This window comes from Apus apus, chromosome 16, assembly GCF_020740795.1.
Source record: "Apus apus isolate bApuApu2 chromosome 16, bApuApu2.pri.cur, whole genome shotgun sequence".
NCBI classification, from domain to species: Eukaryota; Metazoa; Chordata; class Aves; order Apodiformes; family Apodidae; genus Apus; species Apus apus.
Genome location: NC_067297.1, coordinates 36,140 through 174,915, shown reverse-complemented (window position 1 = coordinate 174,915; position 138,776 = coordinate 36,140). Strand labels below are relative to the sequence as shown.

Genomic DNA, 138,776 nt, shown 5'->3' with positions numbered 1-138,776 from the left:
CAGCCCCTGCTCCACTGGCACCAGCACCCACCCTGGCTCAGAACCCTGCCACTCCTGCATCCCCCAGCCCTGCTGCCCCCTCCCAGGCCCAGCAAATCCTTCAGCCCTACTCTCCTACCTGCTGTCATACTTGTTGGTGCCCACGTCAAACTTGAAGGTGGGTGGGAAGTTCAGGGGTCCCTCCTGAAAGCCACTGAGGACAGGCCAGGTGCTCTTGGCAATGTTCAGCTGTGAGAAAGAGAGCAGGTGGGGTAGCACACCAGCCACATGGCCAGACCTCTCTGCAAGCCCCCAAGACCTCTCTGTCCCACACACAGTCACATCCCTGCCCCACTGCTGCAGCCCCATACAGCTCTCAGGGTTTGTCCATGCCATGCAAGCAGCAAGTCTGCAGACCCAATGCCCCCAGCTTTTCTGAGCACAAATGAAGCCTGTGCCCAGCTCCTGCAAAGACCACCTGGGTTGGTGCTACCCCCTCCCCAGAGAGTCAGGGCCCTCTGTGCCCCACAGGCAGCAAGGAGACATGTCCTGCCCCACAGCTGCAGAGGCAGTTTTGGCAAGAGCCAAGTGGCAGGGAGGGGTCCAGGCCGAGGTTGCGTGTTCATCCCTCTCACCTGATCCTTCTCCCAGAGCTGGCTCAGGATGTTGCTGTCAATGGCGTACTTCACAAAGCGGATGTCAAGGCTCTCGATACGGAAGTTGAGGTCCCCAAACCAGAACACGAGGCTGTGGGTGGGAAAGCAATGGGCTGGAAGGGCCAAGACTATTGGAGCCAGGCAGCACTGCAAGGGGAAAGCATCCTCAGCCTGTGGGCAGCCTCCACCTGCAGCACGGGCACTCTCAAGAGCATCAGTGCAGGTCAGTGCTCAGCAGACAGCTTGGCCAGCTACAAGCCCTGCCAGGATCCCTCAGGTAGGAATCAGCAACCATTAACAAAGCAGACCTGACTTCCCTGGGCAGAAATTGAGGGTGGAAATTGCCACTGTGAAGCACCTACCAGACTTGGATCACACAGCCAAGACACTGGGGCAGAGCCAGGCCCTCCACCTCACCAGTCCCAAACCCCAAGAACACCAGCATATCAGGAACCACACTAAGCCTGGATGTGCCCAGGGGAGACCAAGGACCTCTCTTAACACCTACCCCACCGTGCTGGGTGCCCACTGGGCCACAGGACAATTTTGCAGCTCTGCAGGCAGGACCCCATCTCCAAGCTGTGCTGGGATTCCAGGGACAGACCCAGAGCCTATCTGGAGGCGGTCAAGGACAGGGGCTAGCACTAGTGTCATGGTCCAGACTGGGGAGCAAAGTAGTGGGGTACGCACTCATGGTCCAAGATGCCACTGGCTGCACGGCCCTCGAACTGCTGCATGTGCAGTATGGTAGCAAAGTCCTCCTTGCGCTGCTCTGCCTTCTCCAGGTGTGCTGGCAAGTGGCAGTTCAGGAAGCAGACCATGTGGCCGAAGATGGAGAGACGAATGCTCACCCCACCCTTGTTGCCCTGCACCAAAAGGATCCCATGACTCCTCAGGAAGCCAGCCCTCTCCCCTGCTCCACAGGACCACACTCACCCAGTAGCCTCCCAGCCCCGTCCTTGTGCAGTCTGTCTGGATGTCCTGCAGGAAGGGCAGGTGGTAGTACTTGGCAAATACCAGTAGGATCACACCTTGCATCCGCACCGTGCTGACCTGGAATGGGAGCAGGGGCTGAAGCAGGATGGTAACCACAGCAGAGTCCATGGGGCAGCGACAGCTTCCTCCACTTCCAGGCCATAGGGGCAGCACCTCCATCCCCTGCATGCCTCCCATCCTGCAGATGACTAACTGTAAGTCTAGCTTAGGGATATATGCACACCCTCTGGAACTGACAGCTGGGATAGCCCAGCAATGCTAAGGCTTATGTACACTCTGGGGCAAGTGTCCTGTAGGGCTGAACCTGTACTGGGACCCGCAGGCTGCTGCCAGAAGAACAGACTTGTTCCCATTCATCTCCTCGCCCTGATACAATGCAGCAGGCAACATGTGTCCCCAGAGGACCACATGGGAAGCCTAAGGTGCAGAAAAGGGAGCACAAGCTAGACAGCACACTGGTGAGATGCACTGCTAGCTCTCAGGTGGCTCTCTCGCATGCTGCTTGGATGGCAGTGGGCTGTCCCCCCAAGCAGGCTGCCCCACCACACCCCCTCCCTCAACCCAGCAGTCCAGCTCTCCCTCCCCATAGGTGACCTGCCTGGTAAGCAGAAAGGGAACACCAGCTGCCCAACCCGTTTGGGACCTCCTTACCAGGATAAAGTGGAAGGGGCTCAGCACATCCATGAAGAGCTCACTCCATTGATCCGTGAAGAGGGCATCCTTCAGGCGCTTGTTTATCTTAGAGTTCACCTCTTGTAGCCTGGGAGGAAAAGGACAGGTCCTTCAGCAACACCAGGAAGGTGTTTGCATCCCAGCTAGCAAGAGCTCCTTGGGAAAGGTGCCAAATTACAGTGCTGGGGAGCAGGGCCAGATCAGGACAGGGAGACCATGGGTTTAGAGCACAAACCAGCCATATCCCCACTTCAGCAATGATGGGCCACGTGCTAGCAGATGGCATAAGTGACCCTGAACCCACAAAGCTCTGGCCCTTTTTAAAAAAGGAACAGTTCAGCTGCACAGGGATAGGCAACAGTCTGACAAAATCCTATCTCTAGGTTCAAGAGGGGCTTAAGAGACATTTCAGCTGCACCGGTCTCCACAGAGAAGCCAGGTCTCACCAGTACCACAGCACAAGGTGTCGAGACGCATCCTAGCTCTGAGCAGCAGCAAAAAGGTTAATAGTGCTCCTCCCAGCTCAGCAATTAGTGAAGAGAGGGAAGGAGAACATCCGCAGAGATTGGCAGAATCAGGAAATGTCTTGCCCAAAAATATCCAGTGCTTAGGGCACAAAGACATAGGTCAGAAGAAGGACACAGCCAGAGACACCCTGGAGGTGAGGAGCAGCAGGACACCCTGGCCCAGGCAGGACAAAGTCCCAGCAAGTCCCTTGCTGTCAGCTACACCCCCTGCCCCATCCATCCAGGCTCGGGTCTACCTCTGCAGCCCCACCACGCTGGTCTGCAAGGCCAAGGGGACCAGGAGACTGGCTGCAACATAGCATCACAGCTCCCACAGCTTCAGCCTTACATCACTCCCTGCCTGGGGCAAGGAGCACTTGGTGGAGGCCCTGGGAGCCTTCTGGAGGCAGATCCAGCTCTTCCACCTCAGGCCCACAGGCAGAGGCTACTTCTTGCTTCCTGTGCAAAGGCCGTACATCCTTGGTCTTAGCAGGAATCCGCAGACACCACAGCAAACCTCAAGGGACCAGTTTTACCTTAGGCTCTGGCAGAGCTTGCCTCACTAGCCATACCACCAAAGTCATACCACATTGGCACAGCACTGCCCTTGCCAGCAGTTAAGTGTTGCCAGGGGGCACAGAGCCAATCTGGCTGTGAGAGAACAGCAGATTTGTGCCCTTGAGGCCTGAATACCATGGGCAAAGGCTGAGATGAGGAAAATGCTTCCAGATGACCAACAGGGGAGTTAAATGCCTCTAAAGACCTGACCCCACAGCTGCCAGGGCTCATGCCAAGAGCAGCACTCGCCAAGGCCTGGCTCTGCAGAGCACAGGCAGACACGGCCTTTTTGAGGGCTCAAGGCTACTCAGGATTCAATGGTTTTGGTTTCTTTTAGCTATTCCATTTTCCTAGGAGCTGATTCTCCACCTTTTCTGCTATTTTACCACTTGCAATGCAAATCCCTCCCTGCTCACCATACCCCTGGGAGGCTGGGGCTGCAGCTCTTCTATTCCCCACCCCTCAGGGCTATGGAGATTCCCCAAAGAGATGTGGCAGGTCATGGGAGGGAGCCCTGCACTTTACCCTCTTACCCGATGGCGATCATATCTGCATCGTTTCTCTCTCCTGTGTTGAGGTGCAGCAGGGATGTCACATCGTTCGGGGGCATGGCTGTACCCACATTCCACGTGACCACTGTAATGCTTGGGAGGACAAAGGAAGAGCAGGCTAACACTGGAGCTCAGGGGTGTTCCCTGTTGCTCCTGTTCAGCCCTCAGCTCCACCAAGGAAGGTCTCAGCCTTGAACAGTGGTGTCCACAGCTGAAGCTTAGTCAGGCACGTACACCAGGTCCTTAGCTCCCATTTGAGGGAGATGGATCCTTGCCTCTAAATTCCCCCAAAGTCTGCACCTCAGTGTATGGCAAGCCCTGCTGAAGGCCAAGCCCCAGTGAAGTTCTAGAAACCAGCATAAAGAGCCCTCATTTCCATCATCGCAGGCTGGCGCAGCAGGCAGCCTGCAAGACAGGGTGTCCCAGGAAAACAGCTTCCCCTCCCTCCCTTCCCCAGGAATCACACTTTCTGTCAGCTCCTGGGGAAAAGGATCTGGATCTCGGCCTCCACAGCCTGCCCCAGAGCAGGGCCAGCCCCAAGGGCCAGGGCATCGCGTGACAGCAGCGCTGCAAGGCACGCAGCAGTGTCCTTCACCGGCGCAAAGCCACCATCAGTCACAACACATTAATGTCGCTACGCAGCATACGCCAGCGGCCCGCAGGCTCTTTCGGCATCACTAGGACGAGTCACAGGGGACACGTTTCAGCAGTAAGGGAGGGCAGTGCCACCTCATCGCCAGGACTCAGAGACAGCAGGGGCAGATGGCATCCGCTCTACAGCCTGTGCCTCCCACATGCCCCAGCAGCCCATAGCGCGCCCGCGCAGGCAGCAGGCACGGGGCATCCCTCCCTCTCCCTAGCCCCTCACCCCGAACCTCCTCCAGCTGAACGCCACCCACAACACGAAACACGGGGCACCCCCAGCCCACAAGAGGCTCCGCTCACCGCTTCCCAGCAAGGGCAGCTTCGGCCCGGCATCGCTCCTCCCCACCCCGCTCTCCCCCTGCAGCAGCACTCGCTTACCGGAACGCGCCGTTCTCCAGGCCCCGGCCCGAGCAGCCGGGCAGCGAGTCGCCAGAGCCGCTGGAGGATGGCACGCCGAGGGACCTCCCGAACAGGGGCTGCTCGTCTGGCTCCGGCTTGGAGAGGGCTGCGGGCTTGGACAGGCCCACCCGCCCGCCGGCGATGAACTCGCTGGAGACGGCTTTGGGCAGCCCGGCAGCCCGGGGCGAGGAGCCCGCCCAGGCCGAAATGTGGTCGCTGGACTCCGCCTTAGGGAGCATCTCCCTCCGCTCGGCGGGCAGCGGCCTCCCGGGAGCTGCGTGCTCCAAGGGACCGAGCTCGGGGAAGGCGGGCCAGCCCGGCGCCGGGCTGGGGGCTGCCGGGGGCGGCACGGCGGGGCGGGCCGGGGGAGCGCCCGGGCTGGGGGGCAAGAGGCCAGGTAGCGAGAAGCCGTGCGACCCGCCGACCCCCTCCGGCTGGGCCCGGCCAACCTCCAGCGGCAAGGGTCTGGCAGCCCGGCCCGGGGCCCGCTCCTCGGACTCGCCGTGCTGCGTGCAGCCGTAGGAGAAGGGGTCTCCGGCGGAGTCCGGCCGGGAGCTCCGGCGGCCGCTGGGGACAACGCCGCCGGCCCCGAGGAACAGCGCCGCCGGCGCCCCGCTGTCAGGCCGGGGCCGGGCCAAGCCCCCGGGGGCGAAGGGCACGGGCCGCGAGGGGGAGGTTGCGGGCCCAGGGCCCCGCGCGGGGCCGGAGCGAGGCCCCGACGCGGCGGCCGAGCCCTGGTCTGTGCTGCCGCGCCGGGCTGACTCCATCGGGTCCCGAGGGCTCCGGCCCCGCGCGCACCTGCCACCGCCCCGCCCCGGCACGTGACGGCCCGAGCACCGCCTCCTTCCCCCGCCGCCGCGAGGGGCCTGGCGCGCGCCCGCCGGGGTGAGGCGGGACGGCCCCGGGGGCTGGGGCCCCTCAGCTCCCCGAGCCCCTCTCCGAGCGTCCGGGTGCGGCGGGACGCAGCCCCAGGCTCGGCCCGGCCGGGGGCTCGTGTCCGAGCGGTGCTGGGTGCGCAGCCACCAGCAGAGCCAGCGAGCGCCCGTCCCGGGGCCCCGCTAAGCGTCTGCGCTGAGACAGTTGCCTGATGTTGCAAAGTGCGGTAATTTATTAAGGCGGCAGATGTAGCGAGTTCAGGAATTGCCGTCGATCAAACACACTGCACAGAACAGAGCTCCAGTTGGTACTTCCCAGGTAACACCCGACAAAGTGGAAGGTGCAAATCTTACCAAGGTTGCGTCCCTGCCTGGGGAGGAGGGACCTCCGGGCCCTTCAACCCCTTTGGAATCAGCTGGGATTTTCTTCGGCAAAATCAGAGGATTCTAAAGACTAACAGCTTGGCCAGAGAGGTTGTGGAAGCTCCATCCCCTTCTGTATTCAAGGCCAGGTTGGGTGGCGCTCTAAGCAACCTGATCTAGTGTCCCTGTCTGTGCAGGGGGGTTGGATCTAGGTGATTTTTCAGGTCACTCCCAACCCAAACCATTCTGATTCCATGATTCTATGAACTCACACTCCCTGAGGAGGCAAGAGTGGGCTGTTTCTTGTGTGCTGATTGGCACCTGGCAGGCTCACAGTGCTGTTAATTAAGAGAAGGGAAGAGGAGGTAGAACTAACAGCTGTTGCAGATTTGGGGTGTTCCTCAGCTATATTGGCACAACTAGCTTCAGCCTTTGCTTCTGGCTGCTGTTAGCACAACCATCTGGCTACAGCACCTCTGCCCTGTCCTGGTGGCTGCATCAGTTACCAGGGTGGTAAAAACTTCCAAATTGCCAGATTGCAAAGAACCACCAACTCCTTGACTGGGTCTTGGCTTAGATAAGAAAGTAGTCCATCCTTTGCCCCTGCTCATTCCCACGAGATAAGTCCATCAAGTGAGCCTGTGCTCCTTCCCCAGGGCAGACACAAGTTAAGCACACCAATGTGAAACAGTCTGGCCAGATTACCCACTCATGTACATCTGCCCATGTGTGTGCACACCTGCCCTGGCAGACGAGAGGAGAACAGTGGATGTTGTCTACCTGGACTCCAGGTAGACTTGGACTTGCTTTTGACAACTGCTCCCATCAGATTCCCCTGGTGAAGACGCTAATGTCTGGGCTGGATAAGCAGATGTTGAGGTGGCTGAAAACTGGCTGCATGTCTGGATCCAGAAGGTGGTGGTCAGTGGTACAAGGTCTCATTGGAGGCCAGTAACTAGCAGTGTGCCTCAGGGTTCAGTACTGGGTCTAGTCCTGTTTAATATCTTAATTACTGACCCAGATGATGGGACACTGTGTACCCTGAGCAAGTTTACAGATGACACCAAACTGTGAGGAGTAGCTGATTAACAAGAGGCTCATGCATCCATCCAGAGGGACCTGGACAGGCTGGAGAAATGTGCTGGCAGGAACTACCTGAAGTTCAGATAGTTCACCAGGGGAAGTGCAAATTCCTGTCCCTGGGAAGGAACAAGCCCAGGCACCAGGTCATGCTGAGGGCCACCTGTGTGGAAAGCAGCTCTGCATAAAGTACCCTGGTGGTCCTGGTGGACACCACATTGACCATGAGTTCAATGTGTCCTTAAGGCAAAGAAGACGAATGGTGTCCTGGGCTGTATCAGAGGTGTTGTCAGCAGGTCAAGGGATGTTGAGGAGTCAGCAGTCAGACTACCTCTGGAGAGCTGTGTCCAGTGATGGGCTCCCAAAAGCAAGTCCAATAGACATGGACATACTGGAGAGAGGCCAATGAAGGGCCACAGAAACGGTGCATCCTTCACATGACAAGAGGCTGTAAGAGCTGTGATCTTTCAGCCTGAAGAAAAGAAGGCTCAGGAATATTTTATCCATGTGTGCAAATACCTGGAGGGGGGGTGCAGAGAGGAAGGAGCCTGGTTCATGACACTGGTGCTTGGTGGCACCAGTGGACCAGAGGTGGGAGATTCAAGCTGGAGCACAGGAGGTTCTCTCTGCACATCAGGAAACACTTTTTCCTCTGAGGGTACCCAAGCCATGGTACAGGTTTGCGAAGAGAGGTTTGAGACTTCCCCACCTTGGGGTTACTCCAGGGCATCTGGACAGGGCCGTGGGCAGCTGGCAGCAGGTGACCTGCTGGAGCAGGGGCTGGGACTGAAGGACCCCGGAGCTGCCTCGACCTCGACCCCTCTGAGACCTTGTGACTCGGTGATGGGGGATGAGCGCGTGTGTCAGCGTGTGTGCCTGTGTGAGTCTGTCTGTGTCTGCATGCCTGTCTGTCTCTGTGGCTGTTTGTGCGCGCCGGTGCCTCTGCGCACGCGCTCTGTGTTGCTCTCGTGCACCCTGTGCTCGTGCCCGACTCGTGACGTGGCGGCGGGATGCGGCGGGCGCTGCCGCTGCCGGTGTCGCTGCTGTTGGCGGTGCTGGCGGCAGCGGGTGGTCCCGGACGCCCCAGGCTCCACGGGGCCGAGCTGCGGGACCTGGCCCGGGGCAAGGTGGAGGTGAGCGGGGGTGGTGCGGGGTGACTCGACTCCCGGGGTGAGGCAGGGCGTGACGCGGTGTCTCGTCCCGCAGACCTGCGGCGGGTGACGGTTGAACCGGCTGAGGGAGGTAAGTGCCGCCACGGGGGTCGGGCGGGGGCCGAGGCCGCCCCGCCGCTGAGCCGGGCCCGGCCCCCTCTGCCCGCAGGTGAAGGCCTTCGTCACCCAGGACATCCCCTTGTAGTACCCGGCGGCCGCGGCTGCCCGGCGGACCCTCCCGAGCGCGAGACCCCGCGGGGTGGGCGGCGGGGACGGGATATGGAGCGGGACGGGGTGTGAGAGGATGTGAGCAGGATGGAACGGGGGCGGGCCGGGATGGGACAGGGAGAGCCGGCGGGATGGGAAGGTCATGTCAGGATGCAATGGAGGACAGGGTGAGTGAGACAGGATGAGGGATGGGAGGGGATGGAGGACAGGATGGGATAGGCTGAGGGATGGGATGAGATGGAGGATAGGATTAGGTGATGAATGGAGAATGGGATGTTTGCAGGATGGAATGGGATGTGAAGGGGTGGGAGGAAATGGGATGGGATAGGGAGGGGAGCTGCATTGGCCTTCCCAGTACTGCCTGCTCCTTAATGCGCTACCCAGCCATAACCTGGAGATGAAGCACCTCCCTGGTGCTGACCCTGAGCTTGTGCTCCTCAGCCACCGATATGAGGAGCTGGAGGTGAGCCTGCAGCATGGCACCCACCACCGCAGTGGGGGCTGGGGTGGTTGGTGCCCCACCAGTGCCATGCTGCAATCCCTGTCTGTGTGCAGAGAATCCCCCTCAGTGACATGACCCGGGAGGAGATCAACCAGCTGGTGCAGGAGTTGGGCTTCTACCGCAAAGAGACACCTGATGCCCCTGTGCCTGAGGAGTTCCAGTTTGCACCTGCTAGGCCTCTGCCCACCCTGACACCCCACCAAGCTCCTGCTGCTGGTGGCAAGACCCCACCTGAACATGCCAAGAGAGAACATCGAGACCTCTAGCAAGGAGGGGTGCTGTGCTCAGGAGAGGGCCCTGCAGCAAGTCCCCAGCAGCTGGGGACAGTGCTGTGGGGTGGTAAAGGTGCCCCTGCTGTTACTTGGTGCTGCATAGCCTCTGCCCTGAGCAGCTCCAGGCTTGAGCAGGGGCTTCCTGGGCACTGCACACATCCTGGTGGTCCTGCATGCCTGTTGTTGCCCCCCCCTCCTGCAACCTGGCATCTCGGGCTGGTTGGGAGAAGCAGTATTCTTCATGCTCCCTCACCATGACCTGAGGTTTAGGTGACTCCAGGCACTTGGCAGCCAGTATCCTACCTGTGTGGGACAGGATGAAACTCTCAGCAGAAAGCCCCAGGTGCTGAGCGTAGATGTGCTGAGTCCCAGAGGTGAGAGAGCTGCCCTGAGTGGGGTCTGGCTTTACACCCCAGTGGGGCTGTCTCATATCAAGCCCCCAGTAAAGCCCTTGTTTACAACTGGTGCACTGTGTCATCTATCAAGGAGGGTGTGGGAAACTGTTCTTTTCTTCCCAACATCAGTCTAGACAAAATGCCTTTTAAGCCAGCGAAGGCCTCTCCTGATTATGCCCAGCTAACGGACTAAAACAGACTTGCTTCTCAAGGACAACTGAACCCAAAAAAACAGATGTGATCCAGGACAGAAAGGATGGGCGACAAGCCATCCTGTGCCCCTGGCAGTCACCGCCTTGAAGTGGGGCTCATGGACGCTCGTTGGCTCTGGACAGTGACACTGACTGGACAGGTGGGTCAGGGGGTATCAAAGGGGTGAGGGCAGCAGGTGGGCCCTTCCCTCCTCCCTGAGGCCCGTTCGGACGCTTGCGACAGAGGGACTCAGTGGGGAGCATCCTGCACTCTTTCCTGGGGTGCTGGGTGGTTGGGTGCCCCAGAGCCACTCGCAAAAGTGGGACGAGACAGAGTCACAGCTACTGATGGCAAGTGGACGAACTGTCTCATGAACCAACTGTGCTGTTCCTGTGTCATCCCCCGTGTGGGGTGATGGATGAGACACCAGTTTGGCAAGAGCTGCTCTCATGGGGTGCAGGGGCATGGATACAAGCCCATGAGTGGGCCTTGCAGAGCTGAGCCAAAGTCCAGTGGCCACGCTACCCTGGCAGGGTCCTCAGCTGGGGAAGGGCACAAGGTGCAGCTGAGCCATCTGCAGACCTGGCTCAACTCAGCCTCGTGGCAGCCTGGGCTCTTCTGCCCGTACCACACCTAGGGGCAGCAACATGTGGGCAGGGCAGAAGAGTGATGGTGCTCCAGGCACCATCCCTGAGCAGGAGGAGCAGCACATGCCCCTCTGGTGGGAGGGCAGGAGGCCTCCTAGGTGCTGCTACCTGCGCTGCATTGGTGGCACAAAGCAGCAGCACAGCAGGGGAGAAGGACCCAAGGCAGAGGCATCACCCTGTAGAATAAGCCTTTATTGTCTGGCTGGTGTTGGTACACGTGTCAACATGCGTGTACGGACGGTGACAGAGGGGTGAGCAGCGCTGAGCACACGGTGCCCCAAGCTGGGCTGGGGAGGAGCGGGGGCTGCTGTCCCAGCTCCCTCCTTGGGGCCCCTTGCTCCCCTGGGACCCCTTGCCTTCCTGCCCATCCCCCAACACAGGGCTGCAGCCCCCCTCCTGTGGAAGCACCCCACAGTGCATGTGTGCGGTGGGAAGCAGGATGTCAGCACGGGGCATGGGGCCATCCCCAGGGATGTGGCACCAAGCAGGACCTGCAGTAGGCAGAGGAGCTTCCTCACAGGGGGCCAAGGGGTGCCACTCAGGGGTGCACTGCCAGGGCATGACCATGACCCAGGCTGGGCTGCATGACCCTGCTCAGCTGCCAACCCATGCCAGCCCCAAGAGCACAGCCATGCCCGGGCCTCCCCAAGGACATGGGAGTGCTGTCCATGGGACAAATTGCTCCTGGAGAACAAATAACTGCAGAACAGGAGGCAAGCCAAGCTGGGGAGCATCTGCAGCAGAACCTGGCCTTGCCCACAGGGTCAGCCTGCAGCTGGCTGGGGCAGAGGGAGCTCCAGCAAGGCAGAGGCATGGGGTGCCATGGTGGCAGAGCCCCCCTGTCCCCAGTGCTGGCCCTGCAGCACCCCCTGCACCCTCCTGGGGCAGACAGCTCTCCTGCCTGCTGGCAGCCCTGAGAGCAGAGGGCAGCAGGGGAGCAGGCAGGGCAGGCACTAGCACTCTTTCTGTCGCATGCGCAACTCGTGACGACGCAGGTGGTTGTAGAGGGACTGCACGTAGGTGAAGACGCACTTGGCGTCCGGCTTCTTCCCCATGATCATCATGTCTTCCACCTCCACCAGCGGCACACAGTCCACCAGCGTCCTGCAGAGATGCAGCCCTCAGCATGGCCCTGGGCAGGCAGCCCCTCCATGGGGGCTGGCCCAGGGAATCCCCACCACCTGAGGACCACTGGTGCTAGGCACTGCTGCCCTCAGCCCTGGGTAGCTCCTGCCTGCCCCTCAGTACCCACTGCCCTGCCACTCCTGGTGCTGGGATGAGCACATGCTGCCTGCCACAGGGGATTCCTGCCTGCACCACTTGCCACTCTGGTGCTCTCTGCCCCAGCTCTCAGTGCCAGCAGGCAACCCCTGCTCAGGCAGTGCCCACTCTCCTTCTCCTAAAGCTGACGCAAGTGCATTGCCTACATATGTCTGTACTGTGTCTCCACCACAAACATCACCAGCTGGTCCAAAGAAGGGCAGGGGGTTCTGGTCACATGCTGCCCATCACTCTTGCTGCAAGCGCTGGCCCTGCACTCCTGCCTCCCATCAGCCCTGTCAGCCTAGTTCTCACCCTTGTCCTGGACCACAGCCCAGGGGGGTGCCTGCCCCAGGCATAGAACAGCATCACGAGAGTTCTGGGCACTGCCCCGCTTCAACCAGCTCTGCATGGCTTGTGCCTACCATAGCCCAGCCAGGGCCCCAGTGCCATGCTGGGGTCTGCTCCAGCAGTCACCAACCTTGGGGAGCCCTGGCAGAGCAGCCCTGGCTGACCCCCCCATATCTCCACAGCCTCTGGGCTCTCCTGTTACCAGGTGGTGGGGTGGCAGCCCTGTTCCACTCTGCTCACACCACTCACCAAGCTCCCTGAGTTGTGGGTGCCATTTCTCTCCCCAGGCTGGGGCTCTGTGGGCAGCCAGTAGAGTTCAGCTTAAGGGGCTGCCAGCATGGTTGGGGCAGTCACTGAGACAACGAGGCAGGGCACACAGAGGAACTGGCATCCTCTGTCCTCCTGCCTTTTTGCTAGCAGTCGCTGGTTGGGGGAAGCAGAAACAACCCTACCACTGCTGCCACTCCCCCACCTTAGGTCACTGCAACCCCATCAAGAACTGCGGCAGGTGTCAGCACCCACCAGGACAGATGGTGCCAGAGCACCCCAGGCTGCTAGTGCCGACAACGGATGACTAACCAGCAGCCCTGGTTGATGGCACGGCCAGCCTGGCTGCTCCAGCTCCAGGGCCACGCTCCAGCAGGGGCTCTGCCGCAGTGATACAGTGCACTGCAGCTCTGAGCACAACGAGGGTCCAACACTCGATCTGCCACCCCCCACCACCACAAGCACTTTCCCCAGCCCCCTGGCTGCAGTAACCCTATTGCACACCTCAGCCCCCCAGCACAGCCCACCCCAGCCCCTGGGCTGACATTGCCACAGCCGAGGGACACCCATGTAATGTCAGTACCCTGGGGAGCAGCGGGGCCCAGAAGAGTCATCTGGCCCAGGGCTCCGCTCCTGTGCCCTCCAGCCCCACATCTCCCCTGGGGGCCTCTGCTGCCTGTGCTGGAGCCAATGTAGCTGTGGAGGCAATCAGGCCAAGCCCATGGCTGATCTGGCAGTGGCCCCTCATTGTGATTTGGGAGTCCTGGGGAGAGAGTGGTGGGCCTTAGGAAAGCCCCTGCCGAGCTCTGGAGGCCCCCAGCCACCACCAGCCCAGCTCAGGGCCTGATGGCAAAGCAACAGCAGCACAGAGCATGCAGCTCTGCCCTTATAAAGCCATTGTTTGGGCCCGGTGTACTGATGCCGTGGGGAGGCCAGGGGAGCAGCAGCTCCAGCGCCAGCTGGGATGCCCCTGAAGACAGGCACAAACACTGCAAGACTCAGCAGGACCCAAGCCTTGACTCACACTTTCCAGGCTCCCCAGTCTTGCCCATATATGAGCAGGCAGCACCTCGCAGGCACGGCAGCACCGCCCGTGCCTGGCCACGCAGCAGCGCCTGCTGCTCCCCCCTCCCACGCACTCCAGGGCAGGGAGTGCAAGCAGCGATGCTCGGGCAGCCCGTGGGGGTCACTCACACCCAGGCAGCACTGCTTGGGCTTGTGCTGCTGCAGAGCACCCTGACCCACATCCCCAGCACTTAATCCCCTGGGTCAGGCTCAGCCAGCATGGAGGGAAGAGCTGCAGCAGCTCCATTCCTGCTGGAAAGCCAACAACCCCCCACAGTGACATCTTACCCCTCTCCAACTCCCCGGGGGTGCTATCCTAGAGGGGCCAGAGGCCAGCCAGCCACCTCCACCCTTCTGGTCACAGCTTGGCCCTGGCAGCTGACACCACCAGGACTGAACCCTCGCCCACAGGCGTCCCCCAGCCTCTTCCCCAGCCATGGTGGCCACTTGCCAGCCCCTTGGCCAGGCCGTGAGGGTGTGGCATGGGCAGGTATTTGGAGGGGAAGGTTCTCACCATCGCTCCCAGGGGGGTGAAAATGGGCTACGACTTTTTGGTTTTTACCAGCCCCTTCTGGACCAGGCAGCGATAGAATTCCTGAATGTATGTGTACACACACTTCCAATCTGGCTCGCGCATCCGGACCATGTCCTCCACGTCCAGCAACTGCGGACAGTCTGTGTGCTTCCTGGGGGCAGGGAGAGAGGGGCAAGCCAGTGACCGCAGCCCAGTCGGGGAGGGGAGGAAGAGAGAAAACAAGAGACATGGATCAGTGCAGTTCCCATCCCTCCCCCCGGGCAGATGCTGCTCTGCTCTTGCATGCTCTGGGGTGCACGATGCAGGGGCAGGAGGGCTCTGGGCACCACCGTGCCAAGGCCATTCAGTGAGATTTAGAGGAGCACAAGCACGGGATGGGAAGGGTGGGTGAGCAGCGTGGAGAGGTGTGAGGTCCAGAGAGAAGGACAGATGGAGGTGGAAGAGGAGGAGTGAGGTGTTCTGGCGCAGGGTGCTCAGGGAGCAGGTTCCAGAGCGGAGCGGCGCTCTATATAGCCCCGATATAGACCCGCCGGGAGAACAGGCAGGGTGAGCCCAGTCCTCCTGCCCAGCTCCACTTGGAACCACGCAACACAGCCCTGGTGCAGGAAGCTTGGGAGAAGACGCTCACAAGAGCTGGAGGAGGAGGAAGGACGAGAGGCCACCTGGCTTCCAGGCTGGAGAGATTGATGGCTCTCTCAAGTCCACGCACTGGTTTCCCAATTAAGGCAAAAAGTCCATCACCAGGAGCACCAAGAGCCAGGCACATGGCCCCCTTCTCACTCCACCGAACAGCACAACGGCACCGAGAGAGCTCATGGGAGCTCCCAGCTCACACCACCGCCCCAGGCACTGGCCGGGATGGGACCCCCAGCCACCCGGCCCTGCCCCTGGGCAGGGTGCTGGAAAAGAGGGGGAGTGGATGGGAGAGAGACAGAAGGAAGGAGAGAGGGGCTGGCTGCCAGCCCTCCAGCTGGATGTGCTCCCGTCTCTTGGCACCCAGGAAAACCAGAAGCAAAAGGAGAAGGGAAAAGACTTGACAAGCTGCGACGGTGTTTTAGCCCCTACAACTGTGAACTGTGCACCTGGCACGGACAAACCCCACTCCCCAGGGGCTGCAGTCCCACACCCGGCACCCTGGGATGGGAAGTACTGCCTGCAGCTTGGTGAGCTTGGCGGGGGCTGCTGCCCTGCCTTTGGGTGCTCTGCCCCACACCCAGAAAGCTCAGACACCCCAGCCCATCCTTGCCACACTAGACTGGGCTGCTCTGGCCTCTTCTGGCTCTGTTCACACAGCCACTGCTTTCCCCCTCAGCATCCAAATCTTGTTCTATGACATGAGGGGAGCAATGCTGATGGGTGCCCACCTCCAGTGCCATTGCCTTTGCCTGTGTCCCCAGTCACCTAGGCGTTGCACAGAAGAGTGACCCTGAGCCACCCCAACCCTATGTGATGGCATGAGAGCTACGTACTCTGCGGAGGAGAAGGCCACCTCAAAGTTATGGCGGCGGTTCTGAGGTGTCAGCTGGCTGTAGTCAAATGCATCGGGGAAGAAGTTGTGGACCAAGGCACAGAAGGCCATGCCATCACTCCAGCTGGATGAGAAGTTCTGGATGTCCACATGCTGTGAGGGCAAGAGAGTTATCAAGGGGTAGAGCAACTGGCCCTGGAGACAGGAAAGGAGGTGGCACTCACCTCGTAGCCCCGGGTCTTGGCTCTGCACCAGTCCAGCAACATCTGCTTGACGCTGTTGGCATTGGGCACGCCAAAGCTGGAGGAGCGCTGCACGGCGGTGCGCGCCACCGCGGGGCTTGGTGAGCTGTGGCAGAAGGAACAGGGTGTTATGGACACAGCCATCGCTGCCCCAGCCTGCCTGCCGCTGGCCCAACCTCACCTCCCACCCTCCTTCTGCAGCTTCTCCATCATGGCCTTGCGAGCCTGCGAGGCTGATGTCTTGGGCAGGCTCTGAGCTTTCATCAACTCCTTCTTCTTCTCTGCCTGGCGCCGCTCCAGCGCAGCAAGGCTGCTCTGCCTGGTGGCACTCTCGTCTTCACGGTCAAAGATGCTGCGGGAGAGACAGACCAAGCTAAGAAGGCCACAAGCAGCCTGGGGAGGGCATGTGGTGGCCTCAGCCTGTTGCCAGCCCTGGAGCTTTGCAGACCTCTATGTTTTCTTGGGACAGGAGTGACTTAAGGTCCCCAGCCAGCAGACACATCTCCATGCCTATGGAGGGACCCATGGCAACTGCTGGAGACAGTGAGCATACCCCAAGGACCAGAGGGCTTTTGGGGACATCTCTGCACAGGGACACTGCAGCTGGGCAGAGCGGTCTGTGGAAGCAGACAGCTGACAGGGACTGCCTGGGGCTGGCCCTGGCGAGGCGTTGCTGCTCACCTGCCTGTCTTCTTGGATGAGGAGCTGTAAGATGATTTTGTTTGAACAAACGTGCTGTTGCCATCTGCAGAGAGAGAGAAAGAGAGAGGCCTTGGGCAGGAGCCGAGGAAAGCAGCACTGGGCAGGTGGGAAGCTCTGCCCGTGCAACAGGCAGGGATAGCTCAGAGGCAGCAATGCTGCTGGGGTGATGCCCAGAGGATGCCATGGAGAAAGGGCAGCCAAAGCTCCTACTGTCTGATCTCTTCATGTAACTTGACTCCATGGTTGTGGTACAGGAGGTCTTGGTGCCATCACCTGCAGGGGGTAAGGACACGGGGATCAGCTAGGGCCAGGGCGTTCAGCACCCACAGCCACCCTCTGCTGTTAAGCTCTTCTGCATCCATCTAGCACAAAAGAGACAAGTCCCAGGTGGAGCAGGCAGAGGGGGGACAAAAGGCACATGCTTCCCAGGCAGAGCCAAGGGGACAGTGCAAAACTGCAGGCAGCTGCAGCATCCCTCAGCCCACTGCAGCGACTCTTGGCTTGAGCTACCCAGGGACTGGGAGAGCAGAGGCATAGGGGACAGGAGACAGGACTTAGGTGTAGACAAGGCCCCTTCCACCCTGAAGGTGCAGAGAACTGCATGGGTGAGCCCAAGGAGAGACAACAGAAACAACCCTAAACCACAGTCATGCTCCCAGTGCCGTCTAGTGGTGAGTGCAACAAAGAAGCAGTGGTGGCCGAGTGCTGGTCAAGGCTCCACATGGACCCCCAAGGCCTGCACCCCATGGCCCAGCCCATACTAGACTGGACAAGGCGCTCAGTCTTTGTGACGGTGCTGCGTGCTGAGCCGTCTGCTGACTGGGTGCTCTGCGTGGTGGTGGTCTCCGTGTCGTGGCTGGTCCTTCCTGCTGAAGCCTGACTCCTCATCTCCTGCAGCCGCTGGTCCTGCTCCTTCTCCCGCCGGTCTGCAAACGTGGTGGGAGATGGTGTCAACAGTGAGAGGCAGGGGTGGCAGGCATGCTCCTCACCACACCAGCTGTCCTCCTGGCTGGTGCCAGTCCAGAACCACCTCATAGAGAGGACTACGTCCACAATCAGAGATGCAGAAGACCAAACATGCCCACCTGCTTCACCACAGCTGGATGGTCCCTGCTCCAGCACCCTGCCTTAGGTCCAGTACCCTGCTGGCTCCACCTGCAAAGCTACCACCAGAGCACCAACCCCTGCAGTGGTCACTGTCCCCAAGTACCTCGCTTGCGCTGGCGCAGCTCCCGCATGGCATTTCGGATCAGTCGCCGCTCCTCAAAGTCTGTTGTCCGATCCAGCTGCAGGAGGTGGAGGTCAGCATCACCTGTCTGCCATCAGCTTGGGGTCCCCTCACCTTCCCCCAGGAGCCCAGAGGCAGTGAAGGTACCATCTTATCCAGAACATCCTCATCCTCGATCCTGTTCAGCTCTTCGACATTCAGCTTGCTCCTTCTCTCCAGCTCCCTGACTTGAACCTTCTCCATGCCATTGGGCAGCTCAGGCTCCAGCCTTGGTGCCTGCTGCTCCACCACCTCTGGCTCCATCTACAAGGACAGCACCATGCAACTGAGTGCCCCGCCAGCTTGTTGTTCCCCCCACCCCCGCCAGGCTGCTCAGGGTCCAAGCTCTCCACTGCCTTGACACCTCAGTGCTACAGGCAGAGGAACCCTGGAGATATGCCACATGCGGTGCAAGAGCTCACGGCTGGTGGGATGCTGCCAGCACCCGCAGCGACCAAGGCAGGCAGGGGAACACAACACCCCCCTCATGGCAGCCCCTGCTCTGGGAGGGCCCGGCAGTCTCTAACTGCTCCCAGTCTGGTTGCCAAAATGACCCCAAATGTTCCTCATCAACGCAGGCTGCTGGAGCCCTCCAGCAGGTAGGGGCTGCCTAGACACTCTGGGTGGGCAGGGTCTGGTGCCCAGCAGTGGGCAAGATGTTGGCAAGGCGAATGTGCACCATTAGCAACACAAGGGATTTCCAGGGAATTAAAAGGACTTAGTGCAGAGAAGAGCTTGTACAGGAGATCAAGAGCCTCCCCCACACCCCTGCTCAGGATCTAGGCCAGCTCGGGCCCTGCCAGAGCAAAGCCATGATGCCAAGTCCCTTTCAGCACAACCCCCCAGCAATGTGTGGCAGGCAGCTGGCCAGGCCCGGAATAGGACAGGGGAGGCAGCAGGCAGGAGGGGCCAGCATAGGGCCAGAGCAGCCCTGATGCACACCTGGCCCCATCCTGCATCCCACTGCCCCAGCCCGGCACCCAGCTCCCGGCAAAGCTGCCGGCAAGAGGGGACACCAGCCACGTGCGCCCTTGCCACCACCTGTGCCCTGCCACTGCTGTGCGTGGGCAGGACAGCTGCCTGCAGCCTGCCCGCCAGGCCGGCATGCCGGCAATGCGGAGCAGGCAGGCAGCATTTGCCCCCATCAGCAGCAAGCCCAAAGGGTGGCAGATCCTGCTGACACCGTATGGCCTGTGCACCACAGCCACGGTCCCGCCTCATGCCGGGGTCTTTGCCTTGGCTCCAGACGCACCTGGAGCTGTTGGAACCCTGCAGGCTGGTGCCATCTGCCCGCCCCCCCCCACGGGGCGCTGACATGGGGCTGGGCTGCCCACACTCACGCCACTGTTGCTCCGGGAGAGGTGTAAGGTCGATTGCTGGCGCGTGCTGGAGAAAGCAGGCGGATGGGCCACAGGGCTGCTGGGCTCCTCGGTGCCCTCAAAGTGGGCGCAAGGATCCTGTGCTTCCAGAAAGAGGGTACTGAGGTCGTCCCCAGGGGGCTCCAGCCGCAGTGCCAGCAGGTCGAGGCGGCGGCCCACGCGTGCCAGCTCTGACCGCAGCTCCAGGTGCTCCTCCTGCAGCTCCCACAGCACCCGTGCCAGGGGCTGCACCCGCCGCAGTGCTTGCTCCAGCTGCCCTTCCACCGCCCCCCGGAAGGCCCCCAGCTCCTGCCGCAGCTCCGCCAGCTCGACCGCCCCAGCCTGTGCCAGGCCCTCCAGGCTGACCCCCAGCATGGCAGCAGTGTCGGTGCTGGCAGGCTCTGCGGCGAGACCCACTCAGCTGTCCCCTGCCCTTTATAGGGGCGCTGGGGGCGCCACCCCCAGCGGGAGGCTGGCCCGGCTGTGCGCCTGCTGGGCTATTCTTGTCGCCGGGGCTGGGGGACCCGCACAGGGGTGCCGAGACAGGCGCAATCACTTGGCAGCGTTTCCAGCCCCTGGGACCAGGTGGCTTGACAAGGTGGAGTCCTGCAGAGTGGCCTCCCTGCCCCAGGTGGTTGCCAGTGCCTTCGGCACAGCCCAAGGGGCTACGGGGCACAATGGGAGGGCAAAGACCCCCATGTGGGATCAACCCCAGACTGTCACTGTGCTGAGTGTGCTCCAGTACCAGGGACCACCCATGTACCCTTTCACCTGAGCGCCCTCCTGCTCTTGGCTGGCAGCACCCACAACACGCTAACACGTCCAGCCCCAGGCTGGCACTGGTGTGAGGGCCTCAGCCACCAGTTGGGATCTTTGGGGGGCCCCCATCCTGCCACAAAATGCCCCAGGGGGAGCAGGTCCCCGCACACTGGGTGAAGGCAACACTACATCAGCAAGAGCACACGCTAATCCCCACACCCCACTCATCCCTCCAACAGAGCCCTACCTGGCAGGGCTGTCAGCACCACTGCCACCTACTCCTCCCTGCCTGCTGGGAGCACACCTCCTGCTGTGTCTCACACCAGGCAGCCGATGGGTCCTGAGCCCCCCACCCTGCCTGGCAGCACCGCTAATACCTTAATGAGAGCTGACAGGCTGCTCTGGCCAAGTCTGCCCAAGCGCATTAGCGCAGCAAAGGAACACTTCTGCAGGCAGCAAGTTGCACACAAGTGGCTGCTGGCTAGTAGTGCAGGTAGCACTTCAGAACAGTCCTGCCAGGCTGTGGACATGTGCCAGCTTCATGCTGGCCAGGGCTAAGCCAGGGCCAGAGTGAGCCAGCAGTGCCACGATCACCAGGGGTGCTGTGTCTGTGGGGCAGGCACAGGGCCACGAGCGAGGCAGCAGCACATTTGACATCCTGGCTTCTGCCAATGCTGCGTGCGCAAACGCCTGGCATTACCCTAGATGGCCAGGAGTAGATATAAGTACTTGAAGGGCTGCACACACAGGGCTGCCTCAGCGCACACCCAGACCTGCCATCCCCAGCAGCCAGGGGTGCCATGTCCCATTCGACCCCAAAACAGCGCAGACAGATTTCCATTTTTTTTTCCATTCACACCTAAGAATCCCTCCCAGGCCAGGCAGGCCGGGGCTGCTGCTCTACTGCTGACTTAGGACTGCAAAGCAGGAGGAGGCAAGACCCCAACCTGCAGCTCAAAGGTGGGTCACAGACCTTGTTGGAACACACATCCCACCCTTCCCTGAGCAGGGTCCACACCACCATGGCCAAGGTTCATCCCCAGGAGTAAAAAAGGAGGGGTGGGGAGTGTTGTTTTATTTGAGCTGCTGCCAGCCTGTAAGGTGTTTAAAACAAAGGGAGACCCACCAAAGGCTCCCAGTCCACCTTCCAGCTTCCCCTCCTGACCCCCAAGTGTCTGCATACATAGCAGCACAGTCAAAGGTGCAGAGGCTTCACGTGGCTGGGACTGTGAACCCACCTGCAGATGTCAGGGTCTCCTTATAAGAGCAAGAGCTTCCAGACCACGCTGCCAGCAGCAACCCACCTGCCCTGCTTACTGCTCCCTGCCCCAAGCCCACGACACCACAGGCCGTGCCCAAGTGGGGCACCTCCCCATGGCACCCAGCACCTCTGGGCACTCACCTTGGTGACATTGCTGCTGATGCTGTTGATGCTGCAGATGCTGCTGCTGCTTCTGGGGACAGTGGTGATGCGGATGGGCGTGCTCCTCAGCCCTAGGGTTACCTCTGCAAGAGGAGTGAGAGGCACATGGGATTTGCCCCAGCCCTGCAGGCTCAGCCCCACACCCAGGGAGCGGCTCTGGACTTGCTGCCTGCCTGCTGCATACATCCTGCCCCAGCAGTGGTCACCGAGCTCTGGCACAGGGGAAGGGCTCTGCATACAGCCAAGGATGGGGAAACCCAGCCCCCCCTCACCACCCGGCTCACTCTCCTCCCCAAGGAAGGGCACTTGCTGCAGCTCTCCAGCTGAAGCCATGACCCCCCACTGTGAGTGGTGGCCCCAGGAGCAACCCAAGCCAGCCATGTCTGCAGGCAGACAGGGCTGGATCATGGGCAGCGCTGGATCAGGCACCATGCAGCACTGGGGATGGGACACAGCACGACAGCTTGGACTCCCCTGGACCAGCAGGTCAGTGGGGTCAGAGCATGAATGTGAGTCAAAGGATAGGGCAGGCCTGCAGGAACAAGACAGGGAGTTGGGGAGGATCCCAGGCATCAGGACAGTGGGGATGGGGATAGGCTGCACTGAGATAGCCTGAGCATCCCTGCCAAAGGATTACCAGGCACACTCCATGACCTTGGCTCTTCTGGCTGTGCCCACGCTCAGCCTCCGGGCCATGAACACCCAAATGCCACTGCTGACGTGCCTGCCAGGCCTATCACTACCCACCTGCCCACTGCTGCCCACCTGCCTGCTGGTTTCCACCTGCTCACTGGTGCCCACCACCCTGTCATTGCCCCACTGCTCACTGGCACCCATCTGCTCCTGATTGCACACATCATCCAGTCCCAGGGTGCTTATGGTCCTACCAGCTCCCATTTGTCTGCTGGCACCCACTGCCCCACCATGCCCACCGGACCCAGTTCTACCATAAGGATTGCAACCCACTCGTGCCCATCATCCTCATCGCATCTCCACAATGGGCGCCCTTTGCCCATGCTGCCCACCCGCTCTCCCGATGAATGCACTACCCATCTTCCTCATCCCACCCCCAGGTGGGTGCTCCTGCCCATGCTGCCCATCTTCTATTCCCGGTGCCCACCTGCCCGCTGGCTGCCAGGGGTGGCCACGACACGGGGCGTGAGGGGCTGCACGCGCCCATCCTTGATCTCAATGGTGAAGAAGGTCTTCATGCTGTCGGGGCCAGGACCGGGACCGGCCAAGACCGGGCGCTGCTCTGCGCCTCTGCTGCCGCTGCCCCGTGCGTTTTGAGCGGGCCCCGGCGGGGCCATGCGGGGCCCCCGCTGCCACTGGGCGGGCTCGGCCCGCCCCCCCGCACCGCCCGCCCCCGCGCCAGGGGCCGGCCCCGAGCCCGCCGGGGTGAAGCGCTGGACGCGCTCCCGCACGGAGGCAGCCCGCGGCAGCGGCACGGCGGGGCTTGGCTCTGCGGGGACAGGCAAGGGGGGTCAGCAGGGCTGATGCGACCCACGGGTGTCCCCGCCACGAGTGCTGCATCCACCTTCCCTGACCCGCACGATGCATGCAGCCCCCCAAGGGTGCCCAATCTTGCATGCTGCCCCCGTGCACCCACACGGTGCATGGTGGTGCCCTCCCCTCTAGTGCCCTGTCATGCATGCAGCACCCCACAATGCCTATGCAAATGCATGCTGCCCCCCAGAGACCCCACCACATATGTAACCCCTCCTGCTGCCGTGCCATGCATGCTGCCCCTCCCGAGGTGCCTGCAGCCCTTCTAAGCGCCTATGGGGGCCCGGCTGCTTGTGCACATGGGTGGGGAGGGACAGTTGCTGTGCAGGACGCAAGAAAGTAGGTGGACAGCCAGCACCCAGTCCCGCTCACCCAGCAGTACCCTGCCTCCAGAGCTCCATGACTCCCCAGGCTCCACCAGGGACCTCCTGCCACTGGGAAGTACGGAGAGTGGAAGCAGCCATTGTTGGAATCTTACCCATGCTGCCAGCTGGACACAGGGAGGAGGATGCTTGCTCCCAACGGTGAGTGTTCAGGCGAGCTAGGGTCCCTACTACATCCTGGGTGGGCCCTGTCACTTGGGAAAGGACAGGCCAGACAAGGGAGGAAGAGGGTAAATGGAACAGAGGGTGAGTGTGGCCATGGTGCTATTGTTATCCCCACCCCCCACAAACCACAGCACCTTGGGGTTCCCCTCTCTGTCACCCCACACTCCCCAAAGCATAGTGCCAAAATCAGCCCCTGCTGGCAGGCTGCCCTGTGCCTCAGCAGATAGCTCTGTGCTGCAGTGCCAAACCATGCCACAGAGGAGGGGAAGACAGAGATTAGGGTATCTGTGCCCTAGTGGGGCACTGAGTGGCACCCAGGGTCTGTGCCATGAGATCAAGATCACACCTGCACTCTCCAGGCCCTGGCATAGCAGGGCAGAGCCCACTACTGCCTCTCAAAAGGATGGCAAGGGGGCCTAGTGGCTCAGCTCTCACCCAGGGTGCACGCAGGCACCAAACAGGCAGTGCTCTGGCCTGAGGACAATTGCTGATGCCCAAGTGAGAGGGCTCAGCACCAAGGTTCAAGGCCCGCCCAGGTGAAGCAAGGGGAGTTGGGTCCTGCTGGTCTCCCTCTGCCCCAGGGCTGTGCCCCCCCTGCAGCATATCCCCAGGTGCCAGCCATCCCCTGGAGCTTCTCAGATGGAGGGGACTTCCAGCTGCAAGGGTGGCTCTGAGTGGGAACCTTGTCCCTGGTGGCTGAGTGCTAGTTTCTGTTTTTTCCCCCTCCCTGTTTCAGCACAGATGTGGGGACAGTTTTCCTAACAGCAGGAAGAGAGCAGCTGCTGGCTACCACAATCCCTCAAGGCACCAGCGGGTGCTGGGCCCTGGCTGGGCCAGCAAGAGCAGCCCTGGAGGTGGATGGGGCAGCCAGCGTACAGCTCCTGGCCTTATTGGGACAAGGAATGCAAAAGGCTGGGTTTTGCTGCCAGCACCAATTCCCTTTCATGGCTCTGCTGCCGCCCTGGCCTGGAGCTGAAGGCCTGGTAAACAGCCTGGTGGCACCCTGCTCCCTCAGCACCCAGCTGGGGCAGGCACCACCACTGCATGGCCAGGTGGCAAGTGGCAACTGCCAGGGGACAGCCTGGCCACCTCCTGCCCTTGCATCCCAGCCCTGGCCCAGAAGGGCTTGAGTCATGTCGCCAGGCCTGGGCCCTTCCCTGCACCACAGGGCAAGATTGGGGTCTGAGGCAACACCGCCCAGCATGGGGGAGTCCCAGCCCTGTGCCCCTTCCTCCAGGGCTGCACGTACCTGCTGCCGGCTCCCCACGCCTCTTGGCCAGCCCCAACACCTGCCTGTGTGCTCCAGCACTGAGCTGCAGGGAGGGAAAGAGATGAAGTGGTCAGCTGGGGGGGGCTACATGCACCCCCCACCATCAAGCTGCCTTCACCACAGGACCAGCAGTGAAGGGGCAGTGGCTGTCCCAGCCCGTGCCACCCACTCCCTACCTGGCTGCCAGTGGTGGGCTGGCCCAGGGCATGCTGCTCCGCCCGGTTGCTCTGCCCCACCCTGGGCTCCCGGGAGGCAGCAGGGCTGCCCAAGCTCCCAGCCTTCCAGGCTGCCCGAGGCTGCTCCTTGGGCTGGACAGTGCCTGAGGAGCATGGCTGGCCCTGCTCCAGCTCCTCGCCACCATCTTCAGGCTCTGGACCAGGCTCTGAGGCCAGCTGCAGCTCCAGGAGCACAAGGGTCCCTGGGACAGCAGCTGCAGGAGAGAGAAGAGGCTCAGCACAGGAGCATCGCAGCTGCTGCAGACCCAGCAGGCACCCAGCTCTCCTGCCCACCCCTTTGGGAGATGCTGTGCTGCCCTCTCCATCCTCCTGCCCCTGCCCATAGCTGGCCCTGGCACTGCTCTGGCCTCAGGCACACACCTGGACAGAGCTTTGCCACCAGCATTTATAGGAACTCACCCTGGGTGCTGGATTTCTTTGGGTCTCCTGCCTGCTGGCTGCGTAGCTCCTGCATCCCATCTGGGATGTGATCCTGCTCCACCACGTTGTCTTGCTCATGGGCCTGGGGAGAGCGGAGCATGAAAGGGCATCTAAGCAGATCACCCTGTCCCATCCCTGCCACTCAGCCAGGGATATGCCACAGGCTGTGGCCTCTTCCCATGCCACTCAAGTCCCTGCCTGCATGCTGCTAGGGATGGACAAGCCATCTTCTGCTTAGGGGTCACTACAGGAGGCTGGCAGGGGGATAAGTGTCCCCACACCCCACTGCTTCTACCAAGCGAGGAGGGGGATGTATTCTATTGAAGAGGTGGCCCAAACCCTGCATATCCCTGGGTCTCCTGGTTCTTCTCTGCTTGGAGCTGAGAAGCACCAGGCAACAGAGCAAGGAGTTGGCTCTTGGGTCTCTCTGTGGCCTCTGCCACGAGGACACCAGCCTTCTCCAGCATAGATGCCAGGAGGTGGGAGGAGAGGACAACCCCTGCCCAGAGTCCCCATTCCCTCTTGCCCACCAGCAGAGGCACCTCAGAACTCCACGAGGCAGGGAGCACCCAGTTTTGCATCACCCTGTTCCTGCCTGTGGAACCTGCAGCACTACTCAGCAAACAATGGGATCCTCCGGGTGCAAGACCACATGCTCACATCAGAGTGGCAGGGGCATGCAGATGACACATCTGAGCAGAGCCAGGGTGCTCTGGTGGCACTAGGCAGGGCACAGGGTGCCACTGCCTTTAGGAGAACCATGGGGTTCAGGTCCTCACTCCAGCGCAGGGGGGGCAGAGAGGGGTCCATACCCTGAGTGGGGACAGGGGAACCAGGACCCAAGCCCAGGCACCACTGCAGCCATCATTTAAGGGAAATGTCCTCAGGTTTGGAGTAGTCAGACTGGGACAGCCCAGGATTGAGGGCACTGTGCCAGCACAGATGGGGAAGTCAGCCAGTGCTGAAAGGTGGCACAGAGCCATGTCCCCACTGCAGTATCTTGCTGTGGCCCCAGAGCAGGCAGAGGGGGAAGCTGTTCTAAGAGGAGGCAGAAGATGCAGGGACCCACACCTTACTGCTTGGCTGTGGTTATAATCACCCCTTGTCTCTTTCTCACTCTCTCCTGCACAGTGTCCCTGCAAGGACCTCCTACCACCACAAAGCCACAGTTCCCTGCAGTGTCACCACCACTGCACAGGAAGCCCGTGCTTGTGCCCATTCCTTCTAGCCCTGCCCACCAGCCCACCCTTCCCCCAGCCAGAGAGCCACCACCATGGCTGGTGGGCACCAGCCCTGCTCCAGAGAAAGTCCTGGCCCCTCAATGGCTGTCGGGAACACCAAGCCTGGCGAGGGGGATGGGAGGGTCCAAGTTTTCTGCCTGTGCAAGATGTCTGATGCAGGCAGCTGTGGCATGCAGGACAAGCAGCCATCACCTCCAGAGCACCATCCCCACAGAGTTGCAGGGGGAGGGCTGCAGCCAGGAGCCCCACAGACCCCTTGCCTGTGGCACTTGCTTCTAGGCTGCATCCTCAGAGAGAAACCCAGGGAGCACCCATGTTTGAACCCCTAGCCCCAGCTCACCACTGCTGGGGCTACACTGGCATAGGCCAGCACATCCCCCATGTCCCCAGAGACCCCAGCTCCACCTCTAGGTGGGCAAGCCCAACATGTCCAGGGGTTTCTGCCTCAGGCAGGCTGGCACAGGAGCCTCAGGGAAGGTGAGGAGGTCTTCAGTGGTCCTGTCCCCCCAGCAACACCCTGAGCACTTACCACTGAGCCTTTGGGCTCCTCTCCAAGGGGCCACTCTGTACCCCCTCTGGGGCTACTCTCCTCTGGCCCAGCCAGCTTTGTTTGCTCTGCATCATCCTGCTGGCTGCTCTTCCCACTCCTGGCTGCAGCCAGGGGCTCGGATCTGCCCTCACCACATCTTCCTTCATTCCCAGCCAGGACTGGCAGCTCGATATTGCCCCTCTGGCTGTCCTTTGTTTCAGCATCGTCCCTCCAGCTGCTTTTTGCATCCCCAGGTACAGTGGGTGGCTCGCTGCTCTCCCTCCGGCTGCTCTGCAAGTTTCCAGCCAGGACTGCAGCTGGATGGGAGCAAAGTGGTGATTAGGAAGGAGCTGCCCACATCACAGGCTCTCTGGTGTAGCCACCCTGGGTCATGAGAATGGTGCCTCACCTTCTATCTCCTCAGCCCGCAGTTTGCGTATGGCAGCTCGGATAATCTTGCGCTCCTCATACTCGCCTGCTGCCCGCAGCTGCAAGAGGAAGAGACCAGGGAGAGAAGCAAAGTCACCCCAGCACACGATCAACCCCTGCACACAGTTACTCACCAGTTTTGTCAGCTCTTCCACATCAGTGATGGCTTCAAGCTGCTGGGACAAGGCGGCCAGGGCTGTCTGCTGCTCCTCCTCCAGGCGCTGAGATCTGCACGGGGGTGAGAGCAGCCGGTGGGGAGCTGCCGTGGGTGCTTGGGAGCAAAGGTCCCCCGTGGGCAGCCATAAAACTCAGGCAATGTACCCCTCCGCTTGGTGCTGGGCTTCTCCCACCCTTGTGCCCAGCTCCCCCCATGCCAATCTGCTTGGTGCTGGGCTGCTCCCACCCTTGCACCCACGTAAATCAATCCAAGGCACTGTGGGGCTGGGCATCAAAGCTACTGTCCCCAGGGGCAGAGGCAGGGGTGACCCAGGCCCCACGCCAGACCCACCGTGGCCAGTTCTCCTTGTCGTCCTGCCGGTGGCTGCCACGCTCTGTGCGGAAGCGCTTGGATGCCAGTGCCTCCTCGTCCAGCTCCTGCCGCTGCAGCTCCCGGATGGCCGAGCGGATACGGCGCCGCTCAGCCAGGTCCAGCGTTGCCTCCAGCTGGGTGTGATGGGACAGGGCTCAGCACCAGCTCCAGCACTGTCCCCCCGCAGGCTGCCTGGGCGCTGCACAACGGGGCCGTCTGTCTGGTGTGGCCCACGCTGCCTGGCCTCATGGGCAGCAGGCATGGCCACCTGTGGGCAGGGTGCTGGCACCAGCCATGGCCAGGAGAGGATGACGTGGTGGCACCAGGACCTCCAGGCACATGAAGGGCAATGAGATGGGCATGTGGTGTGAAGGCCCATCAGTGGTCCATGCAGTTCCCAAGGGCTGGTTTCCTGCAGCCCTGCCCCACCACACCACCAGCACAGGAATGACCCCTCCCAACCACGCCAGCCCCTCCAGCAGCTGTGGGGGCAGCAGACTCTGTTCCCTTCCCAGCCCCAAAGCCACCAGGATGCGCAGACTGTGGGAAGTAATGGGGTAATGGTTTTAAACTGGAAGAGGGGAGATTCAGGTTAGACATTAGGAAGAAATTCTTCACTGTTAGGGTGGTGAGGCATTGGAACAGGTTGCCCAGGGATGTTGTGGATGTCCCCTCCCTGGAGGTGTTCAAGGCCAGGTTGGACAGGGTTTTATGCAACCTGGTCTAGTGGGAGGTGTCCTTGCCCTTGCTGGGGGGTTGGAACTTGATGATCTTCTAGGTAGGTCCCTTCCAACCCAAATAATTCTATGAAGGGCCTCAGTACCCCAATGAGGCAGGGTCCCCCCTGCAGCCCTCCCCATCCTCACCCAACATTAGAGGATGGTGGGCAGTTCTTGGAGACAAATCAGCAAGTGGGAACCGTCCCAAATAAAAGTCCAACTCTCTGTATGTGGGAAGCACAGTCCCATCTTCCGCTGCCCACAACCCCCCCATGAACATTTGACAGTGCTCTGCAGGCCAGCCACCAGAACCTGGCATGGGCACCTAGTTGCTTCCCTTCTTCCAGATTAGGTCCATAGCCCCCAGCCCTGCCATCAGCCCAAGCACTTTGAGGGGGTCATGATAGGTCCCCCATACTGAAGGGGGGCAGAAGGCAGCCAGATACACAAGGAAAGGCCTGCCAGGGCAGGCACAGCCCCACTGTCCTGCTGTGGGACATTAGAAATGACCCAGTGTTGGAAATCCAAGGCGGCAATTTCCCGTGGAGGTTGTTAAAAATAAACCTCGTGACCCACAGCAGCTGCTGTCAGCATCAAGCCTCAGCATGCTGGGAGCAGCTACAGCTGCGTCACAGGACAAGAGCATCAATCTCCTCCCTTCCAGTTCCATGGGCCACTGCTGGGCCACCCAACCAGGCTCTTCAAGTTCCTCAGCAGCAGGAATCCAGAGCTGGTGCTTCAGCCAGGCTCTGGCTGAGCAGCACTGAGGACCCCAGACCATCACCTGCACACAGAAACTCCTCTGTACGGAGTCCCTAGCAAGGTCATTGCCTTTTGCCCTCCGTGTTCTGGGTTTGGGGACTGGGGGAGAATACTTCCACCTCAGCGAAATCAGCAGGCACAGAGCCATCACACACCACCTCAGTGGCAACCAAAACTGTGGTCCTCCATCCCTTGCCAGCTTTGAAGCCCAGCTGGGAGCATTATCATCCTTCCCCAGCTGGGAAGACCCTAGCAGGATGCTGCGCAGCAGGGAGTGCTGACTCCATGGCAGCTCCACCCAGCCAGCCCAGTGCTGGCAGTGCCTGCATCCTCAGGGGCAGCTGCATGGAGCCAGGGTGCTCCCTCCCACCCTTGCAGCCCCTGCCACGCTGGCTGGCAGCGCCACCCCTCCCAGCACACAGCAGCCGCTTATCACAGCCTGCAGCAGTGCCAGCACCTGCCTCCTGGCTGGAGCCACAGCATGCAGCCCCCCGGGCTCTCAACCAGAGCTGGCATCTCCATTGGCACAAGGGCAGGGAAGTGGCTGGGAAGAGCAGGAGCCACTGCACTGCCAGAGCAGGGGGATGCTGGCGAGGAAACCAGCCCCTCCACCCACATGGGCCCCCCATTTCCCACCTGCAGCTGCCTTTCCTGAATGCTCCAGCAGGGAGAGCAGCTGCCCTGGCTGGCCAGGCGATGGGCTGCCCTGTGGCCAGTGGGAGCAATGGAGCCTGGTCGAGTCCAAAACAAGGGGCTGGAAGGCAGAGGTCCCGCGGCAAGCATGGCTCTCCCCACAGCTGTGCAAAGGTCTTGAGGACAGAAAAACACTCCTTTGCCACACACTGGGAAGCTGAAGCCTCAGCCCCTCCCTAAGTGAGCTGCTGCTGGTGCATGGCTCAGCCCTGGCAGCCAGGTCACGGCAACTGGGGGACAGCAACTGCAGGAGCCAGGAGCGTTGGGAAAGCAGGGACACGATGGGACTCCAGCCCCATGCACCCTGGAGTGGGGTACACTCTGATACCCACATGCTGTGACACCCACCTGCCAGCTCCAGAGTCTGCCCTGCTGTCGCAAGCCGGTACTAGGGGGAAGAAAAGAACAGTTTCCCACACCTGCCCAGGAGGCTCCAACTGGGACCTGACCAGCACCCAGGTTCTTGAAGGCTTCTGCTGGCACAAGAACAGCAGCAAGGCAGGAGAAGGAGCCTTGTCCCAAGTCTACATAAGCAGGGAGCTGGGATGAGGCAAATGAGTGGCTATGGAGGCTCTGTGGTGAGCAACGACAGGGAGTATGCCCAAAACCACAGCTGGAGCCAGGGGGTGGGCAAGTGCTGAGGGGCCCAGCCCTGCTGGCATGGGCCAGCCCACAGATCTGCATATGCCAGGGCCCCACTGGCCCTGCCCAGCCAGCTGCAAATTAATGGTTACAAGCAACCACCCGCCTCAGCACACACACAAAGTAGCTTTGTGACAAGGTGCTGGCAAGGCACCCATGGGCTGCTTTCCCGATGATGCCCAAGCACAGCAGTGTTCAGAGCCCCAGCATGGCTGGCAGCGCCTCTGGAAGGGCAGTAATTAGCACTGCATCCATCCAGGCCTCCAGGAGCAGCTGAACACAGAGCACTTGGGAGACTGCAGCCTCAGCCATGGGGAAAATACCCTGGGTACAGAAGCCAGGCATATCAAAGCACCTCCAGCAGCCCTAAGTTCTGCTGTCACCTTTGAAAGGAGACACAGAACCCTGGGTGAGCAGGCCAGAGCACAACACCCACTTTTGGGCGACTCAGGGGCTCATCCCCCACCAGCCCATTTGGCCTCAGCAGCCATGAGGCCAAAGCTCAGCTCTGGCTCTTACTCCCAGGGGACCAAACCGAGCATGGCTGCCTCCCAGGCAGAGGAAAACAGGAAGGAGAGCTGGGTGACAGGGAAATGGTAGAGATGCAACACTTCTCAGGGCCATTGAAGCCTTTACCAAAGGTCAGTGGGTTTAAGAAGGGGACCTCACAGTCGTGGCTTTCCTAGCTTAAGTCTGCCCTGTCTCTGCCTGCAAGGGGATTTGCATCCTGCCTGTTTAATTAAGCAGGCTGAGACCTGGAGGTGCCAGGAGAGAGGAGCATTCCCCAGCCCGGGGCCAGAAGACCACAGCTGGAAGCTCAGCACAGCCCTAAGTGCTAAAATAATTTCCTGCTTCCAGACACCCAGCTAAAGGCCATCCTACAGCAGTACCCACCCCGTTCCCACAGCTCCCTCCCTGGGCTCATTGGTCACCTTCATGCTGCATCTCAGGTGAATTCCGCCTGGCCTCCCCAGGACTAAGGATCCCAGCAGGCAGGAACCTACAGGTGGGAGACTGGGGGCAGAGGTTCCCCAGTAGCTGCCAGCCCAGTCAGCACAGACATGGTCCTGGCAAGGGAGCTGCAGTGTCCTGCTCGCAGACCCCAGTCTCATTCTTCCAGAACCCCTGGGGGTGTCACACACTGCTGCCAAGGTCTCACTTGCTGGGAGAAAAGAGGAGAAGCAGTCGAGAGCTGAGGACTGAGGAGAGCAGTGGAGCTGAGAGGAAGCAGTGGGAGAGGCAGTTTTCCCTTATATGGGCTAATCCTCTTCCAGATGATCAGAGCCAAAACCTAACCAGAAAGAAAAAGAATTTCTTCCCTGCCTCACGTCAGCTCAGAGCAGGCTTTCCCCAGCCTGCACCGCATAGGCACAGGGAGACCCAAGCCACAAGCAGGGTGCTCAGGGGATGTAAAGCCCCACAGGGTCAAAGACAGGAGAAGCAGTGCTTGCTATGTGGCCAAGATCCACCTCCCCAGGCTGGCTGGAGACCGAGCCGCACCACAGACCTGACAACTATCCCATCACTGCTCCTGAGGTTCTGCCTCAGCCCAGAGACCTCAGCTGGGACGTGGCAGAGCTGGAGCACTTGCAGGACAGGGAGAAACCCAGAACACCCATCCCCACACCTCCAGGGACCCCCATTGGCTCCATGTCACCCCATGGAGAGCAGTGGGCTCCTCCACCCATGACCAACAGGCACACCTGCATATTGTCACTCAGAGCAGGCTGAGGACAGCACATCAAGAGGGAGGATCTGGCAAGGCAGAGCCCTTGTGCCAATCCCCTTCCCATGCCCGGTGCAGCTCCCACTCCCCACTGGTGCCTGGCACCCCGACTCTTTCTTGTTCCCACAGAAATGCCTTCCCGGCTGACTCAGCTTCCTGCCGCCACCATCCCCAGCGCCCGCCCTGGCCACCCCGCGCTCAGCCCCGCAGCACCCAGCACACCCCGAGCCCATCGTGCCCCGGGGCTCCCCAGAGGTGGGCAGCACTTTCCTGGCCTTCCTGGCACTACAGCCCTGGGTAAGCAGGTCAAAGCACAGCACCCAGAGCCCACCTCTGGGGGGATACAGAGGCTCATCCTCCACCAGCCCACTCAGCTCCGGCAGCCATGAGGCTGGGGCTCGCCTCCAGCTCTTACTCCCGCGGGACCAAACGGAGCACGGAAGCGACTTAGCCGCTGCTCCAGCAGCTACCGCACGGAAGAGGATGCCTAGCCATGGGCACCGAGCCTGGGAAGCAGCCCCGGTACCGAGCTAGCCACGGGCAGCGCAGGGGCAGAGATAGCAGCGGGCACCGGGAGTGCGGCGAGTCGGGAGCCGAGTCGGCAGCAGGAAACGCTTCAGGCGGGAGTCGCCATCCAGGGAGATAGAGCCAACAGACATCACAGCTCGAGAGCGGGTGCGAGCAAAGGGCCAATGCGACCGAAGCGGCAGGGCCGGGGTCTCTTGGCGTCACCGAGGTAGGACGGTGGTTTATGGTCACCCGTGCCCAGAGCTCTGGCTCAGGCCAGCTCGGGCCCCCCCAAGATGCTGCTGCCCGGTTCCCCGCCGCAACAATGCAGCAGCTCCCTGCCGGCGGCCCCGATCGCTCCCCAGGCTGAGGCAGCGGCAGCTCCAACACCCTGGGGAGCACAGACGGGCCCCCGTAACCGCTTAACCCCGAGCCAGACCGGCCGCCCGCTGTGCCAGCGCCTGGGACAGCCACCACTCCCTCAGCCTTTGAGGGCAGGGGGAGCCGGAGCACCGCCGGGCACACACCGCACCGTCCCCCAGGAGCCGTCACAAGCGAGCAGAGGCTGCGGGCAGCGCGCCGAGCGCCGGCCCACCCGCGCGGGGACTCACCAGCTTCCGCAGCGCTCCCTCATCCATGCTGAGGAGGTTCTCCTGGGACATTCCGCCGGCCCGCCGCTGCTGTCGCCGACCAGGAGGCTCGGCGGCGGCCGAAACAACAAAGAGAGGCCGGGGCGGCGCGGCCCCACGCTTGGCTCAGCCCCGCTTGGCTCAGCCCCGCTCCGCCCGGCCGCGCTCCCGCCCGCGCCGCAGTCGCTGCCGACCCCCATGGCCCCGCCCCCCCGCGGCCGCCGCCGCCGCCATTGGCTCCGAGTGCAGGGCGGGAAGCACCGGCCCCGCCCCATCCCGGCCCCGCCCCCGGCCCCGCCCCGCGGGCTCCAGGGGTCCCGGCGCTGCGGGGCCGGGCGGGCCCGGCTGGCGCCGCCCTGCACGGAGCCTCGGGGCAGCCTCGCCCGTCTGCGCCGGTATCGGCCTGGCCTGGCCAGGCTCCCGTCTGCTCCCGCGCGCTCTGCACTCTATTTCGCGACAGCTTTTAGCAAACCCCCGAATGCGGGTATAGCACTGCCCGTCCCCTGGGAAGAGGTTTCTGGGGGAGAGGGCGGTTCCTCTCTAGGGATCCTCGACTTGTTCCAGCCCGGGGCCGGGCCCGCTCCCACCCGCAGGAGAAGCTGCTGCACCTTCAGCATGCATGGTGAAGGGCGCAGGGTGCCTCAGCACCCCCTGCCCAGGCCCCTCTTCCCAAGAGAGGTCTCTTCTGCAAGATTAACCTCGGGGCACCGCCAGAGGCCCCCACCCTGCAAGGGCTTCCTTCATGGGTGTGTTGCCCCACGTGATCCCAGCACTCTCCCTGCTCGTGATGGCCTCAGCCCTTCCTGGCCTTACATAATTCTGCAGGATCCTGGTTTGGCCCAGACCTTCTGCTGCCACTCACAGCAGGTCCCCTCCCCCAGCCAGGGGTGGGACTAAGGGCAATAAGGGGCTTGGGGAGGCAGCCTGCAGGCTGCCATCTCATCCCAGATGGCAGTGCCAGGAGGATGGCCAAGCCTGGGTGTTGGGGTGGAGGGAAGATGGCATGGAGACCCCAAGCTCTGCACCTGCGAGGCTACAGCCTGCTCAGCAGAAGAAAGACTCGGTGGGGCTCAATCTTGTTTCTCAGCAAAGGCCAGAAGTGGTCCCTGGAGAGGTCCAAGCTCTTGTGGTCACACAGAGGTATGTGGGCTCTGCAGAGCACGCAGCTGGCATCCACTTTCAGCACCTCTCTGGGATTTCCCAGCTCCCTGGGAAGGTGCACGGGGATGCAGCAGGATTGCAGCCTTTTCTTCCACTGGGAGGCCAGAACCCACCACTGCAGGCCAGAAAAATGGGGAATCATGGAGGTGCCTCCCGTCTCCAGCAGTTTCACAGGATCACATAATCACAGAATGGTAGGGGTTGGAAGGGTCTGGAGATCATCTAGTCCAACTCCCCTGCTAGAGCAGGATCCCCTAAAGCAAATTACATAGGAACATGTCCAGGAGGGTTTTCAATGTCTCCAGGAATGGAGACTCCACAACCTCCCTGGGCAGCCTGTCCCAGTGCGCAGAGTAAAGAAGTATTTTTTTATATTTACATTAAACCTCCCGTGTACCAGTTTGTGCCCATTGCCCCTTGTTCTGTCACTGGACACCACTGAGAAGAGTCTGACCTCCTGACACCTGCCCTGTAGATATTTATAAGCTTTAATGAGATCCCCTCTTCAGCCTCCTTTAAGCTAGGCATCCTCAAATCTCTCAGCCTTTCCTCATATGGTAGATGTTCCAGTGCCTTATTCATCTTAGTGGTCTGTGCTGGACTCCAGTAGTTCCTCGCTCTTCTTGAACTGGGGAATCCAGAACTGCACACAGTGCTACAGGTGAGGCCTCACCAGGGCAGAGTAGAGGAGGAGGAGAACCTCCCTCGACCTGCTGGAAAACTCCTCTTAATGCAACCCCAGGATGGCATTGGCCTCATGGCTGCGAGAGTACATTGTTGGCTCATAGTCAGCCTGTTGTCCACCAGAACTGCCAGGTCTTTTTCCGCAGAGCTGCTTTCCAGCAGGTCACCTAAATTGTACCAGTACACTGTGTTGTTCTTCCCCAGATGCAGCACTCTACACTTGCCCTTGTTGAACTTCATTAGGTTTCTCCCCACCCAGCTCTCCAGTGTGTCCAGGTTCTCCTGGATGGCAGCACAGCCCGCTGGCATGTCTGCCAATCCACCTAGTTTTGTATCACAGCCAGATTTGCTGAAGGTACATTCTATCCCTTCATCCAGGTCATCAATGAATATACTGAACAGGACTGGACCCAGTACTGACCCCTGGGGGACACCACTAGTCACAGGCCTCCAGCTGGACTCAGCCCCACTGACCACAACTCTGAGCTCTGTCATTCAGCCAGTTCCCAACCCATCTTACTACCCAATTGTCCAATCCGCACTTCTCAAGTTTGAGTGTGAGGATGCCATGGGAGACAGTGTTGAAAGTCCTGCTGAAGTCAAGGTAGACCATATCAACTGCCCTCCTCTTGTCTATCCATCTAGTCATATATTGTGGTTTGGGCCTAATGAGCAACAAAGAACCCAGCATGTGGCCATTCACTCACCCCCTGCCACAGACACACATACTGGGATGGGGAGGACAAAGGCCAACTAGAAGCTCATGGGTTGAGGCAGAGGACAAGGAGGGTTCACTCACTGATGACAGTCACAGGCAAAACAGATTCACCTTGGGGAAAAATATCAATATGACTTATCACTAATTCAATGCCGACAGGACAGACACACAGAGCAGGGCTCACACACGTTACCCCACCCCTCCCTTCTTCCCGGGCCCAAATCACTTTGTTCCCCATTTCTCTCCCTCCTTCCCCCCAGGCACAGGGGGATGGGGTTTAGAGTCAGGTCATGGGCTGGTGGTTCCTGCTGCTCCTTCCTCCTCAGCAAGAAGGATTCCTCACAGCCTGCCCTGCTTCCCCACAGGGTCCCTCCCATGGCAGTGTCCTCCACCAACCTCTGCTCCATCAGCCCTTCCCAGCAGCCCTGGAGCTGCTCCAGCGCTGCCCGCAGAGTCACGGGGGCTTCGGGAACAGGCACCTCCCCTGGCCTGTGGTCCTCCACAGCTGAAGATCCAAGTCCATGGGCTATAGCTTCTCCAGGCATCTTCAGGGGATGCTCTGCCTTGTTCATCCAGGACTGCAGGGGGACAGTTGCCATCTCACCATGGGCTGCAGGGGAACTTCTCAAGCACATCCTTCCCCTTCTTCTTCACCAACTTGGGCATCTCCACTCTGGCACTGCTCTCACCTCTCCAGCTCAGCTCTTCTACCTGCCCTCTGGTCTTCTACTCTGCTCTCAGGTCTTATATCAGTTCTTTCATCTGTTAATTGCAGAGGTGCATCTATTGTCTCTCTAATGGCTCTCGCCTTGGCTGCTTGAGTCAGAGGAGCTTTTAGTAGCTTCTTACAGGAGCCACCGCTGGGGCCCTTCCCCTGCTACCAAAACTATGCCAGAACCAAACCAACACATTATGCCATCATGAAAGGCCATCAGATTGGTCAAACGTGACTTCCCCTTGGTGAATCCATACAGACTACTACTGGTAATCCTCCTCTCCCTAACGTGCTTTGAGATGGTGCCAAGAATAATCTGTTCCATCACTCTTCCAGGGATGGAGATAAGGCTGACCAGCCTATAGTTACCTGATGACACCAAGCTAACTGGTCCAGTTGACACCAGAGGGATGGGATGTTATTCAGAGGGACCTGGACAAGCTAGAGAAGTGGGTCCATGCCAACCTTATGAGATTCAACAAGGCCAAGTGCAAGTTCCTGCACCTGAGTAGTGGCAATCCTTGTTATCAATACCGGCTGGGGGATGATGTGATAGAGAGTGGCCCTGCAGAAAGGGACCTGGGGGAACTGGTGGTCAAAAAGTTGGACATGAGCAAACAATGTGTACTCACACAGAGGGCCAATCACATCCTGGGCTGCATCAAAAGAAGGGTGGCCAGCAGGTTGAGGGAGGTGATTCTCCCCTTCTACTCTGCTCTTGTGAGACCCCACATAGAGTAGTGTGTCCAGCTCTGGAGCCCGTAACACAAGAGGGACGTGGACCTGTTGGAACAAGTTCAGAGAAGGGCCACAAAAATAATCAGAGGGCTGGAGCACCTCTCCTACAAAGACAGGCTGAGAGAGCTGGGGTTGTTCAGCCTGCAGAGGAGAAGGCTCTGGGGAGACCTTAAAGCAGCCTTCCAGTATCTGAGGGGGCTACAGGAAAGCTGGGGAGGGACTGTTTACAAGGACATGTAGTGATGGGATGAGGGGCAGTGGCCTTAAACTAATGCAGGGCAGATTTAGATTTGGTATCTATTCTATGATTCCATCAAAAGAAAACGTCGCCAGCAGGTCGAGGGAGGTGATTCTCCCCCTTTATTCTACTCTCGTGAGACCGCACTTGGAGTTCTGTGTCCAGTTCTGGAGCCCCCAACATAAGAAGGACATGGAGCTCATAGAGTAAGTTCAGAGGAGGCCAGCAGTTCCAGCTCCAGGCCTGGCTCTGGGCTGCAGGCTCCAGCCCAGTGTGTTGGCACCAGCAGGCAGTGTTGCAATCTCACTAGCTTGTAGAGAGCCCAGGGTGGCTGCCGTATGCCAGCACAGGAGCACAGAATCTCAGCAGAGGGGAAAAACCCCTGCCCGGGAGCAGGGGCCTGGACTGGCATAGGGGAGCTCCCTCAGGGGCTCCCCCACCCAGGGGACAAGTGCAGCAAGGGGAGGAGGTCAGGAGCCCTTTGAGTCCCCTTTTTAGATGCTAAATGTAATGTTAAATATGAGTGATGGAATTTTATTGTGCCAGCACATACCTGGGACTGGTCTGCCCCAGGGGCTGGGGACACCTGCCAGACAAGGAGAATTAAGTCTCTTTCAAGCCTGTGGCCTTTCCTCTGGGCACGGCAGCAGAGAGGAACACAGGGGCAGGTGTCACCCTGCTGTCCTGCTAGTGCTGCTCTGGCGGCACAGACTTGCAGGCAGTGCCGGGCTGCACAGGCTGCTGGAGTCATGGCAGCAGGGAGAGGAGGTTTCAAGGGCCTCTGTCTCTGCCAACTTCAGCAGCACCTGGGAGCTTTCCTGGCCTCATCCCTCTGTCCTGGGAACATGTGACACCCACAGACTTGTACTGTTACTGTTCTGCCCACACCCAATACTTTGTGACCACTCCCAAGGTCACATATCCGCTCTACCTGGCTGGCCACATCTCTCACATGAAGCCAGGGGGAGGGGACGTGACACCCCAGGTGGATGCTTGGGCCAGGCACCTACTCCTGGCTGCCAAAAGCAGCTGGATGTTTTCAGGGAGGAGTAGTAGTAGGAAGATAGCTCTTGGCTTCACTGCACTGTTTGCCCACGGCAAGGACACATGCAGTCTGGTGCTGCCACTCCTCTGCATGCTGACACCAGGGTAGCTCCCACAGAGCACTGTGCTATTATGAACAGTGACATCATGGTGTCTTTGAAGTAGTGGAACAACCGCTGCAGCTGGAGGCGGGAGAAGGCCACAGCACGGTAGCTCCGCTGTGGCCAGACCAGCCACAGGTCTGCATCTGCCTGCACAGAACTGGTGCCATTTGCTTAGCACAGGGCACTTGGGCCTAAGGACGTGTCCCCATTACTCAGGGGTGACTCATGTCCTGCTGGGAGCCAGGGTGTGATGGATTCGTCACATCCTGCTGCTGGCATGGGTATTGGGGCAGCCTGCTGGCCTGCTGGCCTGAGCCTGCATGGGGCAAACACTCACACTCCTTGGTGGGAGCCTCTTGCACAGAGAAGAAGATCCTGTGCTGCACATGTGCATGCCAGGTCAGGCAGCAAGCCCTCTCTGCCTGCTCCATGCCCACCCTGGTCCTGCTCACATCCTCCTGGAGGGCTGCAGCCCCAGGAACTGAGCTCCTGCCCAACCACAGCCTTGACCTGCAGGAGTTAATGAGTGAATCCATTGCCTGGATTTTTCCCTCTGTTCACCTTTGGCCCTTGCCTGCCTGGAGTCCCCTGGGGATCCTGTGAAGCAAGCACAGCCTGTCCCACTCCCTGCAGCAAAGGGCACAGCAGGACTGCATGGACACCTCTGCCAAGGTCTGTCCTGTGGCACCAGAGCTGTGCCCTGGCTGCAGTGTCTCCTCCCTGGGGCCTACGCCCCCAGGAAAGAGAAGAGAAGCAACATCAGGGCCCAGTGCTGCAGGAGCCCAGCAACGCAGGGATGGGCTACAATGCTGCACTGTGTCCCGCCATGCAGGACTTGGCCGCAGGCAGGACACTCTGTCTACTGGGAGCAGAGGAAACTTGGAGGCAGAGGCTGGAGTGGAGCTGGTATCTGCTCAGGACACAGGTCCTGAGGTTGCAGCCCCCCTGGCAGTGGGGCTGGAGAACTAGGGTTTCAGGGGGTTGGAGCCAGCATCACCAGGGCTAATACGGCTGTCAGCCTATGAGGAAAAGTGGGCACCTCCTTCCCCTGCTGTATGTTGGCATTTCCAGATGGATTTGCCCACAGCACCATCCTTGCTTAGGCCAAGCACATGGTCTCTGTCCTGTGGCTGCACCACTGCCGAGTGCCCAGAGAGGCACGCTGCAGCCTTGCTCCCTGCACTGCTGCCATCTCAGCTTGCCACAGGGCTGCTACTGCCAGCTCTGGTGGGCTGCAGAGCTTCCCCCTCTAGCCTGCCCAGACCCCCAAATGGCACTTGTCACCCCTCCTTCCTCCAAGGCGTTATAACCCTCCCAAAGTATGGGAGCACTGACCCACAGGGTCTCTCACCCTGCTGTGCTTTCACCTAGTGGCTGTGGGAAAGGAGACCTGGGAAGACCACACCTCCAGCCAAGCCATCTCCAAAGCTCCACTTGGAGCTGGAGAACAAGACCGTGGTGCTTTCAGAACAGAGGGAGGCTCCAGCTCAGCCTCAGCTCTGAGAGCTTGTAGGAGGACCTGGCTGTGTATGACGGGGAGGGAGGCTGCTTCAATATTCCTAAGATGTGACTAGTCTCCCCCCCCGAACCGCCCCCCCCCCCCCCCCCCCCCCCCCCCCCCCCCCCCCCCCCCCCCCCCCCCCCCCCCCCCCGCTTTCTTGGTCACACTGTAAATAGTTAACACAGCTGTTTTTTCCCTTTTTGGGTTGGGATATTCTAGAACCCATAAATCACAATGTTGAGATCTGCTGTGGCTAAACTGCCCTAAAAACTGGCTTCATTCGTAAGCTGTGTCAAGAACACGAGAACAAGATGACTCTTCTTGCAGGTATGGGTTTGGGAAGGTCCTCAGGATCACCTGGAGTAGAGGAGAGACAAAAAAGTGGCACTGTTGTGCCATAAGCAAGGCCAAACAGTCCTGGGCAGCGATGGTCAAACCCCTTGGACTTCCCAAGTTCTCTCTGCAGCCTTGTGCCAAGGCGAACAGTCAGCTTGTTCCAGAGCAGCTAAACTGCCCACCAAGCCCAGGGCTACCTCAGAGGTCCTGCACAACCTACTTTTAACACAGGCTACAGGCAGCCCCAACAAGGGGCAAAATTTCTTCTTCAGGACTGGGTGGCTGGGGACAAAGCTGCTCCTGTGAAGAGCCCCAGAGGGGCTGTGGGCAGGTGCAGATCCCAAGCAGGCCCCCTTGTGTCTCGTCGCTCAGTGGCTGTGTTCTCATGGGCTCCTGGCAGAGCAGAAACATCACAGGCACCAGTGCCACATTGCTCCAAGAAATCTGGAAGCTGTAGCATTTTGGAAAACCTCTAAGACACCAGTCCTGGTATTTCCTAATGAGCCAAATCACATGCTGGCAAAGGGCTACTGGGTGTGATGCACCCACTGGGTCACATCCTGTCACTCAGTGCAGGGCTTGGCTGTGTATCACATCTCTGGGCATCCCTCAGCCTACCAGATGGCAATGGCTGACCCATGGTCCAGGACTATTGTGTCCGTATGGATCAAAAGTATGAGCCTTGCTCTGCTGCTCTCTGGTGATGGCTCAGGTTGCTCCAGCACCTGTCCCAGCCACAGGTCCTTCTCTCTCATTCAGTGAACTATCAAGGCCAGGCTCTTTTCTGATCATATTTGCTCCTTATATTCAGTTGATTCTCCACTGGGACAGCCACAAGGAATTAAGAAAACTTTCTGAGTGTGCATGTGCTCTTCAGGGCTGCTCCTTGCAGGACCATCCTTCCCCTCTCCCACAGCCTGGTGCTGTGTCCTTTTGCACTACCTGAGTCTTGTGAGGTTACTGTGAGGAGATACTTACTGGCAACACTGTACCTTCTGTGTGCAAAACATAACATGTTTTCCTAGTTGTAATAAATCCCACTAGTTACTGTTCTTTTCCATTACTTTTATAGTTGTTCATAGGCTTTCCTCTGATGCATAGCTGGCTTGACTACTTCTTCTCTTCCCCCCCTTGCTTTGAACAGCTCAAATATGAAAGCTGTAGGTTGGAGACCATCTGTGTAGGTAGCAGTAGTCTTATGCCAGGGTTGGCTTTGTTTCTTCTTGTCTGGTCTAGACAGTTTATATATAAAGAAAGAACTGAACAGCTGCCTGGTCAGGAGCCTTCCCTGCACAGCTGTGACTGCCAAGTGTTGCACTGGACTCTTAATCCATTTGGCATTTTGTATGTGGTCTCAAATTCACTTTGGAGATGGAAGATCCACTGGAAGTCAGTACAAACTACTCTGGCCCTGGCAAATGCTTCCACCAGTGCCTCATGCTGCTCTGCTGGTTTCTGGGCTCCCTATGATGTGCTTTCCTACCCCTCCTTTTCTGGAGGTCATTCTTTTTGGTCCCAACTTTGGCCACTAAATTGGGGACATCTGCAGCTCCAGTGCCTGTGGAGGTCACAAATGAGCACTGTACTCTCTGTGACTCAGTAACAGCTGACCACTGTACCCCAATCCAACAGGAAATCCTGCACTTTGGTGATTGCTGAGCTCATGCTCCAGTTACCTGGGCTGCAAACAACTCAGATGCAGAGGAGCACCCGAATTCTTCACTGCCACTACACTGAGCGTGGCTGCATCCACTTGCCAGTGTCCCCCATGGCACTGCAGCCAGCTGCATGTGCTCCAGCTGTGACGGTGACATGGACACTGCTTCCAGTGGCATTGAGTCTGGCTGTGCTGCAGGAACTTGGACCTTGCCCTGGCCAGACGCCCTGCCCTTCCTGCTCTTCAGATAGTATCTTCTGTTACAGGGGCTCTTCACTCTTTCAGAATAAAGGCTTTGCCCAGGACAGCTTCTCTGTGTTTTTTCACCACACCATAGGGTCAGAAAAGCAGCTGCCTCCTATTTGTGGTGTTGTGTAGTCTCTCTGGCTTCCCACCTTTGCCACCATCACCTTCTGAAAATCCAGTACTGAGAGCCTTAGTGAGGGGACACACTGTTACCTGCAACAAAGACTGCAATAGACCTCCTGTAAATAAGTTACTGAAGGTGACTTTTTTTGAAGTAATTTTACAATTCATCTTCCATCCACAGCAAAGGTGCAAGAAGGGTTTCTCTGGCAGTGAGCAGAGGATTGATGGACCTCACTGCAGGAATGCCTGCCTTCCCAGCACCAGATGGCTCACAGCACCCTCCAAGGCTGATGGACTTTTCCTAGGTGTATTTCCAGTTCTAGTTGCCACTGGGGATCCAGCGTTCATAGTTTTGAATCCTGCAGTTTGCTCTCTCTTGAGTTTTTGCAGTCTTGCCAGCCCCACAGACACCTCTTTAAAACCAGCGATCATAGAACCATAGAATGTCTTGGGTTGGAAGGGACCTCTAAAGGTCCCCCTACAATAAGCAGGGACATCTCCAACTAGAACAGATTGCTCAGAGCCCCATCAAGCCTGACCACAAATGTCTTCAGGGCCTCCACCACCTCTCTAGGCAACCTGGTCCAGTGATCCAGCACCCTCATATTAAAAAACTTTTTTCTAATGTCCAACCTAAACCTACCCTTCTCTAGCTTCAAAACATTACCCCTTGTCCTATTGTTACATGCTCTTGTGAACAGCCCTTCCCCAGCCTTCTTACAGGCCCCTTTCAGGTATTGGAAGGTCACCATAAGGTCTCCCCTCGAGTCTTCTCCATACTGAACAAACCCAACTCCCTTGGCCTGTCTCCACAAGAGAGGTGCTCCAGCCCTCTGATGATTTTCATTGCTCTCCTCTGGACACCCTCCAACAGGTCCAGGTCCTTCTTGTGCTGGGGACTCCAGAGCTGGATGCAGTACTCCAGGTCTCACCAGGGCAGAGTAGAGGGGCACAATCACCTCTCTCCATCTGCTGGCCACACTTCACTCAATCACAGAATCACGGAATTGTCAGAGAAGACACCTCTAGAGATCATCTAGTCCAACTCCTCTGCTAAAGCAGGATTGCCTAGAGCACATTACTCAGGACTGCATCCAGGCAGGTTTTGAGTATCTCCATAGAAGGGGACTCCACACCCTCCCTCGGCAGCCTGTCCCAGTAAAGAAGTTTTTCCTCAAATTTAAATGGCACTTCCAATGTTCCAGCTTGTGCCCATTGCCCCTTGTCCTGTCAACTGGGAACTACTGAACAGAGTCTGGCTCCATCCTCCTTGCACCCACGCTTTAGATACTTATATGCATTAATAAGGTCTCCCCTCAGCCTTCTCTTCTGCAGCCCAGGATGGAGTTGGCCTTCTGGGCTGCAATTGCACATTGGTGGCTCATGTCCAGCTTTTGATCCACTAGTAATCCCAGTCTTTTTCCACATTGCTGCACTCTAGCATGTTTTCCCTCAGCCTGTATTAGTATCTTTGGTTGTCCAGGTGCAGGGCCCTGCACATGACCTTGTTGAACCTCATGAGGTTCACCTGGGCCCACTTCTCCAGCTTGTCCAGGTCCCTCTGGATGGCATCCCATCCCTCTGGCATATCAGTCGCACCACCCAGCTTGGTGTCATCAGCAAACTTGCTGAGGGTGCTCTCAGTGCCACTGTCAGTATCATTAATGAAGATGTGAAGCAACATTGGTCCTGGTACAGACCCCTGAGGGACACCACTTGTCACTGTTTTTCATCTGGACATTGAGCCATTGACCACTACCCTCTGGGTGCGACCATACAGCCAATTCCTTATCCACTCAACAGTCCACCCAGGAAAGCTGTATCTTTTCAACTTAGAGAGAAGGATGTTGTAGGGGATCATGTCAAAGGCCTTGCAGAAGTCCAGATAGATGACATCCATAGGTCTTCCCTTGTCCACTGATGGCAGTCACTCCATTGCAGAAAGCCACTAGGTTGGTCAGGCAGGGCAGCAAAACACACCATATAACCCAGCTAAAAGTACATGACTGACAGCTACCACCTGCCCCTATGGAATTTCTTTTCTCTGCTCTTTGGTAGGATGGCACTCATAAAAGCAAGCTGTCAGTTGTCTGCACACCTGGGAGCGGGTGCCTCAGCCTGACCTTGGCTCTGCCATGGGCTTGGGAGAGGGGAGAGCAGGGACATCTCTTCATGTCTCCAATGGGAGTCCTACCAGGTGCAGCCCACAGAGTCCTCAGCCCAGGTTTGCTTTCCTCTGCCTGGACCATGAAACCAGCATACAGCAGAGCCCTGGGTACAGAGTAGGACATTTCTGCACAGCAGGAACCACATAGTGTGCCTGAAAACCTTTCAGCACTATGAAACTGGTGACACTTTTGCCAAACCAGAGGGAAGGCAAGCCCCTCCACAGGCTGTTCAGCTTTGGAGCACTTCAAGGAGGAGCTTGCAGGGACAAGCCCCAGACATGGCACACAGTCCACACTGCTTGCTTCCCACCATTCTGTGGGCTTCTTGTGTTGCACAAGATCTGAGATAATGCGGCCTGTCTTGCAAGGGCTCCTTGGTCCTGGCAAGTGCTGCCCTGCACAGCCAATGCAGGTGGGACAGAGAGGGTCAGCTTTTGCCCCCCAGTTGTTCCATCCTCTTCCTGTGTGCACTGTCCCCATCTTCCTCATTCTCAGTGGAAAAGATGTCAGATGAAAAGCTGTTTTCCAGGATTAACCAAGGATAAATTGTCTTTTCTCCCCCTTCCTATGACAGTGGTTGTATTAAGGCCTAAGTCATTTGTAAACAGACAGCAGTGGGGGGGAGCCCTCGTCATGCTCAGAGCTTGAACCATGTAATCAGCAAGGAATCAAAGCTCTGTGAGCAGGGGAATGAAGCACTGTCTTAGAACAAAATATTTAGATTCTGTGGAATATTGGCCAATTGCAATATTTTTCCACAAGTAAAACATTTATAAGACCACTGAGATAAATATTTGAGAACACAATATACCAAAGCACTGAGTCATTCCTGATGCAAAAGTTTTCCTGAATTTTTCAGGCCGCTTCCCCATGTAGGGTTTGGAGTCAGGATGGCTTCATAGTACACTAAGGTGCACTGACACGTCCGGTGGCATTGGTCCCTGCTGCCTAGAAATGGTGGAGATTCTCCTGGCAAGGGTCATCTCCCAGTCTGAGCCAAATGCTTGGGTGTGCTGCAGAGTCTGTGGTGGGGTCTCAAGGTGTACCTGAACTCAAAAAGACACTGGCAGCAGCAGCCTGGGGAGGGGCCTGTGGGTAGGTCTCCCATGGAGCTGGGAGGAGAGAGCACTTCATGACATTCCTCCTTCCTCCAGTCCTTTTGTATGGAGGACTCTGCAGACAGATGTGAACACACATGAGATTCCTTAGAAGGTCTTTTTCTGAGCTTCAGATGAACTGAAATGCTAAATTGAGCCACACTTGTTGGACATCATCAGGAAATTTGTTTAGTGTCACTGGGAGCCACATTCCATCCCCCTGGCTGCAGAAGCAAGGCAAACCCACCCACAGTAGATGCACAGTACAAGTGCTGATCTGATGCACACCCTTGTCCTGAACAGCCCAACGACATGCTTTGTTTTGTCCTCTACTTTGCCCCTGTTTTCCCCTGCCATATGAACCTGCTCCCCTGTAGGCTCAAGTTTTGCTGATTTTGCACTTGTTCAGTAATTACAGCCTTGGAGAGTGATGCCAGTCAGGCAGCGCTGCTCTCCACGTCAGGTCTCATACTATCTCCCACCCCTATGTCTGATTGTTTCTAGCTCTGCTTGCTTAGCCTTCGTAAGGGCTGCCCAGCCTTTAGCCTCTCCACTCTCTGCAGGGCCTGGCAGTCATCCCCCATTTAACCTCAGGCAGGGCCACCCATCTGCCTGCAACTTTGCACTAATGTCATTAATGCTGGCATTCTCCTACATTTCAACTGCAGCAACAGCTGCAGGATTTAAGCTTTCAACGTAGGGTGGAGACAGTTTCTTTTCACTGGCTTTCACATACCCACTGTCTGACATGTCTGTAGGAAACATGCCACTCCACATTCCTTGTGAGCTTCTAAGGATACTATGCTCTCCCTTGTCAGGTCAGGTTAGGTGGGGAGTGGAAAAAGAAAGAGTTTGGGAGAAAAAGGAAGAGTTTGGGAAAGGCACAAAAGCAAAGCCACCTTTACAGAGCAAAGGTCTTTGTCTTTTTGAAACATTTAGGCTCATATGAGAAAAGAACACGTATTATTCTTATAATTAGCACAGGACAAAGCCAGATCCTCCGAAGAAGGGGAACTCAGGATGTACCAAGTAAGCACAGTGATATCTCTGCACATCCTCCAAATTGGACCCTGATGGGATTACAGGATTGCTTAGGACTGGTCAAACCATCACATAAGATGATGTAACTGTGCTGATACAGCCCTTCCCGAGTTGCTTTCTCCTAGTGAAAATACTCATGTCTGGAGGAAAGATTACAGTGACAAGAACAAATAACTTTAGGGTGAAGTTGTTGAAAAAAATGTCACTGCTTCATTTTTATTTTTTTTCCCTCCTGAGAATCTCCAGGCTTCCTAACAGTCTCCAGTCCCTACTCAGTCTAGGGACAGTCTCTGGAGCTGGGTACTGGCACAGTGCTGTCAGCTTTTCACTACAGTACTTTTGCTCCTCACACCTCTTGCCTTCCCGCTTGCTTCTGACCAGCTTCCTGCAAACAATTGCATGCCAGAGAAGACACTACGCATCTCCTCATTCTCTCCCACCAAGGCAGCCAAGCTTGTCTTCTTTGATGTCAACTTCACATAACACAGAAGGGGTTCTGGTGTACCTTGTATTTGTCTACATCTAAATTTAGGGGAGATGAACCCCTTTGGAGATGTCAGAAGATGTTTTAAAAACGGTAGCATTCACAGCACACACTAGAGGAACAGTTATCTATTATCAGTCATCACAGAGAGATGTCTTAATAGGAAGAACATATAGAGCCTTGCTCCCTCCCTAGTAGTCCCCAAGTATGTTCTGTACCAGATGTGGTCATACAGGCTGTTGATCTCTTCATTTGCATCACAGTTCAGTCTACTCAGATGCTACTCCTAAAAGGGATCCACACATGAGATTTGCATAAGCTTTTCACTACAATATCATGGTTTTGGTTGCTTTCAAGTTTGCCAAACTTAAATGACTTGAACTGCTCGTGTTAGGTACATCCATCAGGCTGGTCTAAAAAAGACTCTGAACTGAACAAAACCCCACAAATAACATAATCCACACATTTCAAATAACGAGACAAGGAAAAGTATTTACTAATGTAAAAAAAAAAATAATTCTGCTAATTGATCAGTTCATGCCATTTCTTCCTCTTCCAAGTTTGTCAGCTAAGTTCTTGTAAGACTCCACCATTGCTCTTCTACTAGCTTCTCATGGGCTCTTCTGCAAGTCATTCTCACAAAGACACAGAATATTTTCTGTCTTAGGCTCAAGGTGGTGAAGTAATGCTATATGGACATTTTACATTTTTTTCACGTCTGTTAATTCCATTCTTTGCTTAGTTCATAAATCAAAGCTGTACTCATGACAGGGGGAGCATGACTCGTAGTGGAGGATCCTCACTATCCACCATTCCATTGACAACTTCCCAGTTTTCACTTCAAGATGTGTCCCTGCTCTCATCTGTTGTTACTCTTTCCATTCTCCTGCTAACTCCATTGCAAAGTCACTTCTGACAGCCAGTGTCTGATAGTGGTACCTAGTCCGAAATAACGAATTTAAATCCATAGTGTAACTTTCCCTAGAGACAAAGAAGTGAGAGTCTGACACTTGGCACTACAGAAAAGGTCTCTGAACTTTTATGCCAGTGCCTTCCATACATGTTAAGTACTTGCTTTTGAACATCTTGGTCTGCCTGTCTTGTAAGGATTGCCTCACTGACTGCTCATTCAATGACTATTCCAGAGACAAGAAAGGCAGGATTTAGGTCTCCCAACATAGGAAAAAAAGACTTCTATGAAGAGAGGTCTGACTACATGACTCCTTTGCATTTGGTCAGCAAATTGTTCTGCTACTTGACATGAATGATAGAAAGCCTAGACAGACATGACTATGAACACAAGAAACATCCCTACCCGAGGTCACATAAGGCAGAACTCCCTACTAGGAAAATCCAGGGGCAAAACACTTCCTTTTTCTAAATCCTTGACTTTGTGGCTTGTATTCTTGTACTGTTTTGGCTCAAAGCTGAGATTCAACTCATGCCCAAGAAAAGGCAAAATGTTTTGATGCATAACGCTGCTCTGTGAGTGAGACAAGCATGCTCCATTCTGTACAGGGAGATAATCAGGGCAAACAATGCAGCAGATCCAGCATGTGGCACAACATGAAGGAATGAACCAAAAAGCTGCAAGCCAACGTGATCATTTTGCAGCCTATTAAGGGAAGGTACTTTGAAATTCCTTCTATAAATTCAGGGCAATGGAAAAGAGATCTGTGCCACCTAGGTTACTGGGGCTTGTAACTGCACCCAAACTTAAGGGAAGTATCTCAAAAGCGAATGCTCAGTAGAAAAGCACCACAGACCTAGAACTTCAGCAGCCTCTGTCTCAACATAAACAGAGGACTTTATATCCTGAGACAGTGTTGGATGCTATTTTCTCCTTCCATTTTCTGGAAGGAAATCCCTGAGGATTACTGGTGATGTTTTCAGATTTTCCACTACCTACAGTTATTATTTCACTCTGACTGTGAAAACTTCATTTATACAATGCAAAAGTTTACATTTCTTTGTGCACATAAACACAGAATAAAGCCATGAACAGTTAACTCAAGAAATGTCATAGGAATGTGGAAGACACTTTGCCACACTCATGGCACTGGTCTGGTGGAGAATATAGTACCTACCATTATGGCAACTCATGCATTAAGTACTGGCTTGGAAGTCTGTTTCTTAATTATTAGGAGAGACAAAGAATAACTGTTGATTCAAGGCCCACACAGGTGTTAGAAGAAATTATATCCAATTTTCAGAACAAGGCCCACATAAATAAACTGTTCAATGATGCCAGGCTATGGCACAGACTCCAGTGGAAAGAGGCTTAACAAAATACTATGCCAGACTAAGGACCCAGCAAACACTATATAGGACTGCACAGGAACTCTCATTCCCCATCCTAGAAACACAAAATTTGACCAGTGTGGAATCAAAAGGCTAGTTTTACACAGGAATTTGGGGATTATTTCAGAGTAAGAAACTCAGCCACAGGTTCAAGAAGAGCAGTAGAGTTTGCCTTAACATCCACATTTCCATGGCTGGACAAACCACTGATCCACAGGTCATTTATCAGGAAGGTTATGTGCACCAGAGAAAATTGCTGCTTTCTACTGCAATGAGAGCCCCTCAAGTGTGAGAGGGTTTTGCCTGTGACATTTCAGGAGCCAGATTTTTTCTGCCTGTTCACATAAGATGGCTGCAGAGATCCTGGTGCTGAATGGGAACTCAGGGAAATAGTGCTGGTAGCAGACAGAAAAAAAAATGGAGTTGTCTGTTATAATCAGTAGAACAGAGATCTAGAACTATTTAAACAAAGTCTGGAGACAGAGTGTCCAAGATTAAAAAGTTGCTCCAAAAGAGAATAAAGACAAATTTGCAGTGGGAAGACTTCAGGCTACAAAACATGGAGGAATTCAGCAGTTTGCAGCAGAGGCATGCAGGCAGCGGGAGCGTATCATCCTCCATCCACTGACAGACAGGTCTCCATCAAAGAATAGCTTTGCTGTGGCCAAGGAAGATCTGTGGTGTGATCCAAATGCTGTTTTGCAAAAGGTAAATTAATTAAATTTTAATTACTCCTTGGAATAATGTCTGGCAGGTCAGAGGGCCAGTGAGCAATGGTATAATCCTTTCAAGACTTGGGCAGGAGATACCAAAGAGCAGGAGTTAGAAACATGTCTGAAACCTACAGCTATGGAAAGTTTAAGAAATAAATTTTCACTTCACTTTTGTAAAAGAAAATTAGAAAGATGTGGAATTCAACACCACCAAATGGTGGGATGGAAAAGAGTAATTTCCTGTCTGGGACCAGCCAAATAAAATGGTACTGCAATGTATTGGTTTCCTAAGGGCCAGATGGAAAGGACTGGCATCCAGCCAACCAGTCCTAATAGTAGGTCATATCCCACAGGAGCAGCAGGAAGGTGTCCAACTGCTACATTCCAGAGTCCTGCAATACTCTTGTTGATATTGTCAATCTCTCCAATGTCAGAAAAAGAATTCTGGTTCCTTCCCAAAGGCAAGACGATGAAACAAAGTTCCTCTTAGGAAAAGAGAAGATACCTAGAGTACCAAAGAGGGCAGGGCTGGCAGGATGCAGAAGTTTGGGTCCATGTTCCTTAGGATCCTGTATCTGTGTAGTTACTTTGTCCTTATGCTGATGGGATTTATATTGCTTTTGAATATCTGCTTCTGATATTGACCGCAATATGATGACATAAGAGCTGAGCAAAATAGATGATCTTTAACATGCTTTAAAAGGCTCAAGTAGATATATTCTGTCATAAACTTAATTACACCTAAACACAGTTGCTGCCAGTAATTTCCCTAATTCTTTCATGCAGCTTTGATGTTCTGCTGTGCATAGCTTTTCAGAGATAAGGTCTAAAAGAAGTCACTGCATGAACATGTGACCATCAGCAGTAACGACACACAACTTGTTCGCTTGAAGGAATCTTCAGACCTGAACAGGTTGAACTGAGGATGAAGAGAGCTAAATGCTGACCTCGGAAGTGAAGTTCTCAGGTCAAAGCATCAGCTCTGGCTTGCGTATCACTGGGGACCCATTTCAAACAAACAGACCAGGAGATCTTGAAAAAAAAATGGGAGGCAAGCAACTTAAATATGAAGCTCAGATTTTAGCCATTCTTCAGTCAGGATTAATAGATCATTAAATTTAACTTTTTACCACTTAGCTTGGATACATCATATCTGTTTGTGCACAGACTGAACTTCATCAGAATTGGATCTTTAGTTCTGATTCCTATTATCCAAGAGGCAGGAGTTACAGCCATTCTGATTTAAAGTCAATTTCAGAAGAATTGGGTATGTTTTTCCACTGGGCAACTCGAGTGTTCAGCAAAGTATTTCTGGTCTTCAGGATTCCTGTGGTTTAGTGGGCGGGACAAGGTGCGCACAGGATACAAGGAGTCAGTCCCACTTTGCTCTGTGCCACTGAATTTCAAGATTAATCAAAAAGCACAGGACCGAAGCAAGAATATTTAAGATTTTATATACCCTCGCTGTTCTCTTTAATGCCTTCCCAGAGTGTTCACCACCGCAGGACCTGAACAGCCGCGCGAGTCCCACATCCTCTCGCAGGCCAGAGGCGGCCACTCTGGGGCCGGGTCTCGCCATCCGGCCGCGTCCCTGTGGTGGAGCCGAGGCCCCCGCGACTGCGAGGGACCGGAAGGCTCCTACCGCTGCGCTCTGGAGCCCGGGATTTACCATCAGCTGGGCCAGCCGCCCCCTCGGTCCGAGGCGCCAGGCCGCGCCGGGCCGGGCTGGGCCGAGCCAGCCCCCGGTGCCCCCTCCCCGCAGCCTGCGGCCGGGCTCCAGCGGGGCTTCCTCAAAACGCGCGGGCCCGACACTGCCCCCGCTGCCGGTCGGCCCAGGCCGGGCCCGCCCTCCGTCCCCTCCTCCCGCACCGGTGGATCCTGCGGCGGCGGCTCCCGCTGGCGGGGCGGGGCGCGGCGCAGCCCGGGGAAGGCAGGCCCGGGAAGGGAGGCCCGGGGGCCCGGGGGCCGGGGCTGCACTCACCGCTCCCGCCCGCCTCTCGCCGGCCCCGCGCGCCCGTCACGCGGCCGCGGAGAAGCCGCAGCGACCGCGCCATGGCGCCCCTGTCACGTGCCGCCGCCCGGCCAATGGGCGCGGAGCCGCGCGGGCTCGGGCTCGCGCCGCCGGGCGGGGGCGGTTGCGGGGCGCGATCGCCATCGCGGCGCAGACAAAGCGGCCGCCGCCGCCATGGCCCTGGCCCATTATAGCAGCCTGAACCGGGCCCAGCTCACCTTCGAGTACCTGCACACCAACTCGTGAGTACCGCGCCGCCAGGGCGGCGGCCGCCGGGCAGGGCCGCGGCGGGGCGGCCCCTGGGTGCCCGCGGCGGTGCTCACGCCGCCCCGCCGGGGCCGCGGCGGGCAGGTGAGTATGGGCGCGCCCGGGCGAGGCCGCGCCGGCCTGGCGGCGCGGAGCTGCCCCTGCCGGTCCAGCGCCGCCGGCCCGCACGGCCCCGGCGCCTCGTGGGCTGCTGCCGGCCCCGGCGGCTGCACGCGTCCTCGCAGGGCACTGCGTGCTGGCCTGCGGGTCACGGAGAATAACGGTGCGGGGAGACGAGAGGCCTCGGGACTCCCAGGAGGAGGATGTAGTCTCTAGGCCAGCCGCACCCGTGCGGCCGCACCTCTGCAGGAACGTAGCGCTGGCTGTAGCAGCTGTCATCCATCCAATGGCATCTCTCCTCACTCGTGCTCAAGTATTTTATGCAGGTGTATTTCAAGCAGGAATATGACCTTCTTCTCAGCTTCTTGGAGCTGCTGTGGGCTTTTGCATGTCGCTGATGAATCCTCCAAATAAAATCATCTGAGAAGCGACAGAGTTCTTTAAAATGGGTTACTTCTGAGTGTGTGTCTAGAAAATGGAACACAACACCAGGAAAAGGTGCTTAGCAGGGGTGAGCACCCGTCTGAGACCTGCCTGTGGCACATAAGCCTTGTAGTGCCACATACATGAGTTGAAATAAAGACCTTGGGATCAGCTGGGATAGAGTTAATTTTTACAAGGAGCTAGGAGGGGACACAGGTAGGGTAGCTGACCTGAACTAGCTAAGGAGACCAAAGGGATATTCAGCACTGTGTGATGTCTTGCTCAATATGTAAACTGGAGGAGTTGGCTGGGGATAGGAGAGATAGTGGCTCAGGAATGGGCTGGGCATCAGGTGGTGAGCAATTGCAATGTGCATCGCTTGATTTGGATATTCTTTTATTAGTATTTTTGTTATTGTTTCTTCTCTCCTTGTGCTTTCTTATTAAACTGTTCTTATTGCAATCCACGAGTTTCACCTTTTTTCTTCCAATTCTCTTCATTCTACTGGGGCAGGGAGGAGTGAGCTGGGCGTAAACCATGACAGCTTGTTCTGCCTGCTGCCCTGGAAGAACAGTATGAACCACACTGAGCATTTTGATCAGCTAGTCACCAGCATAAGATTGTCTTACAATGTTTTGTGGAAGAGTTGACTCTTACTGTTACCATCGTATAAGAAGAAATGAAGTGTAGGTGTATCTTTTTGCTTTCCCTTTTCAATGCATGAAAGCAAGCTTAGAGTGAAGAATGGCACTGGTCTGCAGCAGCCTAAAGACTTCTGATGCACAGAAATCTGGCAACTGGATTTCAAAGCAGATAGGACTCTCTTTGCTGGTAACACAGGGTCTGTCTGCAAGAGCAACTAAGACAAATCTCACATATGAGCATTCTGATCCATTTCTTTTCAGGATAGGGAAAGTAATGAGTTTTGCAGAGGAGAAGAAACCTACGTTCAACCCTGTGTCAACCTTGAGTCTGTGTCTCTGGATTGGCTGGTAGCAGTTGCATGTGGAGTGAAATGAAGATGATGGAAGATGATGGACAGTAGTGAGTCATGTTCCTGGTGCTGCTGCTGATTTGTGAGATTCTGATGTCCAGCTGCAGAAAATAATTTTTTTGCATATTAGAAGATCGTATGGCAGAGCTCTGTCAGCAGCTTGTATTTGCCTGCAGAACACCAGAACTCTGGCTTCATGAGAAGACAATGTCTGCTGCAGAAAAGGCTGATGTGCCATTGCTGCCTCCACACTTCATTCTGCTTATGCTGCTGGTCTGCTTCTGGTGTGCAACATGTCTGCAATACCTAAGTGCCTTAAAAATGGTTAGGAGGAGCTGCAAGCTGATGTATTTGAATAAGCCAAAACCATCATGATTTGGAGAGCCTTTTAAGATTGTGGGGATCATAAGCCAAATGCTTCCCTAGGAACAGTAATTGAAACAATGGAAGTAATTTTTAAAAGAAAAAAACCAAAACAAACTAAATAAACAACCCCCCTCTTCCCCTAAGACAAAAAATTAGGGGGAAAAACACCAAACGAAAGTCAACTGAAGAACAGCATAGGGCTTTTTACAATGAAGATTCTTGTCTTTTTGGTCTATTCTCTTGCTCAGGACGACCATACCATCTCAGAGAAATTTCATTTCAGTATTAAAGATGTTCTCATAGGAGGGAGGAGTTCTTTGAATTGCAGTTAAAAACCAGCCATCTAGCTGTTGAGGTGCAGAAGAAAGCAGTTACTTTTTTTTTTTTCCTCCTTTTGTAAGACTTTCTTTAAGGAAAGTTTTTTATGTCTAATTCAGAGAACTCAGTCTGAAGTGCTTTGCAGAAGCCAGTTTATCAGTCCCCGTACCTGACATTTGCAGCAGATCTTTTCAGTAGCTTCTTAATGCTTCCATGTCGGATGGCAAATTTCACAGCATGTACCTGAATCACCTCAGTTGCCATATTTTTATAATAAAAATACCATGGTGCTTTTCCAACCTATCCAAGTCCTTTTCCTGATGTATAGTTTAGTGACAACAGACTTAGCAAGGCCTGTAGCGACAGAACAAGGGGTGATGGTTGTAAACTCAAAGAGGGCAGATACAGACTAGATAAAAGGAGGAAATTTCTTGTGATGAGGGTGATGAAACACTGGTCCAGGTTGGCTAGAGCTGTGGTAGATACCCCATGTCTGGAAACATTCAGTGTCAGGTTGGATGGGGCTCTGAGCAACATGATCTAATTGAAGATGTCTGTGCTGACTGCAGGGTGGGGTTGGACTTTAGAAGTCCCTTCCAGCCCAAACTATTCTATGATTCTATGTGAAAGATCTTTCAGATCCTAGAATTAAAATCACTGTGTGTTGGCAGGTGAAAATTATCCCTGCATTGTTTTTATTACTTCCCAGAGCCACTTGTTTGCCTTCACATTGGTTTTCCTTAAAAATCAAATGCTGCTACTTTAAGGTTTCCAAAACCATTCATTGAGATGGTCACAAAAATACACCAGGGTCCAACCATCTTGTGTTTTTGCAGATTTTGAATATTTGTAATGCAAAGTTGTAGGAGAGTGTTAAAAGTATAATAGCTGAAATTGACTTCTAACAATAGGTAGGATTTAGCTTGTGATTGAATGTGAGTTTTTTCTGTAACTACAGTTGTTCCGTTGAATACAATTGGAGTGGAAGAAGATCACTCAAATAGCAAGACTTCAAAATGCCTTGAGGAATACTAGTAATAACAGACCAACAACATCTCCCCACCCCCCAAGCTCTTCCACTTCTTGTGCATGTTTTCTGTTCTGGTGTGGAATGGATTGCAGTACTGGGAGGAGAGCTCTTGTTCCTGATGCAGATGCTAAACATTTTTCCAAACAAAAATAAAGTCTTATGTCTTTCATTAGTAATTAGTAATTCTCTGACTATGCAAGATCGGGAGTTCAACCGTGTTTAAATGTGGGTGATCCTCTAAGACAGCTCAGAAAATAAGCTTTTATTCCTTTGGAATGTTACTCCAAATGGTTGGTTGTAGAGGTGTTTGAAGTTGGTCATCTTCTACATGGCTGTCTGACTTGACCTTTTTCATAACCCAAATTTCTATAAATAGGTAGCATTGTACTTAGCTGGTCTGTTTATTCTCAAGCCTGCATTCCTGCATGGAGCTATCTTGCATGAAAGTTGGAAGTTGTAGGAAGGTCCAAGCCAGTCTGCCTCCACCAAGATAACTTGTTGCTAAGACTACTGATTTTGATAACACATCCCCTCATTCCTTGTGTCATTTTGTCAGTTGTATAACCAGTACTAGTTATACTTCAAGTTCTCTGGTGGAGGTTGCTGTTGCCTCTGATGACACCTGTCAGCTCATGCTTATATTCCAGGTCATGTGCAAGCTCTGACATACTCCATTTTGTCAACAGCTTGCCTTATGTTTTTTGAATTTATGTTGCAAGTAGAATAATCCCAAGATTTTTTTGGGATGTGGGGGAAGATTGTCAGCAGTTGATAATGGTGGATGTTAATTATTTCTGGCACTTTCGACTGTAAGGCAAGACTGTTGTTTTTGTTTTTTTTTTTAAAGCTGAGTTAATTGAATCATGCCAAAGCAGTTCATGTGGTTTTAATTAGATACTGACAAAATAAGTCCGTGTTGAGATTAATATACTGAGTAGAAGGTATTTACAATATATATTCATTTTTGTTAGTGATAAATAGCTGGAGCGGACTTCACTTGCTTGTAGCAAGGTTCCTCTTTGGCTCTGTCAGCACAAGAGATTCCAGTGTTGGTAGATGTTCATGTTGAGTATGGTGTCAAGCTGTGTGGAAATCATGCTTTCTCTTGCCTCCCTTCTTATCATCTACAGCTACATTTTAAGCTATTCCAATATCTTTCTTTGGAAATGCGTATTTTTTCTTAGTTTGAAGCATTCTTTAATTGTATATTAGAAGCTACTAAAGAAGTATAGTTACTACTGCTAAAGCATCCATTTGCTTAAGGCCTTTTCCTGATAGGGAAAGGCCTATCAGGATACAGGTTACTTCCTAGATACACTTCTGGGATGTTGATTTGTGGAGCTGAGTAGGTGCCCATAAACTTGAGGGAGCACTTAAAATCTGTGCACAGGAAATCCTGCTCGAAGGAAAGAACACCAAGTTTGAGCTTCTGTGGAGCCTTTCTGATTGGGAAGGTAGTCTTCAAAACATTGTTCCTTTCTGTCTCTTGCCTCTGTGTTGACAAGTGGGAGGGAGCTTGCAGAGATGGAAATCTGCATTCTCATGGTTCTAGTGATGACTTTGAAAGCTGTTGTGTTTTACCTCTGATTTGAGCTGCATTGATTGATTAGGCATCATGACATTGAAGATGGATATGGAAGTTCATTTTGGATTATTAGCATAATGGACGGGTATATAGTTTCTAGGGAAAATACCTGTGTATCTGTTCTTCAAAAACTGCAACAATGAATAAGTATGACTTTCTGTTTGCTCACCTGTTGGCCTTCTTGTGTAGCATTGAAAGCAGGTTGTTCATGAGGAGTTTTCATGCAAACTAAAACAAGCAGATAAAAACAGTTTGTGACAACTCAGCGTCTTCATTGAGCATCCTCGAGGAGCAACTAATTCTAGCAACAGTTTCTCCAGGTCTTGTAGTTACTGTAATTATTGGGGTTTATGTGACTCATCTACGTTTAAAATAGTTAGATTTTGAAGATAGGTCGCTGTGTTGAGCGTTCAGTGGGCATACTACCTTAATATTGGCAGACAATTTATTTTATTAACTCTTTATGTTTTCTCACCATGTATCTTTTTCCAAGGATAAGGCACAAAAGAAATGGCTTTCAAATGGGTGCTGCTTATAAACGGTGGCAGTTAAGAGGCTAAAAACTAAACATGGCTTTTGGAATTGTGCAGAAGCGGCACATGGATAAATGATTTTAGCATTGAGCATGGAAGGTGGTGTGATACAGTGCTGGCAGAAGACTCTTTCTCTGGGTTAGGAGCAGTTGCACCTTTTGAAAGTCTCCCAGGATCTGGAAGCTGCTTCTTGTCAGAAACAACCTCTGCAAAGTGAGTTTGTGCATGGAGAAGGCAGACCTTAGGCATAATACTCATCTGTCTGTGTTTTACATGCAGGCAGTGTTTATTTGCCATGAAAAGACCTGGCAATGTAGTGAATAATTAAGGAGTCTAGAGAAGGCCACAACAATGATCTGAAGGCTGGAGCACCTCTGCTGTGAGGAAAGGCTGAGAGAGTTGGGTTTGTTCAGTCAGGAGAAGAGAAGGCTCTTGGGAGACCTTAGAGCATCTTCCAGTGCATGTAGCACTGTAGCAACAGGGTAAGAGGTGATGGTTGTAAACTCAAAGAGGGCAGATACAGACTAGATAAAAGGAGGAAATTTCTTGTGATGAGGGTGATGAAACACTGGTCCAGGTTGGCTAGAGCTGTGGTAGATGCCTCATGTCTGAAAACATTCAGTGTCAGGTTGGATGGGGCTCTGAGCAACATGATCTAATTGAAGATGTTTGTGCTCACTGCGGGGAGGGGCTGGACTACATGGCCTTTAAAGGCTTCATCCAGTCTAAACTATTCTATGGTTCTATGATCTCTATGAAATGTTGACTGGTTCATAGGCTGGTTCATTAGGTCAATTTTCTCTGTAGTGCCTTTACCATGCCATGCTTTTTAGTCTATAGTGAGGAGCAGTTTGGTGAATCAGATTCTCCACAGGGCACTCTGTCTGCTGCATCTGGTAGATAGTAAAATGCTCATTTCTGGTCTGCTATCAGTGGCAGAAGATGTTGGTTGTGTAGACATACAATTGAATTAGTTTAAAATGTGGTTAAGATTCTTGTTTATTTAAAAGTCAGTCCTTTTAAGTGTCATTGTAATCCTGCTGACTCTCTGTTTTGTTGCAGAACTACCCATGAGTTCTTGTTTGGTGCCCTTGCTGAACTTGTAGATAATGCCAGGTACGTACTTGAGACTACCTAATTTGTAAGGTAAATTTGGTTAAGATGTAATTAGCCTGTCTATTTGTTTATCTTGAGCAATTTTGACTTCTAGTAGACTTTAAAAAAAAAAGAAAAAGAAAAAAGAAAAGAAGTATTTTTCCTGAAAAAGATAAGTTTGAATGAATCATAGAACAACTCAGATTAGGGGGGAAATGGCATAAGATAGATTTAAGGAAAAATTAAGTCTGCCTTTTTATTTAAAGTAATTGGTACAATAATAATTACGAGAGCTGGGACTCTCAAGATCCTTGGATAATACTTGACTCTTAGTATCTTAGTCATGGTGATAGGATGAAACTGAAATCAGAAGCAGTATGTTGTAAAGTAGATCAGGAACAGTTAGAGCAACTGTGAGACTTGAGAGGAAACTTCGTATTTGGACGTCACAGGGTTTAGGCCACATTTCTCATGTTTGCAGTCAGGAATCCATGCTATAGGTGCATCCCAAGTGTTGCATTCTTATCTCTTGAGCTTCTCAAAATATTCTGATATAGCATTACAGAAATATTTTGAGATAATTTTCCACCAAGCATGAATTGTCACACTATGCATTTTGTGATGTAAGGAGCTGAACCTGGTGCTTTCTATGTAGGAAGAATTCTGTGTAGACAACCAGCCATCTGTGGGCATTGTAGCTGTTTTCATTTTTGCTACAACATACTGAAATGTAGAGTCTTTGAGATTAATGGGTGGTTTTCTCTTCAACATCTTGGTTCCTTTTCTGGCAAAAAACATGTTGGCCTGGGAAGGAGACAGCTGTACTTGGCTTGAGATACAAAGACGAGGCAGTGATTTTGGCATTTGGGAAGTGGGGTTTTATTACAGCACTATAACTGCATTCTTCTGATCAGCAAACCAAGGGTATGTGATGGTCTACATGAAAAGAAAACACAAACCTGTTTTGGAGAAGAGGGTAGTAGTGCTGTACGTGCTGCATTTTCAAATACAGATAAGAATGCATAGTGTATGAAGGGCTTTACTTAAATGATCTTGAGAATACACAGTTTCCTATGACAACCCTGAATGTATTTGGATGGAGTTCTATGTGGAGGTAATAAACTTTTAATCATCCCTGCCACCCCTTAATATGATGTTTAAAGTAGAATTGTATTGACTATAGGAATATGGGGTTTACTCGATTAAAGGAATATTAGAATTACTTGTACAAATGTTTACAATGTGGGCAAACTGGAAACTGCTTGGCCTAACTGACTTAGCATGAGTAGCTGGAGTGACAAGCCCTTAGGCCACAAACTGTAACTAAACTTTAGTTGACTTTTTGTGATTAAACCTCAGTTAAACTTTTACTGTGACCACCTGGAACAGCGCTGAAACCAGATGTAGACAATGAGATAATCACTCAAAATGACTTAGCGTAAAGGTAAGGTGGAGTAATTGAAACTTAGGTTTGAGAAATTGGACTGTTGAAGAATTATCCAGATACAAACTAACTGGAGAACAGAGGAAAATAGTCCTGACAAAAAGTGAGTGTTGGTGAACAGAGACTTTTGGGTAGAGGAGGGTAGGACCAATCAGAAAGGGAAGATCACGGGAGATAACTGGATGAACAGCTGTGTGCACATCATGTGAATGAGTGCGTGGTCCGACTGTGAGGCCTGAGAAGGCACAGGTACAATACAGGCAGGTCCTTCTTCAGAGACACCAGCTGGAGCTGCAATAAACTGACACTGTGACAGGACTTAGGGGCCAAACTGTTCTTTATGGTCAGGGGCCAAGACTGGATTCAGCCATACCCACAGTCCTCTGTGAGAAGTTTAGAAAGCAAGAGGATCCAGTCTAAACCTCATGGCTTAGCAGGAGGATCACCCTGGACTATTAATCTCAGTGTTCTTATAGACAGTCTGTTTCTACTTTCTACATATGACTTTGTTGAAAAGCCAGTGATGCTGTGTAACTAGGTTCAGTTGTGTGGCAGCAGTGAATTGTGCTGCAGTTTGGGTTCAAGTAGGCAAAAAGTAGAACAATAATTATTTTAACTTGTCTGCTAGTGCTGGCTGTGGGGCTTTTGTGAAATGTGATCATTGCAGCCAGTTTATTTTGGGAATTACTGCATGTGCCTGGATTTTAGGCTCATTTCTATTAGACATTTGAATACTGATTGTGTTTCTGTTGCTTTGTAGAGATGCAGATGCTACAAGAATAGATATTTACACTGGTAAGTCACTCCTGCTGTTTCTTTGCATGTCAGTAGTTAAGACAGTAGTTAGCTTGGATTTAGGCTGCAAATGCATATTGTACCTGGTAGAATACAAGTGAGGGTGTTAATGCCCATTACTGTTTTCAGTTTTGACCCCCCAATACAAGAAGGACATTGAGGGGCTAGAGTGTGTCCAGAGAAGAGTAACAGAGCTGTGGAAGGTTCTGGAGCACAAGTCTTAGGAGGGGCAGCTGAAGGAGCTGGGAGTGTTCAGCTTGGAGAAAAGGAGCCTGAGGGGAGACCTTCTGGCTCTGCAACTGCTTGAGAGGAGGTTGGAAAGAGGGGTTGATCTCTCTAGTAACAAGTGATAGAACAAGAGGAAGTGGCCTCCAGTTGTGCCAGGGGAAGTTTAGATTGAGTATTAGGAAATTTCTTCACTGTGTGGTGGTTTTGGCAGTAAACCTGCTCCAGCATAGCCTTACCCATGGCTTGCAGTCCTTTCAGGGGTGTACCTGCTCTATCGTAGCCTTATTCATGGCCACACACTTTGAAGTGCTCTGGGATGACCATGCACCGCAACAGTCGCTTCAAGATGTACCTGCTCTGGCTTGGGCTTATCTACAGCCACAAGTGTGAATTCATTCACAGATCACAGTCCCTTTGACTTGAGTTCACACTGGAGTTCCAGCCTGTCCAGTACAGCACCACAGAAACAACAGCAATGCCCTCGCCATCTGCCAGCCCAGGGACATGGCCACTGCTGTTGCTATAATGTTCCCAGGCACAGCAAGAGTCAGACAGTCAGCAGTACAGCGAGCAGCAAAAGCAAAAAGCAGTCACTACTGAGCACAAGTAGGGCAAGCACAAGAGACTGCCAGTTAATAGTTAAACAGAAATAACAGCTATAAATTCGATCTAGCACAATGCAATTAATATCTGTCATTATCTCAAACCTTTCGAGCCTCATGTGGGCGCCAGGAAGGACTGTTGCTGTTTAACCCCAGCCAGCGACTAAGTCCCACATGGCCGCTCACTCACTGCCCCATAGTGGGGTGAGGGGGAGAATTGGAAGGCTAAAAGTGAGAAAGATTGTGGGTTGAAATAAAGACAATTTAATAGGTAAAGCAAAATCCATGCATGAAAGCACAGCGAACCAAGGAATTAATTTACCACTTCCCATCAGCAGGCAGGAGTTCAGCCATCTCCAGGAAAGCAGGGCTCCATCACATGGAACAGTTACTTGGGGAGACAAATGCCATCACTCCTAACGTCCCCTCCTTCTTTCTTCCCCTGGTTTTTATTGCTAAGCATGATACCTTGTGGTCTGGAATATCCGTTTGGTCAGTTGAGGTCAACTGTCCCAGCTGTGTTCCCTCCCAGCTTCTTGTGCACCCTCAGCCCACTCACTGGTGGTGCAGTGTGAGGAACAGAAAAGGCCTTGATACTGTGTAAGCCCTGCTCAGCAGTACCTAAAACATCCCTGTGTGAGCAACATTGTTTTCAGCATTGATCAAAAATGTAGCCCCCTCCGAGCTACTATGAAGAAAATTAACTCTATCCCAGCCAAAACCAGCACAGAGTGGAAAGGTTGTCAGGCACTGCAACTGGCTGCCCAGGGAAGTGGTTGAGTCATCAGCCCTGGAGGAATGTAGATGTAGTGCTGAGGGACACAGCCTTGGTGATTGACATTGCATTGTTAGGTTTAGGTTGGACTTGATCACCTTAAGCAGCTTTTCCAACCTAAATAATTACATGATTCTGTGATTCTGCTGTTTGTCCTGTGCCCCAGTGCCTAATGTCTTTCAAAAAGCCATACCTTTACAAATAACTTGGGAAAGCACGTAGATCAGCCTTCAGCTGAAGTGAGGTGAAGTGAGTAGTTGTTTATACTGAATGCTTAAACCCCTGCTTTTATCATATACTACTTTGCCATATATTTACACACAGTTTTAAAGTGCAGGAGAAGTTTGCCATTCTATAACAAAAATCTGGTTCTCTTTCTTACAACCATATTGGGGTTGTGGGAGTCCTGTTGTTGCTTTACTTCTGTCATGAACACCAATTCAATTTTATGGAGCTTGAGCTTTTGCTTGGTTTTGAATAACTCTTCTCTTGCAGAACAACGGGAAGACCTACGAGGTGGATTCATGCTCTGTTTTTTGGATGATGGAACAGGAATGGATTCAAGTAAGTGACATAAGGTGACACTTGCATTTTCAAGCTGAGGTTTCATGTTATGGCTTAAGCTGGATGAACAGCTTGGTTCTATTGAAAGGGGTATGTTTCATGCCTGGATATGTGTTCCTGCCTCTGCACTGGCTCTTTCACACAATATCGCATATCAAACTGTTCACCTCTTCAGTTGCAGAAAACTAATCTGACCAAAAGAAATTTCATTTGCTCCATTATGGAGTTGAGTCAGCCTGGCCTGTGGTTTTCCTGCACACCAAAGGCGACCTTGAGGCTGGAGGGAGAACAGTGTATCCAGAAAAGGGAATAAGCCCAAGCTTTGATGGGCATAACACTTTCCCCCACTAGAAGCTACCAAGTGGCTAGTTGCGCATCTCAGCTCAAGTAAGCAAGTGTGCCATGTCAGAAATCGAAACCTTAACTCTAAAACATTTTTGCCACTGTTTCATCATTGGCACTGTGATTGAGATCAATAGTTGACAATATAAAATCTTGCAAGTATGGGAAGAATGCAACAAACACGTCTGCCTTGTCGTAAGAAGTGATGTAAATCTGTGTTGTATCTGGCAGAAGAAAAACCTTCTTGCTTTCCTTTAGCATCAGTGAACAGCACTGTCAAACCCACGCCACCTTCTTTGTGCCTTCAAGACAGGTAAATCCTGTGAGGAGCTGTCTATGGGACAGTTAGACTAAATTGGAAAGTTTTGGAGAAGGGGGAGGAGATGGGTAAATAAGCATCAACTAACATTTTTGTTCTGGTTCCTCAGTACTTTAACAGCCTCTTGTTATATGAAGCATTTAGTTCCATTTATTTGAGCACTTATAAAAATACATTAACATCTTTGATATGCAGATCTGTGCCCTTCATGAAGGAATTTTGTTTGAACTCTTAATACACTCTTCTGTGTGTTCTCTGTAATACAATTAAGGATGCTGAACAGGTCTTCTGAGAGTACTTTTCTGTCACCAGTGGAATTGAAGGAAGCTATTAAGCCCCATCCATAGAACAAGTTCAGAGACTTAGCTGTAACCTTTTCACAAGCCTTTGGATCAAGGAGAAATACCACCTTTTCTGCATGTCTTGAAAACTATGTGATTGTCTCTGTAGAAGGTGACAAACATCTGTTCTAATGCTGCATAGTCCAAATATCAGCTTTTACGCTGTTGTTGCTCATGTATTGCTGAGTTCATAACAGTGGGACTTAAGTATTGGCTAGGTATTAAGCAGCTTCTTTTGGTGGATTTTTCTGCTAAATCTCAAAGGATTTTATTCTGCCTTTGATAGTCTGAGATACTGTGTAAAGGAAACTGGCAGATTCTGTCAGTTGTGGTATTTCATAGCCCTACACATTGTATACAGCAAATACCATACAATTTCTGTACTTTGACTGTATTGATGCTTCCACCAAAATGTGGTTTATTCTGTGTCTGAAAAAATTTTTTCCAGCCAAGCTTCTTGGGCAATAGGCCTACTAAAGTTTCTAGTACCTGGTTTTAGTTCTGTATGTTCCTTCTATCCCATTGTCTTGACAATAGGCATGCTACATTGCTAGCTTATTTTTGTTTCTTAAGTTAATTACGAATTAAATCCATAAAGATTTAAACATCAGTATCAGTTCTGAGGATACTTAGGCTTGAGAGTTGTACCTACGGTTTGGGCTCTGAAGGTGCTGCATTAATTTAGTGAAGCTAAATGTAGATCGAGTTATTCAATGAATCAGCTTGTAGGTTGAAAAAAATGTTGCAACTAATTAGGAAATGATCTGTAATTGTATTCATTAAGATTGAAGAAAATAAATTTTTAACTTGCATTTTAGAGTCATAGAACCATAGAACAGTCCAGATTGGAAGGGACCTCAAAGATCATCTTTTGTGGGAAAGGGAGCCTAGATGAGATGATGTAGCACCCTGTCCTGTCACATTTTTAAAACCTCCAGTGATGGGGACTCTACCACATCTTGGGTGATTGATTGTTCTCGCTCTAAAAAAAAAATATCTTGTTGTAAAAGGAGAAGCTGCTGCTTGAGCATTCACACACCACTCAAGGAGCCACTCTCCCCACCCCCCACCCCCCAAGACTTATCTGCTGGGACCAGAGTCCCTTTGCAGTGAGTGAGTTCAGTGAGCCAGTGAACTCTTCTCCCACACGCACACTCTTGAGCGCTTCCTCTCCATTAAGTCTCCAACCGAGGTTTCCCATAGCAGGGTCTTAGGCATTGTATCTTATTTTAAAAATGAAAGAATTTGTTCAGATGGTACAGCAGGGAAAAAAAATACCTTTAACTGGATGCCTCTGGAGAGGGACCTCAAACAAAGAAATCCCTGGGCAATTATACCCTTACAGTCTCTGCACCTGCCTCTTGCGCATTCTTCATCCGCTTTTTTGGTCCAATGGTAATTTTTGGTCTGGGGTCTTCTAACACCTTATGGGATTCCTTCTCTGTTGCCAGGCGGGCTATTAATTGTTCTTGTTGACTTGCAGCTTCCAGTGACAGTTGCAGCCTCCTTATCTTCTGGATTGAGTTTCTTGTGTACCTGCTCAGTGGCATAGCATGGGAAACTGAACAGTCCTAGGCTGACGATAAACAGTATTAAGTGACAGCAAAAACATTATTGTGTTATCCACAGTATTCTCATACTAAAGCCAAAACACAGCACTGGACCAGCTGCTAGAAAGAAAATTAACTCTGTCCCAGCCAAAAGCACACCTAGGTGAAAGTCTACGGAAAATCTGGCTGCTTGTGCCAAGTAAGAAAGAAATGGTACACCACATTGCACAATGTTATGCTGTAACCCCTGTGTTCTAATGCTAACCTCTTGACTGTGAGCAGTTAATTCTATTAAAACCTTTTTGATTTAAGCTAAGCAAGTACTATTTATTGACACTTAATTGGGATGAAACCTCTCCCAGTGCAATTTGTACCCACTGCCCCTTGTCTTTTCCTTATGTCTCCTTGTGAAGAGAGAGCCTTCATCCTCTTGGTAGCAGCCATTAGAGTACTGGAATACTGTGATGAGATTCCCCCCTGAGTGCAGTCTTCTGCATGAGGAAGAGACCTAGCTCCTTCAGTTATTTCTCATAGGGAAGGTTCTCCAGCCCTTTGACCATGTTCTCCTTTGGACTCTGTACAGTGTGTCTGCAACTTTTTTGATTTGAGTGGACCAGAACTGGACACAGTACGCCGGGGGCAACCTGACAAGCACTGAATGGGATGATCACATCATAGAATCATAGAATGGTTTAGGTTGGAAGAGCTGTTAAAGATAATCTAGTTAAAATCCCCCATATGTGGGCAGGGACACTTCCCACTTGGTGGCTCCAAGTCCCATCCAACCTGGTCTTGAACACTTCCAGGGATGGAGAATGCACAGCCTCTCTGGGCAACCTGTTCCAGGGTCTCACCACCCTCACAGGAAAGAATTTCTTTCTAAAATCAAACCTTAATCTGTCCTCTTCCAGTTTAAAGCCATTCCCTTTTGTCCTAAAAAGTCCCTCCCCAGCTTTCCTGTAGGTCTCCTTTAGGTACTGAAAGGCCACTATGCGGTCTCCCTGGACCCTTCTCTTCTCCAGCATGAACAACATAGGAGGGGTGCTCCAGCCTTCTGGAGGCCTTCATGGCCCTCCTCTGGACTTGCTCCAACAACTCCACGTCCTTTCCTGTGTTGGGTGCTCCAGAACTGCACACAGTACTCCAGGTGGAGTCTCACAAGATAGGAGTGGAGGGGGACAGTCACCTCCTTTGACCAGTTGGCCACATTGCTTTTGACGTAGCCCGGGACATGGTTGGTTTTTGGGCTGCCAGTGCACATTGCTGGCTTGTGTTCAGTTTCTCATCACCCAATGCCCCCAAGTCCATCTCCTCAGGGCTGCTCTCCGTCCATTCTCTGCCCAACCTGCATTTGTGCTTTGGATTGCCCTGACACAGGTGCAGGACCTTGCACTTGGCCTTTTTGAACTTCATGAAGTTGTCATGGGCCCACTTCTTCAGCCTGTTCAGATCCCTCTGAACGGCCTCCTTTCCCTCCAGCATGCTGACCACACCACACCGTTTGGAGCCACCTGGTCTAGTGGCAGGTGTCCCTGCCCACATGGGAGTTTGAACTAGATGATCTTTAACATCCCTTCCAACCCAAACCATCCTGTGATTCTATGATTCTGTGAGTCCACTGCAAGTACTCTATCTAATGTCAATATAGCAGATGAATTTATGGAAGAGAGAGAATTTTCTCTACCTAGATTGGGACCTTCTGTAGTGTATTCTCAACTGGAGAACCTGGGAATACTAGAGGACTTTCCTCAAAGGGTGAAACCAGGTCTAACTTCAGTGGCTGCCTTGTGACCCATAGCGGGCGAGCAGGCAGCTGCATGCAGAGTGTCGGTGCATTGTGTGTCAACCCATGTGCCTGCTGCAGCAGCTTGTCTGCCATTCAGGAGGTGCTCTGTTGCTGTCCCGGAAGACCAACAGTCAGGAACTAAACAGCTCCATCTCTCAGTTCTTCATCCCTGATGTTTATTAGGAAACTTTTTATCTATGTCCTAGATTTCTTTTCTTGAGCTTTGAAGATCAATCTGCCACCTTCAGTGAATTCCTTTGGATTGTTTTTTCTCTTCTCTGGCACAGATCATATCCCTTTTGTGTTACCAGGGAGTTTATAGTTTTCATTTATTTATTTATTTAAAATCCAGTACTCTTGAGACACGACAAAATGAAAACAGTGTGACTAAAATAGCCTTAAGTCAAACTCACTTCAGAGCCTTAACTCAAAAAAGCTGGAAAAAAATTCATTTGTCTTGGAAGGAGGCAAAGATTAAATCTCTCAGAGAGGCAGCAAGCCTGAAGCAGAGAGATGCTCCCCTGCTCCCGAGTAGTCCCCTTTGCTCAGCAGCATCTTCAACCTTCTGCCCAGAAAGAAGAATTTTTATAGGGTGTTTTAAAATGTCTAGCATTGAGTAATAAACCATATGGTCACCTTTTCTGAGAAAGGAAATGCTTTGGACAATTGCTCTTTTCCCTTTTTAGACTTCTCAAAGTTTTGTTAAAATAGTTGTTGATAAAACTGTTTTGTATAGCAAAAGGGCTCTGGTAGCCTTGTCTTAGAATATCCCCATCCCCTTTTCTGACCAGGCTTTAAAACTAACACAGTAATAGTTACAATGATAATAATACCACCACCATCATCAGATCTCCAAATATGAGATAACCCAACATTTTCTTTGTTTGGCTAGAAAATACTACAGTACGCTAAAGGAAATGAAGAGGTGCTCTCATCCAGTCAAAAACTGGTTTTGAAACAGTCATGAACCTCCATTATGAACATACTGAATTGAGGCAGCTTGCACACTTTTTCTCCTGTATTTTCACCTTGTAATTTATGGCTTTAAATCTGAATGTAATTTCAATTGAAAATGGCATTCTGACACCCAGCTTAGTGATTTCATGTTAAACCAATGGTGTTAGTACTAAACCTCTTAATGTAATGACTCACTGTCAGTACTGGTGGACCAGGGTAAGCCTCCTGTATGCTTAAATCCAGCTTGTCCATGGGCTCAGCCTCCACATAGCTGGCTCGTGGGGCCAGCAATGTCCCGTGCTCCCTCACAGCTTGTGTACACATTTGAGGGTTGTAATTGTTATTAGCCTTCCTGTTAAGGCACTTGGTGTTCCTTGTCTCTGGAATTGCTTTTCATCTCTCCCAGTAAACACTGAAATGATTGCTGTCTCTTGGGGGAAGGGAGAGAAATTGTTCCATCCTATGGATGATGTTAAAAGGCTTTATCCCTTGAACAATAGAAAGGTTTGAACCAAAAATGACTGAGCCTCTCAGCTCAGCTGCAAAGCTATCACATCCTTTCATTTTGTCCTGTGCTAATAACATAGTCTGTTAATTGCTATGATACTTGCTTGTATTCCCTTTTCACCCACAGCTGCCCTTTTGTCAAGCCCTCCAGTAGTCTGTTGCAAAAATCAGTTTTAGTCTTGATAGTGCATTGGTCATAGCGTTCCGTTCCATGCCATAAAGAAAAAGTAGTGTTTATCCCAAATTCAAGACCTCTTCTGTAGAACTGATTATGCTTTAATTCCAGTGGTTTTGGGGCTATGGTGTCAGCAGCACATGCAGCACATCAGAGCTGTGGTGTCACAGGGTGTGGTTTGGTTTATGAGCATGTTGATGACTGATGGACACAACAGATCCTCTTGTGGACATTTTTTTATGAAACGAAACACCTTTGTGCAACTTGGACAGGGCACTGGGCTAGTCTGAAACTTAAAACTCTTTTTGTCAGCATAGTGGCATCTGTACATAGCTTTGATGATGTAAATGCCATTGAGCAGCATGTATCTTACAGGGCTGTATGGTAGAGCTTCAGGATGAGTCTTTGACTTGGGATTCTGTCCTGTGCTATAGTCCTTCTGTTCTACTTACAGGGGTGAATAAGTTTATCTAATAGATGTGTATGTGTCTGTACATTAAAATACACTTTTTTTGTTCCTTGTCTTGTTCCAGATGAAGCTGCCAGTGTTATTCAGTTTGGTAAATCAGCCAAGCGATCACCTGAGTCAACTCAAATTGGGCAGTACGGGAACGGCTTGAAATCGTAGGTATAACAAAAGCCACCCTCCTGAGATTATGGAGGTTAGAGTTGAGATAGTAAATGCTGTTTTGCTTGGAGTTGTGTATCTTTTTTTTTCCAGAAAAAATGAAAGGCAGATGAAATCTAAGTAAAGATACCATAGTTTGATAGACAGGAGCTCCATTAAGATTTGGTGCAGTTCTTCAGTGGCAGAGAAGTCCATCCAAAGCTGATGTCAGTCTTCTGCTGTTATGTTTGCATGATGCAGAGGATACAGATCAGGGCTGGGGACAAAACATGACAGAGCAGGAAACAAACCCTTAATGTGCCTATGGCAGACAGTATAATTGGAGCAAAATAGTGCTGCAGTCTCTCAATAGGGAAGTTGTTAGGTGGACTTAAACCGTGTTTTTATCTTAGCCAAACAAGGATGTGGAGAAGAAGGAGACTGATGGAAGGAATGAGAGGAGATGTGGGATTAAGTGGCAGAGGAACAGAGGCCAGAAGGAAATCTTACTGGTTAGAGGGGATTTGCTAGGAAGGAGGAAGGTGTTTGCTGTGGTGAACTTAAATCTTTGGGAAAGCTTAGAGGGCTTGTATGGTGTACTCTGATCAGCTGTTCTGTCCTGTTCCACGTGGCTTATATGCATCCTATTGGGGAAATCTGTGGGACTCTAAATATCTTGGGGGGAAATAGAAAAAATGGGGTGTAATGGATCTTGAGATACTATTGATCCATCTGCAGTGCAAGACAGATCCCAGATCCTTCCTGCTCACTTCCAGGACAGACTGCTGTCCTGTTCTTAACCTTGAGTAAGAGACATACTATATTGCAGCTGAGAAATGCAGACTGAAGCCTAAACATGTGAAAGGTGAACTTTGGTACTTGGCGCTTGTGAGACTTCACCTAGAGTACAGGGTATAATTCTGGAGCCCCCAACATAAGGACATGGAGCTCATGGAGAAGGTCCAGAGAAGGGCCAGAAAGATGATCTGAGGGCTGGAGCACCTGTCCTATGAGGACAGGCTGAGAAAGTTGAGGTTGTTCAGCCTGGAAAAGGGAAGTGTTCAAGGGCAGGTTGGATGGGGCTTGGAGCAACCTGGTCTGGTTGGGGGTGTCCCTGCCCATGCTGGACCGTCAAAACTAGATGATCTTTAAGGTCCCTTCCAACTCAGACTATTCTGTGATTCTATGATTAAGCCAATCTAAAAAATTGTGTGTCTCCTGGAAACTTAGAATCATAGAATCATAGAACAATTTGGGTTGGAAGAGACATTAGAGATCATCTAGTTCCAACCCCCCTGCATGGGCGGGGACACCTCCCACTGGACCAGGTTGCTCCAAGCCCCATCCAACCTCATCTTGAACACTGGAAGTTTTCATATGCAAGATGACTACAATAAATGATAAAGCATAGATTAAAAGAATGGCACACACTGCCAGGCACAGACACAATTTGGAATTACAATGGGTAGGTGCTGAGGGATGATCACAGAATCATAGAATGGTTTGGTTTGGAAGGGACCTTATAGATCACCTAGATCCAACACCGCTGTGTGGGCCGGGACACCTCCCACTAGATCAGGTTGCTCAGTGGCCCATCTGTCCTGCCCCTGAACACTTCCAGGGAGTGGACATCCACAACTTCACTGGGCAACCTGTTCCAGGGTCTCACCACCCTCACACTAAAGAATTTTCTCCTAATGTCTAACCTAAATCTGCCCTCTTCCAGTTTTGATCCATTACCTTGTGTCCTCTCACTACAAGCCCTTGTAAAAAGTCCCTTGTAAAAAATCTGTTAGATAAAAAAGATTTTTTTTTTTTAAAATTCTACATACTATGATCCTGTGAAAGCCATGCTGTAATTCTACACCTTTTAATTGTGACTAGTGTTAAATGTGTTGAAGCACTATTAAAATGTCCAGACTGAGATACCTTTTGAAAGGAATGAGATGTTGCTGTTTAAACCCTTCTTCTGTCTTACCTGGTTTGGGCATCTCATAATTGACTAATGGAAAGAAAACTCAATAATGTGGTCTGCTTTTCTGAAAGTTTTGTGCATCAGGCTTAACATGCAGGCTGAAATCTGTTTCCAGGGGTTCCATGCGGATTGGGAAAGATTTCATCATGTTCACGAAGAAGGACAACACCATGACTTGCCTCTTCTTGTCAAGGACATTCCATGAGGAAGAAGGCATCGACGAGGTTTGCATGTACTTTGTTGTAATGAACTAACAGGGTGAATGCTCTTTCATGTGAACTCCCCCAGCTCTCACAGGACAACAGGCTGTGTCAGTGTTGGTTGCCACTCTGGTTGGATCAGTGTATGGTTTTCTCTTAGTGGTGCACTTGTAGAGGTTCTGCAAAGTCATTTAAGTTTTTTTTTTCCTTTTGGTTCTAATTCTGTTGAAGAGGTCTCTCTAAACAACAGCACTTTTGAAGGGATCGTTTCAGTCTCTTAAAGTTATTTATGCTCAGGTCAGGACATGACCAAACTTTTTTTTTTTCCCCACAAAATTTGAGTTTGAAATGTACTTAAATGTATTGCTCAGATTTGATTTTCTGTGGAGAACTAAAAGTGTGATTGAAGTTGCTATCCGGAAGTTACCAACTCTGGACATCTATCTTCTTTTGGATTATTTTTTTAAAATAAAAAATCAGTGTGGTTCTACCTATTGAAAACTTGTGTATCTTAAAAAATAATTCAGGCCTTGTTGTTCTGTATCTAGACTCTTAACACAGGAGTATTTCTGTGCTCAAGCACAGGTATTTTTCAGGCAAATCCAATAATAAATAATATTAAGTTTTAGATTTGCACTGTGTTAGTATCGAAGGAAGCATTTTCCATTGCAGTCGTGTAGGGAAGAGCAGCTGTTAAGGGAGCAGTGCTTGTGACTGGCCAGCAGATGGCTAAAAAGACGTGGAACAGTGATGCAGATCCATCGGCTGCTGGAGACGAAGTTTTGGCTTGACCTCAATTATAAGTGAGGACAGTATTTGCTGGATAGGCAGCTGCAGTGTATAATTCTCTGAGTTTTTGCTATAAACAGCAGAAAACACCAATAACTTTGCTAGAGTCCTATAAAAATTATGAAGACTGAGATCAGGATAAATATCAGTGAAGGATATTTGAGTTCAAGAGAGAAGTTAAGCACAGAGGTTGACTTTTTTAAAGAAGCAAAGTTTGGGTGTTTTTTTAATATTGTGAAAGTTATTACAAGCAGAGGGGAAAAAAGACATTGAGAGCATGAGTAGCCAGTACCATACAGGTCACTTGAGAACGGTTCAGTCTAAGACTAGCTGTTGTAGAAAGGCAACTTGGAGACTGGCAAAAAGGAGTCCTCGAACATTGGAACAGACGTACAAAGCACTGAAAAGCTATGAGAGAATCTTGCAGTGACTTAGGGGCCTGTTGGAAGGGGCAGGTCCCTGGGCTGTGACCTGCAGAAGGGTCTGGCTGGAGCAGGTGAGCCTGAACCGCTCTTGGTATGATGCAATTTGCAGGTAGTTGTTCCCCTGCCCACCTGGAACGCATGCAGCCAGGAGCCTCTGACTGACAACGCAGAGAAGTTTGCTATTGAGACGGAGATCATTTACAAGTATTCCCCTTTCAAATCAGAACAGGAAGTGATGGAGCAGTTTAGTAAGATCCGTGGTAAGAAAGGTATGTATGGACGGTATTGTCACAGGCACAGGATTTGAGATTTGGCTGGGATTCACATGTTCAACTTATTACTTGCTCAGGCACCCTGGTGATCATCTTTAACCTCAAACTAATGGATAATGGAGAACCAGAGCTGGATGTGACTTCTGACCCCCGAGACATTCAGATGGCAGAAACATCCCCAGAGGGAACGTAAGTTTGACAAGGTTACAGCCTCTTGGGCTCTGATCAAATTATGTGTAGGGTTTGGTTATATACTGTATGCATGTGTTTTTTAAAAGCTTCTTTTAGAAGCTTTTAGAAGATCCTTAGTTTGTTCTTTAGCAGTTTGGACTTCCTGTGTGTGACAGGCCTTCAGGCGTTTTGGTTGTGAGCTTGGTGTGAATATTTGCATTGGCTTGTCTCAACTTAGCAGCAAACTCAGTGTCCTTTTGGCACCTTAAAACAAAGGACCCTTAAGCTACAGATTTAATTTTCTACTCTCATCGATGTTTTTGTCAGAATGACAGCTGGTTGTGAGTCTGTGCTGCTCTCAAGCTGATCCTCAGTTTTGTGAATAAATCAACCCCGGCAAAATGCAAGGTGCTGCATGGGTCAGGCTCTGTAAGCAAATGGTATGGGTGGGTGCAGGTGAGGTCTATCACTAGATCTTTCTGGGAGCAGTGGCAGCTCCTGGACTTCCCCTGCAGAGGAAAGAGAAGCATGTGCTCATAGGGTAGCTGGGGGAGCAGAGGGCCCTGTTCAGGGAGAGCTGAGTGCTCAGCTTATTAGGTGGGGATTCTGACAAGAGCCTTCTGGGAGCTTTGTTCACTGAAAAAGAAAAGCTGAACTAAGCTAAATGTTTGATTAAATCCCAGACCTCCATGAGCACACCTAGCAGACTTTAACTTTTTTATGAGATTGCATACTTCTTCTCTGAAGTGCTTGAATTTCCTGTTGAAACAAGGTTTCAAACACTGTAAACCTAGCTATTTTTATATATATTCGCTTGATGTTGTTGAGTACACAGGTGCAGCAAACTGCTTGGGGACCTTCAGGGAGGTGACAGACTTTTTGGTTTCTTTAATGCCTGGTGAGCTTTCACACTGCCCACTGATCACCGAAAGGAGCTTCTTTCTCCTGACCTTGTAATACCATTTTTGTATGTGATCAGAGCAGTTTCTGTCAGAGCACACCCCTGCCTAACCAAAGGGTAAGAGAATAACTCAGTAGCAAGTGGGTTATGCACTGAGTGTTAAATGGTTCGGTTTATAGGTTTGACCTTTATTATCCATCTGCATTCAGAACATCCTTTTCGAGTGACAGTAATATGTGCATCAGTGTTTTGTAACAGTATTTAAACAGTAGCAGTATTTAAAATGTACAGCTCACTAGAAAATCTCTGTAGAAGATATGTAGAAAATAAGTAAAAGAAAAGCCTCAATTTATATAGCTGCATGGTAATTAGGGCTACAAGGATGATTAAGGGACTGGAACACCTGCCTAAAGGGGAAAGGCCAAGAGACCTGGGGCTTTTCAGTCTAGAGGGGAGAAAACTGAGGGAGGATCTAATTAATGTCTATAAATACATGAGGGCTGGGTGTCAAGAAGGCAGGGACAACCTCTTTTCACTTGTGCCCTGTGATAGGATGAGGGGCAATGGATTCAAACTCAAGCACAGGAAGTTCCACCTCAACAGGAGGAAGAACTTCTTTACTATGAGGATTACAGAGCCCTGGCACAGGCTGCCCAAAGAGGTTGTGCAGTCTCCTTCTCTGGAGACTTTCAAGACCTGTCTAAATGCCTTTCTGAGTGATCTGCCCTAGTTTTAGGTCCTGCTCTGGCTGGGGTGTTGGACTCAGTGATCTTTGGAGGTCCCTTCCAAACCTGAACACTCTGTGGTTCTGTAATTAAAATAGAATGGCCTTTTCTTTTACCTAGCTTTGTTGCCTAAAGTTGTCTCTTTGATGTGTTTTGAAGTAGATGGCTGTGAGCTGAGGTGGTAACAGTTACAGTTGCATGAGGTATGAACTGTGACATAGGTGCTTCAAGTAAGTCAGGGGTAGTGAAGAGCCGTGTGGGGAGTTGCTTTTGTTGGTCACTTGGCTCCTGGGTGGCAGTTTCTTGGGCAATGAGAATCTTCCAATTTTTGTCCATGAAGAAACTTGTTCATTTGGTTTGGATAGGGGAGGGGGGGTCTGTGGCAGTAGTGTGTCATGGCTCTTCTTAATTGGAGTGGAATGAAAGGGGAAAACTGTGAAGGAAAGAGAAAGCAGAATGCAGACTGGAAGAGACTCCCAGGTTGAGCACTCTGAATAAGTGCACTTATTAACCAGGAGGTGAATCGATGGAGTCATCTTTGGGCTAGAGGACTTGAGGGAAAGTCTTATAGGTATAGACTTAGGGAGCTGGGGTTGTTTAGCCTGGAGAAGAGCAGACTCAGGGGGGACCTTCTTACTCTCTTCAACTACTTGAAGGGAGTTTGTATTCAGGTGAGGGTTGGGCTCTTCTCCCAGGCAACTAGTGATAAGATTAGAGGGCACAGCCTGAAGCTGCACCACAGCTGAAGGTTGGGTATCAGGAAGCACTTCCTCACAGAGAGGGTGATTAGACATTGGAATGGACTTCCCAGGGAAGTGGTGGAGTCACCATCCCTGGAGGTGTTCAAGGAAAGGCTGGTTGTGACACTTAGTGTTATGGTCTGGCTGATGTATGTTAGTGTTAGGTCATAGGCTGGACTTGATGATCTTAAAGGTCTTTTCCAGCCTTGGTGATTCTGTGATTCTGTGAACCAGACTGGGAGAATGTCTGCTGCTGGTCCTGCAAGGAAATGCTGAACAAACTGCTCAGGCTCTGTAAGCATCCCTCTCTTGCAGAAAGCCTGAGCGCCGCTCCTTCCGTGCCTATGCTGCTGTGCTTTATATTGATCCCAGAATGAGAATCTTCATAAATGGACACAAAGTACAAACCAAGCGACTTTCCTGCTGCCTGTACAAGCCAAGGTAAGTGCTGGACCCAAAGCCTGCAGACGCCTGGGACTTTTTGGAGTTTCCTTACAGAAAAGGTTTTGCATTTTGCTCTCTGGGTGTATCCTGCATAATTCCATGTTAAGGCCACAGAAACAGAATATAAGAGAATGGGATGTGGTATTGACATAATGGAAAAAGTGGTAGATAGCGGAAAGTCTAATGCCCTTGAAGATCATATGAGTAATTTGTGCCATTTGGCTCCCTGTCAGAGCAAACAAAGAAATGAAGATACTCATTGGTCTTATGCCATATCCATCAAAAACTGTTGGGTAACTTTTTTCTAAGTAGCACAAGGAAATACTTATGGTGGATGTTAGAAGTGTAACTGAAAATAAACTAGACTGAACACTTTAAAATGGTTGCTTTGAAAATTTAACTTTTACGTGTAGCTGATCTAGGTTTGAATAGAGATTGGAAAGTACTTTTCCCTCTATTCCTTTCAAGTTTCTCAAAGCAAAAAAATTCGAAAGCTGATGTGTGCTGCCAGTTAGTTTAACAGAAGCAGGAGAAGGTGGTAAGAATGGAATGGGAAGGGAGAACATGTATTTAAGTCTGCGTGAGGCAACAGTGTTCTTCTGTCCCTGGGAGCATGCAAGCTGTGTTCTAGGTACCTTAACATAATGTGTCTTAACAAAATAACATTTTATAGAATATTTGTGGATTGTTTTAATATAGCATTGTGGATTGCAGTAGTCAACCTGTCAGGTACTTTTACTAAGCACAAAGTGATGTCATGCCACTGATTGCTGCCCTAAGGGCCTAGGAATTTTTCAGCTTACAGCTAGTCTGTCTGTCAGGCTTGTACTTCCTCAGCTTCTTAAATGAAAATGTGGGGAATGGTATCTGAAACTTGGCTGAAGTCAAAGTAGATGACATCCACTGCTCTCCCCAAGCCAGCTGTTTGATTGCAGAAGGCAGTTGGTAGGTGCAGCTTGACTCTTGATTTGTTGGGTAGAGAACCTCTGAATTTCTGGCTGCATTTTAACTACATGACTGCCATGTGCTCTTGTGCGGCTCCAACAGAAGTACCTCGTGGTTCAGGGGGAATAGCTGCAGCTGTTGAAGGGAAAATTCAAATTGTCACTGCTCAGCAATGGTACTTCACAACCAAGGAATGAGCTGGCATGAAGGGCAAGAAGAACCAACCTCAGGGTTAGAGTGGCTGATAATAAATGCTGTGGTGTTGTCTCATCACAACAGTTTAATGCCAAGTGCTCAGGGGGCAGTTGTAAACAGAGCTGGTGCTGGGGGATGAACCCAAGCTGGGTAAGGTCCCCTGTGCTGATACTCAGGTGCTGGTACAGGTGTACCTAACAAATCTGCGAGTGCCACACATCTTCAAACACCTCATAGATCTGCTTATGGTAGTAGGCCAATAAAAATACCCCAACACTGTGAAGACATTAACATTTTAAATCCTGCAGCAGAGTAGTGAAAGACTCTTACTCTGGTTTTACAGCCATAGCTGATTCTTTTCCTTCTTTTTTCTCCCTGAACCTGCTGAAAAGGCTTGCTTTTGCCTTGGGTTTTCCCTTAGAGTTGCAGCCAGAGCTCACGTATCCCCAGTTAGCTACTGGGCTTTGAGTGCTCTGCAGGTTGATACTTCTCCCCTGTGTATGGAGATATGTGTATGGGGGTGTACATGGGAAGTGTACCACCATTAAGGTGTTCATTTAGAGGATAGCTGATGTGGCAGTGATGCTCAGCTCTTTAGCATGGCTATTTTTTGCAGAGCCTCAGTTGCCTAGGCCAGGTAACCACTGAACTTTCCTGGTCCAGCAAAGGGATGGTTAACAGGCAGTGAAAGTTCTTCTGTCTGACAGCATGAGTAGATGGTGTTCTGCATGTGGTGTGTAATTAAGGGCTCTTTGGTAGTCTTTGGGGAAGTATCACAATGCCTGAGCCTAAACAGGTGGTAATTTTATTCATATCCTCCCGATAAATGCCTGTGAACTACTGTAAGGGAATGCCATTCACCTGTCAGAATGGAAACACCTCTGTCCACACACACTGTAGATTTAAGAAAGTCTGTTATAAACTAGCCTGGCACAGTAGGTCATTACCTGGTGGAGAGCTGACAAATTACTCCTGACTTTTTTTTTACATGTTTCTTGGTGAACTTGGAGCCAGGAGTTTTTCTGTTTGAAGTGATGCTCTTATGCCTTATGTTGGACATCAATAGGTGCAGCCATTGGCTTGTGTCTCTGCCTTCTGGTTTGCTTTCAAGACCTGCTCAGTAGGATTGCTTTCAGGAGATGCTGGCTCCCCTCCTGCAGTAGGGCTGTAAGTCAATTTGCCTCCATCTCTGAAGAAAAAGCTTGTGCAGTGGCTTGTCTGCAAGTTGATTCATTTGTGTTAGACAACAAAGAATGGAAATCCGTTGTGGGCTTTAGGGTATTTAAGTGCCTTAAGGGTTTTTAAGGTCATCTGCCCTTTCTAGAAGCTGTGTTTCTATGAGCAGAGGCTTCTCCATACCTTTCTGGAGCCTGTAACATCCTGGTGACATGGTCTGATTTTGTGGACATCCTTCACTGGTGTTTGCAGGTGTGATACCACAGTACTCCCTGACAATAGCTTGAGTCTCCTGAAGGATTACTTCCATCTCTGCCTTCCTCACTGACTGTTTGAGCTTATTTAGTAGTGCAGGCTGTGCAGGCATAAATAGCCAGGCCATGTGCAAGGATGTCTTTTCATGAGGTCACCCCAAGGCATTCGTAATGAACATCTTGAAGACGGGAAAGTGCATTTTAGTATGATGTCCTGCAGGCTTCTTTTCTGTCTGATATGTTTACAAACATCTTTGCTAGTTATGCTGTTCCAGACCACCGTAATAGGGGCTTTCCTGGCTGTGACTGAGGTCAGTTGGTGTTGGAAAAGACAGTGAAACAGGAGGATGGGCATGGTGATGGCTCGTGGTGCCTGTCTGGGACACCCTGCTGTTGCTTGTACTGCACCCTGATGTCCCTAAGTCCCATTCAGGTACTGCCTTGCCTCATGAGCTGAGCACATTGAGATAAATCTGCTTCATCCTCCTTCCTTTTGTTTGTTCTCTCAGGAAAGTCAGGAAGGGTGTGGATGAGGTAGTTTAATTATGCCAATATGTTGAAAGCAGCCTGGTTTTCAGGTGTTCTCTCTCTCAGCCCCAGGTAGTTTTAATCGCCCTTACATAGATTTGAGGAGATGGTGCCATGACAGAGCTGACTCCATGTTTCTTAACGTGCTTATTGGGTGATTTCTAGAACAGTTAGAAACTGTCTGCTCTTTCCTCAGTGAGGATATTCTTAAATATAACAGAAAATTAGTTTGGTAAATGCAGAAGTGGATTCTGGTGTGAATTTTCTGGATTTGGGAACAAGGTATTTCTGTGACTGAGACTATTTCGGACATCAGTATTGACATGCATGTGTTCTTGCTCACAGAAACCTCCATGAATGAAATTTTTCATCTGTGCAAGGTCATTTCTCATGGTGGATTCTTGTATCTCTTCAGGATCTAAATCTGCTTCCTGCTACAGTAATGCATTGGTTGGGCAAGTGATGTCCTTATGTGTTTCCACCTCTTTCTGTAAAAACAGCATTTTGGCTATATTTCTGTAAAAACAACTTTGGCTAAATGCTGGAGAGGTTGTTTTTTTCAATAAAAGTTACTTGGGATGGGATTTTCCTCTCGATACATCAAAAAACCTGTGTCTTGAGGTGATTTGAGTTCCTGCAGGCACTGATCATCCTTCTTGGTGTCATCTCCTCTTCCTCATTTATGTGCCTTTGCACAGAGGTGAGACACACTCAAGAGCTTCTGCCTCCTATACATGGCTGCCTCTTTCCCTCTGCAGTAGTCAGGCAGATTGTGATCTGCGTTTGGCATGTTATGATACAGGGAAGGTGAAACAAGCCACTGCAACTCAAGCACAATTTTCAAGGTTATGAGTCAAATGTGTAACACACAAAAATGTCCTGAAATTTTAGAGCTGGAACTTGAAGCTCCATTCAGAGTGTTGTTCTGCCAGTTAGAGGCTTGAGAGAGCAAGAGCCCTGAATGGAGATGGGCACTGTCAGGCTGCACCTTCGGACAGCTGTTTGCTGAAGAAAGGAGAGGCTGTTTAGCTGTAATGGGAGTTTTTAGAGAAGCTTTTCATATACATTTACTCTTCCTTTCTGCTTCTGAAGAAGTCATTTCTCTAAACCTTGGGATTTCCTCCTAGAATGAGGATATATTTCACCCCCACTGGCTAATGCAGAAGTGTATATTGTGATTGCAGCTACACTGAAGCATCTTGGACTTAAAAAGTTTTTTGCCTAACTGCATCCAAAAAAGTCCAGCTCCTGGTATATAAACCTGTTTCTCCACTTATTTAATGAGAAGATTAGAGTAGCATGTGGAGACCTTATTCTCTTACACAGTGATGAAATCTTGCTTAACCTTACTTCTGAGTTTGCTGATTAATAAGTTTTGATCATCACAGGATGTACAAATATACTTCAAACCGTTTCAAGACCCGTGCAGAACAAGAGGTGAAGAAAGCAGAGCACATGGCCAGGATAGGTGAGTCTTTGGGGTATGCATGTATCCTGATATTGAAAAGGAAAGGACTGAAAGAGACTGCTGTGTTGGATATGAGCTGAAATTACTCACTTCTGCAATCATTATGGTTGCTTAGGAGATAAGTCATTACAGTGACTACAGATGACCCAGACTTACTTTCATGCAATGGAAGGAACATATATTTTTCCCTAAGACCACTTCCTATGGAGAATACATGTACAGAATCACCCTTTGAATCACAGCTGTCTGCCTGTACCCAATCTGAAGCCAGAGGAGGCTGCTGCCCTGTTACCCCACAGTTCTGCTCCCTTGTTTTGCGTATCATTAGCTTTTGGTTCTGTTCTCCTTCTGCTCCTTCTCTGTTGAGGTAGTTGTTAAATTCTGCCACTTGATGTAAAGTGATTGATCTGGGTGTACGAGCAAATCCTGTTTTGTCTCTTGCGTTTTTTTTCTGTCATGACGTCTTTTGTCCGTCTAATCCTCCATTCCTACTGAGTTCTGCAGTCCTCAGGAGAAAACCAGTTTGACATTATTGGATATTCAGTATATAGAAATTACATAAGCATATAAGTATAGCATATAACTTTCTTAAATTTGCACAAATTTAACATTCTAAGTGATCTCTCCAACCCTTGATAGGCAAATGCTGTAGTGAAGGAGGAATCTTGGAAGTCATATGTTGACCTGTATCACCTGGTAGGTTTCATAATTCAGTTTCATAAATCACTCAGAGGCAGGTGTTGTCTCCCTGTGTGAGCGCTACTCTAGGCATGTGTGCATGTGGTCAGATACACAAGTGATGGTGCCACATCTGTCCTGTGCAGGGTCATCAAGGGCAGCCTGAATTTGACCTTGCCCAAAGCAAAGCAGCAACATTAAATTGTGTGAATTGCTGTGTCCCCTGTTCCTCCTTTATGAAGTACAACATAACAAGATTGACTTGAAACAATTAAGTTTAAGCAGATTTTATCCTGTGCCTCAATCCTCATACATGAATTAATTTTTTAGATGGAGTTCTATAGCCAAAGCAGGTGTTCAGTACACACTTGGATTTCCTTCAAGAAGGTGCAGAGAGCATGACTCAGAGAGGCTTCTTTCTTGCAGCAGTCTATGAGGCGCTCATGGTGTTTAAAAGGTGAGCTTTAGTGTCTTCAGTGTCCCAGTGTTAAGAACAGATACCATTGGCATGGAAACATGAACTAATTTTAATCACCAAAGTTAGCCCACTGCCTCTGATGGTGAAGTGGGTGCTGAGCAGAGGGCTTTGAAAGCATGGTGAAAACTCATGGCAGACCTCAGACTGTTTTCTGCAAGATTTGATCACATAAAGCCTCTGGTGCCAACTATTCTTGTAGTGTTAACATCAGCTTCAACAGCCCAGATCTCGTTTTTTTGCTTCTAGGAAAAATAATTTCATCTGTAACAACCAAGTTCTCTTGTTCTTCTGTTGATAGAAAAGATTAATTTCTTATCCTCTCCAGCATACATGTTCTCTTGAAGATGCACATTGGTCTTAAGAGGGATCTTCACCAGAGAATGACTTGGTAGTTTTCTCTTTCAAACCTACAGGTGTGTTGTGAGAAGTGGTTGGTCTCAGCTGAGGTAACCACAGTTCCAGTATGCTGTGGCTGGCTGCCAGGCATGTGGTAGAGTCCATCATACTGGAGACCTCTACTGAGGAATTGATGAGTCTCTGGAAGTAGTTTATGAGCTTGTTGAGCCAAAACTTAAGATAACCTAAAAATAGCTGTATGGAGGGAAAGAAAAAAGATAATTATATGTATATGGGTAGCTATGACTGTTGGTGACATGTCTTTGGCATACCAAAAAGAGCCATAGCTCAGGAGTGCATACATACATGTATTTAAGATAAGCAAAAGCCATTCTTCATTCCCTTGGAACTGATTTCCTGCCTCATGGGATAACCTGTAGGATCTAGATCCTTAAGTGAGTGGATGGACCCAGGAAAAAAAGTACCATTCCTGGGTAAGGTAGCTGTGAAAGACTATCAGCTGCTGCCTTTGTATTTCTCAACCAAGACTGAATAATGCATCGAGGCATCTTGCTATTGCCTGGTGTCAAGAAATCCTCTTACAAAATTGGAAAAGCAAACAAACAGAGAAGGTGGGGAGTTACATGGGTCATTAAGAGCTGTGTCCTACACTGGGTAGTAGTCTGGAGTATTTTAGTGCGTCCAGTGACTTGCTTGGCAGTGCCATGGGTGTGCTGTGCTTGTTGTCCCCTCGGAGGACATGGATGTGGATTCTAGCTGCTGTCTGCTCACAGTTCTGCTTGGACATCATTCGGCTTTGCCCATCAGGGCCTCAACCCTCAGTCTTGTAACTGAACTGTTCACTGTCAGCCATGCCTTCTCAGTTGTCATTGCTTTAGTGGAGCAGGTTTGACCTGTGCCCTTATGGGTCATTACTGTGTTCTTCCCTTTAGACACAGTTGCTTTTAGCTCACCAGCTTCTACCATACAATCTTTGATTTAAATGGACCAGGTGTTTTAAGCTGTCTCCAAACTCCCCCTGTGTTTTCACATTTAGCCAAGCTTTCTCTTGGTGATGAAGGTGGTCACACGGTGCAGTTCTGTGGTGACATGCTTGGTAAGCTGCTGTGAACCTCAGAGCACTGTTCTGTGGGTGTTAGAGAAACAAAAGTCAAAGGTATCACTGTACAGAATGGAAAGGTGACTTTTATTGTAATGATCTAAGTAAGTTGACTGTGCCTGTTTATATTCCCATACTTTGCACACACCAGAAATGTGCAATTCCACAAATAATGCTGACTGTGGCATCAAGGACAGTGAATACTGGTTATTAAACACTGCCTACAGAGTCTGGATTCCTCTGGCTGTCAAATGAGTGCTGCTTTTTGGAGAAGTGCTTGGTAATTATCCTGTCATCTTCTTGCTTACCTCATCCTCTGTAAATATTAGGCAAGGTTGCTCCTCCAGTGTTGTGTTTCCTTGTTTTGAGTGTCTCACAGCTGCAGTCTGTTTCCCTGTTGGGAGAGCAGGGTGTGGAGCTGGCTCACATGCTATGCTGCAGGTGTGCTGCTGCCCTCCTGCTGAGGGGGTGCAGGCTGCTCCTTGCCTTGGTGCAAGCCACACCATCTTACCTTGACAGGCTTGAGAAGTGGGCTTGTGCAAACTTCAAGAAGTTCAACAAGGCCAAGTGCAAGGTTCTGCACCTGGATTGGGGCAATCCCATGCACAAATACAGGGTGGGTGCAGAATGGATCAACAGCAGCCTGAAGGAGGTGGTCTTTGTGGGTGGTGTTGGAGGAGAAGCTCAATATGAGCCAGCAGTGTGTGCTTGCAGCCCAGAAAGCCAGCTGTGTCCTGGGCTGCATCAAAAGCATGGCCAGCAGGTCAAGGGAGGGGATTCTCCCCCTTTACTCAGCTCTTGTGAGACCCTGCCTGGAGTTCTCTGTCTGGAGTTCTCAGTTCTGGAGCCCCCAACATAAGAAGGATGTGAAGCTCCTGGAGAATGTCCAGAAGACAGCCATGAAGATGATCAGAGGGCTGGAGCACCTCTCCTATGAAGACAGGCTGAGAGAGTTGGGGCTGTTCACCCTGGAAGAGAGAAGGCTCAGAGAGACCTTATAGCAGCCTTCTAGTGTCTGAAAGGGGGCTATAGGAAAGCTGGGGAGGGACATTTTACAAGGACATGTGATGATAAGACAGGAGGTAATGGATTAAAACTGGAAGAGGGGAGATTTAGTTTAGACTTTAGGAGGAAATTCTTTAGTGTGAAGGTGGTGAGACCCTGGAACAGGTTGCCTAGTGAAGTTGTGGATGCCCCCTCGCTGAAAGTATTCAAAGGCAGGACAGATGGGCCTCTGAGCAACCTGATCTAGTGGGAGGTGTCCCGGCCCACACAGCGGTGTTGGATCTAGGTGATCTATAAGGTCCCTTCCAAACCAAACCATTCTATGATTCTGTGATCATCCCTCAGCACCTACCCATTGTAATTCCAAATTGTGTCTGTGCCTGGCAGTGTGTGCCATTCTTTTAATCTATGCTTTATCATTTATCATTTATTGTAGCCATCTCGCATATGAACATTTCCAATCATACATTATTTGTACCAGTTTATTTCTGTTATAACTCTCTGCAGTCCCTGCAGGCTGTGGTGTTGCTGCATCCTGTTGCATTGTGGGGCAATGTGCTCCGGTCAGGTGCTTGCAGTTGGCAGCTGCAGCGCTAACTTTACCTGTTCAAGCAGTGCATTATTTGCCAGTTCACATTTATCCCCATGGATGTTTTAGCCTGTGGAACAAAGAAAGGTAACTCACTCAACTAGTTCTTGTACATCTGTGAGCAGAACAGGCTTCTGACCTGAAAGGGAGCATGACAGGGTTGTAGCCAGTGCACTTTTGGATGGAGAGCACGCATATGCAAGGTACATGGTGCTAATTTACCAAAGCACCTTGTGTCTCAATTCTAGGAAGGGATATCCTAGCTGAAGATGAAATGTAGTGAATTAATCTTAAGCAATATGAGGATGATGTGTATCTATTGCCAAGAAATCTTTTTGGTCGCTTGGGAGAGAAGTGAAAAGGGGCATTTCTTTTAAGGGGTAAACTTAGTAGTTTTCAGAACACTGTATATTATTTTGTGTGTAGCACAGATTTGTCTATTTTCCAAACAAAATTTTGCAATTATCAAAGGTAAATGCATTTCTGGGAGTAATACTTTCCCCTCATCTCTGCAAGAACTTGTCTTTGTAAGCCCTTTTCAAGCCTGAACTCAGTCTTTGTTTTGCAAGAGCCTTTTTCTGCCTTCATACTTCCAGGCAGAGCAGTCAAGGCCACTTGCATGCTTTCTCCTTCCAGTTCCTCACAGCTTCCTTATGGATCCTCCCTTTAAAGATGCTTTTGCAGTTTAACCTGCTATTGTGCCAGTGCTGACTCCGACCTCTGGGCAGGTGTAAGATGCCATGTCAGTGGTGCTCTCTCATCTGAAAGGTTTTATTTTGTACCTTTTTGTGTTAACTTTGTCCCCTTGTACATGTCAGTCCAGCAAAGGCTTTCTGGAAATCTGCCTCCTCAAGTGAATGCTCTGTGATACTCTGTGCTGGCTGGTTGACGTGCTGTTTCTCTCTATGTTTCAGCGGAGGAGAAGGCTCGTGAGGCAGAGAGTAAAGCCCGTGCCCTTGAGCTGCGCCTGGGAGGGGATCTCACACGGGAGTCCAGGGTGAGCCTTGTGCTTTGGCAGCACATCACGTTTTAGGCACTGAGGGGAACTGGAAGCTCTGGCTTTGAGCAGCACTGCCTGGCCAGCATGCAGTGTTAGCAGGTGGCGACTTCAGTTGGTCCTGAGTTGCCAGCGTCATTCAGGGAGGTCTGTGGTCTCATTGCCACTGGACTTGCTTCAACACCTACACGTGGTTTCCAGCCCAGGTGGGAAGCATGCTGATGTTCCCCTGCCCACAACCTCCAATACATCCTGAGTGGGAAGGCAGCCCCCAACCTCCAGGCACTTGTATTTGATGTCAGCCTCTGCTGAAAAGGCGTGGAGAATGTGTGGTATTTGAACAGAAGTAAAATTATGTGTTTTTCAGCTGTTTCCCCTCCGTGCCTGTGCAGCTGGCTCCAAAGCATTTGGGCAGGGGCTTTTGGAGAGGAGCTGTTTGCTTCATCCTTGTGGGGCTGTGGCCCTTGATGGAGGCAGGGCTGAGACCCAGCCCACTAGGGTAGGAGGAGGACTTTGGGGCCGCCAGGTGGATCAGCAAGTGATACTGGCTTAAATTCTCTCTACTTCCCATGGACATCTGATGGAATCAACATTATTTGAGTACTCTGGCTGTTGCCCAGTGCTTCCCTTCCCTTACATTCTGGTTTCTTTTAGCTTAAACAGTTAGTTACATTAAGATGTTTTCTTCCAAGCAACTTGGTAGCTGCTTAAACAACCCAGCAACAAGTGCTGCCCTAAATGTGTAAGTGTGCTGATTGTCACCCTCCACTGTTTTTGAATGCTTTACATTTAAAATATTTCTGACATCTTCTTGAAGGTGGAAAAAAAACATAGAAGTGAGTTAATTTCATGAATTTCACTGTAGCAGTTTTACTGTGTGATGGCTGTTTGCAGGTGATGCTACGTCAGGTCCAAAACTCTGCAATAACAACGCGCCGGGAGGCTGATGTCAAGAAAAGGATCAAGGATGCAAAGCAGAGGTGCGTGAAGGGTGGTTCAGAGCTCTTGATTTTTCCAGGCTGTTCACTCCACTTTGCTTGTGAGGGAGCAGTTCAGCTCAAAGCTTAAATATTTGTGGGCATCCTGTATGTTCTGGCTGTTAAACCAAGGGGATCGAGTTTGCTCAGTCTGTTCTGGTTGCTTCTATTCCCCTCTTACATACTGAAGTATGTCTTTGGATTTGGCTTGTTCTCTGTAGATATTTACCTGGTTTTGACATCAGCTTTTTTCACTCTTTTGCTTTTTCATCTGCAGGTGGGATTCAGGAGGGCAAACAAATGTTAGCAAGTTATAATGAAATGGCTTTTAGAGTTGTAGAGATGTTTTTTACAAACTTGCTGAGTTCAGTTATAGTCAGTGCTGTGAAATCCCAAGACATTGTTCTAGATCAGCTCTGGTTGCAATTAATTTCACTGTCAAGGTACTCACAGGAATATTTCACTCTTTGTATACAGTTTTTTTGCAAATTTGTCATATGCATTTCAGAAATGACTCTGTAAGCAGGAACAAACGCTGTTAAAACAAATGCTGAGTCTGAGAAAGTTAGGGAAAGTTAGGGATTTGTATATACCAGGTCTCTGTTCCCACCTCATTGTTTTGCATGCTAGTTTACATGGCTGTTCAGGTCAGAACTATGCCAAACTTGCTGCCAGAGAGAGATCTAATGAATCTTAAAATGCTAAAAATAAATAAATAAATGCAGCTTTAATTTTAAAAGTGCTAGATCTGTGGTCTGAAGAATGCAGGAACTCTTGTGAGAAACTGTTTTCTTCAGCTGTTTTTTTTTTCAGTAGGTGAGTACACATTGCTACTTGAAATTCAAGGCTCTACATCTTTTCCCAGAAGTTAGAAAAAGAAAATGAATCCCTGAGATGGGTGTTTTGCCACACCTACTCATGCTCTCAAATCACAGTTGTCCACCTGGATGACCTGAGACCAAAAGTATAGTGTTCTATCCCAAATTCTGTGTTGGCAGTGTTCAAAACACATCTTGGCAAAGGTTTGGGTTTAAAATTACTGGAAGCTGCTAATCCAGGTGTTTTCCTAGTATCTTATTTTAGTCATGTGTTTTAAAAGAAGTTGTGTTACCTGGTACCTATACATCTGTGCAGGGAAGAGGATGATTTTAAGCAGAGAACAAAAATGAAGTGAATCTATTTCAGGGAATTATTTCGATACGCTTGTCTGTTAAGACAGACTTACAGCTTATATCTGCAGATTGTTATTGTGCAGTGCTCATGCAGGCACAGCTCAGTTTCTTTTAATATCATCATAGAATCATAGAATATGATTTTCTGATATTTAGAGACAGTAAACAGATCATTTTAAATAATTCCACTATCTTCAACTAATCACTTTTTGAGAAGTTAAATTCCTAATTGAGGTAAAGCACTGAAGTGCTAAGAATTTGATGTGGGGGGGAGAAAATAAGGGAAGTAATAAAAAATCAGAGGGGTGGGTAGGACAGTGGTATAGACTGTGCCTTGCAATATTTAAAAGTTTGGACCTCACTTTTGATGATAGCTTCAAACTAAAGATCCTCATTATGAAAAATCCTTTAGCATGGATTTAATGGAAGCTGTGGAACCTACTTAATTAAGTCTATTGAAGAGCTGTAGTTCTGCTTGTGAAACATGGGGATTTTGTTTGATTAATAACACAGAGATGTAAATCTCTTGAGGCTTTCTGCATTGCAGAAGATACAATTCCTGTTAATCAAAGATTGAGATTCAGAAACCTGTATGTGCTCATAAACATACTTGAGCCCAACTTCTGTTGAATTCATTTGCTGCACAGATAAAGTAGAAATCATGCAAATTGCTATCCTGTCATCTCCAGGAAAAAAAGCTCTGCTTGGGCTGTGGGTTGTATCTCCCAGCTTTCAAACTTAGAGTAATTTTAAGCATGGTAAGACTTGTAATTATGAGATCTTCCCCAGAATTTGAATATCAAGACTATAGTTTTGTATAAAAATCTTAATTTCCATGCTTTATTTATTATTGCCATCTACATCTGGAAAATAAAAACCAAAATAGCTTGGAGAGGACCAGTCTGTACCTAACAGTACTTTCATAAAACTAGTTAACTGTAATTTTTTTGAAGCAGATCTGAAATAAAAGTCAGAATCCAATCCTGAAGGAAAAAAATTTCAAAATTATTAATTAGATTATCTGAGCACATACTGTCCTGCCTGGTGTCTCTGTTGCAAAGTTTTTATATTTTATTTGCTTGCGCATTCATGGTTTTTAGAAATAGCAGACTACAGGACAGGTGTTAGTAAACCTATAATGCTCAAAGCTGCTGGATTTCATATCTTCTGTCTAATAACAGCAAATAATTAGTTTTATTTTCAACATCTCTGAGACTCTTGTTTCATTCTCTTGCAGGGCACTGAAGGAGCCCAAAGAATTGAGTTTTATCTTTGGTGTAAACATTGAGCAGCGTGAACTGGATGGCATGTTCATTTATAACTGCAGTAGACTGATCAAGATGTATGAGAAGGTGGGCCCACAACTGGAAGGTGGCATGTGAGTTCCTGGATACTTCTCAGCAATCTCATTGCTTAAGCTTGGCATGTACCTACATATAACTTAGCTTGTGCAAGAACCTTGCTCTGCATTGATCATTCTTCATGAACATGAGACTTACTTGTTTTATAGCCTTTAATTTGAATTTTGACACATACATTGTATTTTAATATTGCCCAATGTTTACCTTTTTTCTTGTTAGAAAGTTCTCTACACAGATTTTGGTCATATTTGCAGCAGTATGAGGCTTTTGTGCTCAATACAGGCATTGCTGGTAGCAATACTGCCTCTTTCTAAGGACAGGGAGAACAGGTCTTGAAAATAAATACAAACATGTGGGCCCCTCTTAATTCTTTGCATATCTGATTTAGAGAAATGGTGAATTAAAACAACTAATGCTGCAGGAATGGGGGGGTGAGTATGTGTGTGTGTGAAACCTGGTATTTTCAATATAGTTTATCTGAAAAACAAGCTGGTAGTTTCATGATGTTTGTGACTGTCCATCTTCCAGGGCATGTGGTGGAGTGGTAGGCGTTGTGGACGTGCCCTACTTGGTTCTGGAACCAACCCATAATAAACAAGACTTCGCTGATGCCAAAGAGTATCGACACTTGCTGAAAGCCATGGGAGAGCATTTGGCTCAGTATTGGAAGGATGTTGCTATAGGTAATGAAGCTTCACAACTGCCAGTTCTCAGTTCTTAGTATACTAAGTAAGGAGGGGGATCAGCAAACACTTCCACCATGGACTTCCAGTGGGCAGGCTTCGGCCTCTGGAGGCCATTGGTTGGGAGAATCCCTTGGGAGACAGTTCTGAAGGGCAAAGGGGTCCAAGAAGGCTGGATGTCCTTCAAGAAGGAAATCTTAAAAGCACAGGAGCAGCGTGTCTCCGTGTGTCATAAGACAAAGGGGTGGGGAAGATGACTAGCCTGGCTGAACAGGGAGCTCCTGCTGGGACTCTGGGCAAAAAAGGAGAAGAAGGGGCAGGCAACTCAAGAGGAGTACAGGGATCTTGTGAAGCCATACAGAGAGAAAATTAAAAAGGCAAAAGCCCAGCTGGAGCTTGATCTGGCTGCTGTCATAAGGGATGATAAAAAAAGTGTTTACAAATACATTAATGTCACTGTTTGACTCAGGTTCGACAGCAGTGCTCTCAATCCCCTCCCCCTCCCACCCAGGTAGGGAAGAAGAGAGAGAAAAAGAGAGATTTTGCTGGATTGAAAACTAAACTACACAGCTTTAATTAAACACCGATGATAAAAGAAAATATATACAATTATATGCAAATGTGTTCAGGTATGTGCAAAAGCCTCTCGCCTCCCCCCACCCCCAGCAATTCCCACAACACTCTCCTGAGCTGTGAACAGTCCCAAAAAATCCTGGACTGCTGCTGGAGAAAGTGGAGAGTGATGAAGGTCAGGAGAGCTCAAGCCTGGGGGTCGATGGTGATGGATGGACGGAGTCCTCCCCAGATGCTGGCCATGGATGGAGGAGAAGGGAAGAAGAAGCAGGAAGGAAATTGTCTTCTGTGATCTCTGACCTTTGTCTGAGTTTACATAGCTCTATGAAATGGAACATCTCTGGCCAGTTTTGCTGTCTGTCTAACTCAGCCTCCTGTGGGGGGGTCATAGATCTCCCCATAGTGTCTGAGCCAGCAGAGTAGAGATGCAACCTTGAAGACCCAGCAGTTAGAAAAACATTCCACTGTTATCAGCCTTAGTTGGAACGCTCTGCTGCTAGTTAAAAGAAAGCTTACTGAAGGAAAAAAAAATCAGTAAAAAGAAAATTGGCTTAATCCTGGTGCAACCCAGGACAATTAACAATAAAAAGAGAGCTAGGGAGACTCTCCATCCTTCATTTGATGCAGGGTGAACACTGCAACCAAGGATGAGGAGAAGGCTGAGATACTTAATGCCTTCTTTACCTCAGTCTTTAATAGTCAGACCAGCTACCCCCAGAGTATCCAGTTTCATGAGCTGGAAGATAAGGATGGAGAGCAGAACAACCCCCTCATAATCCAGGAGGAAGCAGTTAACGACCTTCTATGGCCCCTGGACACTCAAAAGTCTATGAGGCTGTAAGCACTGAGGGAGCTGGTGAAGGAGCTCGCCAGGTGTCTCTTCATCATTTATCAACAGGCTTGGCTAACACGGGAGGTCCCAGGAGCCTGGAGGCTTGCCAAGGTTACACCCATCTACCAGAAGGGCCAAAAGGAGGATCCGGGGAACTACAGCCTGACTGGGAGAGATCATGGAGAGGCTCATCTTGAGTGAGCTCACTTGGCAAGTGCAGGGCAGCCAGGGGATCATGGCCAGCCAGCATGGGTTCAGGAAAGGCAGGTCACGCTTGACCAATCTGATTTCCTTCTGTGACCAGGTGACCTGCCTGGTGGATGAGGGAAGGTTGTGGACATTGTCTACCTGGACTTTGGTAAGGCCTTTGACACCATCTCTCACAGCATTTTTCTGGAGAAGCTGGTGAATCATGGCTTAGACAAGTGGACTCTTCACTGGGTACAAAACTGGCTGGATGGCTGAGCCCAGAGAGTTGTAAATGGGGTCAAATGCAGTTGAGGCTGGTCACCAGTGGTGTCCCTCAGGGCTCAGTTTTGGGGCCAGTCTTGTTCAACATCTTTATCAGTGGTATGGATGAGGGGATTGAGTGCAACTCAGTAAGTTTGCAGACAGCACCAAACTGGGCAGGAGTGTTGTTCTGCTAGAGGGTAGGAAAGGTCTACACAGGGACCTGAACAGGCTGGATCCAAGGGCCAATGCCAATTTTGTGAGTTTCAGTGAGGCCAAACGTTGGGCCACAATAACCCCCTGCACTGCTACAGGACTGGGGACGAGTGGTTGGAGAGCTGCCCAGCTGAGAGGGACCTAGGGCTGCTGGTTGACAGCCAGATGAACGTGAGCCAGCGGTGTGCCCAAGGTGGCCACAAGAAGACCAAGAAGGCCACCAGCATCCTGGCCTGCATCAGGAACAGTGTGGCCAGCAGGACCAGGGAGGTGATGGTGCCCCTGTGCTGGGCACTGGTGAGGCTGCACCTCAAGCACTGTATGCAGTTCTGGGTCCCCCACTACAGGAAGGATATTGTAGGGAGGCAACTAGGAAAGCTAAGGCCTCCTTGGAACTTAACCTTGCAAGTCGGGTTAAGGACAATAGAAAGGGCTTTTTCAAATACATAGCCAACAAAACTAATACCAGAGGCAATATAGGCCCACTGCTGAATGAGGTGGGTGCCCTGGTGACAGAGGATTTAAAGAAGGCAGAGGTGCTGAATGCCTTCTTTGCCTCTGTCTTTACTCCTGCGTGCTTTCCCCATGAGCCCCAGTTTCATATAGCCCCAGTAGAAGTCAAGATAAAGAACGAGTTTGCCCAGGTAGATGAGGATTGGGTTAGGGATCAGTTGCGTAATCTGGACATCCATAAATCGATGGGTCCGGATGAAATGCATCCAAGGGTGCTGAGGGAGCTGGCGGAGGTCATTGCTAGTCCACTCTCCATCATCTTTGGTAAGTCATGGGTAACAGGAGAGGTGCCTGAGGACTGGAGGATAGCAAATGTCACTCCAGTCTACAAGAAGGGCAAGAAGGAGGACCCGGGTAACTATAGACCGGTCAGCCTCACCTCCATCCTTGGAAAGGTGATGGAACAACTTGTCCTTGGCACTCTCTCTAGGCATATCAAGGACATGGGGGTCATCAAGAGCAGTCAACATGGTTTTACCAAGGGTAAGTCATGTTTGACTAACCTCATAGCCTTCTATGAGGAAATTACTAGGTGGATAGATGATGGTAGAGTGGTGGATGTGGTCTATCTTGATTTCAGTAAAGCATTTGACACCGTCTCCCACAGCATCCTTGTAGATAAGTTGATCAAGTATGGGTTTGATGATCAGGCAGTGAGGTGGATCAAGAACTGGTTGAAAGGAAGAAGTCAGAGAGTTGTAGTCAATGGGGCAAAATCTAGTTGGAGGCCTGTGACTAGTGGAGTCCCTCAGGGGTCGGTACTGGGACCGGTGTTGTTCAACATCTTCATCAATGACCTGGATGAGGGTACAGAATGTACCCTCAGCGAGTTTGCTGATGACACCAAGCTGGGAGGAGTGGCTGACACACTGGAGGGCTGTGCTGCCATTCAGAGAGACTTAGGCTGGAGACTTGGGCGGGGAAAAACCTGATGAAGTTCAACAAGGGCAAGTGTAGAGTTTTGCATTTGGGGAAGAAAAATGTCATGCACCAGTACAGGTTGGGGGCTGACCTGCTTGAGAGCAGTGTAGGTGAAAGGGATCTGGGGGTCCTGGTAGACAGGAGGATGACCATGAGCCAGCAATGTGCCCTTGTGGCTAAGAAGGCCAATGGCATCCTGGGGTGTATTAGAAAGGGTGTGGTTAGTAGGTCAAGAGAGGTTCTCCTCCCCCTCTATTCTGCATTGGTGAGGCCGCATCTGGAGTATTGTGTCCAGTTCTGGGCCCCTCAGTTCAAGAAGGACAGGGAACTGCTTGAAAGAGTCCAGTGCAGAGCCACAAAGATGATTAAGGGAGTTGCACATCTGCCTTATGAGGAAAGGCTGAGGGAGCTGGGTCTCTTTAGTTTGGAGAAACGGAGACTGAGGGGTGACCTCATCAATGTTTACAAATACGTAAAGGGTGAGTGTCAAGAAGATGGAGTTAAGCTTTTTTCAGTGATGACCAGTAATAGGACAAGGAGTAATGGATGCAAATTGGAGCATAGGAGGTTTAAGGTCAATATCAGAAAAAATTTTTTTACTGTGAGAGTGACAGAGCACTGGAACAAGCTGCCCAGAGAGGTTGTGGAGTCTCCTTCTCTGGAGACATTCAAAACCCACCTGGACGCCTTCCTGTGTGATGTACTCTAGGTGACCCTGCTCTGGCGGGGGGGTTGGACTAGATGATCTTTCGAGGTCCCTTCCAATCCCTATGATTCTATGATTCTATGATATTGAGGTACTGGAGCATGTCCAGAGAAGAGCCCCCAGGCTGGTGAAGGTTCTGGAGAACAAGTCCTATGAGAAGAGGCTGAGGGAGCTAGGGATGTTTAGTTTGGAGAATAGGAGGCTGAGGGGAGGAGAGTTTTTTGCTTCCTACAACTACCTGAAAGGAGGTTGTAGTGAGGTGGGCATTGGCTTCTTCTCCCAAGTGAATAACCATAGGACTAGAGGAGATGACCTGAAGTTGTGGCAGAGAAGGTTTAGATTGGATATTATGAAGAATTTCTTTACCAAAAGAGTAGTCAGGCACTGGAATGGGCTGCCCAGGAAGGTGGTGGAGTCACCTGACGATCCCTGGAGGTATTCAAAAAGCATGTAGATGTGGCACTTCAGGACATGCTGTAGTGGACATGGTGGATGGTGTTGTGTTGGTGTTTGATGGTTTGGTGTTTTTGTCTACTGGATGGACAGCTGGACTTGGTGATCTTAAAGGTCTCTTCCAACCATAAGCATTCTCAAATTCTGGAAGCGGGACCTTTGGTGGCCAGAAGATAGCTAAGGGGGAGGGCAGCCAAGAGTGCAGATGATGAATTTTGTGGTAATGGCTCCATACTGAGTGGCAGCTTATTTGTTTTCCAGCCCAGAGAGGTATTGTCAAGTTCTGGGATGAATTTGGGTATTTGTCAGCAAACTGGAACCAGCCTCCATCTAGTGAACTGCGCTACAAACGCCGGAGAGCCATGGAGATCCCTACCACAATTCAGTGCGGTGCGTCCAACCAGGCTGGGCCTCCCTGGGGAAGGGAGGAGGGACTCCTGGCTACACTTAGGGGGCAGCTCCATGGGTGGGAGATTTCAGCTGAGTTTTGGGATCATTATCTGCTTCTAGGGCTTGTCTCCTGTGAATTGCCTTTGTCTGCACTTGATGGTACACTTTGCCATCTTGGCGTAAGGTTCTTTTCCTGTGATTTACTAACAGTGATGCACTTCAGCTGCCCTTACAGAACAGCACAGGTGTGGCCAGTAGTAATGGGCTTAAAACTTCATATGAGCTAGGCCCAGCCAAAGCCACCCATCCCAACTTCGCTGTAGGCAGTGGAAAGTGGCCAAGTAACTTTTTTCTAATGTACTCACGTGCTAATCCATAGAAGGTGTGAGCACAGAAGGGAACCGTTTACAGTTAACTTTCATTTTTAATGCAAGTTCCCTTCTGTGCACCTCTAAACAGCTTTGGCTAAACTCTCACTGGGGTAAGGGAGATCTCAACACAACCACTTCAGCCACTAAGAAGTAGAGGGACACCAACTCCATTGACCTAATTTTCCCCACAGGACTTAGGGATGAGGATGTGGCAAGAAATGTAAGGCCAGTCTTGTGGAATTATTTTGTCAGGCTCTCCTGCCTTGACGGTTTTCTCAGTCCTTTCCAAGTTCCTCCCAAACTGCAGGGACGTTTCTGTCATTCTTCTTGTCCTCTGCTGTTGACATCTTCTTGTCAAAACTTGATTTTTGTAAGCTGTCAATTTCCTGGTAGGCAGGCAATGCTCTGGAAGCCAAATCTGGCTTCCCGGTTTGTCTAAAAATTATTGGATTAGTTTGAGGTTTTTTTAGTGGATAAATCTCTGACTTGTTTTGTGTTGACATCTGTAAGAGATAACCTGACTTCTGAGATGAGCAGTGATTTCAGGACTGGCTGTGCAGTTTGGTCTGTATGTGCTGTCATTGCAGTGAGTGTGAGGTCCTCTAGTATTGGTTGATACCAGGCTTCATCAGGTTGTTGTTATGGACACCTTGTACAAAATTTGAGGTCTTTCTCCAAGCATTTTGTGAGCATGAAGCAACAGTTGATTCAGTGTATCCTGTGGCTGTCTCACTTTTTTTTTTTTTTTTTGGCCACTAATCTTACTGTTGTGTTTATACTTTGGAAATAGGTGTGGTTTTAGGGCATTAAATGGGCTTGAGAAGTGCTATGGAACAAAATGATTTTGTGGCTCAGACTGTACATTTCTGACTTCTGAAGTGTTTGTCTAACAGATGTATGTTTGAAATGGAGGACTCTCCCATTCCAGCTGAGTTCAGTGGAGAAGAATTACCCTGATAGCTGGGTGTGCTCCATGAACCCTGATCCTGAACAAGACAGGTAAGAATCAGGTAATATAAAGACTTTTCTGCAGCATGCCTTATCTGCACATTTGGGTTTTTGTCCAGTTATGTTTCTTTGAGAACAACGGGAGGACTAGACAGTAGTTCTGGAGGACTAGACAGTAGTTCTGTACCTTCATGCTGTGCTCACAGTCTGTGAAAAAAGTAGTGATGATGTGTGTATTTGGAGCTGACATGTTGGTGGGCATTTGTACAATATTACAAATTAGAGTGCGCCCTCAGCAAGTTTGTATGTGAGACTAAACTGGGAGGAGTGGCTGATGTGCTGGAGGGTTGTGCATCCCATCCAGAGGGACCTGGACAGGCTAGAGAAATGGGCCAAGAGGAATCTCATGAGATTCAACCAAGAGAAGCACAGAGTCCTGCCCCTGGAGAGGAACAACCCCAGGCACCAGGACATGCTGTTCAGCCTGGAGCAGAGAAGGCTCAATGGGATCTTATCAGTGGATACAAATACTTTAAGGCAGGCTGCAAAGAGAACAGAGCCTGGCTCTTCATAGTGGTACCTGCTGGCAGGACCAGAGGCAATGGGCACAAAATGGAACACAGGAGATTCCCTCTGAACATCAGGAAACACTTTTTCCCTGTCACCAAGCCCTGGCACAGGTTGCCCAGGGAGATTGTGCAGTCTCCATCCTTCGAGATACTCCAGGATGTCAAACTGGGCAGCCAGTTCCATGTGGGCCCCACCTGAGCAGGGAGTTAAAACAGGTGACCTTCAGAGGCCCCTCCAACCTCAACCAGTGATTCGGTTAAATTAAGTTCCTTTATAGTTTTTCTGCACTGCCACTGGAAATGTGATTGTAGCCTTAGTTTGTGCATGTTAATTTTAATGTAGGTAGCACAGACAGCAATTGAAGAGTAGTCCTAAGTGTGGGCTGGGAGTGATGTGTTCAGAGGTGTCTTTGTAATTGCCTTGATTGCTCCAACATATTATACATGCAAACTGCAGCAACACCTCTGAGTTGCAGTGAGCCCAGGAGTGACATTTTGCACACTCAAGGGAGCAACACATTGATTCATTTACCAACCTTGTGTTTCACAGTTATAAAATATAGGTAGAATCTAGTCAGTTATTTTAATGAGGCAGACAATTCTTCTTGGCTGCTGATGCTCTGTAGAAAGAAACACTGCCAGAAGCTGATTCTTGCCTTTGCTGTGTAAGGAGAGAAGCTGCTCCACTGCAATTCAGGTGCCTTGGCTCAGTGCTTGTAGACAAAGGGAATGAGACCAGGTGATAACTTTTAATTGGAATAAAAATTTTAACATCTGTGGCTGAAACAGCTACAAAAAAGTATTTATGTTGATATTTGGAAAGTACTGATTTTCTGTCTTCCTTGTTTTGGCAACTGTCACTGAAGGAATAGCAGCGCTAACGTTCCTGCTGCTTTGTGTGTTTGTGTCCTGGTGTGGAGCTTCAGAGACTGGAGTACTGTGTTCAGTTCTGAGGCCCTCAACACAGGAAGGACATAGAGCTCTTGGAGTGAGTCCAGAGGAGGCCATGAAGATGATCCGGGGTCTGAAGCACCTCTCCTACGAAGACCCGCTGAACGGGTTGGGGCTGTTCAGCCTGGGGAAGAGAAGCCTCCAAGGAGACCTTATAGCAGCCTGTGTAGGGATAGGACAAGGGGTAATGGTTTTAAACTGGAAGAGGATAGATTTAGGTTGGAATAAATTCTTTCCTGTGAGGGTGGTGAGACGCTGGAACAGGTCACTCAGAGAAGCTGTGGCTGCCCCATCCCTGGAAGCGTTCAAGGGCAGGTTGGATGGGGCTTGAAGCAATCTGGTCTACTGGGAGGTGTTCCTGCCCATGCAGGAGGGTTGGAACTAGATGATCTTCAAGGTCCCTTCCAACCCAAACCTTTCTATGATTCTTGGGCAGGACTGAATCTGCAAGTCCAGGAAGAGGCTGCCACATCTCCAGCCCCCCAGGTGGAAGCAGTAGCAAGGCTGGGAATGTGTTGCTGATACACACACACACAAACACAGACAGACCACATGTGTGTGCATGTCTGGCCACGGAGATGGACACAGGCAGACATTCACAGCACTTGTGCAAACCACACCAGCAGCCTCATCTTTTTTTTCTTTTGGCTGGTCAGGATCAAGGACCATTAGTGGAAATACGTCTGTATCTAGCCTCTGGATCCCTGTCCCTCTGGATTCATGCACTGAGATAGATGAAGCCCAAGGCCTGCAGCCCCAGGGGGTGAGAGTTACAGATCTCATGGGAATATAGATAACACATACACACTACAGCACTCCCAGTGTGTCACCGTGGGCACGCAGTCCATCCTGTAGTGCATCTGCACCTTGCTCTTCCCGGGTTCCTTCTGCCTCCACCTCCATGCCCCTCCCTGGCAGTCGGGCAGGACTCCCTGGTCTCTCCAGCAGCCAGCTCCTGTAGTCTTGCCTGTAGACACCCCCTCCCCTTACTCCTGGGCTACCTCCTTGCTGGCTCATTTGAACTGCCATGACTCACACATTAATGTGTGCACCTGCAGTCACTGCAGCTGGTGGCACCCATGCACAGAAGCCCCTGCAACCAGTGGTCTCACTCCAGCTGGTGGCACTCAGCCCCCCATGCATGTATGAGCACACAGAGCAGAGCCCCTTTGCCCAGGAATAGCGTCAGAAATGGAGCGTAGTACGAAGATGAATGTACTGACCCGCCAACTGACTCTGTTTATGTGTCAGTTTATGTACAGCTGACTCTTTTTAGCCTTTTATTTGGACTCATGGCTGAAACAGCAGCTGAAGATGACTCTCTGGCTCAGAGCTCCTTGAGCATCACCAAAGTTTTGGTGGTGAGTTCCAGACTATTTTAACTACAAAGATTATTCATTTTTTCTGACTTGCTGCCTCCAGTAATGCAATCTATGGTTTTGAATCTCATATCTTAATTTTTTCCTGTTGGCAGAACTAACGGACTCGCTCATACTTGTGTTCTAAGGTACAGCTTAGCAGTGGTTTCAGCCCCAGTTCATGCAGTGGCACAGGAGATGACATTTCTTTGCTGGGAAACTTGCATATAATGCCACTTGTTCAGCTTTATCTTTGGGAGTTGCAGCTTTGGTGTCAGGCAGCCATTTTGCAGTGATGACAGATGCTTTCTTAGCTGAGGAATTAACTGCTCTATGGAAAACTCCTCTGCAGTGCTTCAGCTGAGAAGAGGCTGATGGAGAAATTGCTCCTTGTGTTCCTTTCCACTGACAAATCTTATCACAGTATGTATCTTGCAAACTGGGGGACATCCTATCAGTGGGCAGGTTCTTAATAATCTCTCATCAGCTTCTTGGAACTCTGTGTGATCCACTCTGTCAAGCTCACATTTTGCAGGGATCAGCTGGATCTCTTGCATTGTGCAAGAGTTGTCTGGGTACTTGGACTGCTGCTTTCCTATCTCACACCATCCCTGCATGGTTTTGCCCTGAATGGGTTGATTCTCCTGTGTCTGTTCATGACTCAGTTATGTGACAGGAGATGAGCCTGGGAACCCCTCAGTCCTGTCTCCTTCTTCTGGCAATACTGATAGCCAGCTGCTCAGCCAGATGTTTGAAGGTGCTGCTAGTCCACTTTGATGCATTTCCTGCCTATGTTCTCCTCCTCTCTCTTGGACTCCTCCAGGATTCTGCATCTGAGAGGATCTGAGGAAGTAGGATATTTGCTAGTGTTTTGTAGGCCATAAGCTGAACAGGATGAGAAATGCAGACAGTTCAGAAATATTGCAAAGGAAAACTTTGTGGCCTTGGGCAACAAGCTGAAGTCCATCTTCTGTTGGAAGGCTCATGTAGATGATGCCTTACTTGTGGGTTACTGGTAATAAGTTTCCTTTCTAAATGAAAAGGAGGTCTGTAAAAAGAGGAATTGCTATGAAGACATAAGTTGGTAGGAAGAAAAATTGCTGTAAAAGTCTGGATTACAAAAACCATATAGAAAACCAGTTGCAGCTGCATACCTAGCTTGCGTTGTAACAACTGTGCTTTTGATCCTTAAATCTTGTATATTTTTCATAAACGTATTAAACATTTTTTTACCATTAACAGGGTTTTTTACTGCTGCATGGGACATAGGGACATAGGCACAGTGCTCTGTGTGTGAGACAGTGCAGGTTCTTCTCTATGCTGAGGTTTCTTACATTTCCTTCATGCTAGATGTGAAGCACCAGAGCAGAAGCAGAAGGTACCACTGGGAACTCTGAAGAAAGACTTGAAATCACAGGAGGAAAAGCAGAAACAACTGACAGACAAAATTCGCCAGCAGCAGGAAAAGCTGGAAGCTCTACAGGTAAATCTTGATGTATCCAGCTAAGCACAGCAGGTTTGAGGGATGTTTTAGTGAAGATGGCTGATGCTGAGTCATGTCTGTCTCAGCCTCTAATGCCACTTATGCTCCTTCATGGGGTAGGGCTTCTTTTTATTAGCAGAAAACAAATTTGCATTTCATTTTCTGCTGGGAATATGGGAGTGATTGCGGGTGTTCAGATGAAAGGATATCTCATGAACACAACCTTCTTGCAATTGCTGATTTTAAAGTGCAAAATTGTTGGCTGGGCTGGGTGCAGGCAGGCCCTGACAGCTTTTAAGGATGTCCTTTCTGATTTATTTTTTGTTTGTTTTAATAGAAAACCACTCCAATCCGATGTCAAGCTGACTTGAAGAAGCTGCCTCTGCAAGTGACCACACGGCCTGCAAGGGAGGTAAATGGGATACTGCTGTAGGCTTTGTACTCTTCTGTGCTATCCTCAGCTGCTCTGGAAAGCAGTGCCTGACTCTTCTGTCCTTTCTGTCTCTGTACCCTCATTTGTCTCAGAACGCCCAGTCACAGACCCGACCACAGCGCCCACGATCTCCACCTTTACCTGATGTAATCAAGAATGCTCCCAGCAGACCACCACCACCTTCACCTCTTCCCAAGTCCATCAGTCAGCTGAAAAAGAGCTCTTCAGCTTGGCCAGATATCAGCACTCCCAAACTGGCAATCGCGCTCTCCAAAGAGGAGGCCAGCACTTCCAGGACATACCAGCACAAAGTAACAGATGGGAAGTTTAATAGCACTTTAAAAACTCTTGCCAAACCAGCTACAACAATGAAGCCACCCTGTACTGTCCTGCAGAACCCCAAAAGTTCACGTGAGACACCCAGTTCAAAAGCTCCCAAGGTGCCTGCACTAAAGAAATCTGCGACTGTCAAATGCCCACAGGTGAGACCCGACTGGATGAGAACTGTCTGCTCCTAAACTGCTGTTCTGCACAGCCTGTCTTGCTGTGTCACATGGGAGTTGTGTTGTAGTCCCTGTGCCAGACAAGAGAACTTTACTTTTGATTTAGGGTGCCATTCATCACCCCTCACAAAGACTTGTTTCCTCTCCTTTGTGGTATACCAGACCATTTTCCCAGACAGAAAGAGTCTGGAGTGGTGGGGTGAACATTTTCATGATTTTGTAGCACCTGCTAAAACCTTCTGGAAAGGCTAATTAACTATCAAATGAAAACACTGGATGCTGAGCTTTTTTTTTTTTTTCTTAATTTGGCTGAAAGAAGTTTTTGGTTGGTAGCACGCTGAAATTATAGAGCTTGTTTGCTTCCTACAGGCCTCTACCACCAGGAAGAGGACCTTGAACAATGCCACAGAGGATGGGTCTGAGGAAGAGGGGGAACACAAGAAGAAGACAAAACGAGGCAAATTTGTGGCAGTGAAAGAGGAGAAAAAGGATTCCAGTGAGGTGGTGGTAGAGGTGAGAGTGCACTGATTTCCCCAGCAGAAGGTATTTTTCAAGTGTTGATAATCTTGTTAGGAGGCAGCTAATCTGAGCTCTCTCTGCTCACAGCTCACTGACAGTGCTGGGGAAGAAGAGCTGGCAGAACTGAAGAAAGCTCAGAAAGGTGAGAAATGAACCTTTGAACTGCCTCCAGTACCTAACCCTGGAAAAGAACTGTTGCAGAACTTGACTCACTAGTTAAACGTGAGTCATTAATGAGCTTTTTAAAATAAGAATTACTGTAAATTTGTGTCCCAAGCCCCAAAGTGTTATAGACCACCCAACCAGGATGAGGAGGCAGATAAAACATTCTATAAGTGGCTGGCTAAAGTCTCACCAGCCCTTCTTCTGGTTAGAGACTTCAACCTACTGGACATCTGCTGGAAATACAGCACAGCAGAGAGAAGGCAGGCTAGGAGGTTCCTTGAGTGTGTGGAAGGTAACTTCCTGACACAATTGGTAAGTGACTCACTGGACCTCCTATTCACAAACAGAGAAGGACTAGTGGGAGATCTGGTAGTTGGAGGCCATCTTGGGCTTAGCGATCACTAAATGATCATACTTAGTGCCATGGTCTAGCTGATGCAGTGGTTAGGTCATACGCTGGACTTGATGATCCTAGAGGTCTTTTCCAGTCTTGGTGATTCTGTGATTCTGTGATTCTGTAAATGGTTAAGTTTTCAATTCTTAGTGACATAAGGAGGACGGTTAGCAAAACCTCCACCTTGAAGTTCAGAGGGTGGACTGTGGCCTGTCTCAACCAGGACACTGGTTGAGAGAGTCCTTTGGAAGACAGTCCTGAAGGGCAACGGGGGTCCAGAAAGGCTGGATGCTCTTCAAGAAGGAAATCTTCAAGGCCCAGGAGCAGCTGTCCCCATGTGTCACAAGGTTAAAGGGCGAGGAAGACAGCCAGACTGGTTGGGCAGGGAGCTTTTGCTGGGACTTAGGAAAAAAAGAGGGTGTAACACGTTTGGAAGAAGGGACAGGTAACTAATTAGGAAGACAAAGGCCGGCTGGAGCTCAACTTGGCCACTGACATAAGTACATAATAAAATAACAAACATAACAAAAACATAACAAAAAAAGTTTTTATAAATATATCCACAATAAAAAGAGAGCCAGGGAGAATCTCCAACCCTTGCTGGATGCAGGGGGGAACATGGCAATTGAGGATGAGGAGAAGGCTGAGATACTGAATGCCTTTTTTGCCTCTGTCCTTAATAGTCAGACCAGCTACTCCCAGGGTCTTCATCCTCCTGAGCTGGAAGATAAGGATGGAGAGCAGAACAACCCCCTCATAATCCAGGAGGAAGTAGTTAATGATCTGCATCTGCACCTGGACACACATAAGTCTATGGGGCCTGATGGTGAAGAGTGGGTGGAGAGCTGCCCAGTGCAAAAAGGACCTGGGGGTGCTGGTTGACAACCAGATGAACATGAGCCAGCAGTGTGCCCAAGGGTGGCCAAGAAGGCCACCAGCACCCTGGCCTGCATCAGGAACAGCGTGGCCAGCAGGATTAGGGAGGTGATCATGCCCTTGTGCTGGGCACTGGTGAGGCTGCACCTTGAGCACTGTGTGCAGTTCTGGGCCCCTCACTGCAGGAAGGATATTGAGGTGCTGGAGCGTGTCCAGCGTGTCCCCCTGGCTGGTGAAGGATCTAAATGAGTAATACGAAGAATGGCTGAGGGATGTTTAGTTTGGAAGAGTCTGAGGGGGGACCTCATTACCCTGTACTGGAACAGCCTGCCCAGGGAGGTGGTTGAGTCACCATCCTTGGATGTCTTCAAGAAACCTGTAGATGCAGAATTTCAGGGCATGCTCTAGTGGCTGAGGTTGTAGATTGGGTGTTTGTGGGGATTTTGATTTTGTGATGTGGAGGTTTTTTTCCTTTTTTTTTTTTTTTTTCCATGGTTGGACTCAGTGATCTCAGAGGTCTTTTCCAACCATGACCATTCTGTGATTCTGTGACTCTTAACTCACATGAAACATTTTGGCCAGGAACACCTCGATTAGACAGGAGGCAGTTGTGGCATGGGAAGGTCTGTAGTCTGAGGGCTGCGTCACATTCATGGATGTGATGCTTGGCTGCGTGGTGCAGACTGATGTCATGCTCACCTTTCCTAACTGAATGGCTCCCGCATCTGTGTTAGCTGGGAGGTGCTGAGAACTGTATCTAGACCTGCTGTGCTGCTGGAAGAGAAGAGGGGCCAAGCAACCCCAGGAAGAATGTGCCAGCATGGCACTTCTGCCAGAGCAGGACATTTCTTCCTGTTCCTAAGGACCCTGGAGTACAGGAGAAATCTTCTGTCTAAAAATGCCGGATGATTTGCTTGCATCCTAATTTTTTTAAGTAGGAGTTACACTGTGTGACAATATTGTTTTTATGGTTCGTGTACCATGGGAAGGAATTTCCAAGGGTTTAGGTTTGTTGCCTGCTGAGAGTGGATTTCTTCTCCAGAGATCATGCAGAATGTGCTCTCCAGTATCTGAATGTTTGCAAACATCTTGACTGTTGTCATCCTTGCAGATAAAGGGCTGCATGTGGAAGTGCGTGTGAACAAGGAGTGGTTCACAGGCCGTGTCACAGCTGTGGAGACCGGCAAGCGTGCGGTACGCTGGAAAGTGAAGTTTGACTATGTTCCTACAGACACCACACCAAGGGATCGTTGGTAACTATCTCTAGCTATGGGATTTTGGAAGGTTGGTATGCTTTCAGGAGGAAGACCCCATTTTACTTCCACAGATGCTGAAGACAAATATGTCAGGGACTATGTGTGTGTTAAGGACTGTCCAGATGCTTCTGAAAGAATGAGCAAGACAGAATCCATACAGTGTGCCCATCACTTTGATGTGGTCTTCCTGCAGAGGCAGCTGTGGTGTGATCTAGAGGTCTCAGTAGCAGCTGGGTAGAGGTTCTGATAAAGTTAACAGTGTTTCAGGCCAATCTAAAAAAATATATCTGACTTTCTCTTAATATTTTTTTTCAGGGTAGAGAAGGGCAGCGAAGATGTGAGGTTGATGAAGCCTCCCTCCCCTGAGTACCAGGCTCCAGATACACAGCAGGAAGAGGAAGTTGTTGTGGCTGAACCTTCTATGTCAGACTGTGTCAGAATTGAACCTGACACCACAGGTCCCAGCAGCAGCCAAGAAACAGTAGACTTACTAGTTCAGATCCTTCGGTGGGTTCACTGCAGTTCTTGTGAGCTCCTGCAGTCTAATATCTTCAGTCTTTTAAACTCCAACTCTGGCTTTGTGATTTTTTTTCCTGCACAGAAATTGTTTGCGGTACTTCTTACCTCCGAATTTTCCTATCTCCAAGAAAGAGCTGAGTTCCATGAGCTCAGAAGGATTGTTGGCATTTCCCTTGGTGAGTTCAATATTTCTCAAAAAGTTTGTGGCTTTTCCCCACAGATGGTCCATTCTTATGACAAATGTGCATCCTGCTGATGCAAGATCACACCCTTAAAAGGGTTATTTGGATCCTTAGCAGAATAATGTAGCTGAGAAAAAGAATGAGCACCTCTGAATTATGCCTTAGGTTTTTTGACAGTTGTTGTCTGAGGATTTTTTAAATAACATTTGTGTGGGAGAGGTGTTGGCTGCTACTATTGTAACTTCTTGTTCATTGCTGTTCAGCTTTTAAAAAAGAGCGGCCAGGCTGGTGGTTTGTAGAAATGTAAGGGTATCTGTTTGGTTTGCCCTCAGCCTTATGAATCTAACTTATGCAGAGGCAATCTTAAAAATGGGAGAACATGGAAGCCAACCCCCATCATGTCTCTCCAGCTGAGCAAGCTAACTGCCTGTGAGTCAGCTGTACATCTTAAGGCTTTTGGTGGGGCCTCCATTTGTTTGAGCAAGGAACAGATGGGGTTGAGCCTGCACCAGTATTTGTGTGGTAATAATGGAAGGTCCAATGCAGGCTGAAATGCAGAGAAATGCTATTGGCTTCTCTGACTTTTCTCTGACATACCACAAATGGAGACCTTTTCAGGAGGCATCTGTAGGTTACGAAAGCCACCTACAGCTGACCAACTGACAAAAGCCACTGCTTATTTGGTAGTCTTCAAAGTACCGTACTCCCTCACTCGCAATGTGTATGTTGGCAGTCTCTTTTTTTCTCTCTGTTAATTCAGGTATCTGCTTGAGTTACTGGTTCTGCTGCTTGTGCAGGACACATTGGTCTTGTTTGGAGCTTTCTGCCAGTGTAGATATTCCTACCCAGTAGTAATAAGCTGTGTTGGCTGGGTGGTGTGTGCTAAGGAAACTCACTGCATACAAAGGCTGTCAGATCTTTCTACAGCATAACTGATTTTAGGCTTTTTAAAACATTCTGCATCTTTAACCTGAATTCAGGTGTTTTTTGTTGCAGTTCTTTTCTGCAGTTCTGGTCTTTGAGGAATGTGAGAACCTGTGTGACCTTTGCCTGCAGTAGGCAAATCAGAAATGTAAATGTGAGCATGGTAATGACCGTGGGCAGGACCTGCAGGGCATGGTGTAGGCTGGTGGTGCTGGTACTTGTGCTGTTTTACGGGCTGTGAGTGCTGGGGTTTTCTTGATGCTTCGTGCTGCTTCTTAAGATTTCATCTCTTGTGTTTTGTCTTCTACAGAAAGAATATTTCAAACAGTATGAGGTAGGCCTGCAGAACCTGTGCAATTCATACCAGACACGTGCTGATGCCCGGGCCAAAGCCTGTGAAGAAAACTTCCGTGACTCAGAGAGAAAGCTGAAGGAAACAGAGGAGAAACTGCAGAAGCTGAGGACTAACATAGTGGCCCTTCTGCAGAAAGTGCAGGAGGTGGGTGAGGAAGGGGAGTGAAATCTGAGCTGCCCCAGTAGCAACCTTCTTTAGACCCTTCAGGCACTTGAGATGTTTTCATCCAGTGTTTAACTGGGCTTTGGCTCTTTCGCAATTGGGTGCAACTTGGGCTCAGACCATGAGGAGCAGTTGCTGCTGTTGGTGCCTTTGGGGCTCCAGGCTTTGGGGATCCTGAGGAGTGGTAACTTTCACAGATGGATTTTTCATGGCATGTACACAGTGCACAGCTTCTGTTTGATTTCTCCTTTCTGCTATGAAACATGGGACTGCAGGAAAATTTCCCTGGGCATAGGCAGTGTTCTGCAGGGATTTTTTTTCCCCCTTCTTGGCCAGAAAGGTGTTGCTAGATTCTGAACCCTATGTAAACCTTTAAACAAATAATACTTAACATAAAAATTTCACTGTCAAATCTATTTATTTATTATTCTATTAAGTATTTAATTAATATAGCAAATATATGTTTGAATAAAAGCATGAAGTAAATAAACTTTGAATAAACAAAAATACTTCAAATAAAATTAAGACCACCCAATGGAAAAGCTACTGAAAGCAGATGGAAGCATTTGCTCACTGCTAGGAAACTGTGTTAAAGCTAAAAAAAACCAAAAAACCTAACTTTACCCTGATCAGCACAGTAAATCTATTGCTTGAGTGCATTGTTTGAGCATCGAATGCTGACTGGTTTCCAGGCTCTGTTTGTCCACCAGGCTCTGCAAAGGAAAGCTGGTGGTGCTTTCACAGCAGATGTCAGCAGCTGGAGAGTGCTGGAAGTTGGGGTGTAAAGGCTGGCCAGTATAAGCCTTGCAGAGGATGATGTGCTGCTCTGTCTTGTCCATTCTTGCATTGGTCTTCAAGATTCACTTTTTACTGTTATTTTTTATGCTTTTGGTTTCAGGATATTGATATTAATACAGATGATGAACTGGATGCATATATCGAGGACCTGATCACGAAAGGAGATTGAGCAGCCCTAGAGAAGTCCTAGAGAAGTACAGAGGAGCTGGTTGCTGCGATGGGAGATGTGGATTCCTGCCGTGGAGGACTGTGATAGCTGATGAGGAGAGAAGGTTTTTAGACAGTACTTCAGTTTTGTTGGTGTACAGCTTATTCCTGTGACTTTACATTAAAAAGACATTTGTGCTGTTGGCAGGAGAATTTTTAACATTGTAGTTCTCTGAATCTCTTCCCTTTGTTTATAAATATTTATTTTTAAAAGAAATAGGAACTCTGCCTGACAGGATGGTAGAGTTGCTGTGTATTTAGTGACATTAAAGTGTTTTTTTGCATCTGGGATATATTAATATGCTAAACTTGGAAGACCAGAACATCCTGCCTAGCAGGTTGTCTTAAGTAAGAACCTGGCAGCATCTTAAAAATAAGCCTCGAGTTACAGAAGAGTGGGGTCAGTACTTACACTTCCAAGATACTGAACTTGGACTAGAGAAAGCGCAGTTAGGAATCTGAGCTTCATAGTCGAGATCAAAACACAGTCCCTGTGTGAGCATGAGTGGAGGGGGTGAAATCTTGGTTGTTCTGAGGAAGTTGGTGGCAGGGGATTGCCAGTGCAGTGAGATTCCCAGACACGAGGTCTCCATAAGCAGGTGAAGTTGTCACCGTTTAGAAGAGGATGACTTGAGGTGCTTGCAGTAGGCTGTGATTGTCTGAGACAGAAAGCGGAAGTTGAGATTTTGCTGCTGTTTCTTTGAGACCAAATTGCAATGACAGAATAACTCCTTTACCAGCTGAAAATAAAGTGACCCTCTGTTCTGTTGTCAATCTGTTTGCTTTGCTTTGATCAATTTACTCTTCCAGGTAATTTCACGAGAGTTCTGGAATTTGGAGCCTTTGAAGTGCCCTGCATCACTGATTCAGATCTGGTCCTGGGTCAGCAGCAAGGAGAATGCCTCTGCCATGTCCTCCTCCTGGAGGCTGCACTGCAGCTCCTAGCAGACCACTTCTTGACTTGGTTTGAATTTGCTGTCTAGTCAGGTTCTCAGGTTTGCTAGGACAAGATGGTCATGAACTCAGTGCTCGGTGACTGATAGGTGCCCAACTTCAGGAACATCAAATGAAAATGTAATAGATGTTGTTTGTTGTTGTTTTTTTAAAGCCCAAATTAAACATATGTTGCACAGATAATCGTAAGCACTAATCATTTATAGCCTGGGGAACTCCCAATTTCTACATGCTGCAGGAGAGAGGGAAGACTTTTGCTTATTACCTGCAATCCACACCTTGTCACAGCACACAGTGAGACTGACTGCTCTCATTCAGGATCTGGGCCTGGACATCCCAGTATAACTGGATGTAAGGAGCTTCCCAGTCATATCCATTTCCTTACACATATTGGAGGTTTTGGTAATTGTGATGGCACACTGGTGCTTCAGATGAAAATGATCTTTCTGTAGAAGCTGAGTTCTATATTAAGGTGAAAGTAGAAATCTTTGTCCAGGTGGCCAGCAGAAACTCTAAAGAACCAGATTTCAATAAAATACACTTCAGAGATACTGCTGTTGGCAAGCTTTAATTTATAACATCCACAGTGTACCAGTGTGGGACAAATAGCTCTTGCACATTTCTTGAGCTTCCTGGCCCTATTCTTGCTATGCTGTTAGGAAGATGTTAGCTTTTTTTCCTGTGTTTTCTGGCAGCTTCTCATTTCCAGTTTTAACTTCCTTTTCATGGCAATTTTTTTGATCTTGTACCCAAGTATTTTCATTTGAGTTACATTTCTTCCCTGGAATTACTTTCAGCAGTGCAGTTCACGTGTCCTCTCTAAAATTTCCATTTTGTTTGGAAAAGCAACCCAATAACTTTTAAAGTGCTAATAAAACATTCTCAAAACCTTCCTCATAGTCCTTTTCTGGAGCTACTTCAAGTTGATTTTTAATGTAACCTTCTTAGCTAGACCTGTGTGTAACATTAGGTTTTAGAAATGCCTTTAAGAAACAGGAACAGAATGACCTCTAGGGGCAAGCAGGGTCCACTCAAAAGCTTATCACATTGTTCAGGAGGCTGCATCACTACCCTGCAAATCTCTCACCTGCTGCAGTCCTGGCTAGACTTTCATGCTACATTTAAGCCTGTTGATACCAATGTGTGTTTTCAGTTCCCCTTAGTCTCTCTCTCCACTTCCAGCTGTTTCTTAAAGCAGAAATACTAAGAAGTACAAGTTGCATTTTCTACAACATAATATTTAAATTATTAAATTATTTAAATTACTGGTAATGTTGCTGATTTATGTATTTAGTAATCAGGCAGGAAAACAACTTTTGGGTCTCATGGTGATTGTTGTTTCAGGCCAACTTTGATTCACCCTCTTGCTCATTATAGCACATGGCCGTATGGGGCTCCTGTCAGCAGGACCATGATTGTCCTTGCTGCTTCCATTGTTGACTGCCAGCCTTACCCTGAACCCAAGGTCATCATCCCCTTCCTACAGATTTGCCCAGTTTCTCTTGCAGAGTGGAACAAGGACACTGTGCTCATGGCAGTCGGTCCTTCTCCTAGTGTGAGGGACAGGGTCCTGCCTGCACATCTTTGAAGGATTGTGTATTGCTGCTGTTTCTTAAGTGGAGACTTGAAACTCCATGTCACCAGTGTCAGATCCAAAGTTTGGTTTTATGGCAACAGGATCAACATTTCCCTTTTTTTTGCAAGCCCCATAGCAAGGACCTTTGGGGTGCCACTTGCTTTCAGCTACCTCACAGGACTATTCTTTCTCATGCAGTGGGGTACACTCTGTCTTCTCTTCTGCTGCTGCCTTACCCAAAAGTCACAGCAAACTCTGCCAAGAAAGTCTTTCTAGTCTCCAGGCCCTGGGGTATCTTGATCTACTCAGGCAAGTACCACTTACCTTGAAATGCCTCTTGGCAGCATGTGATTTTGTTTGTCATCTCAGAGTCCTGGTCATATGTGACCTAACTTGTTTGAGGCCCGCTGTATGGGATGAGACCGGACCAACAGCTGTTGGATGATCTTGATCTCATCAGCAAAGCTGCACCTGCATGGTGGGAGCAGGGGATATCCTCCTCTGAGTCTGCACTGGAAGAATGGCTACAAGAAAACTCCTTAGCACTGCTTGGGAGGCCTGGTGGACTAAAGGTGCCTGTCACATTAGTGGAATGAGAGACCAGGTTCATGGGAGGCTCTGGAAGCCCAGGCTGCATGTCCAGGGGTCCCTGCCCTGTGATTTCAGTGTATGCAGAAACCAGCAGTTTTGGCCCACACCAGCCCTTAAACGCTCCCTCTTCACCCTTGACTGCATTTCACTGAACACAACAAATAATAAATTCACTGTCCCCTTGTCCTGCCAGGAGCCCCCCACTGTGGAGTGTCATCACTTTGGCTGCCCCAGAAAAGGACAGAGGGTGAAGACAGGGGTATTAAAACCCTTCTAAGGCTGCTGTTGATATGTGACACACTGAGCAAAGAACCTGAGCAGGGTTGTATAAGTATAGCAGGTGTATTGTGCTGTAGAGACAATTATTCTTACTGGGAAGGAGCAGCCTGACTCCAGTGGCTTGGGTAGCTGGGACTGGAGGCAAAAAAACCCCAGAAACCCTGGCTTAACCTGGAAGAAGGGTGTGTGGGCACCAGTCAAGGGGGTTTGCACAGTGTACCCAGCCCTTGTTTTTCCTGTTTCTTCTTTCTAAGAAGCTGTGGCCACTTAGCAAGCAGAGATGGTGCAGGACTGCTACACCTGGGGCTGGGTGCCCAGTGGAGCCTGTGCTGCACGTTGTGCTGGTTTAGGTTGTGGGGTGGGCTTGGCAGCAGGGGAGGGGCCCCAGGGCCCTGTAAGTAGCTGAAAAGCTTCCCCAGCTCCAAATGTCTGGCCTAGCCAAGCCATTAAAGAGACAATAGATGCACCTCTGCAATTAACAGATGAAAGAACTAAGACCTGAGAGCAGAGAGGCAGGTAGAAGAGCTGTGCTGGAGAGGTGAGAGCAGTGCCAGAGTGGAGATGCCCAGGTTGGTGAAGAAGAAGGGGAAGGATGTGCCTGAGAAGTTCCCCTGCAGCCCATGGTGAGATGGCAACTGTCCCCCTGCAGTCCTGGAGGAACAAGGCAGAGCATCCCCTGAAGGTGCCTGGAGAAGCTATAGCCCATGGACTTGGATCTTCAGCTGTGGAGGACCACAGGCCAGGGGAGGTGCCTGTTCCCGAAGCCCCTGTGACTCTGCGGGCAGCGCTGGAGCAGCTCCAGGCCTGCTGGGAAGGGCTGATGGAGCAGAGGTTGGTGGAGGACACTGCCATGGGAGGGACCCCGTGGGGAAGCAGGGCAGGCTGTGAGGAATCCTTCTTGCTGAGGAGGAAGGAGCAGCAGGAACCACCAGCCCATGACCTGACTCTAAACCCCATCCCCCTGTGCCTGGGGGGAAGGAGGGAGAGAAATGGGGAACAAAGTGATTTGGGCCCGGGAAGAAGGGAGGGGGTGGGGTAACGTGTGTGAGCCCTGCTCTGTGCGTATCTGTGTCCTGTCTGCATTTGATTAGTGTGAACTTAAATTGGCTTTTTTTTTTTTTTTTCCCCTAAATTGAGTCTTTTTGGCCCATGACCATAATTGGTGAGTGAACCCTCCTTATCCTTGTCTCAACCCACAAGCTTCTAGTTGGGTTTGTCCTCCCTTCCCCTCGTGTGTGTGCATGGAGGGGTGGTGAGTTGGTGGCCACATGGCTGGTTCTTTGTTGTTGCTCACTCCCAAACCAGGACACACAAGGGATGGGGAGGGCTCTGCAAACAGCTGTTGAGCAGCTGCAGCAAGAATCCAGGCTAGGGCCAAAGCCACCACACTGGCACTTTGTCCTCCTGGCAGGCCCTGGAAGCCCTGAACACCATGCTGGAGGAGTGGCTGCTCAACATTCCCACCTCCAGGCACAACAAGTTGCTGCAGATGATCTTCCAGGTCTGGCATGTGCAGAGAGTGGGGCTGTTCCTCACCCTGGGGGACAGGGATTGTCCACTCTGGAGTGGATGGTCCCCAGGCCAGTGCCACAGAGACTGCAGGGGGGTGTCCACCTCCCTGAGGTAACAAGGGGCTGCCCACCAGGCTCTTCTGGAGCACAGTGGCTGAAGAGGGTGGCATCTGCCTCCTGCCTGGCCACAAGACTGGTCTGGGCATTTGTCCCAAGCCTGAGAGGGCCCCTCGGGGCAGGAACCCCCCTCCAGCCTTTGCTGTAGAGCAGAGGGAGCCTTGGTGGGCTGTGTGAGTCCAGCCCAGGAGCTGAGCTGTGCTGCTCCTGCTGGAACACGTGTCTGCTCCCATGGCAAACCAGCAGCTTCTCTCTTCCCAGCAGCTGCTGAGCTTCACCACCTCCAAGGAAGCCTCTGTGTGTCAGAGGAGCATGGGGAGGATTGGGAATCTGCTCCATTTTCTGGGCTCATGGAAGGTAAGGACCAGGCGTCCTCCAGCCAGGCCATCTTCCCTCCCTGCAGCTCTCCCTGTGCGGGGCTGCTGCCCAGCTGCTGCTCTGGGAGCCCTCAGCCCTTCTGCTGTTCTGCCTCCCTCACCCAAGCTGCTCCAAATGAGCACAGGCGAGCCTCCAGTAGGGACACCCAGATCCCAATGCTTGTACAGCTGCTGGGACAGCTCCTCCTGCTCACGTCATTCAAGGAGTCAGGGACCTGCAAGGTGGCTTTTGATGTTCTTCATTCCCTCTTCATACTCATCCAACAGAACTGTAAGAGAAGCTGTGGTGGGCTGCACCCCTCTGCACACCAGCATCACCCAATACATCTGCTTGCCCTCTCGGGCATTGTGACAGACCGTTGTTGGGCTGGGTGGGGGCACCACCATGTCCCCATCACTGCCGCTCCTCTGCTCCTGACCCACATGCTCTCTCCCAGGCTCTTGCTGATTCCATGTAGCTGAGTAGCTCCTTCAAACATGAGGCAGCCCCAGTCCTCCTTCTTCTCACCTCCCCTCAAGAGCCGGTGCCCCTGCCTTGCAGCTCTCCAGCCCCCAGAGCCTTCCCCCCAGCACCACTTTTCCAACCATGGTCTAATTGTGGGATGGCCCCAGAGCTCCAGGTCTGTAGGGTTTCTCAGGCCAGGAGCATTGGGATGCACACACTAGCAACAGGCCCCCCTTTTCTTTACCCTGCTGCCAACCAGCTCTTCCCCTGGCTGGGGCTCATAACCTCCCTCCTTGGCCATTCCTTCCTCCAAGATCTGCTCAGGATTTGTTCAGCTTGCCAACAAAGCTGCTGGGTCTTACAATCTCCTGTGTCTTTGCCACCTCAGTGACGACACTGCCAGAGGAGGATGAGGAGCTCCATGATGGTTGGGAGGCTCAGGACATGGCCCTGCTCATTATGACCAGTGCCACAGATATCACCAAGGTGAGGAGCTCACTGAGCTGCCCCCTGCTGGGACTCTTGTGGACCCTAGACCCTTAACCCTAGATACTAAAATGTAGACCCTAAAACCTTGATCCTCGGCAATTAACTCCAGACCCTAGACTCATAACTCTAGACACTTAAACCTACAGCCTAAACCCTACACGCTAGACCCTAGTCACTGGACCCTAGACCTTTAAACCTAGATACTGAGACCTAGACCCTAGATCCTTGACCCTGGGCACTTAAGTTCAGACCCTAGACCGTAACTCTAGACCCTTAAGCCCACAGCCTAAACCCTACACATTAGACCATAGACACGGGACCCCAGACCCTTAACCCTAGATACTAAACCATAGAATCATAGAATCCTAGGGGTTGGAAGGGACCTCGAAAGATCATCTAGTCCAACCCCCCTGCCAGAGCAGGGTCACCTAGAGTACATCACACAGGAAGGCGTCCAGGCGGGTTTTGAATATCTCCGGTGAAGAAGACTCCACAACCTCTCTAGGCAGCCTGTTCCAGTGCTCTGTCACTCTCACAGTAAAAAAAAAAAAAATCTGATATTCACCTTAAACCTCCTATGCTCCAATTTGCATCCATTACTCCTTGTCCTATCACTGGTCATCACTGAAAAAAGCTTAACTCCATCTTCTTGACACTCACCCTTTACGTATTTCTAAACATTGATGAGGTCACCCCTCGGTCTCCTTTTCTCCAAACTAAAGAGACCCAGCTCCCTCAGCCTTTCCTCATAAGGCAGATGTGCAACTCCCTTAATCATCTTTGTGGCTCTGCGCTGGACTCTTTCCAGCAGTTCCCTGTCCTTCTTGAACTGAGGGGCCCAGAACTGGACACAATACTCCAGATGCGGCCTCACCAATGCAGAATAGAGGGGGAGGAGAACCTCTCTTGACCGACTAACCACACCCTTTCTAATGCACCCCAGGATGCCATTGGCCTTCTTAGCCACAAGGGCGCACTGCTGGCTCATGGTCATCCCCACCAACTCCTGGCCAAAAATCCTTTTCACCCTTGGAGACAGTTCCCCTCCATCTTTGGCCAGCAGGCCCCATGCCATGTGAACATGCCCATTATCAAAGGACCCAAAACATCTCAGTTAAGACAAGTGATCCTCTTGACTAGAAAGGGCATCCTGGGCAGTTGAACCCAAGCTGTCCAACAGAGGAGGCAACTCTCCTCCTTGCCTTCACCTACACTAGAGACACCTGTACTTTTCCCTGCAGGGAATAAAAGATGAGGGGGACCTTGTGACTTCAGTGTGTATCTGGCTGTGTGCCAAGAGCAGCTATGGAGAGGGCCCAGGACAGGGGATGTTTGGAGGGATCTTGGGGTCTGGACCTGACACAGAATGTCAGTGTTTCCATTGGTCTAAGGTTATCTGCTGCGGCAAGTAGACTCCAGGGGAAGCAATGTGGACTTAATATACATTAGAGGAATGAATTTTATTTGTTATTGAACTGTGCTTTCCTCTGTTTTTTTTTTTTGTTGGTAATTAAGAAACATCTTCTGTGTCTGCAGGCAGCTCCTCCTCCAAATGACAGAGGAGACAGTGCCAAGGGGCTGGAACTTGCAGCTACAGCCTGTAGTGGAGGAAGTTCAGATTTCACCAAGGTGCTTTAAGTCCCAGGAGTTTGGTGAGGGAAACTGTGGGGTTGAGGTGAGGGTCCCTGTGCCAGGGGACTGGAGTCTGTGCTGGCTGAGGCAGGGGACCCTGTGAAGGAAGGGCCAGGGAGAGGATGAGCACAAGCCCTGTGTGTCACTCCCTCCCCAAAGCACAACTCAGCACCTGTCCCCCAGTCCCACGTGGCCTGTCCCCCTGGCTGCACCCCTCACCAGTGCCTGTATCACTGCAGTCACTGCACTCCCAGGAGTTGGCATCTTCTCCCAGGGTGCTGCAGAGCTGGTGGGTTCCACAGGAGCCATAGGAGCTGCAGAGCAGAAGTCTCCAGGGCCTGGGGGAGCAACAACATGCAAAGTAACCAACCACCCCCAAGATGTGCGGGGTGCCAGCCCTGGCGCTGTGCTGAGTCCACCTCCACCCTGTTTCCCCCAATCCTCCTTGGCAGCCACTGTGCCCGGCTCGGCACCCCAGAGCACCTCCATCCCTGCCCAAAGCAGGGGATGAAGGCATTGTCTGTCACTGGGGCTGTGAAGACTGGGGCCACTGGCACGCACCCGCTCTCCTGCGCCTGCTCTGGCTCCCACTAGGAGCTGTGATGCTCCTAGATGTCACTGAAGGGCTGGTGATCTTCACCATCCTGGAAGGCCTCGTTGTCCCAGGCCGAAGTTCCTGGACGCTCTGGTTGTCCTGGGCCAAAATCCTCAAAGATCTCATGCTCCCAGGAAGCATCTCTGTGGGAGTCAGGGAATGTTCAGCCCTGGGGAGGGTCCCTACCCCGCACCCCCCACCCCCCCCAGCATCTGGGGAGGCAGGAAGGGGACTGACTGGAGCATCACAGAGGGGCATGAGGCAGAGGGCAGGGCACTGACCTGTCAGGGATTTTTATCCCCAGCCGCAACATCTCGGGCAGGAACTGCTCCGTGTCTCGGCAGTGCGGGCAGCGGAAGAGGTGCGGGCCTGAGCTCAGCGCCATTGCCTGGGACAGAGCAGCCATCAGCACCCGTGGCAGCTGGAGGGGGGGCCCCTTCACCTCCCCCTTAGCCCCAGAGCTGGGCGATGGGGTGACAACCAGGGGTGATGACAGCAGGGCTGGGGGCAATGCTGCCTACCTGGATACAGCTGCGGTGGAGCCAGGCGCTGGCGCAGGCAGGACACACCAGGGTGTCAAAACAGGGCTGCTCCGACACTGGCTCCAGGCAGAAGAGGCAGGGGGTCCGGTGCTGCTGCATTCCCCGCAGCCGCTGTACCGGCCGGTGCTTCGAGCAGAAGGACCTGTGGGACACAGAAGACAGTTCAGACCCAGCCCTCCTCTGTCCCGGCCCATCCCCATCCTCATGGGGCAGCTCCACTCACTTGTACTCCCCAAAGAACTGGGAGATGCACTCTCCCTCCCTCCCACAGGGGAAATGAAAGGTGCGGGAGCAGCGGCGCCTGTGGCTCCAGCCGGATGAGCGATGCAGCCGACCCCGGCAGGTGACCGAGGCACCCGGCTGGTGGCAGAAGCAGCACCTCTGGGGACAGCACAGAAGTGGACAGCGTCAGTGCCGCACGCACCGGGGAGCCCGTTTCGCCCAGCACAACCCTGCCATGCTTCAGTGGCCACCTGGCCGGTGACACTGGGCCACAGATAAAGACATCCATCCTTTCCAAATCCCCCATTTCCACAGAAATGGGCCTTTTTGAAGGAGGAAAATGGGGGCCATGGTGGGGACATATGCCCCCCAAGACTCACCTTCGTTGCCACCCGCTTTATCTCCTGTTGGATGTCAGGAAGGAGAAAGCCGTAGAAGCCCTCGTTGTCAGCTCCCCTCTGAGTCAGCCCACTGGCATGGTACTGCAAGAGAGGCCAAGAGGGTTCATGCCTGGGGCTGCTGGTGGTGCAGGATGGGGAGCAGGGGCATCAAGTCCCAGGGACTCACCAGGCAGTTCTCATGGACAGAGAGCCTGTCCTGACGACATAACTCTCCAACCACCATGGGGTCTGCATCTGCTCGCTGGCACAGCCTGCACACTGTGGGGGACAGTGGCACCATCACCCCTAGCACCACACCGTGGGTCTGGGGCTTAGCACCAGGAGCAGGATGGGGCACAGGCTGGAGCACCTTCCCATGGCACAGGGGCCTCTGTTTGCACAGCTGGGCACTGGCCAAAATCCCCTCTGATGTGTGTCTGGAGGGATGCTCCACGCTCACCTTTCTCATTGGGGTCTTGACGCCTCCTCTTAGGCTGGGGAGGCCCACAGGAGGCTCCCGTGTTCTCCAGAGGCATCAGGCGGCGCCCTGACCGTAGCTCCATGACTCTGGACTGGATGCTAGGGCAGCGTTTGCTGAATGTAGGAACTCAGTGCAGTCCAAGACTGTGCTGATGCTCCAGTGTCAGTGTGCAACACACCACAGAGCAGTGGGCTGCTGGGGTATTTATACAAGCTGGGCAGGGTGGGGAGTGGATTGTGACATCGTGCAGCACCATGACATCAGTTACCAGGTGACTATGTGTCATGTCCTACAAGGTGGGTACAGCTCTCTAGAGCTGGAGGCGCAAAATAAATATAAATATTGATCCAGAAAAAATTGTGTCTACTCGGCAGAGGAAGACGGTGCCACCAGCATCCACCAGAATGGATCTAGGCACTCAGAGGGTGTCCCCACAGAACAGCAGAATTCCTTACAGCAGGCATTCCTAGTCCCTGTTCAATGGCTTCTTTCTTCTCCAAGGACCCTTGTATTTTTTCCTAAAACTACAGATAAGCTCACACAAAAGGGTTTTGCCACTCACTAGCAGTAGGCCCAAATCATAGAATCATAGAATCCCAGGGGTTGGAAGGGACCTCGACAGATCATCTTGTCCAACCCCCCTGCCAGAGCAGGGTCACCTAGAGTACATCACACAGGAAGGCGTCCAGGCAGGTTTTGAATGTCTCCAGCGAAGGAGACTCCACGACCTCTCTAGGCAGCCTGTTCCAGTGCTCTGTCACTCTCACAGTAAAAAAAATTTTTCTGATATTCACCTTAAACCTCCTATGCTCCAATTTGCATCCATTACTCCTTGTCCTATCACTGGTCATCACTGAAAAAAGCTTAACTCCATCTTCTTGACACTCACCCTTTACGTATTTCTAAACATTGATGAGGTCACCCCTCGGTCTCCTTTTCTCCAAACTAAAGAGACCCAGCTCCCTCAGCCTTTCCTCATAAGGCAGATGTGCAACTCCCTTAATCATCTTTGTGGCTCTGCGCTGGACTCTTTCCAGCAGTTCCCTGTCCTTCTTGAACTGAGGGGCCCAGAACTGGACACAATACTCCAGATGCGGCCTCACCAATGCAGAATAGAGGGGGAGGAGAACCTCTCTTGACCGACTAACCACACCCTTTCTAATGCACCCCAGGATGCCATTGGCCTTCTTAGCCACAAGGGCGCACTGCTGGCTCATGGTCATCCTCCTGTCTAGCAGGACCCCCAGGTCCCTTTCACCTACACTGCTCTCAAGCAGGTCAGCCCCCAACCTGTACTGGTACATGACGTTTTTCTTCCCCAAATGCAAAACTCTACACTTGCCCTTGTTGAACTTCATCAGGTTATTCCCCGCCCAAGTCTCCAGCCTGTCTAAGTCTCTCTGAATGGCAGCACAGCCTTCTGGTGTGTCAGCCACTCCTCCCAGCTTGGTGTCATCAGCAAACTCGCTGAAGGTACACTCTGTACCCTCATCCAGGTCACTGATGAAGATGTTGAACAACACCGGTCCCAGTACCGACCCCTGAGGGACTCCACTAGTCACAGGCCTCCAGCTAGATTCTGCCCCATTGACTACAACTCTCTGACTTCTTCCTTTCAACCAGTTCTTGATCCACCTCACTGCCTGATCATCAAACCCATACTTGATCAACTTATCTACAAGGATGCTGTGGGAGACGGTGTCAAATGCTTTACTGAAATCAAGATAGACCACATCTACCGCTCTACCATCATCTATCCACCTAGTAATTTCCTCATAGAAGGCTATAGGGTTAGTCAAACATGACTTACCCTTGGTAAAACCATGTTGACTGCTCTTGATGACCCCCATGTCCTTGATATGCCTAGAGAGAGTGCCAAGGACAAGTTGCTCCATCACCTTTCCAGGGATGGAGGTGAGGCTGACCGGTCTATAGTTACCCGTGTCCTCCTTCTTGCCCTTCTTGTAGACTGGAGTGACATTTGCTATCCTCCAGTCCTCAGGCACCTCTCCTGTTACCCATGACTTACCAAAGATGATGGAGAGTGGACTAGCAATGACCTCCGCCAGCTCCCTCAGCACCCTTGGATGCATTCCATCCGGACCCATCGATTTATGGATGTCCAGATTACTCAGCTGATCCCTAACCCAATCCTCATCTACCTGGGCAAACTCCTCCTTTATCTTGACTTCTTCTGGGGCTATATGAATCTGGGGCTCATGGGGAAAGCACGCAGGAGTAAAGACAGAGGCAAAGAAGGCATTCAGCACCTCTGCCTTCTTTATATCCTCTGTCACCAGGGCACCCACCTCATTCAGCAGTGGGCCTATATTGCCTCTGGTGTTAGTTTTGTCGGCTATGTATTTGAAAAAGCCCTTTCTATTATCCTTAACCCGACTTGCAAGGTGAAGTTCCAAGGAGGCCTTAGCTTTCCTAGTTGCCTCCCTACATCCTCTGACAACAGTCCTATATTCCTCCCAAGTGACCAGCCCCTCCTTCCATGATCTATAGATTTTCCTTTTCCGCTTGAGTTTGCCCAGCAGTTCCTTTTTTAACCACGCTGGTCTCCTAGCTCCCTTACTAGATGTTCTACCCATTGGGACACACTGATCCTGTGCTTGCAAGAAGTGGTCCTTGAATGTTGACCAGCTATCTTGAGCCCCTTTACCTTCTAGCACCCTGTCCCATGGGACTTCCCTTAACCATTGATTGAGGAGGGCGAAGTTTGCTCTGTGGAAGTCCAGGGTTCTGGTCCTGCTGGGTATTCTGTTCCTCCCACACAGGATCCTGAACTCCACCATCTCGTGGTCACTGCAGCCAAGGCTGCCATTGACCACCACTGCTTCAACAAGGCCCTCCTTGTTGGTGAGCACAAGATCCAGCAGTGCTCCTCTTCTAGTCGGCTTGTCCACCATTTGCATTAAGAAGTTGTCATCAATGCACTGGAGGAACCTCCTAGACTGTGCAAGGCTGGCTGTGTAGGTCTTCCAGCAGATATCGGGTTAGTTAAAATCTCCCATGAGGACCAAGCACTGTAGTTGTGAGGCTGCTTTCAGCTGCCTGTAGAAAGCCTCATCAACTTCCTCATCTTGATCAGGAGGTCTGTAGTAGACCCCCACAACTGTATCACCCATACCAGCCTGCCCTTTAATTCTTACCCACAGACTTTCAACTTGCCCCTCATCAGCCCCTGCACAAAACTCGATACATTCTAGTTGCTCTCTCACATAAAGAGCAACTCCACCACCTCGCTTCACCGACCGATCTTTCCTAAAAAGCACATAGCCATCCATGGCCACATTCCAGTCATGTGAGCTGTCCCACCATGTCTCTGTTGTTGCTACCAGATCATAACCCTTAGACCTCACACAGACCTCTAACTCTTCCTGTTTATTCCCCATGCTGCGTGCATTGGTGTACAGGCATTTCAGGAAGCAAGCAGAACACACTGGTGGGACCAAATCCTCCTTAGACCACCCTCCTTCAGGCCCTGGCATGTTCCTCTTGGGCTTGTCCCTAACAGACCCACTTTTCTCCCCTTCCCCATTCACATCTAGTTTAAAGCTCTCTCAATGAGCCCTGCCAAGTCCTGCCCCAAAAGCCTTTTCCCCCTCTGGGACAGGTGCATCCCACCTGCCACCATCAGGCCAGGTGTCTCATATAGCAGCCCATGATCAAAAAAACCAAAGCCCTGCCTTTGGCACCAGTCTCATAGCCATTCATTGATCAGTAAAGTCTTCCTGTTTACCTCTCCACCCATTCTTGCAGGAGGTATGGAGGCAAACACTACTTGCGCTCCAGACCCCCTAACTAGCCGTCCCAGGGCCCTGAAGTCTCTCTTCATTGCCCTTACATTTCTTGTAATAATTTCGTCACTGCCAACCTGAAAAATCAGCAGTGGGTAGTAATCGGAGGAATTGACAAGATGAGGGAGTTTCCTTTTAACATCCCAGCCCCAGGGAGGCAGCAGACCTCCCTGTGGGATGGGTCTGGTCGACAGATGGGCCCTTCTGTTCCCCTCAGAAGGGAGTCACCCACCACAATTACCCTCTTTTCCTTCTTAGTTGAAGAAGTCCTAAGGCGTGGGGCTGAGTAACAAGTCCTAGGTGCTTCACTAGACAGATCTATCACTCCAACTCCATTTTCCTGTCCCTGAAGTTCCAAGGCCTCATACCTATTCTTCAAGAGCAATTCAAGGGCAATTGGGAGGGTTTTTGCTTGCCTCTCCGAGGACGGGCCTCCCTCCATTCCTCCATGTCTCTAAAGTTCTCTCCTTCTGTCTGATGACAGGAGGGGAGGGGATCCATCACTTGTTCCAGAACCTCTTCCTTCTGCCCTTGCCTCAGGGTTTGGCTCCACCAGTCTATTTCACTCTCACATTCTCTGGTAGTTCTTAGTCTTTCAACCTCCTCCGTCAGTTTAACCACCTGCCTGAGGAGATCATTTATTTGCTCACACCGCACACATGCGGTGCCACGGGCTCCCTCCGGTACCAGTGCCAAGCTCAGGCATTCGCTGCAGCCAGAGACCTGCACGGCTGTGTGCCTGCTCAGAACCTCTGTCTGAGTTCCCACATCCTTTTTCAATACGGTTTTAGGGCGTGTTGTGACCATGCTAGAGAAAGCTACCGGTGTTCTCTGCTCCCTGCCTCCACTCGCGCCGCTCTCCGCATGCCCTTGTGCCGCTTCCTGTGAAGGCCGCTGCCGCTCTCCGCTCTGCGCTGCCGCGTGCTCCGAGGGAGCTGCCAAGATGGCCGCTTTTAAACCTTGCCGCCGTTCTCAGCCACGGCCCCGCCACCTCAGCCTTCCTGTTCCTCGCAGGATTCCCGCTCAGACTCGGGTCTCCTCGCTCTGCCCCGGCTTCACCGTCTCCGGGAAGCCCGGCCCCTTCTCTAATCTTCAGTAATTAAAGTAGCAGCTCTCACCGCTGCCGGTGGCGCTGCCGCTCTCCGCTCTGCGCTGCCGCGTGCTCTGAGGGAGCTGCCAAGACCTGTAACCGTAGACCCTTAAGCTTACAGCCTAAACCCTAGACACTAGACCCTATATCCTTAACCATAGACATTAAACCCTAGACCCAAGAGCCTTGACCCAGGGCACTTAACTCCAGAGCCTGGACCCATAACTCTAAACCCTTATGCCTACAGCCTAAACCCTAGACACTGGTCTCCAGATACTAAACGCTTGACCATAGAGCCTTGTCCCTGGGCACTTAACTCCAGACCCTAGACCCGTAACTCTAGACCCTTAAGCCTACAGCTTAAACCCTAGAAACTAGACCCTAGACACTGGACCCTTGACCCTGGGCACGTAACTACAGACCCTGGACCTGTAAGCTGACAGCCTAAACCCAAGACACTACACCCCAGACACTGGACACTACACCCTAGACCCTGGGCACTTAACTCCAGACACTAGACCCATAAGTCTAAACCATAAAGCCTACCGCCTAAACCCTAGACACTAGACACTAAACCCTAGAACTTAAACCCTTGTCCCTGGGCACTTAACTCCAGACTCTAGACCCATAACTCTAGACACTTAAGTCTACAGCCTAGACCCTAGACACTGGACCCTAGACCCTTAACCAAAGATACTAGACCCTTGACCTTACGCACTTATCTCCAGACCCTAGACCCGTAACGCTAGACCCTTAAACCTGCTACCTAAAACCTGGACACTAGACCCTAGACACTGGACCCTAGATACTAAACCCTAGACCCTAGAGCCTTGACCCTGGGCACTTAACTCCAGATCCTAGACCCGTAATTCTAGACCCTTCAGCCTAAAGTCTGAACCCTGGACCCTAGACACTGGACCCTGGGCACTTGACCCTCGGAACTTAAGTCCAGACTCTAGACCCATAACTCTAGACTCTTAAGCCTACAGCCTAAAACCTAGACACTAGACCCTAGAGCGTAGACCCTAGACCCTTATCCCCAGGTACTAAATCATAGACCCTAGAGCCTTGCCCCGGTGCACTTATCTCGAGACACTAGACCCGTAACGCTAGAGCCTGAAGCCTACAGCCTAAACCCTAGACAGTAGAGCCTACATACCAGACCCTTGACCTTGGGAACTTAACTCCGGACCCTGGACACTTAACCCTAGACTTTTAAGCCTACAGCTTAACCGTAGACACTAGTCCTTAGACACTGGTTGCTAGACACTGGACCCTAGACTCTGGTCCCCAGATACTAAACCCCTGACCACAAAGCCTTGACCCTGGGAACTTAACTCCAGCCTCTAGACCCATAACTCTAGACCCTTAAGCCTGCAGCCTCAACCCTAGACACTGGACCTTAGACAATGGACCCTTGATCCTAGGCACTTAACTAGAGACCCTGGACACTTAAACCTTGACCCTTAAGCCTACAGCCTAAACCCTAGACACTGTACCCTACACACTGGACCACAGACACTGGGCACTTAACTCCAGACTCTAGACCCGTAACTCTAGACCCTTAAGGCTACAGCCTAAGCCCTAAACAGTGGACCCTAGACCCTTGTCCCTTGACACTGGTCCCTAGACACTTAACTCCAGACTCTAGACCCATAACTCTAGACCCTTATGCCTACAGCCTAAGCCCTAAAGAGTGGACACTGGGCACGTAACTACAGACCCTTGTCCCTTAACCCTAGACCCATAAGCCTATGGCCCAAACCCTAGAAACTAGACCCTTAACACTGGACCCTTGACCCTGGGCACTTAACTCCAGACCTTAGACCCATAACTCTAAACCCTTAAGCCTACAGCCTGAACCCTAGACACTAGTCCCTAGACCCTAGATTCTGGTCCCCAGATACTAAACCCCTGACCACAGAGCCTTGTCCCTGGGCACTTAACTCCAGACCCTAGACCTGTAACTCTAGACCCTTAAACCTACAGCCTAAACCCTATACACTAGAGCCGAGACACTGGACCCTAGACCGCTGACAGTGGACCCTAGATACTAAACCCTAGACCCGAGAGCCTTGACCCTGGGCACTTAACTCCAGATGCTAGACCTGTAATTCTAGACCATTAAGCTACAGCCTAAAGTCTAGACACTGGACCCTAGACACTGGACCCTAGACACTGGACCCATAACTCTAGACCCTTAAGCTACAGCCTAAACCCTGGACACTGGACCCTTCAACTTGGGCACATAACTCTAGATACTAGACACGTAACTCTAGACCCTTAAGCCTACAGCCTAAACTCTAGACACTTGACCCTAGACACTGGACCCTAGACCCTGGACCTTAGACACTGGATCCCAGGCCCTAGACCCTGGGCCTAGACCTTGGGCACTTAACTGCAGACCCTAGACCCTTATGCCTAGACCCTTAATCCTACAGTATAAACTCTAGACACTAGACCCTAGACACTGGACCCCAGATACTAAACCCTTGACCATAGAGCCTTGTGCCTGGGCACTTAACTCCAGACCCTAGATGCGTAACTCTAGACCCTTAAGCCCACTGCCTAAACTGTAGACACTATACCCTAGACACTGTAACCCAGACCCATAACCCTAGATACTATACCCTACACCCTACAGCCTTGACCCTGGGCACTTAGCTCCAGACCCTAGACTTGTAACTCTAGACCCTTAAGCCTATACCCTAAACCCTAGACACTAGACCCCAGACACTGGAATCTAGACTCTTAACCCTAGATAATAAACCCTACACCCTAGAGCCTAAATCCTAGACCTTTTACTCTAGACATTTTCCTCTAGAAACGTAACTCTGCTCTCTTGCTTGGCCCTTATTCCTAGACCATAGACCTTAGATTCTTTACCCTAGACCCTTGATGCTGGGTGCTTAACTCCAGAATCTAGACCCTTAAGTGTAGACCCTTTAGCTAATAAACTGGGAGCAGCAGAGCAATTGGCTAATTGGGAAAGGCCAGTAACTCCAACCTCAGCTGGGTTAGTTCTCACCTTGTTAATGAAATGATTGATTACAGCTGAGCAGCACCTCACCTGCTAAACTTAGATGTGCCTGCTAAAAAGGTTAAAAGCCTGCCTTTGTGGCCAACAGAGCAGTGCCATCCTGAGGGCATGAAGCAGAATGTGGCCAGCAGGTCAGGGAGGTTCTTCTGCCCCTCTGCCCTGGTGAGGCCTCATCTGGAGAACTGTGTGTGTTTCTGGGCTCCCAGTTTGGGAGTGACAAGGAGTTACTGGAGAGGGTCCAGCCCAGGTGTGCAGAGATGCTGAAGGGACTGGAGCATCTGCTGGTGAGGAAAGGCTGGGAGAGCTGGGACTGTTCATGTGGAGAGGAGGAGACTGAGGGGGGATCTCATGAGTGCTGGTCAATATCTAGAGGGGGTGGCAGGAGGGGGGACCAGACTCTTCTCAGTGCTGCCCAGTGATAGGACAAGGGGCAGTGGGCGCAAGCTGGAGCACAGGAGAGTCAAACTGAACATGAGGAACACCTTATTTCCTGTGTGGGTGATAGAGGCCTGGGACAGGCTGCCCAGAGAGGTTGTGGAGTCTCTTTCTTTGCAGACATTCCAAACCCAGCTGGATGTGTTCCTGTGGAACCTACCGTAGGGGATCCTGCTCTAGCAGGGGCTTGGACTGCATGATCTCTAGAGGTCCCTTCCAACCCCACCACTCTGTGATTCTGTTTGGAAAGGCATGGTAGTGGATACACAGAAAGTTTTCCTTTGCTCTATGGAGTTTTTGCAGCAGAGTTTGATGAGGGGTTTTATCTGACACTGTCACCGTTTGACTCAGGTCCGACAACAATGCTCTCGATCCCCTCCCCCCCCCCACCCAGGCAGGGAAGGAGAGAGAGAAAAAGAGAGAGACTTGGCTGGATTGAAAACTAAACTACACAGCTTTAATTAAAACACTAATGAATCACACAAGAAAATATATACAATTATATACAGATATATTCAGATATGGGCAAAAGCCTCTCGCCTCCCCCCACCCCCAGCAACTCCCACAGCACTCCCCTGAACTGGAAAGAGTCCCGAGAAATCCCGGAGCCGCTGCTGGAGAAAGCAGAGAGTTATGAGGGTCAGGAGAGCTCGAGCCTAAGGGTCGGCGGTGATGGATGAGCAGAGTCCTCCCCGGACGCCGGCCATGGACGGAAGAGAGGGAAGAAGAAGGAGGAAGCTGTCTTCTAAGATCTCTGTCCTTCCTTTGAGCTTACGTAGATATATGGAATGGAATATCTTTGGCCAATTTTGCTGTCTGTCTAACTCAGCCTCCCACGGGGGGGGGTCAGAGATCTCCCCATAGTGTCTGAGCCGGCGGAGTGAAGGTGTAACCTTGAAACCTCAGTAGTTAGAAAAACATTCCACTGTCTTATCAGCCTAGCAGAACACACAGTTGCTAGTTAAAAGAAAGCTTACTGAAGGAAAAAAAAATCAGTGAAAAGAAAAATTGGCTTAATCCTGGCTCAAACCAGGACAGACACTTTTAGTCTCTGAAGTGTGGAACCTGAAAAACAACAGGCCCTTTTAGATTAGCAGACATTGAAAGGCAACTGCAAAGCCCAACATGCTGATTTCAGCATTCTGCATATATAGGTCAATATTTCTCTGAGTAGTTTTGGGCTTCTTCTCTCCAGTCCTGCTTTTATGGATGAGTATGAGAAGATTGAGGAGCAGCTGCAGAAACAATACAGCACTTAGCTGGAAAAATTCCGGAATCTGACCTACATGGTGCAGGTCCTGGATGATCAGCGACAGACAGAGCATGAGATGTTTGAGGTAAAAGAGTTTATAAATGCTCAGCAATGCTGCATATCCTGTGGTTCTTGGCTTTAGAAAAAAAATCTTGTCATGCCCCTTTGCCCAAGCACCACATTTGGTAGAGGCAGCTCTGAGGGTCTGATGCCCACAGCCTAAACACTAAACCCTAGACCCTTGACCCCTGACTTTTATTCTAGATGTTTTGCTCTAGAAGCTTAACACTAGACTCTAAAAGCTTGGCTCTTATTCCTAGATTGTAGACCTTAGACTCTTTACCATTAAAACCTGGATCCTGGACCGTGGGTGCTTAACTCCAGACCCTAGACCCTTAACCCTAAACCCTAGACCCTTAATCCTAGATACTAAACCCTAGATGCTAGACCCTTGACCCTGGGCACTTAACTCCAGACGCTAGACCTGTAATTCTAGACCATTAAGCTACAGCCTAAAGTCTAGACACTGGACCCTAGACCCCAGATACTAAACCCTTGACCATAGAGCCTTGTGCCTGGGCACTTAACTCCAGACCCAAGACGCGTAACTCTGGACCCTTAAGCCCACTGCCTAAACTGTAGACACTATACCCTAGACACTGTAACCCAGACCCATAACCCTAGATACTATACCCTACAGCCTTGACCCTGGGCACTTAGCTCCAGACCCTAGAACCGTAACTCTAGACCCTTAAGCCTACAGCCTAAACCCTAGACACTAGACCCTAGACACTGGAATCTAGACCCTTAACCCTAGATAATAAACCCTACATCAAACTGTCAGGGTGTTTTACATGACTTATTGAGAGATTTTAATTTAACGGGACCAAGGGTTCGCATGTGGCGTTCACCTCACTCAGAGGATTGGCCACTGCTGGACCGAATCTTAAGAGTGGAAATTAAGAATAACCACCCCTCATCACACCCACAAACTGTTACTGACGCCAATATGTAAATTTACAAACTAAACAGTCTATTTATAGGAAAGGCCAAAACATGGGGACAAAGGTTCATGAAAAGTAAATAACACAGACTTGTATGGAAAACAGTAACAAAGCACACTCCCAAATTGGAGAAAATTACAGAGAAGTAACAAAGTATATGTAGTCTTAAATAGGGGAGAATGGTGAAGATAACTACAGTAAGAACAGTGAGGGGGCTTGCCTGACAGAGGCCTCCTTGAAGGGAGTCACGATATGCGTGGCAGTATGAGGGCACTAGGACCACGCAAGGGAAGCGGGAAAAAGAAAGGTGGAAGACTCATTTTACCATTTTCCTGAGATAGGCCAGGAGTTCAGGGGATTGCGCAAGCAGTTCTCCTTTCAACACGATTATCGACGAACATGCAGAGTAAGGAACTGCTCCACGCCCAGCCGATTGATGTTGGTCAGATCCCTCATGGACGTAGTCTTTCAGTCCTGATGAACAGCTTGTTTGATATTCATGGGCGATTGTATAGCAACCAAGTGTTCCAACAACACTAAGCAGCAGGCTCCAGCTCCCACCAACCAGCAAGCCTTAGCTACCAGGCTGTCTTTTAGAGTCCAGGGTCCACAGTCTTAGGTGGTGCCCAGTGCATTCTCTTATTTGCATATGAGCACTGTCTGATCAAGCAGCTGTTCCCATGTGCTCGAGGGTCTGGGCCTGGCTGTCAGGTGTGATCTGCAACATTGTTGGCACTTCGCCTGTCACTCAGGCAGGCAGCTCTGTCCTTGTATTTGTCCTTGAAGAATACAAAGGAAGGCGGTGGCCATTTCAGGTCCATGCAACCTGATGGCCTAAAAGTGAATTTTTAGTCTCTATGTAGGAAAGAACCATATTCTAGAGGTTAAGAGGCTTTTGCACATTCCTGAACACATCTGTATATAACTGTACATATTTTTCTTTTATCATAAGTGCTTAATTAAAGCTGTCTAGTTTTCAATCCAGAAAGTCTCTCTCTATATATAACTTTATCTCTCCTTCCCTACCTGGGGGAGGGGGTGGGGGTCAAGAGCATTGTTGTCTCTAGTTTAATTGCCAATTCTGAGTCCAACTGTGACAACAATTTATTGGCGCCCAACATGGAGCTCAATTTTAAGCCCAGGCTATAAATTCTCACTAATTGGGAGTGTTTAAAATTCCATGTCTAATGGGAGGAAATCCTCAGATAGCAATGGGCAACACTTCTGCTGAATTTAATGACAGACTGAAAACTGAACAGACATTTTCTGTAATGTTTCTGCTGGACATTTTTCCCAACATGCAATCATTCATGAGGTATGTAGCCAGGATCATACTGCTCTGTGTAGCTGCTCGTTATTGTTTCATGGTTTATTGATAGAATTGATTCCATAATCAACCACATAATTACCAGCCTAGTGATCATAGGGGTTTTGATACTTACTTTAATGGGAGTACTGTATGTGTAAAATTACAGTATAGATATTCAAGTGAACGTAAAGGTCTATGTTGGTAATGGCTGTAGCAGGTTCAGTTTTACTTCTCCATTTTCTCTCAAGCTGAATCTCCCAGCTCTTGGTTTGAATAGCATTGTTGCAGTAGGGATGCTTCTGCTGAATGTTTATAATGTATTGTGGATGCGTAGGGTGAGATGTTGTTCCACTCACTGCCAATCCCCCACAGGCAATGCTGCTGCCACTTGCTGCTGTCACCATGATGCTGCTACCACCACCGATGCCGTTGCCACCATGGGTGCCGCTACCAAAACAGTTGCTTCTGCAAAGATGAAGTGCATTCCCATTCAATTTCAACTAGTAAGAATGTATTTGAGAAAAACAGCTGTGTGAGAGGTGATCTATGATAACAATTGACTTACAAATCCTGGTGACGTTCTGTGTGACACACAAATGTTCCAGAGGTTTGCGCAAGCTGTACCAGCAGCACATGCCTAGATATTCTCCTTCATGGGATGCACTGATGGTGATGCAAGACCAACTGTGCATGAAGTGGCTTTCAGAGCACAACAGTATGGAGACATAATCTCTGATTCCCATCAGTTCCACACCTCAGCCATTGAACAAATAACTAACAGAAACAATAAGATGCCAAACAAATGGGAAAGTAAACTCCAGTGACTCCCTAAAGACAACTGGTCACATGTTGCAGCCACTAAGAGGAGATGCCCTGCTACGAGACAGCAGCAAGGGAGATGGGACCCACTTTGACACCACCTGTGGTCTCTTAGAGGACATGAGAAGCTGGGACAAGAGGCCCACTGATGTTCTCCAGATACACATGCCAGAGCTACTAAATGGAACAAAGGCAGGAGAGGGTTCTTCCAGGAAGAAGGCTGCACCAGTCTCCACTGGCTGGTCCTCCACCCAGGATGGTGTGTCAGCCTCCAAATGCTCAACATTAGAGGTGCCCTGCCTCTGGCCAGGAGGAGGAGAGGGGCAACCAAGTTGACTGGACTGTGTGGATTCGATGGCCTGGCACATTAGAACCACAGAAGTACCAAGCCTTGGTCGACACTTCCTAATATCTAACCTAAATCTCCCCTCTCTCAGTTTAAAACCATTACCCCTTGTCCTATCACTATCTTCTCTGATGAAAAGTGTCTCCCCGGCTTTTCTCTAGGCTCCCTTCAAGTACTGGAAGGTGCTATAAGGTCTCCCCTGAGCCTTCTCTTCTCTAGGCTGAACAGCCCCAATTCTCTTAGCCTGTCTTCATAGCAGAGGTGCTCCAGGCCTTTGATCATCTTGGTGGCCTTTCTCTGGATCCTCTCCAACAGATCTGTATCTTTCTTGTGGTGAGGGCACCAGAACTGTACACAGTATTCCAGATGTGGTCTCACTAGAGCAGAGTAGAGGGGCAGAATCACCTCCCTGGCCCTGCTGGCCACACTTCTTTTGATGCAGCCCAGGATGCAGTTGTCTCTCTGGGCTCCAGTACACACTAAAAGTTCATGTCCAGCTTCTCATCTACTACCACCCCCAAGTCCTTCTCCTCAAGACTGCTCTCCAGCCATTCTGCCCCCAGCCTGGATGTGTGCCTGGGGTTGTGCTGACCCAGGTGCAGGACCTTGCACTTGGCCTTGTTGAACTTCATGAGGTTGGCACTGGCCCATCTCTCCAGCCTGTCAACCTCCCTCTGGATGGCTTCCCTTCACTCTTGGGTGTCAACCACACCACACAGCTTGGTATCATCAGCAAATTTGCTGAGGATACACTCAAGCCCACTGTCCATGTCTCCAACAAAGATCTTAAACAGCACTGGTCCCAACACTGATCCCTGGGGACACCACTTGTCACCTGCCTCCATTTGGACATTGAGCAACAAGTCTCTGGGTGGGGCCATCCAGCCAATTTCTTATCCACCGAGTGGTCCACCTGTCAAATCCACGCCTTGTCAGTCTGGAGATAAGAATGCTGTGTGGAACAGTATCAAATGCCTTGCACAAATCCAGGTAGATGATGTCAGTTGCTCTGGCACCATCCACCATCTCTGTAGCCTTGCTCTAGAAGGCCACCAGATTGGTCAGGGATGACTTGCCCCTAGTGAAGCCATGTTGGCTGTCACAAATCACCTCTTTATTTTCCATGTGCCTTAGCAGACTTCCCAGAAGGATCTGTTCCACAACCTTGCCGGGCACAGAGGTGAGACTAACTGGCCTGTAGTTCCCTGGGTCTTCCTGTTTCCCCTTTTTAAAAATAGGGGCTGTGTTCCCTTTTTTCCAATCAGTAGGAACCTCACCAGACTGCCATGACTTCTCAAATATGATGGACAGAGACTAAGCCTCTGCCAGCTCCCTCAGGACTCGTGGGTGAATCCCATCAGGTCCCATAGATTTATGCACCTTCAGGTTCTTTAGATGGTCACGAACCTGCTCTGCTCCTACAGTGGGAGGTAATTCATTCTCCCAGTCCCTGCTTTCACCTATTGTGGTCTTTGTGTTGAGGTTGGAGCACTTGCCAGAGAAGACTGAAACAAATAAGTCATTGAGGACCTCAGCCTTCTCAATACCCTGTGTTACTATCTCGCCCTTTTCCTTCGTGAGAGGGCCTACCATCTCCTTGGACGTTCTTTTCTCCCCAACATACCTAAAGAAGCTTTTCTTATTGCTCTTAACATCCCTAGCAAGATTTAATTCTAGCAGGGATTTGGCTTTCCTAACCTGATCCCTAGTTGCCTGGACCACCTCTCTGTAATCCTCCCAGGATACCTGCCCTAGCTTCTACCCCTCGTAGGCTTCCTTCTGCAGTCTGAGCTTTTCTAGGAGCTGCTTACTCATCCACACCAGCCTTCTGGAGTTTCCTCCTGACTTCCTCTTAGTTGGGATGCAACGTTCTTGGGCCTCAAGAAGGTGATCCTTAAATAGCAGCCAGCTTTCATGGGCCCCTCTACCCTCCAGGATGTTATGCCAAGACGCTCTCTTGAGCGGATCTCTCCACTTCCTGCTGCCAGTTCATGCCTTGGCTCCATCATGGTGGGCTGACAGGCTGCTCCTCGCCAACCCCTTGTGTTCTGCTTCCCCCTTCGCCCCCTCTCCCAGGTGCAGCTCCAGCCCCAATGCATGTCCTGCTACAACCAGTGCCTGCCATACCAGCCCTGCAGCCTGGCCCTGCTGGCCAACAGCTACAATGAGCCCTGTGTCAGGCAGTGCCAGGACTGTTCCATTGTCATCCAGCCCTCCCTCGTGGTGGTGACCCTGCCCGGCCCCATCCTCAGCTCCTTCCTGCAGAGCACCACCGTGGGCTCCTCAACCTCCACTGCCGTTGGCAGCATCCTCAGCTCTCAGGGAGTGCCCATCAACTCCGGGGGCTTTAGCCTCTCGGGCACTAGCAGCCGCTACTGCGGCAGCAGGTGCCTGCCCTGCTAAAGCTGCTGGAGATGGCCCTGGGGAAGGCCCCAGGGACTCACAAGATGGTTCTGCACTGGGGACACAGCCTTGGGTTGTTTCTTTCTGAGGGGCTGAGCAAGCCCAGCAGCCCTTGCAAAAGAATGGGCCCAGCCTGGGCTCTCCAAAAGCACAGTCCATGCCTGCCTTTCCCTTCTTCCACTCCTTCCTTTCTCTCCAATGTCCCCGTTCTCTTGTGCTCTGCTAGGCCGTGAGCAACACGAAGGCTGGGGAGGACCTGCTGGCCCTGCTACCTCTGTGGGGCAGGCAGATGGACACCTGGCAGGATCTATGTTGCAGCCATGGGGTACAGGTTCCTTCTGTTCCCTGCTGCTCCTGGCCCTGTGACATCCACTTGGTGCAGTCTCATTTTCTTCTTTTGAGTCATTAAAATTCAGCTGCACCCAAGCAGATGTCTCTGTGTCTTCCTTCTCTCTGCAGACCCTGGCCAAAGATACCGAGGGAGAGTGCTGTTGCTCAGGGGCAGTTCTAGGAGGGTTTTTTGGGAATTTAAGCACCTTTAAAGCACCTTTCATGCTTTAAGCACCTCGAACTATGCAGTTCCCTTCAATAAATGTATTTTCAGAGTAAATAAAAATCCATTTCTTTATTCTAATGAACACTGGCGAGTTCTACATGCAAATTTCCCCATTTCAAACTGTCTGATATGCCCTGCAGTGACCTTGAGAGAATTTTTTTCCTTATGGGGGATTTTAAAATTATGTAGCATAATCTGATTTGCTGAAAAATGCAGGAGCCTTATTCTGCTACTTCTTCCTAAGTTAAAATGCCAGTTGTTTTCACAGGGCATGAGCCTTATCTAAGAAAGCAGCAAAACCTGCACGATGAACACACCATTAACAGTAATATAATCTTACATTAACAGTAATATAATCTTAGCATGTCCATGCCATATTCTCTGTTTAAACAGATCTATAATCAATTAATACACCCCTGTTTTATATTGAGATTAAAAAACAAAGAGTGAAAAAGCAAACAAGAAACTTTCATTTTACTGTAGGAAATTGAAACTCTAGGAACTTAAATGGCTGTGGAGTAAATATTTTTGTCAAAATTAGATTTTAGGAGCTTCTGGCATGACAACAATAATGAAAGTATAGGTTTTCAATTAAAAAGCTACCCTGGGTGCATAAAAACATACTATAAAGTTTCACTTGTACGCCTGGAGAAACAAAGATGGATTCATGAATTTTTCTTACAAGCCAGCAATCTTCTTTAAAACAAATGTAATACATTAAATGTGAATGGGATATGAACCACAGAACCTTAAAAGTTATAAAAATAGATACTTAAACTGGATGATTCCAGAGAAAACGATGGTATCTGTGATATTTACACAAAAAGCACATTTCCTTGATAGAAGTTCCTTTTTCCCCCCAAGTCTTTTTAACTCAACAGGCATAAAATGAGTTTCTCAAGCTTGTAATTCAATATGTTAACATTTGCTCTTCACCTATTTCAACTACATGCAGCGTTCAAGCACACAAAAGGGCAAGACTATTTACGCCACTGTGTAAACTACAGTGTTGTTCAAAGAACTAAGGATCTTGAAATTCTTCAACCTCAAGGCTGAAACACTCAGATCACATTAATACAAATCAGTAAAATCTCTGCTCTCAACAGACGTAATTGCAGAAGTTTTTACATGTCTATAATTCTGAACGTGACAAATGCAGAGTGAATACACTTTTAATAAGATAATAAGTACCAAAATTTAACCAAAAACAGCTGTGCTATTTTTCATTCATTTGCTTAAGACAAAAGCTCAAGCTTTTCAATTGGTGATAACCAGAATAATTACTAGTTTAACATTCACATATACAGAAAGCAAATCAAGTGTAATCCAAATTAAAGGTTAAAATATGTATTGCTTTCTAAAAGTAAAAAAATTCTAAATTTGTCTATCGTGTTACACTGTTTATTCAACTAGGGTCATTCCAACAGAGTACCATGTTTCTTCAATTGCAATTTTTACAGATTTTTAAAACTCCCAACCAATACAGACTATCAACAGATTAACCTCTAAGAAAAAAATAAACAAATTAACTATTTGCCCTTGATTTACCATTTAGTCTATTTACTACACTAAGCTGAGTGAATGACATGTGAATTTAAACTGAAGAAGCAGGACTAAACATCACATGCTGTGAAGGCTCTAGAGTCTGGGTTTAATATCTAGTGTTTTGTATCTAGGGTTAAGGGTGTAGTGTCTAAGGTTTAGCCTGGAGGCTTAAGGGCCTTGGGTCTGGAGATAAGTGCCCAGGGTCAATGGGATAGAGTCTAATGTCCAGTGTCTAGGGTTTAGGCTGCAGGGTTAAGGGACTAGGGTTATGGGTCTAGACTCTAGAGTTAAATTTCCAGTGTCAAGGGTCTAGGGCTTGGTATCTAGGATCCAGTGTGTAGGATCTAGTGTCTAGGATTAAGTGTCTAGGGTTCAGGCTCTAGGCTTAAGGGTCTAGGGTCTGGAGTGAAGTGCTGAGGCTCAAGGGTCTAGCATCTAGGGTTTAGGCTGTAGGCTTAACGGTATAGAGTTATGCGTCTAGAGTTAAGTGCCCAGGGACAAGACTCTAGGGTCTAGGGTTTAGTATGTAGGGTTAAGAGTCTAGGGTATAGACTGGAGTCTTAAGCGACTAGGGTCTGTAGTTAAGTGCCCAGGATCAAGGGTCTAGGGTCCAGAATCTAGGGTTTAGACTGCAGGCTTAAGGGACTAGGCTTACGGGTCTAGGGGCTGGAGTTCAGTGCCCAGGATCAAGGCTCTAGGGTTTGGTATCTAGACTCCAGTGTCTAGGATTTAGTGTCTATAGTTTAGGCTGTAGGCTTAAGTGTCTAGAGTTATACTTGTAGGGTCTGGAGTTCAGTGCCCAGGATCAAGGGTCCAGTGTCTGTGGTGTAGTGTCCAGGGTGTAGGCTGTAGGTTTAAGGGTCTATAGTTATGGGTCTAGGGTTTGGAGTTAAGTGCCCAGGTTCAAGGGTCTAGGGTTTAGGGTGTAGTATTCAGGGTTAAGGTTGTAGGGTCCAGTGTCTAGGGTTTAGCTGTAGGCTTAAATGTCTAGGGTCTAGAGTTAAGTGCCCACGGTCAAGGGACCAGTGTTTCGGGTCCAGTGTCTAGGGCCTAGTTTCTAGGTTATAGACAGTGGACTTGAAGGTCTAGGTATGGGTCTAACGTCTGGAGTTAAGTGCCCAGGGTCTAGGGTTTAGTATCTAGGGTTCAGGGTCTAGGGTCAAGTGTCTAGGGTTTAGCTGTAGCCTTAAGGGTCCAGGGTTAAGGGTCTAGGTTCTAGAGTTAAGTGCCCAGGGTCAAGGTTCTAGTGTCTAGTGTCTAGGGTTTAGGCTGTAGGTTTAAGGGTCTTAGAGTTACAGGTCTAGGGTCCAGAACTAAGTGCCCAGGACCAAGGGTCTAAGGTCCAATGTCTAGTGTCTAGGGTCTGGCATCTAGGGTATAGAGTCTAGTGTATAGGGTGTAGGCTGTAAGCTAAAGGGGTCTAGAGTCTAGAGTTAAGTGCCCAGGGTCAAGGGTTTAGGGTCTTGGGTTTAGTACTTAGGGTTAAGGGTCTAGGGTCTAGTGCCTAGGGTTTAGGCTCTAGGCTTAAGGGTCTAGAGCTATGGGTCTAGAGTCTGGAATTAAGTGCCCAGGGCCAAGGCTCTAGGGTCTACTGTCCAGTGTCTAGGGTCTACTGTCTAGGGTTTAGGCTGTAGGCTTAAGGGTCTAGAGTTATGGGTCTAGGGTCTGGAGTTAAATGCCCAGGGACAACGGCCTAGGGTTATTATCTAGAGTCTATGGTCCAGTGTCTAGGGTCTAGTGTCTAGGGTTTAGGTTGTAGGCTTCAAGGTCTGGAGTTACGGATCTAGGGTCTGGAGTCAAGTGCCCAGGGTCAAGGC

General features: G+C 50.5%; 6 protein-coding genes across 15 annotated transcripts in view; 3 read left to right on the top strand and 3 right to left on the bottom strand.

Annotated features, from left to right (window-relative positions):
• INPP5J (inositol polyphosphate-5-phosphatase J) overlaps nt 1-5,752 on the bottom strand; it is an 8,539-nt gene extending 2,787 nt beyond the window's left edge. For both annotated transcript variants that reach the window (XM_051633685.1, XM_051633686.1), the window contains exons 1-7: nt 4,942-5,752; nt 3,901-4,011; nt 2,283-2,391; nt 1,572-1,688; nt 1,326-1,501; nt 615-726; nt 119-228 (exon numbers count right to left, since the gene is read on the bottom strand). In XM_051633685.1, coding sequence (XP_051489645.1) covers nt 119-228; nt 615-726; nt 1,326-1,501; nt 1,572-1,688; nt 2,283-2,391; nt 3,901-4,011; nt 4,942-5,729 — 1,523 coding nt within the window. In that variant the 5' untranslated portion in view covers nt 5,730-5,752. The remainder of the gene's footprint in view (nt 1-118; nt 229-614; nt 727-1,325; nt 1,502-1,571; nt 1,689-2,282; nt 2,392-3,900; nt 4,012-4,941) is intronic.
• Nucleotides 5,753-8,280: 2,528 nt separating this feature from the next.
• Nucleotides 8,281-9,894, top strand: SELENOM (selenoprotein M). The gene is made up of 5 exons (XM_051633687.1): nt 8,281-8,413; nt 8,487-8,522; nt 8,601-8,635; nt 9,044-9,122; nt 9,215-9,894. The coding sequence occupies exons 1-5, from the start codon at nt 8,291-8,293 to the stop codon at nt 9,425-9,427; spliced, it is 486 nt and encodes a 161-aa protein (XP_051489647.1). The 5' UTR covers nt 8,281-8,290; the 3' UTR covers nt 9,428-9,894.
• Nucleotides 9,895-10,841: 947 nt separating this feature from the next.
• SMTN (smoothelin) lies at nt 10,842-33,901 on the bottom strand. Of its 6 annotated transcripts, XR_007891019.1 has the most exons (23): nt 33,733-33,901; nt 28,052-28,206; nt 27,678-27,771; nt 27,524-27,602; nt 27,115-27,431; nt 25,324-25,426; nt 24,865-25,118; nt 24,668-24,731; nt 23,349-23,447; nt 22,485-22,826; nt 21,344-21,447; nt 19,165-19,281; nt 17,933-18,088; nt 17,768-17,843; nt 17,319-17,483; nt 16,768-16,830; nt 16,537-16,600; nt 16,037-16,207; nt 15,838-15,961; nt 15,615-15,766; nt 14,125-14,296; nt 13,129-13,308; nt 10,842-11,771 (listed from the first exon to the last, which is right to left on the bottom strand). XR_007891019.1 is itself a non-coding variant. In XM_051633679.1 (22 exons), the coding sequence occupies exons 1-21, from the start codon at nt 33,781-33,783 to the stop codon at nt 14,152-14,154; spliced, it is 2,895 nt and encodes a 964-aa protein (XP_051489639.1). In that variant the 5' UTR covers nt 33,784-33,901; the 3' UTR covers nt 10,842-11,771; nt 14,125-14,151. The 6 variants fall into 6 exon arrangements, 5 of the variants coding, with proteins under 5 accessions (XP_051489639.1, XP_051489641.1, XP_051489642.1 ...); XM_051633679.1 differs by lacking the exon at nt 13,129-13,308; XM_051633681.1 differs by lacking the exon at nt 13,129-13,308 and having other exon boundaries at nt 23,349-23,441.
• Nucleotides 33,902-52,967: 19,066 nt separating this feature from the next.
• MORC2 (MORC family CW-type zinc finger 2) lies at nt 52,968-109,937 on the top strand. 4 transcript variants are annotated; one of them, XM_051634042.1, is made up of 26 exons: nt 52,968-53,072; nt 59,508-59,561; nt 61,745-61,779; nt 63,880-63,948; nt 70,459-70,549; nt 72,623-72,731; nt 74,031-74,190; nt 74,271-74,382; nt 77,046-77,171; nt 81,661-81,740; nt 86,861-86,943; nt 87,838-87,923; nt 90,330-90,470; nt 90,982-91,136; nt 96,062-96,190; nt 97,455-97,560; nt 101,738-101,870; nt 102,208-102,282; nt 102,396-102,785; nt 103,176-103,319; nt 103,413-103,467; nt 105,872-106,013; nt 106,332-106,523; nt 106,618-106,711; nt 107,952-108,140; nt 109,057-109,937. In XM_051634042.1, exons 1-26 carry the CDS (start codon nt 53,005-53,007, stop codon nt 109,123-109,125), a joined length of 3,087 nt encoding a protein of 1,028 aa, XP_051490002.1. In that variant the 5' UTR covers nt 52,968-53,004; the 3' UTR covers nt 109,126-109,937. The 4 variants fall into 4 exon arrangements, with proteins under 4 accessions (XP_051490002.1, XP_051490003.1, XP_051490004.1 ...); XM_051634044.1 differs by lacking the exon at nt 52,968-53,072 and adding an exon at nt 58,436-58,658; XM_051634043.1 differs by lacking the exon at nt 96,062-96,190.
• A 2,792-nt stretch (nt 109,938-112,729) lies between these two features.
• Nucleotides 112,730-119,436, bottom strand: LOC127391468 (PHD finger protein 7-like). Its single transcript, XM_051634267.1, has 8 exons — nt 119,334-119,436; nt 119,061-119,152; nt 118,874-118,975; nt 118,495-118,652; nt 118,251-118,413; nt 118,011-118,117; nt 117,354-117,472; nt 112,730-112,734 (listed from the first exon to the last, which is right to left on the bottom strand). Exons 1-8 carry the CDS (start codon nt 119,434-119,436, stop codon nt 112,730-112,732), a joined length of 849 nt encoding a protein of 282 aa, XP_051490227.1.
• Nucleotides 119,437-129,011: 9,575 nt separating this feature from the next.
• Nucleotides 129,012-134,858, top strand: LOC127391467 (feather keratin Cos2-2-like). The gene is made up of 2 exons (XM_051634266.1): nt 129,012-129,062; nt 134,532-134,858. The coding sequence occupies exons 1-2, from the start codon at nt 129,012-129,014 to the stop codon at nt 134,856-134,858; spliced, it is 378 nt and encodes a 125-aa protein (XP_051490226.1).
• The last annotated feature ends 3,918 nt before the right edge of the window (nt 134,859-138,776 follow it).

Excerpts from the sequence above, each read along its gene's own strand:
- SMTN (XM_051633679.1), bottom strand. The coding sequence starts at position 33,783 with ATGTCCCAGGAGAACCTCCTCAGCATGGATGAGGGAGCGCTGCGGAAG. Across the intron at positions 18,089-19,164 it reads TCTCCCGGAGCAACAGTGGC|ATGGAGCCAGAGGTGGTGGA; the intron begins GTGAGTGTGGGC and ends CTGTCCTTGTAG. Across the intron at positions 17,844-17,932 it reads AGGATGTTCTGGATAAGATG|CTGGATCGGACAACAGACTT; the intron begins GTACCTTCACTG and ends CACCTCCTGCAG.
- MORC2 (XM_051634042.1), top strand. The coding sequence starts at position 53,005 with ATGGCCCTGGCCCATTATAGCAGCCTGAACCGGGCCCAGCTCACCTTC. Across the intron at positions 87,924-90,329 it reads ATCAAGGATGCAAAGCAGAG|GGCACTGAAGGAGCCCAAAG; the intron begins GTGCGTGAAGGG and ends ATTCTCTTGCAG. Across the intron at positions 106,524-106,617 it reads TTACTAGTTCAGATCCTTCG|AAATTGTTTGCGGTACTTCT; the intron begins GTGGGTTCACTG and ends TTTCCTGCACAG.
- LOC127391468 (XM_051634267.1), bottom strand. The coding sequence starts at position 119,436 with ATGGAGCTACGGTCAGGGCGCCGCCTGATGCCTCTGGAGAACACGGGA. Across the intron at positions 118,653-118,873 it reads TAAAGCGGGTGGCAACGAAG|AGGTGCTGCTTCTGCCACCA; the intron begins GTGAGTCTTGGG and ends TGCTGTCCCCAG. Across the intron at positions 118,118-118,250 it reads TCCACCGCAGCTGTATCCAG|GCAATGGCGCTGAGCTCAGG; the intron begins GTAGGCAGCATT and ends GCTCTGTCCCAG.
- LOC127391467 (XM_051634266.1), top strand. The coding sequence starts at position 129,012 with ATGGTGCAGGTCCTGGATGATCAGCGACAGACAGAGCATGAGATGTTT. Across the intron at positions 129,063-134,531 it reads CAGAGCATGAGATGTTTGAG|GTGCAGCTCCAGCCCCAATG; the intron begins GTAAAAGAGTTT and ends CCCCTCTCCCAG.